General features: G+C 47.3%; 3 protein-coding genes across 3 annotated transcripts; 1 reads left to right on the top strand and 2 right to left on the bottom strand.

Moving 5' to 3' along the window:
• Window positions 1-12,789: 12,789 nt before the first annotated feature.
• On the top strand, window positions 12,790-20,286 carry LOC118077542 (kyphoscoliosis peptidase-like). The gene is made up of 6 exons (XM_035101174.2): window positions 12,790-13,600; window positions 14,311-14,428; window positions 14,588-14,705; window positions 15,717-15,908; window positions 18,026-18,216; window positions 18,854-20,286. Exons 1-6 carry the CDS (start codon window positions 12,953-12,955, stop codon window positions 20,173-20,175), a joined length of 2,589 nt encoding a protein of 862 aa, XP_034957065.2. The 5' UTR covers window positions 12,790-12,952; the 3' UTR covers window positions 20,176-20,286.
• Window positions 20,287-23,770: 3,484 nt separating this feature from the next.
• On the bottom strand, window positions 23,771-103,294 carry DNAAF9 (dynein axonemal assembly factor 9). Its single transcript, XM_060278335.1, has 37 exons — window positions 103,038-103,294; window positions 93,486-93,565; window positions 83,319-83,438; window positions 82,298-82,422; window positions 78,216-78,312; window positions 75,622-75,728; window positions 74,589-74,666; window positions 68,999-69,097; window positions 67,800-67,855; window positions 66,771-66,906; window positions 65,944-66,025; window positions 64,915-64,951; window positions 64,421-64,508; window positions 63,322-63,398; window positions 61,119-61,163; window positions 59,479-59,524; window positions 58,697-58,808; window positions 56,446-56,516; window positions 55,423-55,473; window positions 54,440-54,527; window positions 52,605-52,708; window positions 48,779-48,925; window positions 47,022-47,110; window positions 44,236-44,334; window positions 43,696-43,813; window positions 43,276-43,364; window positions 42,094-42,252; window positions 40,172-40,297; window positions 39,756-39,793; window positions 39,121-39,256; window positions 37,874-37,960; window positions 37,363-37,469; window positions 36,037-36,111; window positions 35,029-35,240; window positions 31,633-31,698; window positions 30,727-30,820; window positions 23,771-28,551 (listed from the first exon to the last, which is right to left on the bottom strand). Exons 1-37 carry the CDS (start codon window positions 103,130-103,132, stop codon window positions 28,439-28,441), a joined length of 3,549 nt encoding a protein of 1,182 aa, XP_060134318.1. The 5' UTR covers window positions 103,133-103,294; the 3' UTR covers window positions 23,771-28,438.
• A 5,608-nt stretch (window positions 103,295-108,902) lies between these two features.
• LOC132592671 (uncharacterized protein K02A2.6-like) lies at window positions 108,903-114,207 on the bottom strand. The gene is made up of 2 exons (XM_060279116.1): window positions 109,907-114,207; window positions 108,903-109,061 (listed from the first exon to the last, which is right to left on the bottom strand). The coding sequence occupies exons 1-2, from the start codon at window positions 113,741-113,743 to the stop codon at window positions 108,903-108,905; spliced, it is 3,996 nt and encodes a 1,331-aa protein (XP_060135099.1). The 5' UTR covers window positions 113,744-114,207.
• Between the last annotated feature and the right edge of the window lie 29,186 nt (window positions 114,208-143,393).

Here is a 143,393-nt window from a genome sequence, read left to right as displayed (position 1 = left end):
CTGCTGCCTCTTAAGAAATTGCTAAGCACTCCCCTTTCCTGGAAGGTGTGATGGTCATCGCTTGGAGATGATAGATTGAGTTTTGTAGCTATCTAGGCAGAAGGGCTTGGTCCCTGTGAAGGCTGTTTGCTTAGGAGGAGGAGGCAGAGAGAAGATTATGCCTCTTGACAGCCTGGCACTTACAACAAGACCTCTCCTTTCTGCCTGTTCCCAGTTGACAGCTTTGCAAGATCCGTGCCAAGATCGTGGAACAGGAGCAAACATTGGTCTGGGATGCTTTGAGCTTAGCAGCTGAGTATCCTGTTCCAGAAATGAGAGGTGAGGCAAGGGTGGCAGCAGCTTCCGGATCTATTGAGATAGTAGAGGGGAGAGTAGAAAAAGGAATGAGCCTAACATGGTAGGCAGCGTTTAGCTGTTTTTTGACTACAGTTCCCATCATCCCTGACTACTAGTCCTGCTAGCTAGGGATGATGTGAGTTGTAGTACAAAAAACAAACAAACAGCTGGAGACCAAGTTTGGGGACTCTGCCTACCAAGTTAGGCTTGTTCACAAAAGTGGCAGCCTTTCTCGCAGCACTTAGAATAATAGAATTGTACCATTGAAAGGGACCACGGTGGTCATCTAGTCCAACCCCCTGCAATCCAGGAATCCTTCACCCAATGTGGGGCTCAAACCCACAACCCTGAGATTAAGACTCGCATGCTCTGTTTGAAGAGCTCTTCACTTGCCTCACTTTCTTTTCTCCCACAGCACAGGTCAAATTTGGGAGCAAAAAACAGGCAAATTATTGGGTTGGGAATTGCAGAAGTGCAAAAAAAGGGAACATCTGTCTGCGATGTTTTTGCTTTGTTATTTGCTGTATCCTAACAGGGGCAGCGTTCTCCGGGTATGATCAACAAAGACATTGTTATGAAGTCATCTCCCCTCCATTAAGTCCAGGTTGAAGGAGCCTGGTCTAAATTAGGCAAGTTTCCTAACGAGAAACTGGGTTAATCAACTCCGCTGAGGACTTCCCAGAGCTGGCAATAGGCCTGCCATGGAAACTGCCTATTCTCATAAGGGCGCTTGCTGCTCTAGAGGCATGTGAGCCTCAGCAATGAGGCAGAGGTGTGTCCGAGTCATCCTGGCTTTGAGAACAGCCTTGCCGAATCCAATCCAAAGCCTGTCTAGTTCGTAAGAACATGAGAAGAGCACTTTTGTAACCGGCCAATGGCCCAGCCAGTCCAGAAGCCTTTTCTCACCATGGCCAACCAGACACCTCAATGTGAAGCCTGTAATAATAATAATTAATAATAATAATAATATAGTTTATCATTTATACCCCGCCCATCTGGCTGGGTATCCCCAGCCACTCTGGGCGGCTCCCGACAGAATATTAAAAACACGATAAAACGTGAAACATTAACGACTTCCCTATACAGGGCTGCCTTCAGAACCAAAAGTCAGATACTTGTTTATTTCCTTGACATCTGATGGGAGGGCGTTCCACAGGGTGGGCGCCACCACCGAGAAGGCCCTCTGCTTGGTTCCCTGTAACCTCACTTCTCACAGGGAGGGAACCGCCAGAAGGCCCTTGGCACTGGACCTCAGCGTCCGGGCTGGATGATGTGGGTGGAAATGCTCCTTCAGGTCTACTGGGCTGAGGCCGTTTAGGGCTTTAAAGGTCAGCACCAACACTTTGAGTTGTGCTCGGAAAAGTACTGGGACTTGGGAGTATGTAGGTATTTCAGGACTGGTGTTACGAAAACTGGAGCTGAGTGTAACAGCGACTCTCTTCACTTGGGCTCCTCTGCAGCTGGTCTTCAGCGGCCCAGACCCTCCAATACTGGATGTAGAACAAAGCCTAATAGCGGATAGATTGTCTGAAAGAAAACATGGAATATCTGTTGCATTTTCTATTCCATGAATGTCTTTTTGTGTTTTTCCTCTTGCATTTTTATGCTGTGAACCACCCCGAGATCTGCAGATGAAGGGTAGTCTACCAATGCAATGAATAATAACAAAAATAATAAATATGTCTAAACCCATCCAAGTTGGTGGCAATTTCTACCGCCTGGGGGAGCGATTTCGACAGCTTTAACTGTGTGTTGCGTGAAAGAAGCACTTCCTTTTGTGTGTCCCAAATCTTCCAGCATTCAGCTTCCTTGGACGCCGCTGAGCTGTGGTATTGCAAGGAGAAATAATTCTCTACTTTCTCCTCAGCGTGCATAATCTTACACCTCTGTCACGTTCAAATTTCCCTCACGGGTCGACGAGATGGCTCTGGGAAGACCCTCAAGCAAGACACAAGCACAACAGCACATGGTTCCCAGGAACTAATACTCAGGGGTGCCAGTTCTCATCTTCCTGTGAAGAGAAGACATTTGGTGAGAGCTGGGGAAGGCTGCAATCAACCGAAAAGGGAGGCTGAACAGGGGGCAGCAGCGGCTGACCAGGAGGACCAGCCTTGTCACTTGGAGTCGCCTTTGCAGATCTCCCCTGCCGTGCATTTGCAATCCCGACATTCCCACAGGGCAAAGCATTTCGCGAGGGATTGTGCCACTCCTTGTCTTTAAAAGCTCGGCGGGACGTTGTGCAAACTTGTTGGGACATCCTTGTGGCTTTCATCGAGTTCTGGACTTCTTGTGGTGCTTCTGAATTCCTGCGCTGTGACCCCGAGCACAGTCTCTGCTGCTGAGACAGCACCCTTACTCTGCTGAATAAATATGCTATCCCAGGCTGCATCAACAGAAGTCCTGATCAAGGGAAGAAATACCGGTAGTTGTGCTGTTTTCTGCCTAGGTCAGACCATACCCGGAGTCCTGTGTTCAGTTCTGCGAGCCACCATTTAAGCAGTATATTGACAAGCTGCAATGTGTGGAGAGGAGGGCGACCAAGATGATCAAGGATCTGGAAACCAAGCCTTATGAGGAACAGTTGAAGGAGCTGGGGATGTTTAGCCTGGAAAAGAGGAGAGTGAGAGGAGATAGGATAGCCATCTTCAGCTATCTTAAGGGCTGCCACATGGAAGATGGAGCAAGCTTGTTTTCTCCTGCTTTGCAGGGAAGGACACGAATCAATGTCTTCAAGTTACAAGGAGGAGATTCTGACTAAATAACAGGAAGAACTTTCTGATGGTACTCCCAGTGAAATGGACTCCCATGAAAGGTGTTGAACTCGCCTTCACTGGAGGTTTTTAAGCAGAGGTTGGATGGCCATCTGTCATGGATGATCTAACTGAGATTCCTGCATTGCACAGGGTTGGATTGGATGTCCCTTGGGGTCTCTCTCTTCCAACTCTGTGAGTCTATGAAATATCTTTTTTCTTCCTTTTAAGTAACAGCCTCTGCCAGTGTGCCTTGGGCGGGAGCCGGGCCACCGCCAGTGTCCTCTGCCTGCTTTGCTCATCCCTGACGATAGACTCTTCTCTGAGCACAGCGCAGGTTGGCTGAGGACAGCAAATGGAAGAGGACAGACACCCTAGCTGGAAGGCAAGAGAGCATGAGGACACGGGGCGAGATTCTGCTTGGCTCGGGGAAAGTAAAGTAAGCTGGGAGCTGTGCTGTAGCGGCAGCTGAGCCGTGCAGGGTGCCATTTGGCCTCAAGGTAGTCCTTGCCTGAACCACGTGGCCTGGGACTGAGTTTGACGTCTCTGTAGCTGACAACTCCATGGTGAGTCAGCCTCCCCGAGGGTGTGTTTAGCGGCGCTCCGCTGCAGGGAGGCATGTGAATGGTGTATGAAATAGGTTAAGAGCAGTAAAAGCTAGTGAGCAGGTAAAACTACCTTGTTTTGAGTCAGATCAGACTGTTGGTCCATGTAGCCCCACAATATGAACTTTGACGCAGGGTGGTTTTCTAGGGTAGAGCTGGGGTGTTGGTTTACTGTGGAAAATGGGTTAAATTACACCACGCCTGGGCTCATGTCATGAGGAGCACATCCCCCACATCTGGAGGTTCAGAGATAAGATACCAGGTGCATTGGGTTACCATAGCAACACCGGTGACATCTAATATATGACTTGCTGAGCCTTTCACCCTCCCAAGTTGTTGGCATACATCTGTCTCGGGAGACAATGGAGGAGTGCACCTTTGGGGGTGAAGTCAAACCGCTGCTGTGGCTGGAGAGACCAATGCAGGAGAGACATGTTTTGTTGCAGCTGGGGCAGGCAGAGTTTGTCGTCGTCATCGTTGTCCCCCCCTCCCCCCCCCCCCGTCCAACGATTTGTACTCTCAGGTAAAGGCACAGTCTGCAACATCCTTACTCCAGAGCTTTTTTAAAAAATGAGCTAAAGGAAAGCATTTTAAGAGTTAAAGGATTGCAGCGTGGAAATTTGTGCGTGTTCCTCTGCGGATCCCATCAACGTCAGCTCATACAGGGCCAAATCCTGGCCAATGTACATCCATTGGATTCCAATCAAGGTTTAATTTTGCCCACTAGCAACCCCATGGAATAAGGAGAAAAGCTGACACAAGTCTACAATGCAGAATACAAATATCCATAGGATGACTCAATCCGCAGATTCCCACGGAGTGTTGGATAGCTCAGGCGGTAGAGCATGGGACTCTTAATCTCAGGGCTGTGGGTTCAAGCCCCAGGTTGGGCAAAAAGATTCCTGCACTGCAGGGGGTTGGGCTAGATGACCCTCGTGGTCCCTTCCAACTCTACAATTCTCTGAAGCAAGAATGTCCAAAGTATAGAAGACCATGCAGAATCCAGATGGATCTATCCATTCACCAGGACTTGAGTTTTCTCTGCAACCAGTAGGTGGCAGATGGGAAGCTGGATGAGTAAAGCAAGGAAGGCAACAGAAGGAAGAAGCACGAAGTTATAGATGTGAATGTCCTGAAATGGATTGCAGGGCCCAATTATGTTAATTGGGCAAGCAGCCTGGACGTGTTGCGTCCTTTGAGGCTGCCAGGGATCTGCTGCAGAAGATATTTCTATCTTCCCCACCCCAGTTAGATGGTTTGCACCACTCACTTCACTTTACAAATAGTGTAGTTCCATAGCTAACATGAAGAAGACTGATCGCCGAAGAATGGATGCTTTTGAATTATGGTGCTGGAGGAGACTCTTGAGAGTCCCATGGACTGCAAGAAGATCAAACTTATCCATTCTGAAGGAAATCAGCCCTGAGTGCTCACTGGAAGGACAGATCCTGAAGCTGAGGCTCCAATACTTGGGCCATCTCATGAGAAGAGAAGACTCCCTGGAAAAGACCCTGATGTTGGGAAAGATGGAGGGCACTAGGAGAAGGGGACGACAGAGGACAAGATGGTTGGACAGTGTTCTCGAAGCTACGAACATGAGTTTGACCAAACTGCGGGAGGCAGTGCAAGACAGGAGTGCCTGGCGTGCTCTGGTCCATGGGGTCATGAAGAGTCGGACATGACTAAACGACTAAACAACAACAACAATAGCTAACAGAACTTCTGTGTTCGGAAGCAGTCTGCTACTTCTGAATATCTTTTTATTATTATTTATTTATTTGATTTTTCAAATTGAAGTTTTACAGAGACATATCAAACATAAATCATAAAAACAAGATTCCAAGGAATCTCCTGGCCTTCCATCCTCCCCTTTGTGGGTCCTTTTATTAATCATTTCCTCCTGCATCTTCTATGATGATCCAAACCTTTTACATCTCCATTGTGTCCCGAATTCACCTTTAAACTACCAGTGATATCCCAATCCTGCTAACGATTTTTAAAATGGTTTTTAAGATAAGTTATACATTTCCCCCATTCTTTATTAAAATTTTGGTCTTCCTGATTTCTGACTCTTCTGGTCATTTTAGCCATTTCAGCATTGTCCATCAACTTCATCTGCCCTTCTTCTCTCGTAGGGACTTTATCTTCTTTCTATCTCTGGGCCAGTAACATCCATGCAGCTGTGTATATAGTTTTCCCTCAGGTCCTTGACAGTTGTTTTAGGAGGGAACTTTAGGAGGGAACTTTGAATTATGTTTGATACATTGTTTGAGCCAGCCTCTATAAAAGCAGGCCAGCTCGGCAATGCAGTTCAGTTCTGTTCCAGCTTCCAAACATAGCTGCCAAGTTTTCCCTTTTCACGCGAGGAAGCCTATTCAGCATAAGGGAAAATCCCTTAAAAAAGGGGATAACTTGGCAGCTATGCTTCCAAATAAAGAGCTGCTTTGGAGAGATTGCTGTGTCATCTGCTACGGTATGTCTACCCACTATTTAACAGTGGTTGCATACATAAATCGTCTTTTCTGCTCCCTTGGGATTTCAGCACCTAGAATTCCTAAAAAGAAGGCTTCAGGTGGTTTTTTAAGCAAAGGTTATTTTAAACATTTTTTTCCTCAACTCATTATAATTACAGTATCTGGGAGTCTTCCTACAACAAAACATGAGTTGGAAGGCCAACCTCGCTTATATATCAAACAAAGGTAAAGGGACCCCTGACCATTAGGTCCAGTCGTGACTGACTCTGGGGTTGCGCGCTCATCTCGCATTATTGGCTGAGGGAGCCGGCGTATAGCTTCCAGGACATGTGGCCAGCATGACAAAGCCACTTCTGGCGAACCAGAGCAGCACATGGAAACGCCGTTTACCTTCCTGCTGTAGCGGTTCCTATTTATCTACTTGCACTTTGACGTTCTTTCGAACTGCTAGGTTGGCAGGAGCTGGGACCAAGCAATGGGAGCTCACCCCGTCACAGGGATTCGAACCGCCGACCTTCTGATCAGCAAGCCCTAGGCCCAGTGGTTTAACCCACAGCGCTAGAGCCACTTCATTTGCGCTGTTGTGTTTCTTTTTTCCGGATGGGGCTTTCCACGTCCCCTCTGTGCTAAAGGTCTTTAAGGCCAAGGTGATAGTGATACTAGCATATGCAATCCCAATATGGGGCTCCTCTATAAATTTAACATCTCTGGAGGCAATCCAAAACCAGTTTTTAAGATGGATGTTAAAACTACCCCGATGCGTAAGTAATGCTGCCATACGCTTGGAACTAAATGTAACATCATTAGGAATTACTTTATGGAAACGAATCCTTAATTACTGGTTGACATTATGACACAGACTTCCTAACCTATATCTAATCCAGTGCCTCTGGAGAGACGAGTATCCCAATCCCTGGACCAAAGCAATGCATGCGAAACTCATGTCCATCGAATTAGCCCCGTCTGACTTACTGAACCTGGATTTAGCTTCAGCTAAAGATCTGCCACCCAAAAAATAGAGGAAATTGACCTCCAATACAACACCGCAACAGGCGTTGGCACCTGTTCGCCACTAAACTTGGGTCTAACACCATTCTTGAAAGTACCATCCTATCTAACTTCTTTATCCGTAACGAGGCACAGGTACGCCTTTATAAATTCAACGCTTTTCCATCAAATGTTATGGGAAATAGACTCTCCAATGGCCAGATCTCTCTTCTATGCGACTGTAAGAGTGGCTCTATAGAATCCCTACACCACATACCTTTTTTGCTGTCCATTACATTCGGAAGCCCGAGCTAAATATCTGTCGCCATTTTTATCGAGAATTACTGACAGAACGCAGGATGCTCAACTAATATACCTTCTGAACGATGAAGATCCAAGCAGATCCCTTGCGGTCGCTAGAGACCTGATTAGTATTTTATTTTACAAGAAGAGAAATGGATCACTGCGCATCCTTGTTAATTATAATTAAGAATCATTTAAAGGTCTTAGAAATAGGCTGTATTTTATTGGAGAGAATCCAGAGTTCTATTCGATATATTGACAAATTTTATCAGATAGTAGTTTAAATCGTTGTTTTAAATTGGGTATTGCTGAATCGTGTGACCTGTTTTAAATGTATATTGTTTTGGTCAAAGTTGATGGAATTGTTTGATATTGTTCTAATATGGGCCAATGGCTGAAATAAATTACCTACCTACCTCAACTCATTATATATCATTTCCCAAAATCCTTTTGCTACCTTACAGGTAGCATTCAAAAGGTACTACTTCTGCATATCAATTGCTGCAGACAAACAAGGAGGAAGGGCACAAGGCATCGTAACCCTGCTTGTGAGCTTCGCAGAAACCTCTAGTTGCTCCAGGATTCTGGGATAGATCAAAACTTTGGTCGGATCCAGCAGGAGTCTGCTGTTTTGCTAATATAAAACACAGCTCTTTATCCCTATGGTGGCTTCATCATCTTCTTTTTAAAGAAGCTTTTAAACTTTTGTTTAAGAATCAAAAAGAAATCAGAAGCTGAACATTCCTCTATTGCACTTTTTACAAAAGCAAGTGATATGTGAACCACCCAGAGACCTTCAGGTTCGGGGCAGTCAGTATACGACAACCCTGTGAGGTAGCTTAGACTGAAAGGCAGTGACTGGCCCAGCCTCTCCTTTTTTTAAGCTTTATTAGAACAATACATGCAATACATTTTACAAAAACACAACACAACAAAACAAAACAATAACAACAAACCAAAACACCAAAAACACCACGTTCTTTTGACTTCCATTCATCCCCTTCATTTTTCACGTCACACTTTTATATTTCTTCTTTCTAAATATTTAAAATTACTGTATTATTTCTCCCTTTATTGTCTTGCAAGATTCAGTCCAGACCCGTCAAAGCATTTAGATTTTTACAGCACTGTTTAATATACTCTCTAAAGACATTCCATTCTTTATTTAATCTCTGTTTTGAGTAGTTTCTTAATCTTCCCGTCATTTTGGCTAATTCTATATATTCTATCATCTTCACCTGGCTCAGCCTCAACCTCATGACCAATTGCGGATTTGGACCCTGGTTTCCCAGGCTATCGCCCGGCACTCTAACCACTGTGCTGCACTGCCTCTCCTCAACACACCACTTCCCACCCCCCCCCCCATGTTAAAAGTTCAGCTCCTGTTCTGAATCTTGCCGCGTCCGCTGAATGATCACAGGGAGCCGTTGCACCTCTGAATGCCAGCTTCTGATAATATTTGAAAATAATCTCTGATTTTGCCCGCTATCAGGCCCCGTGGAGTGCTTGCTCGGTGGAAAGTCTGTGCTGAGTTCTTCGGGGCTTTGTAATATTTTTAGACCCATTGGCACCGGGGAGGTGAAGCTCAGGACAGCCGAGGCCCTGGCAGGGAGGGAAGGAAGGAGTTTTAGTACATATAGAGGCTCCCGCAAGGACTTCCTGCTGCCCTGGCAGAAGCACGGTGCCTGGAGATCGCAACGGCAAGAAGAATGAGACTAGACTGGCATCCAGGGACTGGGCAGATGATTCCCTGAGACATCCAAGGACGAAACCGGGAGGTAAAAGCGAACGGAGAAGGGCTGTAGCTCAGAGAGAGAGAGCAGGCAGAAGGTCTCTGGTTCAATCCCGGCATCTGAGAATGAGAACTCTGGACAGCCACTGCCAATCAGAGTAGACAATACTGAGCTAGACCAGTGGAGGACTTGGGGCTTTCAAATTTCAGCGGTGATGCCAAAATTTGGCGCCTCTCGCCTTCCGGTCTAAGTCATTGCTGCGCCGCCCTCTTGGCCCAACGCCCAGTGCGGGCAAACAGGCCGCGCTCCCCTAAATCCCCTAGATGGGCAGTAGAAGGCCGCTTCCTATATTCCTGTAGGGCTTTAGCTCGGTGATGAGAGCATCTGCTTGGCATGCAGAAGGTCCCAACTTCAAGCCCCAGCAACTCCAGGTAGGGGTGGGAATCGTCCCGTGTGAAACCCTGGAGAGCTGCTGCCTGTCAGTGTGGACAGTATGGAGGCAGGTGGGCCAATGCTATGCCTCTCTAGAATGGCAAATTCCTCTGGTTTGGGGGATGTACCGGTAGCTCAGTGGAAGAGGGTCTGCTTTGCATGCCGAAGGTCCCAGGTTCAATCCTAGCCGTCTCCAGGTAGAACTGGCATTTGTCCCCTGCCTGAAACCCTGGAATGCTGCTGCCAGCCCGTGTGGGCAGTGCTGAATCAGTTAGAACTATTGGTCTGATTCTGTGCAGAGCAGCTGTCCGTGTTCCTGCGACCGTTCATCATATTCGTGTTTTGTGACACTCCAGGTTGGAGGAAGTTCAGTGTGTGGGTTGCCTTTTAGGGGTTCAGATAGATTCCCATGTGTCAAAAAAGGTTATTTACGTATGCCGCTATTGCGGCCTGTGTTTTGTTAGCCCAAACATGGAAAATGAGCGAGGTCCCAACTAAAGAAAAACGGCAACTTTTAAACTGATGGAATTTGTGCAGCTTGCAGACTTAACACATAGAATAAGAGAACAAGAAGAACGTACGTTTAGAGAAGATTGGAAAATGTTTATTGAATAAATGGGAAATAACTGTGTACAGCTGAAAATGCCGGGAGCGTTAAGATAAATTCAACAGTGTAAATAATGCTGAATGGTATAGTTTCTGTAAAATATGCAGGGATTTATGATATGTAAAATGAACCATGGAAAGAGAAGAAGGGAAGTCATTGATATTTTAAGGATGTAAAAATTAGTATTTTAAATTGTAAAACAGGAAATTTAATAAAAACTATATACAAAAAAAAGGAGTTCAGTTAGATTTAGGCTGTGCACAGACCACCCATTTAAAACACATGGCTTCCCACAAAGAATCCTGAGAAGAGTAGCTTTCCTCTCGCAGAGCCACAATTCCCAGCACCCTTAACAAACTATGCTTCCCAGAATTATTTAGGGGAAGCCATGTGCTTTACACGGCGTGTGTGCAGCCTTGGAAAATGAAGAGAACACAGACAGCTCTACCATTAGGCAAAGTAAGGCGACAGCCTCAGGGGTCACAGGTTACTGATGGGGCAGCGGTGGTCACCCCATGACTGCTCCCCTCTGCTGGGAAGACAGAGCTGTGGGTGGAGCTTCTTATCACCCTGCTAAACTAGATTGTTGCCAGGGCTCAAAGTGGCATATACATCCTTTCCGTTTTATTCCCCGCTCCCCAACAACAACCCTGAGAGAGGATTTTAATAAGGAATGGGGGAAATTTATCGTTTATCTTAAAAATCATTGTGAAAAGTTTAAATCGTTAGCAGGATTGGAATAACACTTGTAGTTCAGTGCAAAGATAAATGCCAAGCATTATTCCTTTCTTTATTTTTCATAATGATATCCTGCCTTTCTCCTATTTGCAGGGCCGTCTTAAGCATATCGGGCGCCGCGGCGCCGCGGTGCGATGATCGCTCCGGCGCCCTGCCCCCCGCCCCATTTCTTACTGCAGCGGGGGGCGGGCGCAGCGCCGCTGCAGCAGCGCTGCACCCGCCCCCCCCCCCCGGCGCCCGGCGCCCCCGGGCTTGCCTTAGAGCCGGCCCTGCCTATTTGCAAACACCATAGGCATTTGCGGGCTCCTACACAGCTGCTTTGCAGGCCAATCTCTAACAAGCTCCCAAAGGAATAAAGTTTAAACACACCCCACACTTAATTCAGATCAGAAGAATCTGCAGAGACTCTGCTATGTTCTTTTTATAGCTTCAGGAGAAAGCTGAAAAGCTCTCCATAAACAGGTTGTGATTGGCACCTGTCTGTCTCGAGAGACAATGGAGCGTGCCTCTGGGGGTGAAGTCAAAGCGCTGTGTTTGCAGCACCAAAGTGACTTTCCCAGGGCACAAACCCGGGCAGCGTGTCTGGAGGTCCTGGGCTGCCCAGGTGATAAGACACCCTCCTCTTGACCTTTCTGATGGGATCCAAAGGAAAGCAGAGCAATACATTTGGCACCAGCTTGGCTGCAGGAGCTGCTGGAAGGAGACATACAATCCAATCCAACAACCTTAGGGACTCCACTCCGGATTTGTGTAGGTGTTTTTCCTGAGCCTTTTCTTCCCTTGAATATATCCTGCAAGGCAGCAGAGATTTAGGATCAGAGTTTTCCTTCTCCTACATGGGCTCCCTTCCAAGGTGGACGAGCCCCACCTGCCCCTCACCTCCCTCTATGGCATGTGCAGAAACCGCCTTCTTGACCGTTGGACCCACTATTAGTCTCATCTGCTCAAACCCCTGCAGCCTGTCTTCGCATGCAGGGAATGTGGGATGTGATACATAGATAGCAGTCAAGTACAACATTCCTTGTTTTCCTAGAGTAGACTTGCAAGGGGGTGTTTGCTTCAGCCAGTCAGAACTTCCTGTTTCCTCCTGGGCTGGGACATACTTCCTCTTGCATGTGACTAGAGGTGGGTGTGACCTTACCTGTCCAGGTAACGAAAAGGACAAGGCATGCAGCCATCTCTCTCTCTCTGACTTTTTCCTTTGTAGGATCATCAGCTTTTTAGCTAGAGATGCTCTGTTGGCTACTCAGCCAACAGAAGACAAAGAGACTATCTCCATATGGGATAGATTCCACATGTAAATACTTCTGTAACTAAGTCTGCCTTCAGGGATCCAACTGTGAACTGATAATGCTGTGAGTAAACTTCTTTTATTGACTTTAAATAAGATTGTCGGGAAATAAGGGCTCTGACCAGCAATCTATATTGAGAAGCTTAAACAAGCTTGCAACAAGTCAACCGCTGTGCGTTTAAAGGGGAATGTTAAAACTCTGCTAAGTTATAGAACTTGCTAGCGCAAGTTAGGAAGGATATTATTAAACAGTATGTCCTTTCCTGCCTCCCTGAACATTCCCACAAGGAAGACAGGGGGCATTGCAAGCCCTACCTGGAAATGCTGTGAGGGACTGAAACCTTGGACCATGCAAATCAGATGCTATACCCCTAGGGTTTGGTCCCTGATCTGCTTGGAGCAGATTAAGAGGACTTAGGCAATGAGGATAAATCTGTGGCAGCCGATGTGAACAGAGTCCTCCCCTGAAAGTCTTCTAGGCTTTACAGTTTGCATTGTTTTTTTCTGTTGGTTGTAGGAACCGAGTTTTATTCCGGCTCGAAGCCCATTCTGTAAAACTCTTACCTGTGTTTATTACAGCACAACTCAAGACAAGAGCTGAGGGAGCTCTTCTTGGGCAAGAAAAGTCTCCTGTGAAAAAGGGAGGGCGAGCTACTAGGCCCTCTCTCCACTCCACACCAGTCTCAGTTGGCAGGAATGAAGCGAGATGGGCACCAAAGACTTCCCCCAAACACTGAGGACATCACGGTGCCCTTTTTCAGCCCATCATCAACACACCGCAATGCCAACTGGCGCTGTCCTGCTCTAAACAAATCAAATATCTCAAATTGCAGAGGGAAAATGGCACAGACCAAGGAAGATGCCATCTCGTCCACTGCTAGAGAGAGTCAAATGACGGACATCTGCAATGGCAACTTTCCCAAGGGAGGAAGACCTTCCGAAGCTCTCCGCAGCTGGTCTTTGGTGACCTCTTGCCAAAAGCTTCCAGGAGGCAATGGAGGGAACAAGCAGCTTAGACACTTTGGCCAGCGGTGCAAAGAAATCCCGCCTGCCAAAATTACCCAGCAAGGTTTCCCCAGCAAGGACGTATTTCTGTTTTGGGCAAAGAAAGCTGGCGATGGCAACGAGGTGGCCCCATGGAGATCAGGCTCCCCAAAGGCACACCAGGTGCAAGAGATGATGGACCAACGATGTGAGGAACAAGAAGCAGAAGACTCAAAGGGAAGATGTTGGTCTCCCCCTAACAGCCCTGAAACAACCCAGAGGAAGAGACGGAGAGACCTTTTCCCAGACTCAGAGGTTTTCAGACAGCTGGACGCCCACGTTCTTCATGTGAGCGAGCAGGTGGGTGGAGAAAAGAATGTCCCAAAGTTCTACCAGTTCTCCTTTCTGCTAGAGCTCCAGGTGGTCTTCCATTTACACGGTCACTGATTAAATATTTTAAGCTCAGATCGAAACTCAGATGAGCTCCACCCAATCAGCAGGGCTAAGGTTGAAGAGCACACACCCAGGGGGAGTCTGCCACCGACTCCCAAACGCTGACAGTGGGGCGGGGAGCTGCCCCCTTCAAGCCCTGCTTGGGGGGCATTTGGCTGGCCATAGTGGGAGAAAGGATGCAAGGCTAGATGGACCTTTGAGTTGGTCCTGCTACCCAGATGGGTCTCCGATAATCAATGTGTGGTCCCCCCAGGCGCTGTTGGACTCTGGCTTCTATCAGCCCCAGCCAACATGGAAGGTGGATGGGAGGATGATGGGACTTGTAGTCCAGCAACATCTGGAGGGACCACAGGCTGCCCAGTTCCTTCTCCAGGCGTTCTCTACAAATGCTGAGCAGAATTCCAACTGGGATGGGACAGGGTAGCCTTCACCAACCTGGCGCCCTCCAGAGATTTTGACTACAACCAGCATGGGCCGTCTGGAGCTGACGGATGTCCTCATGCAAAACATCTAGAAGGCATCAGGGTTGGCAATGGCTGGGCTAGACAAATGAATGGCTGCTTATCTTATGAAACAGATTGCTGTTGATTGTCGAAATCCCAACCTATCTTCCCTAGCTGAAAACCAATCAGGAATCCTTGTCCGTCCAGACCATTGTTCCACTGATTACCAAAGGAGCCAATAGCCAGCTGGAGAAGGCGCGAGCCATATGGATCTGGCTGTGCCACAATATCAGTAAGTGTGTTTTCATGCAAACCTCCTTGGGGGTATTTTCAGGGGGGCAGTGATTTCATAAGCCTAACCCACCTTTCTTCCAACAAGCAAGACTGATGGGGTGCTTCCTGTCATAACAACCTCTTGGTAAAGCGGTGTTTTGGTTTTGCTCCGCAATAGAGTATGATGTCAACGGCTTCTTGGGGTTCTCGGAGAAGATCCATACCCCTGAGCAGGTCCTTCGCACCGGGAGAGGAGTGTGCTCTGGGTATGCCCATCTATACCGTGACATGTGCAGGTATGTGCTGCCGTGGCTTTTTAATATGTCCCATCTCAAGGGCTGCCACATGGAAGAGGGAACAGGCTTATTTTCTCCTGCTCTGGAGGGTAGGGCTCGAACCCAAGGCTTCAAGTTACAAGAAAGGAGATTCCGACTAACCGCCAGGAAGAACTGGTGTTCAACAGTGGAGCGGACTCCCTCGGGAGGTGGTGGACTCTCCTTCCTTGGAGGTTTTTAAGCAGAGGTTGGATGGCCATCTGTCAGGGCTGCTTTAGCCAAGACTCCTGCATTGCAGGGGGTTGGACTGGATGAGCCCTGGAGGTCCCCTCCAACTCTAAGGTTCCATGATTCTATGACCATGATTCACTTCCTTAAAGCTTAGAGCGTCTCCTCAATCTAACCATTTAAATGGAACAGATGGCACATACGGGGAAAATAGTCCAAAATCTATCCTCGGCCATTCATAACCTGCTTCCAGGCCACTTCCACTATTGTGCAGGCATGATTTCATTGTATACCAGCAATTCTGGTTGTGCAACTAAAATTAATTCAGTGCCTTTGAGCACTTGCACAATCCTCTTCCAAAATAAACCCCCAATGATTATTTATTTTATTTTATTTTATCTTTTGTCGGTAGGAAAAGTGATAAGAAAAAGTGTGGGGATAATGGCAGACGTCATAATATAAGGGTCAGTTATTATTGACCAGAGCTTCCGATATGTAAGCGAGACAGACAGTTAAGAAACGCAGAATGTAGGAACACATGAAATGGCCTTATACTGAGTTAGACCACCTGGCTTCTGGCTTCAGACTGGCAATGGCTGTCCAGGGATGCAGGCGGAGGTCTCTCCCAGCCCTTTACCTGTAAATATTTCTGGGGGACGCTCTGCCATTGAGCCATGCTATGGTCTGCACCCGGCGTCCAAGCGCAAGAAGCAACTTGGGGGCACTGTAACTCTTGTATCCAGCTGCCCACCCCCTGTACATTGAGCTTGCCCAGCCTCTATGCTCTCTTGTGAATCCTTACAGGGAAGCGGGCTTGACCTGTGCCGAAGTTTCGGGATACGGCAGAGGGGCCGGGTACAGCCAAGGCCAGAGCTGCCTGCAGAAGAAGTCCGACCACATGTGGAATGCAGTGCAGCTGGGAGGCCAGTGGTTCCTTCTGGACGTCTGCTGGGGAGCGGGCCTCGTGGATGTCGAGAAGAGGCTGTTCATCCCTCGGTGAGATCTCTCGGCACTTCTAAGTGGGTGGAAGGCGAGAGCAGCCCTGCCAGATCAGGCCAGTAGCCTGTGGTTCAGAATTTCCTAAAGTAAGAAAACCAGAATGCATATTCTCCTGGCCTAAGGTTAAAAGCAATTGAGAGGCTGCCTTAAGCTTTGTCTTACAGGTTGCTAATATTTTAACACTAAAAGGTAAAGGTAAAGGACCCCTGACAGTTAAGTCCAGTCGCAGACGACTCTGGGGCGCTTTACAGGCCGAGGGAGCTGGCGTTTGTCCGCAGTTTGTCCGCAGTTTTCCTGGGTCATGTGGCCAGCATGACTAAGTCGCTTGTGGCGCAATGGAACACCGAAACCAGAGCAGCGCATGGAAACGCCATTTACTTTCCCGCCGAAGCGATACCTATTTATCTACTTGCACTTTTGGGTGAGCCTTCAAACTGCTAGGTTGGCAGGAGCTGGGACCGAGCAATGGGATCTCACCCCGTCGCGGGGATTCGAACCGCCAACCAAGGAAATTCACCCAAAAAACCACTACAGTCGTACTTCGGAAGTCAAACGGAATCCGTTCCAGAAGTCCCTTCGACTTTCAAAACAAACCAAAGCATGGCTTCTGATTGGCTTCAGGAACCTCCTGCAGCCAATCGGAAGCCCCGCCAGATGTTCGGCTTCCAAAAATATTTCACAAACCGATGGTTTGGGAGCCAATTTGTTTGGGAGCCAAGGCGTTTGAGATCCAAGGTACGACTGAACTTCCGATATGGGTTGCCATACGCCCAGATTTTCCCGGACATTTTAATCAATTTCTGAAAACTCCACCCAGACACTATTTTTGGCGGATGAATCCTGGATATGTCCAGGAAATTCAGGACACATCACGGCCCTTAACTTATTCCCCTTTTAAGAGAGAAACCAGAGTTTTCAGAGCATGTTATTGGGGATGGACCAATCTGCAGGAAGCAGCTGATCCAAAAGGATTGGATGCTCTGATTCTTTCCCTTCGCTGCCTGAATTAGACACCAGAGCTACCCTTTGATAAAATGATTAATCTCCCGCTCCCCAGCAGGTTTATTAGGTGGCCTGATATGTAATTACTCGAGTCTGCTCTGCACGTTTCGGACCGAGAGTAAATAATGACTTGCCTTAAAAATTATTAATCGTGTTAAATTATTTTCCGCTAGATGCATTACGCACTTGTCACTTTCCAGCCAATGCTAAATAACAAGAGCCCGTGTGGCATTTGCAACATCTAATCGTGTTACATGGAACACATTTGCTCTGGGTTGTGAGTGTGTGTGTGTGTGTGTGTGTAAGCATGCATGGGGAAGAGAGATCAATTTGTTCGTTTTGAATGTGCAAGGGGAGAGACGCAAGGCCTTGAAACGGGAAGAGTTAAAATGAGACTCTGGAGGTGCTTTCCGGGGACCCACATTTTCACATTTACTCTCAGCCCACACTACTTTCCTTTAAACATGCATTTCCCCAATATTTTACATTAGGAGATTGCTGCCTCGAGAGGTCCGGAGGGTGGCAACACGAGAACAGGGCCTTCTCTGCAGTGGCTCCCCATCTGTGGAATGCTCTCCCCAGGGAGGTTCACCTGGCGCCTTCATGATACACCTTTAGGCTCCAGGCAAAAACGTCCCTTTTTGGGTGGGTGGGTATGTTATTTGGGTTGTTGTTTTTATTTTGTTTTTATATATTGTGATCTTTTTGTGAATCGCCTTGAGACCTCCAGGTATATAAATTCAATAAAGAAAAATAAATAGCAGCATGCTGACTGAGCATCATGTACTGCAAAGGATCCTGGGACTTCTTCTAAGCTGCACACCTTATATATACAGAGCCGTTGGGAAAAGGAGCCGTTGTGCTCGTATCCTGTTTGTGGAATTTACTTTGGGGCATCTAGTCAGTCACTATGAGAGCAGGGGTGCTGGACTAAATGGATTCTTGGCCGGACCCAGCAGGGTGGTCCTTACCCAATCAATCCACCCACTTCTGATCTTTTAATAACAGACAAGCCCTTAGCCTCCTGCCCCCTTCCTTGTTTGCCATTCTGACATGTGCTTTGTTTCATGTGATGTCTAAGGCGCCCCCCCCCATTTTCCCCATTCCCACAGGCATGAGGATTTTTTCTTCCTAACCGACCCTGAAGATTTTGTCGAAAGCCACTGGCCCGATGATCCAAAATGGCAGCTCACTCAGCCCCCTGTCCCACTGCAGGTTTTTGAAGGGAGAGTTTTCAAGACACCAGAGTTTTTCAAACTTCAGCTTGCCCTCCTCTCTCCAGACACCTCCAGGCTTAAAACAGGTATGTTCACAGCAGGATGCTTTGGCACACTCAGAAATTTAATCCCGTTGAAAAGAAGTGGCATGGGGTCAGTGACGTAGCATGGTTTGCCAGTGCCCGGGGCCATGCAGGGTGGGTGGGAGGGAAACAGAAGGAGTAAGCATGTGCATTCAATTGCCTAACGGCGTCTGTGTCACCCAGGGGATCGCAGCCACAGAGATAAGAAAAGAGTCGTTCCATTGTCTGGAGAGGTCACTTCCTGGTTCGCATGGAGAAGCTGTTTTAAATGGAGCCCAGGGACAGAAATGCAGAGCTATATTGAGACAGCAGCGGATGTTGAAATTTTGCGCCCCTAACAAAAGCTCTCTAAAATTCCAGGCAACTTTCCTCAAGTTGATACCCTCCAGATGTTTTGGACTACAACTCCCATCACCCGAGCCAGTCCAAAACATCTGGAGGGCAGCAGGTTGGGGGGTACTGGTTTGGGGGTGTTTAGGGCAGATACATAAAGGTGGCAGAGTGAGCTGCCCCAAGGGAAGAGTTAGGCAATTGTGGGACTGCAGTAAAAAACAACAACAACCGAGTTTAACTGCTCTAGTGTGGTGCTCTGCAGTTAAAAACAGGCAAAAACAATGCCTCTCCTCCTTCCTTTTCACAGACCAAGGGGAAGCAACCATTTCTTTAGCAAGTGCCCGTACAACAGAGTTCACTTACCAGCTGTTGAAGCTTTGCCATGACGACAACAGCAAAGAGGATATGGGCAAGACGCACGGGATGTTAACCATGTCTGACAAAAAGATGGTCCTCAAAGTCTTCCCCCCTACCGAGGGGCTCTTCGAAGTGCAAATCTTTGCCCGCCCTTCCGATTCCCCGGAGCCGTGCACTTGGGTGTGTTCCCACCAGATCGAGTGCCTGGAACCCCACCGGCAAGAGGGGCTGCCAGAGAATCCTTTCGCTTTCTGGGGGCTCCATCCCAAAGCAAGAGAGTTTGGGATTGAGGAGTGCAACTGGGAAGAAGACCTGATCGTTGCCACCGCGGGGGCCCTGAAGCTGGCTTTGCAGACCCAGAGGCCTCTCTTGGCCACCTACGAGTTAGTTCATCCAGAGATGGATACCTCTCTGAGCAGGAAGTGCCTGGCGTCCCAAGTGGAAGAGCAGAAACTCAGCTGCCACGTCCTTTGTCCTTTCGTGGGCCACTACAGGCTCTCAGTGTTTGTTAAGGAGCTTGACGAAGACAAGTTCAAGAATGCCGCAAACTTCCTCATACGCTGCCCCAGCCCCATCAACCACAACGAGCTCTTCCCATCGGGTCTCAGCGCGCACTGCGGAGCAGGGATCAGCTCCCAGTGGAGAGGGCTCTCCAACCCGAGCCACACCGCCCCCATCATCAATACTAAAAAGGGACGGTGCACTGTCACTTTTCGTACTCAGCCAGGCTTTGAAGTCACCACCACTTTGGGCAAGGACAAAATAACCCGCAAAACATACCCGATGGAACGGTTCGTCTTGGTTACCCACCTGGAGAACAAGGTGAGCGTCTCCATCTTGCTCCCTGAATCGGGAGTCTTCAGGCTCAGCTTGTACGGGAGGGACGCCGAAAACAAAGAATTTGTCCATGTATGTGATTACATCATCCGCTGCTTCACCAACCCCCAGTGGCTCCCCTTTCCCCGGGTCTACAGCTTGTGGAGGAAGGGTTGTGTCCTCCTAGAACCCAGGTCAGGAGTCCTGCAAGAAAAAAGCTGGGTAAGGTTTCGGATCAAGATGCCCGAGGCCTGCAGCGCTCACATCGTTGGTCCTTCACGATGGGAGCTGCAGCTGGGTCAGAACAAAGTGTGGGAGGGAGAGGTCTACACTGGCCTCGCTGCGACGATGCTGAAGGTGGCCATCAAATTCTCCCTGGATTCCCCAAGCATGGATGTCATCCTCTCGTTCGATGTCGAAGGCAATTCATCGATTCTAAGTGACGCTTCAGGGTAAAATGGTCCAGGGGTCTGTGAACTCTCAGGAAACTTAAATCTCTGCCCCACCCCAAGTCTCCAGCTGGATTGGATGCAAGTCCTGGGCCAGGTTCCAGCCAAGCCATGGACACAAGGGCAACCAAGGTGATCAACGGTCTGGAAACCAAGCCTTATGAGGATTAGTTGAAGTGGTCGCCCTCCTCTGCACACGTTCCAACTTGTCAATATCCTTCTTAAACTGTGGCACCCAGAATTGGACGCCACAATTAAGAACCGGCAGCTAATTAGTTGCAATTCCTGCATTGCAGGGGGCTGGACTAGAAGTGGGTCCCTTGCAACTCTAAAATTCTGATTCTGTTAAAGAAAGAGGGGGGAATAGAATGTGTAATGGAGGAGAGATCAAAATCTCCCCCCCCCCAAAACAACCCCCCTGCTCTCACCCCAGCTGCTTTATTAGCACCTCGCTATCTCCCTCCGCAACTTAGCAGCAATTGCAGTAGCGGCCTTGGCAGCTCATCACTTCCGGGCAGGAGATAAAGGGAGTTCTGGACAAGGCAGCTTTCACCAGCCATTGTGGCAAGCAGCCCAGTCCCCTTGCGAAGGACACATGGCTGAAGGTGTCTCTCGTCCTTCAACCCAAGCGATGGGGACAGGCAGGGGCCTACCTGAAGGGCTGGGGGTGGACCGTCGCCAAGAGAGGCTTGCCTTGACCCTGGCGCCTGGCGATCTTGCGGGCACCCTGCAGCCAAATTGGCAATAAGCACCGCTGCCGTTCTCCGTCCTGGGCTGTGCAGGAAGCTGTTTCTTGCATCCATTTTTTGGGTGGGAAAACCAACCTGGGCAACTGTTTTCGCAGCTGGGAAGCCTCCCTCTGCAACCCTTTCACCCCAGTGTTGGATGAAGGGATCTTAGTCCAGCCGTGCAAGCTGGGACAGAACCATTTACCCTGGCTTTTGACCCCTTGAGGAGCGGGTGGCGCTGTGGTCTAAACCGCCGAGCCTCTTGGGCTTCCTGATCATAAGATCAATGGTTCAAATCCCCGCAACAGGGTGAGTTCCCGTTGCTCTGTCCTTCCTCCTGCCAACCTAGCGGTTCGAAAGCATGCCAGCGCAAGTAGATAAATAGGTACCGCTGCAGTGGGAAGGTAAATGGCGTTTTCATGCGCTCTGGTTTCTGTCACGGTGTCCCATTGCACCAGAAGTGGTTTAGTGATGCCAGCCACATGAACCGGAAAGCTGTCTGTGGACAAACGCTGGCTCCCTCAGCCTGAAAGCGAGATGAGCGCTACAACCCCATAGTCGCCTTTGACTGGACGTAACCGTCCAGGGGTCCTTTGCCCTTTTAAAAATGTTTTTAGGACCTACCTTACGGTTGTAAGTTATTTTGCATTGTTTTTAATTTTGTGTTTTAATGCTGTGGCCTGATTTGGGACCTTCAGATGAAGGACTAGTAATAATCATAGGTTTACCAAGCAGTATAATGCAACAACTAAGAATAAGAATAAAAACATCAGGGAGGGAGGGGTGGGAAGTCAAAAAGCAAAATGTAAGTGAATGATATATTATATAATGCATATGCAGTAAATTTGCTAAAACCTTTGAAAATCAAATAAAATGATGATGATTAAATATGGGCAAGAGCTGAAAGAGGCAGAACCAAAAGTGTTTGGCCAACTGAATCCACACCGCCCTAGGCCACCAGCTGCAACCAAGCAGTCGCAACCCACAAGAAGTGAGCCAATCCGCATTCACACACCCACACATAAATAAACCGATAGAACTGATGGATATAATTTATTGGGCTTTTTTTTTTTTAGAATCGCATCCAAGTTACAAGTGTAAAAAATAATAATCACAAACAGCAGGTATAAACGTGTAAAACAATACAAAAATAAAGGGAAAGGTACTTTTATATATTTACTGAATCAAGTAGTGTAATAAATACAAATAAGCAAAAAAGCTTCATTCACTCATTTCAGTTTAACTGAAGTTACAGTAGAGTTTGTAAAAATAACATTTTACTGAACGTTGCAAATATTAACGGGTTGAAAACTAGTATGAAAAATTAAATTTTGGCACCTGGTAAAAAAAAGAAAGAATTTGTTATGCGAGTCTTTCACAACTAGGTAAAAGGACAAAGCAGTTTCTTACTAGTTTTCTGAGGTACATCTAAAATTAGATTTAGCAACGCAGTTCTAACAACTCACAGTTTACATTTTTACCTTCCCTCGCTATGCTAGTTACAATTTTCCCTTTTGAGGATACCCGAAACGGTATTCTGGAGCTTATTAGCTGTGCAAAATTCTGGAGTGAGAGAAAAAAATTATCTCAAAAGAGAAAAAAGAACACAGGGAACACTTTCAGCGCACAATCTGGCTCTGTGCTGCTGACTCGGGCGTTCCACGCTGCCGACACTGTCGCATTTGGGCCTCTGCAGCAGAGGATCCAGAGTGACAGAATCGCCGGGGGGGGGGTAGTTCTCCTTCAAAAGTCCCACTGGCATGAAAGGCGGACTTGTGCAGGAGCACTGCGCCCAGGATCCCCAGCTGACAGGAGAAGTAGATTCTGCATATGTAAAAACCCCAATCACACGCGGGGCTCCCACCGAAACTGGCGTGGACTTCTCCCTGCAAAATCTACATTTCGTGTCCCTGTGTCGCTGCAGGAGGGCGACTGCCATTTTCAGAGGCAGCCCCTTGTCTTACCGCAACACCCGCCCTAGCAGCACAGAGTCTGGATTGCAAATGTACCCCCCCTCGCTTTTCCAAAGTTTGCGACCCCACCTCCTCCCTCCCCTCCCAGCCCACCCACAATATAACTTCAGCGATTTCTGACCACACTCATTCTCAGGTGATATGAAACCACACAGGCTGCTAATGGGAAGGTCAGCAAAAGCAGAGAGAAACCCCTTGAGGACTTGATTTGTGCATTTCCACCAGAAAAACACAAATACACAAGGAAAGCTCCGACTCTTGGCACTGCCGCCGTTTTTTCCTTTCCTTTTTTTTCACCGCAAACGGCCGCAGTGCAAGAACAGTGTTAATGGCACTTCTGACTTTGAATAGTTGCAACTATAACGGTGCTCTGCGTTTTACAGTAGCTTGAAACATTTCAAAACTAGATTATTTTGTTCGGTGATGCAAGCCCCCCCCTTGTAAAAAACAAACAAACAAACAAGTTAGTTCTTCACCCCCACCCCACCCCTTTATAAAAATGCTGCCGGGTCATTGAAGCAATTCTCTAAATAGAATTGCCTTAAAAATGCCGGCAGGATCAAGTATTTCAATCTTTTCAGTCCTCAAAGAGTTTTCTTTTTTTAAAAAGACACAACAAACCCGAACAACTTAACGATGTGCGCTAAATATTCTCCGCTAGGTGGAGAGTCCTTTCACCAAAATGGTTTTTTCCCCCTTCCCTTCAAAAGAGGGAGTGAGCAATAGGAACCAACGGCACCCGCCCGCTTGCAAAATTTGTGCCGCGTCGCCGGCGGTGCCGTAAAGCAAGGCACTGATATGTCTTGAACAGGATCCCATTGCCACAGTTTCGATATTTTGGCTATTTTATCCCCCTCCCCAACACTCCCCCCCTTTTAATTTCTTTTTTTTTTAATTTAAAAAAAAAATCACAGTTGAACGTTAAGAAAATTGAGGTAATCGAGAAAATTTCGTCAATACCAAAATAGAAGTCATCGCAGTACCAGAATGGTGAAAGGCCTTTGTAGTTATTACAGGGGTATTGTTCTTACTTAGCATGCAGTACAACGTATACATATAGATATATATATATATATGTCTCTCTCTACCATGCCTCTGTTCTGCTAAAACTCTGACTTGTCTGTGCAGTCCCACTGGGATGGGTGGGAGAGTCCACACACAGACACACCTCGGCCATTCCTGCTTGGCCCCCACAGTGTAGGGGGGTCCAAAAGCAGAAAGGGTCCCTTTGGAAGCTTGCCCAACAGCCGTTGGCAAGTCATGGGATGGAGCCTAGGGCATTGGCCCTGTGCCAACTCCCCAAACAGCCGATTTGGTGCCCCGGAAAAGAATGGAGGGGCGAAACAAACCTAGCAGCCTCCTCCTCCTCCCAGTCCGCCCTGCGGTCCTCCTGACTGGCCGAGGCAGCCTCCCTGCCTGCGCAGCAGCGACTGAACTGCACTGAAATGAGGTGCCTGAGCTTCTCAATGTGAGGATTGCTCTCAAGAGCGTTCCTGGTGCCTCACTGATGCCTGCTCAAAAGGGAGCTGCCCATTTAAGGCCAGCACATCTTCTGTGGCTGCTACAGAAATCATTTCACATGGTGGATATCACCAAACCGGGAAGCTGTTTGAATGCAGAGGCTCAGCCTATTTTCTGCAAACCCCTAGAGGCAGCCAAGGAGGAAGATCTCCAGCAGCTCTTCCTGGTTTGAGGCCTCCGCGTGCTGTGGGATCCCAACTTCCGCCAGCCCCAGCCCAAAGGTCTGGATGGCATGCAGTGGCACGGAGGAAGTTGTGCGTGCCGGATGCTGCTTGCTGCATTGTGCCATACAAGTCTACAGCTGCAAGGCATGGGATTGCCCTGAAGCAAATTCTTGGGGCAGCCGGGTGAGTCTCTTGCAAAAGCAGTTCTCGTGGCTGAAAAAGGCAATGGTTGGAACCAGTTGCCGGAGGATCTGCCCTTCGGGATCTGCCCCTTCTGTTTTGTAAATTTCAGAGTTCAGCAGAGCTAAGTAAGCTACAATCTCTTCACCTATTTTAATAACAATTGCACTTAAAATCTATGATCATTATCCACGAAGAAGGTGAGGCAATGCATCCAAGTTGCCGTTTGCCTCACCTTCGAGAAGCTGCGTAGCAAACGCGGTTATCTCTATATATGGCTTTTGCAGATCATTAGACAATCTAAACTAAAGAGGGAGGAGCAATTGGGGTCTGCACTAAATTATGTTGACGGGGGAGGGGGGAGTTGCTTAATACCCTCTCCGCCCATCAGCTTTGGCGCAATCCACCAGGAAACCCTCACTGGCATCAATTTGGAGCCTTGCAAGAGGGAAGGTTTCCAGTGGATCGTGGCCCAGCACATTTTGACATTTTATCCCTCCAGAAAACTCCAGACATCCCAATTCTTGATTGGCTTATGCGATTGAGCTGTGGCTGATTTGAAGGTGCTTTGCCTTTGGCATGCTTTTTAATACTTGCTACACTCGACAACAGTATCGTTTGGGCCGGATACACAAAGGAGCACATGTTAGAAATCTGGAGTTTAAGAGCAGAGAAGCAAGTCAGAGGCAACAGCAGAATTCAATGCTCCCCCTGGAAAGCCAGGCTTTGCTGCCTGAACTCTTATCACCAGAGAAGGACTTTAAATTTGCCAGTCAGCCAGCCACAAGAGGGGCAAACGGTGTGCCACCTCCAGCAACCGATACTTGGCTTCCTTTTGCAAGAATCTCTCTTTGCTAATAAGTCTTGCTCTTGACAGGACTATATTCTGGACCTGGACTCTGCCAGAGATTGGGCACAGATCCACCCACTCGGAGCCCTCTTGGCCCATGACGGCTTCTTGCTGGCTTCCATGGAAGAGGTCAGCTCCAAAGGGGGAGGAAGACAGCAGAGATTGTGTAGCCCTGGGGGCCTACGCACCATGCTCTTCATCTGAGGAGCAGGATAACACAGGTCCACAGTCACTCAATACACTCATGCCAACCTGTGCACTAGCTCCTGAGAAGTTGCTTCTCGGTATTGCTCTTTGTTTTCTGGAGGGATGATTCAGAAATTGGTTCCTGTCTCAAAGCGTACGGAGTAAGGTCCCCCCTGCTCGCTGTGGGAGCCACTTGAAGAGGACACCTTACCTTTTCACATGTTCCAGCCGAGCTGGCTTAGCTCAAACGCACCAACTCCTCCTCCAAAATTAATTTTCTAGCTACCATTTATACTACCAGGCACTATCAGTATATTATTCCAAGAGTTAACTAAGGTAACGGTCATGCATAGATAAATTCACAATCCTTAGGAGGATGCCCTATTGCCTGTAGTATGGGCATTTACGACCCCCACAGAAAGCTTAAAATAATATTTAGTCAACAAGGAAAAAAAGCCGGCCTTCAGTTTTACGGAAACCGCTTCATGCCTGTTCAAGGGCCTATGGAGTGCAACAGTAATTTAGGCTAGGGAGGGGGGGGAAACTTCAACAGGCATAATGAAAACCTATGAAAACATTCAAAATTTAAGCTGTGTTACGTAGAATGCTAAGCTGGGTCTCTTTTTCTAAGGATGAGTTGTCTGGAATCCACCAGGAGTGAAAGATGCTCAACTGGGGATACAGAGTACACTACCCAACGAGGCTCCCTCTCTTTATCATCTCCTGGAGATTAAGAATTTTGCATCAAGTTTTTATAGGAAGCCCCAGGCCAGCTCAGCTTTTGGAGTCCAGCCGTGTTCCTGTTATTTCCGATGGATAAAGCAGGTTGATTTGACACGCTTCCTTTTCTACTTGAGTTTTAGAAGCGCCTCTCAGGAGGCGGGGCTTTGAATCGCTCCAGCTACCAAGATGCACATATTGCAGAGAAGGAGGAGATCCTGCCCTTCAGCCTTCAATTATCAGGATGCCACAGCCGGCGTGAAAACCACCAAGCAACTGCTTTCATGTGGTTTGGACTCCGCAGCGGACACACATGCAAACCGTCACCGGGCGGCCAGATTGCGGGGTTTGTACCTCCAGGCCCGTCTTTCGTGCATGCGCTGGGTCTACACAGGAGTAATATGCACAGGCCAGAACCACACAGAAGACTCAAGACACGGGGTCTGACTCCAGCGCACACACAGAAGCTGTGCCAACATGACAGCCAATGCATCTAGCGGGCAACAGTCCCATCCTGCCCAAAAGCGGTAAGCATTTTATCCAAGCTGGCCTTTCCCAACACTGCAAAGATGTGCATCTTGGAGACTTACTGGAAACACTCTCTGGTGTGCTCTTAATACTCAAGTAGAACTCTTAACACTCAAGAAGTGACTGCTGCTCTTATTTCAGCCTGGAACAAACTGGCACGTTGCTGCTAATGTACCAAACGGAAGCACAGACGTTCTGTTTTACAGCAAAAGTACAGTCACAGAAACTGCAAGTGTGATACCAAATTTCACTTTAGGATTTGTGTTCCCCTATTTCTCACCTTAGGAACACCCCCAAAAACTACCATGCTGGTTAAGAGAAGCTCTCAAAAGCTTACATGTTCCCCCATTTCTCGCTTTAGGAACACCCCAAAAACCACCATGCTGGTTAAGAGAAGCCCTCAAGAGCTTCCGTGTTCCCCCATTTCTCGCTTTAGGAACACCCCAAAAACCACCATGTTGGTTAAGAGAAGCCCTCAAGAGCTTATGTGTTCCCCCATTTCTCGCTTTAGGAACACCCCAAAAACCACCATGCTGCTTAAGAGAAGCCCTCAAGAGCTTACGTATTCCCCCATTTCTCGCTTTAGGAACACCCCAAAAACCACCATGTTGGTTAAGAGAAGCCCTCAAGAGCTTACGTGTTCCCCCATTTCTCGCTTTAGGAACACCCCAAAAACCACCATGCTGGTTAAGAGAAGCCCTCAAGAGCTTACGTGTTCCCCCATTTCTCGCTTTAGGAACACCCCCAAAACCACCATGCTGGTTATGAGAAGCCCTCAAGAGCTTACATGTTCCCCCATTTCTCGCTTTAGGAACACCCCAAAAACCACCATGCTGGTTAAGAGAAGCCCTCAAGAGCTTACGTGTTCCCCCATTTCTCGCTTTAGGAACACCCCCAAAACCACCATGCTGGTTAAGAGAAGCCCTCAAGAGCTTACATGTTCCCCCATTTCTCGCTTTAGGAACACCCCAAAAACCACCATGCTGGTTAAGAGAAGCCCTCAAGAGCTTACGTGTTCCCCCATTTCTCGCTTTAGGAACACACCAGGGGCAATTTGGAGAGGGGCAATTGTGGGATGTCAGAAAACTATGGTCAGGACCAGCTTCATGTACTAGGAAATGCAGCTTTGTAATTTAAAACAAGAAGCAAGCCACACCTCTCCTTTCCACTGTAAGCCAGAGAATTCAAGGGCCAAGAGCTCAAAATTAACGTGGAAGTGCATCAGGCATTTCTTTAAAAAGAAAAGAAAAAAGGCCAACTTTACATGAATGGAAGCTAAATATTAGAAGAATAGTTGAAAAACGGATGATTTCATTTTCCTGTTAGCCAGCAAGGACAAAAAGCGTTTCTTGGTCACTGACGTTTTGCCCCCATCTCATCAAGGGTTGTGTGCCTTGGCACAGGCGGGCAGGGGTCTCGCTTAGGTCTTCTGCTCAAAGAGGTCGTGGAACTCCAGTTCCTCAAGCTCTCGGTTGTACTCTTCAATCTCACGGTTCGCCTCCTCCAGGTAGTCGTTCATGAACTGATCCATCACTGGGGGGAATCGGCTATTAAGGAGAAGAAATCCTGCCAGAAGCCATTTAAGGTGGGGACTTTAAAAATACACAGCAGCTCCTGAAGGACGGCCAGAAGTGTGACACCACCCAACCACCCCATTTTAGCATGGGACCCAATCCATGGGGAATTTTTCCTACAGTCCTTGCTAAAAAGATCAAGGGTTGCACAGCGGCCTAAAGGCATTGGAGGGCACATGGATCTGCTTTGGCCACCTTTTGCTCAGTGGCGGAGCTCACTTGCTGGATCCACTGCAGACGGTCACTGGCTTGTGTCCAGTTAAAAACACCAGTTTGCAGAAGGGAGGGGGAAGGACACACACTCTCTCTTTTCTTTCTTTCTCTCTCTCTGCCTGAGACCCTGGAGGAAATATGCTGCCAGATAAAGAGTAGACCAGGGGAAACCAACGTGTTGGTTGTCCAACTAAAACTCCCCAGCATCCACTGTTATTACTGGCCATGCAGGCAGTTCAGGAGCATATGGATGGCACCACACAGGCTTTCTCAGGAGGAGGCAATCCCAGGCAGGAGGAACAAATAGTGTGACCTCATATAGGGCAGCTTCCCATATACTGTGCTTAAAAAGGCCTGCAATTTCCTGACCTGGCTAAAATCTGATCTGAAGTCACCGAATCACAGAATTGCAGAGTTGGAAGGGACCCTGCGGATCATCTAGTCCAGCCCCCTGCAATTCTGGAATAGGCAGCTGTCCCATACAGGGGTCAAACCTGCAACCTTGGCGTTATCAGCACCATGCTCCAACCAACCGAGCTATCAAGTGAGAAGTTGTCAAGTCTTGCTTGCTGAAAGGTCCGCGGCGGGACTGGCCTGGCAGCATAATGTGGCCCTCCAGGCCTATCTGCCCGGCCCTCAAAACTCTACTCCAGGCTACACCCCCCCCGAAGCCTTGCTTCACTCCTTAAACTGTTTCTGCCAGGCTGGGAGATGATCTTGGACTCTGATAATGCCTCATGCTTGGCCTGGATGAGGGATGGAGAGGGGTGCGCAAGTTAGCGTAGAAAGCGAAACTGTGCGTTCATTGCCCTGCCTAATTTTGCTTCTAGCCCTCCCTCCCACCGGCATGTGGCCCTCAGAAGATTGCACACAAGGGGAAGCAGCCCTCAGCCTGGAGACAAACCCCTCACATCAGCTTACAGACCACGTTTGAGTTTGTCACAAGCAAACTAGGCTTTCTTTTCTCTAATAAGACAGTCTGCCAAAAGCAAGGACCCAGAGCTCAGCACCACAGAGGAGTGTTGGATTTTTTGAATAGTCAAGTTACTTTAGAGCCGGTCTAATGTAAATACTGTCTGTTTAAGAGAAACAGGTGTCTGTGTTTCTGTTAATTGCTCACAGGCGTGTGCTCTGCTTCTTGTATATAAGGCTCTGCCAGAAAGCCTTCTGTATCTCTTAGTTAGATCTTTTCAGTTTGATTCATCTCTTAGTAGATCACTCTCTCAGTTGTTCTCAGTTTAAGAGATTCCAAGTTGAGTCTTAGTAAGAGAGACTCTCAGAGATTTAAGAGATTCCTTAGTTGAATCTTAGTATGAGAGTTGCTTAGTTATAATGCTAGTTTGCTGTTAATTCTCGGGTAGTTTAATGGGAGTTTTGTGGGAATTTTGTGGGAGGTTTGGAAAGTGGGTAGATAACATTGCTAAGAGAGAAAGCATTTATCTTTCGTTTAAAGTCTCTTTAGAGTCAGTTTATTTTTCAGTTAAAGAAACCCAACCGTTTGTATTTTCATCTGCATACTTTTACAAGCGTACAGCTAGTAAGGGGTTTCATATAAGGGAGATAATACCCTATGCTCTTGGTGGTGTTTTCTTAGCCAAGTCGACTTCTGACTGCGTATACTCTGCATGAAGCGTACTTTAAAGGGCCGCTGGAAACTGGGATATATGATTTAGGTTAAACAAGTTTCAATACCCAGTTTTCTCCAATATTATTCTTATTATATATATATTTTTCAGTAAGGAGGAGATGGAATGCGACTATTTGGGGTCTTTCGCACACCTGCCTCCACTTTGTGCCACCCTAGGAAGCTGCCTGCCGTTGCCCAGTTGCTTTTAGACTCAGTTTACTGGTACAATATGACTCCAAAGGGTCTGCAGAGTGCACAGATGCATGCTTTTCATTTCTTTTTTTAAAAGGATACGTGGATGGTAATCCAACTTGTCACCAAAGAAATTCACAAACTGCGTCCCGTTGTAGAAGTAGCCAGCTGGAAGAGGATCCAAGTGGCGTTTCACCTGCATTGGAAGGCAAAGCTATCACTCAGAGCTGCTCTCTGAGCTCGCAAGAACGCACAGTCATATTTCAGGAGTCTTTTGTCAGAACTGCTGATGGGGCGAGTCCCCGGCGAGAAAAAAAATGTGCACAGCTAAGCAGCTATGTTCAAGGAAGGAAATCTTTCACAGAGGCTAAAAATAGCTTCGCTTTCTATATGCGGGGCTCTCTGTTTCTTCCGGGTGGTATCCTGCCCTGAGTAGGCCCACTGAAATTAAGGAACATGACTAAGGGAGGCCCATTAATTTCAGCGTAAACCTGAACATCACCCTCTGTGTTTAAAGAGCAGGCAATGTGGCATAGGGGTTAGAGCGTCGGCTTCGGGCTTGGGAGACCAGGGTTCGAATCCCCACTTGGCCAGGAGGTTCACTAGGTGTTCTCGGGCCAGTCACTGCTTCTCGGCCTAGCCTACCTCACAGGGCTGTTGTGAGGATGAAGTTGGGGAGGGGAAAGTTCTGTGCATTCCACCGTGAGCTCCCTGGAGGAAGGTTGGGATATCAATGTAATAATAATAATAATAATAATGACAGTTACAGGAATCGCTGCTTCAGTGGGAGGGGCTATAAGGCTGCCTTGCGTCGACTAGTGGTAAAAGGCTGTCTTCTCTCGTCTCCTCATTAGCCATAGACTCATAGAAATGTAGAGTTGGAAAGGGAACCCAAGGGCCATCTAGTCCAACCCCCTGCAATGCAGGAGTCTCAGCTAAAGTCCTGCCCACTGAGCTAAGGTTGCCCCCCCCCCTTGAATAGGAAAGGCATATTTGGCTTTGACTTACATGGATGTTCTTGATCTCCTGCGAGGTCAGCATGCCCCGGGTTTTCAGAGCCTTCCTCTGTGGTTTCTGTGTTTGGATAAAGACACAAGAAAAGCCCAGATCAGTGCTTCTGAACGTGACAGTGTGACATGATCGGAGCAGGGTTTCCCAGGTGCTTGTTGGGACTATAGTTCCCATTATCCCTGACCCCTGGGGTCCTGCTAGCTAGGGATGATGGGAGTTGTAGTCTAACAAACAAGCTGGAGATCCAAGGTCGGGGAACCCTGCATTAGAGGAAGAGAAGGGGAAAGTGCGCTTCGAACACGGCCCAAGGGAAACTGCTAAGGCTGCAAACACACAGGGCAAAAGCTTCTCTGGAGCCCATACTCTGGACCAGAGAGCTGTCAGGAGAAGGCTTGGAATGACAGCTGGGAGAGATCAGGTAGACCAGAGCAGGCTGGGTGATGCTACCTGGCCTTCCGGTCAGGTGTGCTTGTTGGGCACAGGATTATTGGGGGCACCCCTTCATAGGCTGTCTGGAGATCCTACTCTTTCATCTCGACTGAAAGAGGCTGCTTCAAAGAAGCCACACAGTTCTCCATCACTGTGAATATTTATATAGCTCTCCCAAGACTGCAAAACTGGGCGTACTGGAGCTCTGCTCAGCCCAGAGGCTCTTCCTGTAGGTTTGCAGCCTTCATGTACAAATAGCAGCCATCACAGTGTCCTCGTTCATGTTTTGCGGGTGGAGAGAATGAGGCCGGGTGCAGCACTCAGCGCTTCAGGACTGAGCAGTTATAAAAACCCAAGGCCACCCTAGAACTGTAGACAATTTGGGCCGAATGAACCGAGGTCACAAACACAACACTTATTTAAAGCACTCTTTGGCAGCCGTGCAGAATCCTGGGAGCTGCGCTTTGCTGGAGGTGCTGGGAAGTCGGCATCCTTAAAGAACTACAGTTCCCAGGATTCTTTGGGGGGGGGAGGCATGATTGCCAAAGTGCTATAAGAGTACTTTAAAAGTACGCTGCAGATGTGACCAGAATCCCTTAGAATAGTTCAAATGCAATCTGCGAACAAGCTTAAAAAAATTATTGTACACAGCATGCCCTAATGCAGCAAACTCTCAAAAGATTTTATTTTTTTAAAAAATAAAGACCTGACATACATTGAGGGCAGAGCAATCCCACTTTTAACTTGATTAAGGTTGCAGATATTCATTTCCATGTGATATGCAGAATTGACAAACATTAATTATCTGAATCACAGCTGCTGGATTGCGATCTTGTTACAAATGCCGTTTATGAATTTTTTAAATGTCAAGCTTCTAAGGGTGTTTATCTTTTATATGCAAATTGGGTAGATACATAACTGTGTCTGTGTGCGTGTGTGTGTGTAAGGGTGGAGGGAAGGGGAAAGAAACCCAACTATGGAACTAATCCACAAAACAGGAGCAAGGCATTGTGCTTTGAAGCCCTTGCGCTTTGATCCCACCCACTCCTCAGCTTGTGTATCAGAACGGCAAGTGGAATTGGAGAGGAATCTATGGTTACCAGAACCTGGCAATCAGACGGTGTTACACAAATAAATCTTCCGGTATTTCAATGCTCCAAGGCTGGAAATCTAACACAAACATCTATGAGACAGTGTGGCCTAATAGTTAGAGCATGGGTAGGCAAACTAAGGCCCAGGGGCCGGATCCTGCCCAATCACCTTCTAAATCCGGCCCGTAGATGGTCCAGCAATCAGCGTGTTTTTACATGAGTAGAATGTGCCCTTTTATTTAAAATGCATCTCTGGGTTATTTGTGGGGCATAGGAATTCGTTCTCTCCCCCTCCCCCCAAAATATAGTCTGGCCCTCCACAAGATCTGAGGGACAGTGGACCGGCCCCCTGCTGAATACGTTTGCTGACCCCTGGGGTCAGAGTGTTGGACTACGACCTGGGAGAGCAGGGTTCAAATACCCACTCAGCCCTGAAGCTCACTGGGTGACCTTGGAGTCAGTCACCGTTTCTCAGCCTAACCTCCCTCACAGGGTTGTTGTGAGGATGAAATGGGGAGGAGAACCATGTACACCACTTTGAGGTCCTTGGGAAATAAGGGTGGTATATAAATGTAATAAATAACGATAACAGAGAAGTGCTTCCGATTCAATGCATGCACTGTACTAAGTTCAAATGCAAAGAAGAGCAGATTGATCCCAGACTGTTGCACTTAAGCCCTACCAAACTGAGCAAAAGTCCTCCTAGTCACATGACCACTGGCTGATCACACGGTCTCTTCACAAGCAGAGCACAAAGGCTCTCCCAAGCTGCTTGTTAGCAAACAACCGGCACTCAGCTGCAGGCTGCCTCTAAGTATGCAGGTTCTATTTCAGCTGTCGCGACTCTACCACTGACAGGCCTCCACAGGTGAGCAGGGTCACCACAGCATCTCAGGCCTGGGCAAAAATCCTTTTTAGGCCGGCTGAGGTGCAAGGAGGGCTCTGCACATAAAGCAAGAAACTTGGGTTGAGTAAGAGTTCCCAGTGACTATGAATGGGTGAGAGATGTTGAGGTGCTGGGATGGCAGAAGGTAGCTTGGCTGGAGAACAAGCAGCCAATGTGACAAATATTTCCTATGTAGCAGTGTTTCTCAACCTTGGGTTCCCAGTTTCTCTTGGACTACAACTCTTATTATTATTATTATTATTATTATTATTATTATTATTATTATTATTATTATTATTATTCTACCCCATCCATCTGGCTGGGTTTCCCCAGCCACTCTGGGCGGCTTCCAACAAAAGATTAAAAATACATTAAAACATCAGTCATTAAAAACTTCCCCAAACAGGGCTGCCTTCAGATGTCTTCTAAATGTCAGATACAGTGGTACCTCGGTTTGCGACCGCAATCCGTTCCGCGGAGGCGGACGCTCGCCGAAGGCACGCTTCTGCACGAAGCGCCGATAGAGCGCTTCTGCGCATGCACAAGCTGCGCAGATCGCTTCTGCGCATCCGACGCTGTGGAACCTGGATGTAAACACTTCCGGGTCTGTGGCGGTTGCTCGCCGAGGTAGGCGTAAACCGAGGTTTGACTGTAGTTGTTTATTTCTTTGTCCAATAAGAAAATATACCACCCATAAATAGAGTCCAGAGTCTCTTTGCATCCCTGCCCCCTTGTCCTCTCCCACCCACCTTTTCTTCATCCCTACCACATCCCACTCAGGTGCCCCAGGGAGCAGGCCATGCTTCACACATGCCTCTTCATGGGCAGGGCCAGGTGATCATCCCTGACCACTAGGTCCTGCTAGCAAGGGATGATGGGAGCTGTAGTCCAGCAGCCCTTGGGGACCCAAGTTTGAGAACAGCTGCTATAAAGGCTGTGTGCTGATGGGAATGCCCTCAGAGACCCCCCAAGGGAATTTTCACCCACCTGCTTTGCAGTTTGCCTCAGCCAGTCCTTGATGTCGTCCTCCTTGAGGGAGCAGCCGACGAAGACCAGGAAGTGCTCCTGAGGCCCGCTGTGGTCTCGGCTCTCGTTTCTTGAATCAGGAGGAGGGAACGGGGTTGGCCCTTCCTGAACAGGCGCCAGGCTTAAGGAGTTGGACGAGGTGTTGTGGCAGACCTCGATTGTCCGATCTGAATCTGATGCGGAAGAGCAGGACGGGGTGTTATTCCTTAAGCACCCCAGTTTCATTTAGAGAGGAACAGTGGGTGAATTGCTCCCTGGGGCGTTCCACGTCTCAGCCAGCACTAAGCAAAATTTCGATTGATTGGACTTCCTGCCTCACTTTAATTTTTATATATATTTAAATGTTTCCTAATGCTAGCCGGCAAACCTATTAATATGACTTCATACTTTACACAAAACACTACATTTTTTCCCACCAAGAAAAAAAAGTTTAAAAGGGGGGGGTAATTCCGTCAACACTCTAATGAAACAAACTTCTTCCACGGCACAATAAAATAAATAAGGAGAGAGAGAGAGAGAGAGAGGGAGGCAGATCTCCCCCACCCTCCAGGGGAATTTCAGTCCAAGGAACTTCAAAACAATGCTGTAAAAGCCAAGATATAAAAGCTTGGACACGAATGAAAGGACTCCTCCTGTAAAAGGAAAGGATCCCAATCCAAGGGGGAGGCTCCCAGGGATACGGAAGCTGGAAGAGGAGAGGCGACCTTCACCGGCTCCCCCTTGCAGTTCCCACCATCATGTCCTCTGCTGTTTGGAAGCATCCCTAAACACCTTGGAGCCTGTTTCCTTGGGCGAGGGGGAAGCATAAGAGGCTGCAGGAGGAAAAGGGAATTGGCAGAAACCTCCTCAGCCCCCCCCCCCCGGCCCATTTTGCAGCAGGAGCACCTGTGAGCGGAGTTTGGCAGCTAAGTATCCCACCCATAGTATTTCCCTAAGGAGATAAATGGCGACCGATGACTCGCCCCTTACCTGAAAACTTAACTTTCCCCAAAATGTGGTAGACGTTTCCAGAGAAAGGACTTGACTTATTGGAGGACTTCAGGGCTGTTTGAAAACAGAAAGACACAGAGAAAACACAGCCAAGTTAATTAATCTTTCTTGACTAAGGAGGGGGTGCAATGGGGAATGAAAAGCATTTGCAAGGCCTATTTCACCCTAGAATTAATTCTATAGAGGCAAGAAAATATGTATGGGAGAAATAAGACACCTGCATAGCTTTACTGTAACCCTTTATTGAACACCCGGCATGCCGCAAACATTAAGGCAGTCCTTGACCATATACTGCTCTCTAGACGTTTTGGAGTGCAATTACTATCAGGCCAGCGGCAACATTGGCAAAGCCTGCATTAAACATACAGGAAACAAGTAGGTTTTGCTTTTTAAAAACAATCCCCCTTTAAAGCAAGCATCTTCTAGGATCAGATACATAAGCAAGGTAATAATAATAATAATAATAATAATAATAATAATAATAATAATAATTTATTTGTACCCCGCCCATCTGGCAGGTCCACTCTGGGCAGCTTCCAAGAAAGATTTAAAAGCTAAGACGAACAAAGCAGAGATTTAATACATGTAATTGCTAGGCAGAGATTCTAGTATATAAAATGATACAAGGATGTGTGTTGTAATACATACAAACTACTGGGCTTGAGATTTCATGCCAAAATCTGGTACCTGGGAAACCCAAAGCTCCCTCAAATCTCATTGTTGGCTTAAAATGGTTTCTAGCCCTCATGGTTAAGGGAACATTTTTTTTAACGCTCAGGAAATGTTTGTACCTAATCGCAGAAATGTGCGTGCTAAAGCAGACAAACTGAATTTGTGCAAAAGAAAAACCAAACACCAGGGCATCCCTTTCCTTGACATACACACGACACAGCAGGAAGGTCTGCAGTTGCAAATTTTCAGGCTTCTGCTTGTGGAAACGATGAACAGATGCAAGGATGTGAAGTGTTTGCTGGCTATGCTGGGGGTCGGTGGGGTGGCAGGGGGCAAGGGCAGCTCAGAACACTAGGCAACAGATAGTGAGGCAGAAGAGAGGACCCTTTCCCCAAGTCAAGGTGCACAGGACCCTCAGCTGGGTCGAGATATTTTTGCACTCAAGACAACACACATAGCCGGGTCATTAAAAATAAGGGGGGGGGGGAGAATAGCCATTAAATTTCATGACACCTAAAATCAACTGTAAAGGCGCGGGGGGGGGGGGCATTCTGGCCACAAATGTCATTTGCTAGCAATTTCAGAGAGAAAACACCCCACTAAAATTAATCTCTGCATTCAATTGCTTCTTACCTTTACACTTGGCCACAAATCGTGTTTTCTCCAAAGGACGGTTAAACCACACACAGATCTGAACCATCGGAGGAAAGGTGGAACCTGCGCAGAATTTGCCCTCGTACCTGAAGAGGAGGAGGAGGAGGAGAAGAAGAAAGGAATCATGTCAGTGCGTCAATTTTCAATTTCCCTTTTGTTGCCCAAACAGCAAAAACCACACTGGTGAAGACCTGGCAACGCTGAAAAGAGATGGACTAGGAGGCCTTTCAGAGGTTCCGTCCCTGTTTGGTGAAATTTCTACCGTGCTCTCCAGTTCGGACAGCCATCTTTTAATTAGAAAATGGGGCAGGAGAGCAACAAGACAACTGAATGGATTTCTCTAAGAAACTAATTGCAGCATTTCATTACCAAAGTGATTTATCTGGGCAGATTAAACGGAGGGGGAAATAAATCTAGTAGTGCTTTATAATGCTCATGTTTATTAAAGGATATTGCACTTGAAACATTTTTGCCAAGAGGAGGTACTTGCCAGCCAGGGTATGTTAAGTAGCGAGTCGTCAGCATCTGCGGAGCTGAGAAACTGTTTTCAGATAGGATTAGTTCGATGTCTTCATTCCTAGTAGGAGAGAGAGAGCGAGGTTTTGTTTACAGGGGAAAAAAATCACCTTTAAAGTGCACTTGTCCAGAAGCAGAGGCAACTGTTTTAAACCTGAGTCAGATCAACCTCAGGGGCCTTTTCTGGCTTGCCATTTTAATGTCATGGCAGGTGTTTTTTGGCTTCTAGTCTTCCTGATCCTGGAGACAACAAAACATTGTCTTCAACCCCCTAAGAACCATTTTCTTCTTCAAGATCCAAAGCATTTCAAACCCGTTTTCCCACAGCCCTCCGAAAGGGAGCTTGATTGTCGCTTGCGGCCATGTTAATGTAATGTAAACAAGGATTTAAAACCCTCAGTGAGTCATAGTCTCGGAACATCTGGTTGGAGAGCAGCAACGGAGGAGGATATGGGAAATGCCAGCTTGCCGCCAGCACGGAGGCGTCTCGGCTGCAAAATGGAAGCCCAGGCGACGGAGAATGCTCATCAGAGTTGTCACATCTGCTTCATTCCTGTGCAAAGCACCTAACAAGGACTGCCCACGTGCTGCAGAGGGCAGGTGGAAACATCCTGCCTGCCCGCTGACTGTCTCACCAGAGTGGTGCATGCTCTAGTTATCTCCCGCTTGGACTACTGCAATGCACTCTACGTGGAACTACCTTTGAAGGTGACCCGGAAACTGCAATTAATCCAGAATGCGGCAGCTAGACTGGTGACTGGGAGCGGCCACCAAGACCATATAACACCGGTCCCAAGCCAATGTTTCCGAGCACAATTCAAAGTGTTGGTGCTGACCTTTAAAGCCCTAAATGGCCTCAGTCCAGTATACCTGAAGGAGCGTCTCCACCTCCATCAATTAGCCCGGACACTGAGATCCAGCGCTGAGGGCCTTCTGGTGGTTCCCTCACTGTGAGAAGCAAAGCTACAGGGAACCAGGCAGAGGGCCCTTTCGGTAGTGGCGCCTGCCCTGTGGAACGCCTTCCCATCAGATGTCAAAGAGAAAAACAACTACCTGACATTTAGAAAACCCCTAAAGGCAGCCCTGTTTAGGGAAGTTTTTAATCTGTGATATTTTAATGTATTTTAATCTTTGTTGGAAGCTGCCCAGAGTGGTGGGGGAAACCCAGCCAGATGGGCGGGGTATAAATAATAATAAATAATAATAATAATCCAGGATTACCTGGTCACGACCCCGTTTTCTGCCAGGATGAACGAAACGGTGGGGTTCGCGGCTCGGACGAGGTTCTGGAGCTGAACAAGGAGTGGGTGTCTCTGCTCGGCTGTATGGCTTGTGAAGACCACGTTGCTCACCAAACCTGGGGGTGAAAGAAAGCAAACGGGGTCAGCCGTCTTAGGGAATGTCTTCAACAGCCACTGTGTGCTCCTGGGAGACCAAAGCATAAAGGTGGTAAGCCAAGGCGTTCAGTAAAAGGACAAGACTCTGCTGTGGGTATTTAAAGGTCAGCTCAACTCTCCTTCCTGAAACTGCTGTCACACAGCAATCCAGCTCTCCTGCTCGCTTGTCAGCAGAGTCTGCTTGTCAGACTGCCACCCTCTCGTCCATCAGGAGCCACTTTTTAAAGCTTTTCTTGAGCTACCAGACACTTCTGCGAGCGGCTCTCCACGTTGCCATTTGCTACTAAGTTTTCAGCGCCTGGTCTGCTGCTGCATCCTAATTATTGCCGTCCGCTAGCCAGATATATGGTTGGCCAACACCATCCCATAAGGCAGTAGTCTCCCCCGGACACCTTAGAGGCTTACGGCTTCATTCCTGAAATGAACTGTGCATCTTACTTTTGCATACAGAGTATTTACCTTGTGAGCACTGGTCCAGGAACTTGGGGAAAAGAAGCCTGTAAAATACAAATGCATTAGTGTTAAGAGGATTAGGGATACAGGCAGACATCATCTGCTAGTCTTCCAAGTCCCCCTGCAGCTACCACACCCTCAGGAAGATCACTGGTTCCTCAAGCATAAGGTTATCTACCTCAACTGATGGCAGCGCTCAGGCAAGAACACTTCCCAGGGAAGAACCTTTCAGCCAAGACATTTCTCCGGATAAGACATGCTGCAACCTTTCTGATCTCATCTAGGAAAGCTCGCAAGGTGCGGCTTCCTCAGCTACAGAAATCTGTGGCTTCTAAGGCGGCCGGCATGACAACTTGCAGGTACACGGGGGGTGGGGGGGTGGAATGTCCATGCCATACATGCAGGGGCTTGCAAAGGGGTACCTGTGTTCCATGTAGCAACTCAGTGGCTCTATGCAAGTACTGATGGCTCCAATGACGAAAGCAGCCTTCACGTCAGCGTCTGGGTGAGTCTGGAGGGCCTGGACAACGTCAATCACATCTGTGTATCTGCAGATGGAACGAAAGCAAAGGGTTGTGACGCGAAGGGGAAGCACAAGGACTATGGGTGCTGCCAGCCTAGGTGGAAAGAGACCGTGGGTATACATGAATGGAGCAATGAGCTTCGATTCTGAGAGAGCACTTCTTATCCAATTCTCGGGGCCGGGGGGGGGGGGGGGGAGGATGGCTCTTCTCTTGTGATTTGTGCAAGGGCATCTCTTGCTTTCCACAGTCATTCACAAAAAGACAGCAGTTATTTGCCAGAATATCGAAGAGGAACCTCCAGCTGTGCAGGTTAGGAGGTGATGGGAGTTGTAGTGCGAAACATTTAGAGGGCACCTGGTTCTGCTGGGGGGTGACTGCCATACACATCTGAACATCAGGTGCACAGAAGGGAACACACAGCAGGGACAGCTGCCGCCGCTTTAGGCAGCTGGCAGAGAGCAGGATTATTGTGGTTTAGAGAGACCCTTGACTCCAACCAGCAGAGGTCTCAAGAGCATCGTTCTCGAGATGCAGGCAAAGAGAGGAGAGGGGACGCAGAGGGGCAGATGCATGGTAAGAATACTGCTTTTGTTGCCGTTAACGTCAATCCCACCTCCTGGCTAAGTGGAGGATGGTGTCAGTCTGGGTGAAGTTCTTTGGAGAGTGGTCTAATGCTGACTCGAGTGGATGGAGCAAGGATGAAAACAGCAGGGAAGAGATCCTTTCACCAAGGCCATAAAACCCACACTGTTCTTGCCCGCCCATCAACCATGTCAACATGCTTGCCTCGGACAGCAATGAAAAAGGACAAGGGGTCGTGCACCAATTGGTTTGCCATCCCCCCCCCCCCGTTTCCATTGTGTTCATCTCTTTCTCAAAATGCCAAAGGTGGTGATCTGATCTGCCGCAAACAGCTTTTTCAAAGGCTTCTTGCCATTGCTTGTTCTGTGTTGGCGGGCAAGGCTGCTTCTGCCCCACAGTCTGATAAAATGCGCTAGATGGGAGTTTTTAGGCAGGAAGGAAGACGATGAAGGCCTTTCTACTTGCTATCTTGGGGCTATTTAAAAGTTACAAAAACCGTCTCCCTCGCTCCAAACTTATGCTTCGATAATGTGCGCGCGTTCACCTGCATTCATGAGTGTTATTTTGGATTTTTCTGGAACATGCCGCTATGTACCAAAGCAAAAGGCTTCTGAACACTCTAAAAGCATCCCTTTATATCAAGGAGAACATGAGAAAAGACCATCAAGTGCCTCTCTTTTTGTGTGTGTGTGGGGGGGGGGGTAGGTGCCCTTTGCCTACAAGATGTTGGCTATACTTATGAATAGTATTGTTACCATACTGCAGGGGAAGGCAGACTTCAGGCTTGTGGGATCTACTTCACTTTTTAATATATATATAATATATATTTTAAAAAACTAGAATCCTAAGATCCACCAGCTGGAGCCTGGTTCAAAAGCGTATCTCAGCTGGGTGGACATAAACGAAGAATTAAATAAGAGAAATCCCTCAGAGTCAAGGTATCTGTGAATAGGAGGAAAAAATCCACTCCTGGTTCCCCGCTCCAAACATTCATTTTTCAGCAATCCTGGTTTGGAGGGGTGGGAAGAGGTGGGTTTCAGTTGCTGCCACTGTAAGAGAACTGGGAGCCAGAAACGGTTATCAACCTACTGCACATCATCCAGAGATCTACCTGAAGATCCCAGTCCACCTCAACCCACCTCCCACTTTACAGATCTGAGGTCTAACGCACCTCAAAGCGGCAATATGAAGACGGCAGATTGCTAAAAGCTCGCACAAATCTAAAAGCAGTCTCTTACCCTTGCAGAACCACCAGCAACCGCACTTTCTTCCTACTGTAAGCCGAGAGACGGGCACTCCGGCTGTGCTGGGGTTCAAGGACGCTTGCCAGGAACCGCTGGAAATGAGCTGCGCTGAAACATTCAGGGCTGTCCATGGTCTGGCGATAAACAAGCCACCTAAAAGAGCATAACGAGGTCAGAACAAGGCTGCTTGCTTCATTGTCAACACGGTCCGCAGCACTGCCTATCCTTAGTACGTTATCATCAGCACATTGTAACTTATTTTGCCCTAAGTTTTTTTTTCCAGCTCCCCTTTCTTCCTGCAATTTAATAGTGTTGTACACCACCTTGAGACGTAAAGGTAAAGGTAAAGGGACCCCTGACCATTAGGTCCAGTTGCCGACGACTCTGGGATTGTGGCGCTCATCTGGCTTTACTGCCTGAGGGAGCCGGTGTACAGCTTCCGGGTCATGTGGCCAGCATGACTAAGCCGCTTCTGGCGAACCAGAGCAGCACATGGAAACGCCGTTTACCTTCCCACTTGGAGCGGTACCTATTTATCTACTTGCACTTTGACGTGCTTTCGAACTGCTAGGTTGGCAGGAGCTGGGACTGAGCAACGGGAGCTCACCCCGTTGCGGGGATTTGAACCGCCGACCTTCTGACCGGCAAGCCCTAGGCTCTGTGGTTTAGACCCCTTGAGACTTAACATAGGAGGTGGTAAAACAAATGCCTTTAAAGAATACGTGGTAATAAATAATAATACTTCCCACCCACCTCTGCTTTGTCTAAATCAGGACGGGGGGAAGGAAAACCCACCCTGGGAGTCACCCTCGGTAAAAGGCTGCAGCTCAGTGGTGAAGCATCTGCCTTGTATACAGAAGGCCACAGGATCCATCCCAAGCATCTCCCAGGGAATGACCCCTGCCTGGAACCATGGGGCTGATGGGAGCTAGTCGTAACATCTGGGCAGCATCAGGTTGGCAAAGACAGGGATAAACCATTTGAGCACCTCAGTAGAACTAGACTCCAAGGCAGACAGACCTCTAAGGAGATGAACAGTCATACTTGGAGAAGGTTCTGACCACTAATTGCTCCCCTACGAACAGCTTTAGCAGGACATCCTTTTCCATCAGCCACCACTATTTTTTTAAAAAAAGCAGGAGGAGGAAAACAGCACCAAAGTAAAACACAACTAACCTTCCATATTCTTTGTTAAAAGTGACCAGGAAAGAACAGAGATCACTCGAGCGACATCCCGGGAGGCCAGTTAAGATGGTGATCACCACCTCAAAGCAGGAGAAGAACTAGTTAAATCATTGCCATCGTTACTGCGCTACTAGTTTTTAAGGGGGTGAAAAGGGGGTCTGTAGGCAGGATGAAGTAATCATGTGTGTATGTTATTTTGCAAGACAAGAGGCAATTTTAAGGGCAGGAAAGCCACATTCAAAAAGAAGTTTTTTTAAAAAAAAAAACGGCAGACAAGTATGTAAAATCCCTTGCAATCAAGTTGCCAAGATGGGTTAAACTGGCGGAAAATGCACAAAAATGAAATAAAAACACTGTAATGCAAACAGAGAACCTTTAAAAAATGTCGCATTCTCAGATTAGTTGTCTTACCTTATCATTCTCCGCCTCGTTGTCAGGAAGCGTTTTGGACTGCTGCAGCAACGTTGGCAAATGGGCTCTCATCACTGGCTCTCGGCTTACGCTGCTGACTGTAAAGTGCTGTAAAAATCTTCGAAGGAAGAAGACAGCACAGAGTTGTTCGCAGCCATACTTACTTTTCAAGAGGAATCCCTGGAGGCCTGCACGGCTGCCACTGAGCCCACAAAGAGGCTGATAATCCAGCGAAGGCCCAATTTACATGGAATCATCTCGGTCCAATAAACCTTAGTTTTGGGGACCAAGTATAAGCCGTGTGCTTGTGCGTACCAGCCTCCCTTTCTTCACACACCCCGCCTGTTATCTTGGTTTCTCGAAGCACATTCCCCCATTAATTTCAAAACCAGCCAATTTGTGGCCTAAGAACTTGCTCCATAACAAGACCCGATTCCCACCCACAGTTGGAGAGACATGTGCCCAGCTAACAAACAAGTGGGATTCCATGGGATAACTTGTCCTTCGGTCAGCACAAAGGCTACTTTTCAGAAATCTCACCTGTCCAGATCTGGGAGGCTGACCGATATTCTCAGCTGGCTCCATCTTTCTCCGGGGGGACAGGACATGACGGTGAAAAGCTTCTGCATGCTGGTATGCCTGGAACAAGGACACACATTTAGAACTAAGGATCTGGCTGTAGGAAAATACTGTCTCCGTTTCCTTCTAGTCGACAGGCATTGCTGCAAAGCTAAACCACCACGCCTCAAACTCACCTTTCAACCTGAGGCCAAGGGAATGGTCTGGCAGGGGAGTGAAATACGCCACTCATTCAATGCAGCTTGTACAAGAGACCCTTCCTCCTGCATTGTGGCCAGGTAATATAACCGCTCTCTCTTCAGCCTCTCTCCCTCCTTGTGGTCTTGGTAGACCACAAACTTGACATGAGTCAGCAGTGTGATGCAGCAGCTAAAAAAGCCAATGCAATTCTGGGCTGCATCAATAGGAGTATAGCATCTAGATCTAGGGAAGTAATAGTACCACTGTGTTCTGCTCTGGTCAGACCTCACCTGGAGTACTGTGTCCAGTTCTGGGCACCACAGTTCAAGAAGGATACTGACAAGCTGGAACGTGTCCAGAAGAGGGCAACCAAAATGGTCAAAGGCCTGGAAACGATGCCTTATGAAGAATGGCTTAGGGAGCTGGGTATGTTTAGCCTGGAGAAGAGAAGGTTAAGGGGTGATATGATAGCCATGTTCAAATATATAAAAGGATGTCATATAGAGGAGGGAGAAAGGTTGTTTTCTGCTGCTCCAGAGAAGCGGACACGGAGCAATGGATTCAAACTTCAAGAAAGAAGATTCCACCTAAACATTAGGAAGAACTTCCTGACAGTAAGAGCTGTTCGGCAGTGGAATTTGCTACCAAGGAGTGTGGTGGAGTCTCCTTCTTTGGAGGTCTTTAAGCAGAGGCTTGACAGGCATATGTCAGGAATGCTTTGATGGTGTTTCCTGCTTGGCAGGGGGTTGGACTGGATGGCCCTTGTGGTCTCTTTCAACTCTATGATTCTATGATTCTAGAGTGTTCCCCTTTTCACTTCTTCCCTCCCCCTTGCCAAAAGACAGCTGTGGCTCTGCTGGAGTGACCACTCAGGACACGCTGTGACCCACGACACCTCCAGGTATCCTTTGCATTCCACAAGATGATCTGTGCTCGTGATGGCACTGGGTGGAGAGACGCAACTCTCCCTCAACACTGCTTGTCCATGCAGAACTTCAGGAGTGGAAATCCTGCTGTGTTTCCAATCAGCGCAGGCCTTGGAGCATCCTACTGAAAGCCTGTAATTTTCTCCACCGTATCTATCTGCTGCGAATGCACTCTGGCAGCATCAGTGTTGATGAGGACAGTTAGCCTTCAAAATCTTTGGAGCCAGGACACACATTTTAATGGCAAACTTCAGATTTCTTCATGCACACACTTGCCCCCCTTCTTTTTAGGGTGACTAAATAGCAAAGGGCAGCAGAGCTCTGAAATTTTAAGAGCTTTTAACAGAAGAGGGAATTGGGGCAGGGGCAGCTTGCCATGCAAGGCTTAGAGAAGATCATAGAATCATAGAGTTGGAAGAGACCACAAGGGCCACCCAGTCCAACCCCCTGCCAAGCAGGAAACAGGAAACACCATCAAAACATTCTTGACATATGCCTGTCAAGCCTCTGCTTAGAGACCTCCAAAGAAGGAGACTCCAACACACTCCTTGGTAGCAAATTCCACTGCCAAACAGCTCTTACTGTCAGGAAGTTCTTCCTAATGTTTAGGTGGAATCTTCTTTCTTGTAGTTTGAATCCATTGCTCCGTGTCCGCTTCTCTGGAGCAGCAGAAAACAACCTTTCACCCTCCTCTATATGACATCGTTTTATATATTTGAACATGGCTATCCTATCACCCCTTAACCTTCTCTTCTCCAGGCTAAACATACCCAGCTCCCTAAGCCGTTCCTCATAAGGCATCGTTTCCAGGCCTTTGGAAGATGAACCTATAAATGGGCTCCTATTAAACTATTGAGTGACTCTCCTCCTCCATTCCATTGTTACCTCTCTCTCTCTCTCTCTCTCCCCCTCTGCATCTGTGCTCCAGTTTAAAAAGAAACCCACCCAAAAAGAAAATGGCTTTGGCACTCCTGCAACTTACCTTAGGCTGCAGGGAGACTTCCTTGTGGGTCCTGACCCACCAGCTGAAGGGCCAGTGGCCTCAAAGGAGGCCCGAGGGACCTCCACTAATATACCGGTAAGCTGGTAATGCTAACTCCACAAGAGAATGAATGCCATGGATCAGGGGACAGGAGAGGAATAAGCAATGGCTCCCCCCCCAAAAAAAAACACACACACCAAGCAAACAAGGAAATGGCTCGATATTTAGTTTGCTTCAGCGTGAAACACACAGAGGGACTCCACAACACACAGAACCTTCTATAGATACACTATGAGTGAATTTGCTCTCAAGTGTGGATCCTTATCTTGCCCAAACAGCACCACTTGCACACAAGGGGGAGGAATGAGCAGGGACAGGAGGAAACCCTAAGGTTTGCAGACGCACGAAAAATCCTCGGCAGGGGGGACAAGCAGTGGCTGAGCTCAACAGGGGCTAAATGTGCTCACTGAATGCTGGCTGATTGGTGAAAAATGGATAAGCTGAGCGGGGAGATGGGATGGAATGGAACATCCTAGAAAAAGGGCAAGGTGGGCAGGCAAGCCTCCTGGGGCAGGAGCACTCCACTCTGCCCTGTTTTCTTGTGGCTCCCCCCTGTTCCATGCCATCCTATAGAGGGTGGGGAAGAGCCATCTGCTCACAATTTCTCCTGTTCTACAGGCAGGCAGCCATCCTGGGTCATCTTCAAGGTTACTCCCGAATTCCCCCGCTGTTGCCAGACAGAGCAGACCTACAAGGAAGAATACAAAACATTCAAATTACATGGTTTAATGCTGCATTTAATAGTTGCAGCAGAGTTACAAGGTGGTATTTGTTTGGGAAAGTGAACCGCCACCGATGGCTAAGAGGATTCCTCGGGCACTACTAGTTATTAACACCTGTAATTAGGAATCCTCTCTGCAGAAGGCTTTTAAAAACTGAACCGTGCTTCCCAGAACAACTGGAGCCTGATGTCATCTCTGGTAATAAATGCTAACACTAAGAGATGGAAACTGAACAGAGCTGCGCCGCTTTAAATGGTTTATTTAATAATGAGGAAAACGAGCTATTTTTCATGTCAGCATTAATGAGATTATGCTTTGCTCTTCCTCTACCAGTAATCAACAGCAGTTAAATCATTACTCTGGAGAAGAAGGTTAATGTGTCAGCATGGCTCATGTTCTTCAAGACATGCTTTTGGGAGGTGGGTTAGCCCCCCCCTTCCTCCAAACAAACAAATGGCACTATCTATATTAACCAACTTCCCTTTGGATTTTGGGCTTTGGTGGATTAGTAACTCCCAATATTTTTTTAAATCTGATTTTACTTCAATTGACTCATTACCCATTTTTATTCTGTATTTGTCATGCGTTTTGTTTAACAATACAGTATAGGGAACTCTATTAATACAAAATATTGCCTCTTCTCCATAGAGCCAAAGGCAGATTCTCTCTCTCTCACACACACATACACAAAACCACACAAACACTACTCTCTCGCCACACAGTTTACCGCTCAATAATTTTATGATTTGTGCCTCCACTGGAAAGCCATTGCTATGAAGACAATGTGAACACGCTGTCAGTGATGTTTGACTTGCCTTGACCCTTTCACATGTGCAAATTATTACTTGCACATTTATCCATCGGTGAACACAGCATCTTGTGGGACTTCAAAAGACAGTCAACGACAGAGAAGGCAAACAGCCGTGGCAAAGAAGATTCATCGCTCGCTTGTGTCAGAGTAAACCAGAGGCATTTTGACCAAGCAAAGTCCCAGGGTTCAGCCCTGCCCAGACCTCAAAATTGAGGTCTGCACAGCGGAGAAGATGCAGAGGATGTGGCCCCCTCTCCCCCATTTTCACTGTGACCCTGAAGAGGAATCGCAGGGGTAGGCCTTCAGATAGTGTCAGACACAACAACTCCCATCATATTTGGCCGCTCGCTGATGGAAGATGGAATCCAGCAACATCTTGAGAGAGAGAGCACCACGTTGGTAACCCTCAAGCTAGTGGTTGTGGATATGCCAACTCCAAAACTGGAAGTCCCCATGCCAACCGCCCATATTCCTGGCTGCCTCTCGGTCCACTCCCATCTCCCGCAGGGCCACAGGAGCAGAGCAGGTGGCAAGCCAGGAAATAACTTCAGAGCCGCAGCTGCTCTCTGTGGGGTTACTTGGGAGAAAGGGGGTGTACATGGAAACACCTGCTCGGATCAGGGCCTGGCTGAGAGACAGGAAGGGGCAGAGCCTCCGATGGCTTCATTGTTCTTCCTGAGCCTTCCTGACCCGTGGAAACCAACCGCAAAGGGGAGTCGGCCGGCAGAACATCATAGCAACACTCTCTCTGTGGGGCGCCCCGTGCCCACCCTATCGAAAAGGGCATTTTTTTACTTCTAGACTGATCTCTTGTTCATGTCACCTGTGAGTAGAAAGCTTTATAAAGCTTTGACTTTGGGAAAAGCGCGATCATCAGAGAGTTGCCTGGAGTGTGGAGCTGGACCGGCAGGTGAGCAAGCAAGGAGCTCTTGTAGTCGATAAGGAGAGCGGCAACCACACTCGTAGAGTCCTGGGGAACAGGAAAGGGAGAGAACCACTTCTGAAAGGAGGCAGGTGGGAAACTGGCTATCCAAGAGACCCTGCCCACCCCGAAGGACGTCCGCCATATATAAAAACCTGACATTATGGACATCCTTTTGCATATACTTCCAAGGTTTGAAAACAGTTGGTTAGAAAGAGCCGTTTGTACAAGAATGCAACACTACTATCTACCTCTGTTTAAAAGGGACGTCGCAGTACAGTATTTGATTCCATGCAAGATTGAATGGCCTGCTCCTGGATTAGCTCCCTGATGGGGGAGATGCATGGGGAGGTAAGCCCCCCATTTAGTTGCCACCAGCCCATTTTACCTTGACCTTTATGTCTGAACCTGGTCAAGAAGAAAAACCAACATACACTGAACCAAAGTGAAACCGACAGGGAGCTGATGACTGCTTCTGCAAGCAGGTTCTCTGAAACTGTTTTTAGCATCCTGGAGGTTCCCTCTGGAAGTCGGTTTTTGGAACACAGCAGCAATATGCAAACACTTCAAATTCTGCACTCCCAATTCTGAAACACCCCACTTTTCCCGGACGGCTATCAAGAGAAATGGTCAGCGTAAAGGGGGGGGGAGAGGCAGCTCATAGAATATGCCGCCAGTGCGCTGATTCATTTAGAGATTAAAATGCTTATCTCTGGCTTCCGGTTGACCACGCCATCTTGCTCAGACGGGGGTCCGCACAGCGGAGCGGACCTCGGCGCTTCAGAGGTGGAGGGAATCGTTCCAGCGAAGCGAAACCTCCTTAAAAGCCCCAAATCGAGCTTTTTGGGGACAGATTTTGCCTGGCGGCGCCAAAAGCGGGCTCTCTCCTCCCCGGATCGGCTTTGTTTAAGCCCCCGAGAGCGAGGAGGTGAACCGCGGCGGACAGGCTGACATTGCTGCTCTGAGAGTGCGAAGCTGCGAGTCTGGGAAGTGGAGGTGGCCAATTCTTCAAAGAACATTCAGCAAATGAATAGACTGTGAGTAATTTGGATTCTTTGGAATGTAAATTAAGGCAACAATTTGGACCTGGGAGAGAGGGGAAAAGAGGAAGCCACCCCCCCCCTACGGTAACATAAGAGACAGTAAACAGAAACCCGAAGCCGTAAACAGAAGATTTCAACTTAAAAGGATTCCTCAAAGGCATCAAAGAGAATCTCCCCTAAATGCAGGGTAAAAGGGGAGAGAGACTGTGGTTGTGATTGCCCTGCAGAAAGAAGTTAAGACTAAGAAAGACCTTTCTGTTCCTCGGGAGCCGGCAGCCCAGACAATCCAGTGAGTTGATCAGGATTTATAGTTAAATTCTATTTCTATCTTTATCTCTGGACTTTTTGGAAATTCTTTTTTGGTTTATATACTTTTGAAATGTGAGTTCGAACTTTATTTTTAAGAATGCAGCCAGCTTGTTAAAATGGAGTCGAGAAAATAGACTGCGATTATATTCCACCCCATGTGACAAGTTTTGACCTTGACAGGACTGAACTATGTCAACAAAAAGGTACCCGCCTGAGTTTCAGCGGACTGTTTTGACCTTAATGTGGGAAGCAAGAATAGAACTATGTCAAGAGGAGACACAACGGCAAGTGTTACAGAAACAATTCCAGATGATGATGGCAGAATATGATTTCTTAGAAGATGAAGCTTTTGAAACTGAAGAAGACGAATGTGAGAATGACAATGATGAGGACTGTGATGACTTAACACAAAATGAAGCCCATCACGAAAAAAATGATGATTTTACTCTACAAAAAGTTGGATGGAGTGCCTCCCCTTCGAGGGGGGCACGATTGGACTTACTGGAACTCCAGAATGACCACAGGGAAGAAGGAAAAATTAAGCAGAGAAGAGAAGAAGCTCAGGGGTCTGATATGGAGGCCTGGATGGCAAAAGACTGTAAACAGGGGGTGGGGTGAAGGGAAAGTGAAGTTGTGATTGTAAGGATGGGTTAATAGGACTATAACTGGACTGCTGACTATGGAACTTGCTGGATTGGTGGGGTGGAGCCAGTACTCGGGGGGGTGTAAGGTTAGTTTGGGAATAATTATAGGTTTAAAAAGTGAATTGATTCTGGAAAAAGGTGAAAATATGGAGGCCTATAGAGGGGTAAAAATTAGGCACGGGAAGAAAAAATGGGAGTTTGATTTCTCAGTGAGTGGACAATAGGCGAAAATGATAATAGTTAGTTTAAAAGTGGTATAAGATATAAAGGTGTATGTTATAAAATATGAACTATGAAACTGTTGAAGATGATAAATAAGGGAGGAAAACCGGGGAAGGGGGGAGGGTGGGGAAGCCCACAAAATATGGTTTAACAATTATGAATTTAACAATTATGATGAATTTTTTTTTGTCTTTTTTCCTTTTTGTCTTTTTTTTTCTTCTCTTTTTTCTCTTTTTCTCTTTTTGTATTTTCTTTTTTTTTGGTATGACAATAGATGGTTGGATGGATGAACTCCTGCGTACTGCCCTGGTTCACTGGAGCTCCCTGGTGGCAGGGGGGGGCTTCGGGGGCAGGGGAGGAGGAGGAGGACAGAAACCCAATCATAAAATGGACCACTTCTGACTGTTCACCTGCGTGGGATACTTCTGTGGCAGGGGAGGACCCATGGAGGGGGGTGGGAAGAAGGTGGAAAAGGTGTATATGTATGTACCATCTTTTGTAATTTGTAAAATCAATAAAAATTATGTTTTAAAAAAAAAAAAATAAAAGCCATTAAAGGAGGACTACACAAAAAAAAAAAATAAAAAAAATAAAATGCTTATCTCTTCCTGTATATCTGCATTATTGCTAGGCTACAGATGTTCCCAACTATCGCCACCTCTCATCTCATTTGTGTTATTTTTAGCTCTCCAGCCTCATGCCTTGCCAGGTCAGTGAAACAATGCAAATTCCCTTTCAGAGTTTTTGCTCCGCGCAGAATACCTGGCAGCCGTTCAGAAGCGATAGCCCAGGCCCCATAAATAGCCAAAGGTTTATAGGAGTTGGGTGTCTTGAAGCCAAACAATAGAAGGAAGGTCAGGGCCCACACAGCTTGCAATGCTACAAAGGGGCAGGCAGGCAGGGGGAGAAAGAGTTCAAGGGGGCGTGTGTGTGTGCGCGCTCATGGCCTTTGAATCTGGAGCTTTTCAAGCTTAACCCCTCCATTATGCATTGTTCTTCACGTATAATAAGCCACGCTTCCACCAAATGCTTTTGCAGATTGTGGAGTGGTGATGTAATCGAAGACTCGAGGCAGAAGAAAACACACACATACTTTGAGCACGTCTAAAAGTTCCCTACTTAAGCTGTTGGGTGGCAGGGCAAAAGAGCACACGATCCCTGCTGATTCCACTGTTAGGCCAGTCTTCCTTCTACAGCACCTGGCGCCACCTAATGTTGTGGGGTGGCAACACTCACCACTACCCCCCTCCCCATTTTATTGCAATTCATCCCCGCATCTCCCCAATTTTCAAGGCTGCTTTTCTTCTCACCCCTGCCCTCGGTGAACTGGGGCAGAGGAAAGTCTGGCCAACTTCTGGTCCTTATTATTCCTGAGCTTTGCCGAGGGAGGGGGGCATTTCTGCCCTGTAGAATTCTGGACTCCTGCGTTGCACGAGTATGAAGAAAGTTTTTTCCGTCTGCACGGAGCAGTTATGGCAAGAACAGAGCTCGGAATGGGAGAGCACTCACCCCATCGTAGAACCTGATGGATGTCATGTGAGACTTGGAAATGGGGATGCTTCCGTAGTGGGGGTGGCAAAACAGAAGGCCCTCTGAGAAGAAATAGAGCTTGCCTGCAAAGGGAAGCAGGGGTGGGGGTGGGGAGGAGAAGAATACATGAGATGCTTCATGCAAGAGCTTAAAACCCCTCTGTATAAGGAGCCAGGCGGATCTTTTTGCTGAACCATGTTCCGAACTCGAGGATCATGCATGGTACCGCCCACCTTTAGGCTGAACTGAACATGAGAGAAGGAGGCAACAGTCCCAACAAGAGCAGGCCCGGACGCTGCCTTTGGACACAGCCACACTAGACTCGCCTTAAATAAGCAAACTACTTTTGTGTTTCAGGTGCATCGCTCATATATAGTCTGTACACTGTCTTTTAAGGGCAGTGAAGTGCGGCAAAATTCTATTTAGGGAAAGTCATTCCTAAGAAATGACGCCACAGAAGCTGAATCTGAGACAGAGATAGGGAAATGCAACTATGCAAAATGCACCCTCCTTCTTCTGCATTTCTCAATCCCTCTCCCATTAGAGAGTAGAGTCGTAGTCACAAATTAATTTTTCACCCTCTTCCCACTTTTATTTTTTTTTAAATGTGAATGACGCATAAAAATTCACTCCAATGATTAAATCCACCAGGTACTGGAACTTATCAGAGTCAGTATTTACTTTTAAGGAAGCAATATTTTAGGAGCAAATACTACCCTTTGGGGGCAAAAGCACATTTGCAGTTTCACTTTGTCACTTAAACCAAACACGGCAAGCTAAAACCTCGCAGCCCATGCAGTGCCGGGTTATCCGAAAAGCCTTATGGATAAAGAAGTCTAAAGGAGATTTCCTAAAGTGAACATCTTAGCACAAAGGCCTTGTCAAAGCAGCTCAGGTGGGACACCGTGTACCTATGCATTTGTGTGTGCGTGTGTGTGTGTGCGTGCATGCAAATCCAAGCGAGAGCACCTGAGTGGCGTGTCTAGACAGTCATCTGGGACTGACTCAAGATGAAAGGGGACTCAAGGAGGTCCCTACGGCTAAGGGGCAGAGCAGCTCTGCTGATCCATGGGGCTGATTTGCACCCCCAAGGAAATGTCGCCACGAGTGGCAACGCTAGATGTGGAGCTTGAAGCTCAGAGCAGTTTCATACTGAAACGGGGAGATGACGAGATACAACTAGCAGCACAACAAGGGGGTTTATTTGAGAGGATTCCATTTCATAATAAAACAATTGTTCTAACAGGAAAAAATAAAGACAAAGCACTAGCTGAGGATGATGACTAGGACCTAAGAATTATTTCAGATGTGTCAATAACTGATGGCATTTTATTACCTCCTGCCACGTCAAAAGCTGCTCCTGAAGCTCTCTGTTTTTTAAAAAAGAGGCTTGCTATTCAACAAGGAAGGGGCTGCTCCTGAAACCGGCACACATGTCCAGGCACAGGGCTAGACATGAAGTCCTTTGACTCTTGACCACTACATTTCACTTGAGATTCAAATTCGCGGGCATCAACAAAATGCAGTGGTACCTCGCAAGATGAATGCCTCGTGCAACGAAAAACTTGCAAGACGAAAGGGGTTCGCAATTTTTTTGGTGACTCGCAAGACGAAATTTTCGCAATATGAAACGACTCGCGGAACGAATTAATTTCGCCTTGCAAGGCATCACTGTAGCAGACTTTCCAAAACAGGGGGAGAATAAAAAAAGCAGGGAAGTTGAGAAACCCAAGGTGAGTGGGAGGGGGGCACGCACATGGGTCTCTCCTTTCGCTGCCTGTTCATTCAAATGTCCCATCTGGCAGGTCACATACCTTCCTCTGGTCTACACAGGGAATTGCTGGAAGCAATATAGGCTCCGTCACCTCCCGTCAGGAAGGTTCCCAGGAAAGATTCTTCTTCCTATAAAGGTGGAGTTTTTAAGGATCAAACAATGGCAACGGAGTCTCTGAACCGGACCAATTATATCTGAAAGATACTCTCTCCCTATCGGCTGGACGTTGATCCACAACACCCCTTAGGAACACTGGAAGGTGCCTGGTACCAGCTCAGACAATTTGTCCGTCCAGTTCATCATGGTCTGACTGGCAAGGGGTTCTCCAGAGTCTTGGGGGAAAAGGAGTTGTTTTCTCAGTTGCTATGTGATCTTTCAAATCGGTACGGAAAGCACATGCTCCTACCACTGATCTATGAGCCACCCCTGAGCCAATGGCAAAACCTCTGTCTTTTCTGATTGTACCCTACGGGAGGAATGGGCAACCAGTGGCCCTTGGTCTTCTCTTGGTCTTCCACCACCCTCAGTCACGTTGGCTGGGGAGGATCTGGAGGGCCATAGATCCCCTACCCCTGCCCCAGTGGTTCTCAGAATGATTGAGAGGCCTCCCCTTAGGAGGTGTGGGGCACCTGGAGGGAGGAGTGCAGAGTTTTAGAGCGAGGCGACATCCTGAAGCTAGGGCTGTCTTCCGTCTCCATCAAGCAGGACTGTGTGTGCATAATAGTGGCCTGAATGTCCCCTCATCTAAACTGGATGCATGGCAGAGGACTGCGCCCTCGACGGCCCCTTAGCCTCATTCCTTTTGAGGACAGGCTCAGAAAACTTGCTTTTAGCCTTCTCATTGTGCATGCAAACCACATTTAAATAGCTAAGCCTGCAAAACAAGAGGACAAGCACTGAGACAGAAACGGACACAAAACTTAATATTCTTGGGAACCTCCGCCAGCATAGCGTTAGACCCAGACACACTCACACACTGACACGACCTGAAGCTTAATCAGCTGGCCAAGTTGCGTTACAAACCTTCAGGATTCGCTGGGCCTTCTCCGACAGTTTCACTTCGTTATCTTCAACCTATAAACAAAGCCAACAATTGCTTTAGCTTAGCGCATTTCCTTCGCAAATTGGAAATCCTGTAATATAACTGCAGTGGATCTCTTGCAGATTGTGCCGCCCAAACTGCTTCAAGGTGCGCAACTTAGAACCACAGAACTGTAGAGCTGGAAGGGACCAGGAGAGTCATCTAGTCCAACCACCTGCCGTGCTGGAATCTTTCACCCAACGTGGGGCTCGAACCCATGACCCTGAGATCAACAGCCCCATGTTCCATCGACTGAGCTATCCCTTATGGGCTCACCATGGCAATCATCCATGTCCCCAGTTTTACGGAGCAAGCATAAAATGGTCTTCAGCCACAATGCCATATGACAGTTTTACTTGGGTGTCGGGCTTAGGCTGAAAGACAGTGACTGGGCAAAGGTAATCTTGTGATTCTCAAGGCTGAGTAGAGACTGAACCTCGGTCTATCCTGGGTCCTAGTCCAGGCATAGGCAAACTCAGCCCTCCAGATGTTTTGGGACTACAACTCCCATGATCCCTAGCTAACAGGACCAGTGGTCAGGGATGATAGGAATTGGTAGTCCCAAAACATCTGGAGGGCCGAGTTTGCCTATGCCTGTACTAGTCCATCTCTCTATGTCTCTTCATTTGTGTGATTCTCACACTTCGTGCCAAAGTCTCCTCCTATCTTGGAATCCCCTCTACTTTTCATTTCCTACTGGACAAAAGCACTTTGGCTGAATGTGCACACAGGAAAAGTTTACACGATTCGGTCCTTGTTCCTATTTCATCAGCTTTCCACCTCCCAGTATCATTGAAAAAAGCCAAGTACAGAATCCATTTCAAGCCCAATTTCACAGCTGCACTTGGAACAAGCTCAGCAGAGTAGTTTTCCTTGCTTTCAGCACATTCATAAGAAAAAGTTCCGCAATGATATCATTAAAAGAAAAAAAGGGGGGGATTTTAAGGGAATGAAGTCATACCTACCAGCCAAGAAACAGATCTCGGGATAGCTGCAGTGAGAATGACGTAGCTGGTTTCTGTGCTAATGCTGCCATCTGCAGGAAAGCAAAGAAAAGCATAACTAGTGTAGCTCCTGAGCTTCTGGAGAGGTAACATCCTGCATGCCTGTGGCTCGATGGGGCTGTTTCATTGGAGGGATTCATTTCCTGAGCCATGTACAGTCAAACCTTGGTTCTCAAACGGCTCCATTTTCAAATGTTTTGGCTCCTGAACACTGAAAACCCGGAAGTAAATGCTCCAATTTACTAATGTTTTTCGGAACCTGAACATCTGACGCAGTTTCCGCTTGAGTGCAGGAAGCTCTTGCAACCACTCGGAAGCCGCGCCTCAGTTGTCAAATGTTTTGGAAGTTGAACTGTCTTCCAGAATGCATTACATTTGACAACCGCGGTTTGACTGTAACAGGAAGGGGAGAGTTTGTAGATGTTGCCTCCAGCGAACTCTGCAAATCAGAGAGGCTGCCAAGGTGGAGATCTTAGGTCCGCTGGCAGCATAGGATGCTATCAGATCAACAATCCATTCAGCTCAGTACTGGCTGCACCAGCCTTCACCAACCTGACATTCTCCAGATGTTTTGTGATGCTGGCTGGGGCCAATACGTGGGCCAAAACACCTGGAGAGAGTCAGGCTGGCAAAGGCTGGTGTACAATGGACTGCAGAACAATTTCAAACATGGAATCTACCCCAGTCATACCTGGAGATGCTGGGGATTGAACCTGGGACTTTTTGCATGCAAGACAGATGTCCTACCACTATGACTCTTCCCTCCTGGCCCATGTACCCATAAGTGGAAGGCTCCTAAAAGTGAAATAATTTATCACGTGCTCTAGCTTCGTGCCATGATAAGTTTAAGGAACTAGCTTGGTGTAGACAGGCTTGTGAAGGCAAATGGAGGGGGGGATCATGTTTACCAGCTTCATCTGGTACCCAGGCTGAGACCCTATCTGCCTGCAGACTGTCTCGCCAGAGTGGTGCATGCTCTGGTTATTTCTTGCTTGGACTACTGCAATGCGCTCTATGTGGGGCTACCTTTGAAGGTGACCCAGAAACTACAACTAATCCAGAATGTGGCAGCTAGACTGGTGACTGGGAGCAGCCGCCGAGACCACGTAACACTGGTCTTGAAAGACCTACATTGGCTCCCAGTACATTTCCAAGAACAATTCAAAGTGTTGGTGCTGACCTTTAAAGCCCTAAACCAGGCTTTCTCAAACTCGGCCCTCCAGATGTTTTTGGCCTACAACTCCCATGATCCCTAGCTAGCAGGACCAGTGGTCAGGGTTGATGGGAATTGTAGTCTCAAAACATCTGGAGGAAGCCTGCCCTAAACAGCCTTGGCCCAGTATACCTGAAGGAGCGTCTCCACCCCCATCATTCTGCCTGGACACTGAGGTCCAGCGCCGAGGGCCTTCTGGCAGTTCCCTCACTGCAAGAAGCCAAGTTACAGGGAACCAGGTAGAGGGCCTTCTCGGTACTGGCACCCGCCCTGTGGAATGCCCTCCCACCAGATGTCAAAGAGAACAACAACTATCAGACTGTTAGAAGACATCTGAAGGCAACCCTCTTTAGGAAAGCTTTTAATGATTAATAGACCATTGCATTTTAATATTCTGTTGGAAGCCGCCCAGAGTGGCTGGGAAAACCCAGCCAGATGGGTGGGGTATAAATTATTATTATTATTATTATTATTATTATTATTATTATTATTATGCCTCCCCAGATGAATAATATGCAGACTTCACAGTGAAGCTGAGCCATTTGCTAGTGCGTGCTTGATAAGAATTTAGCATTTACTCATTGGGTTGGTTTGCATGAAATGCTTTGCCATCAGCCAATGAATGGAAGAGCCTTGGGGGTCATGTGATGCCCATTCTGCTTAATCCGCCCTCCCATGTCCATTCTTTTCTGGCAAACTATAGGTTGCTGTTACACCCAAACAGGCAACCTATAGTTTGTGCTTGCCCTCTATATCAGGACGGTCAAACTATAGGTGTAGCAGCAAGCCGTACTTTACTGTGAAAGAGAGGCGATCCAAGTATGCAAGAGGAAAATAATAGGGGGTAGGAGGAGTCTGCAAACCTGAAGTTTGCTCACACAGTGTCCAAGCTGGCTTGGTGTTGTTACGCGTGAACCAAGCCATTCCACATGCAACGTAATTTGACATTGCATTTGAAAGAGCTTTTCCCACTGCAGGTTTTCTTGGGCGACAAAATACCTTTTTCTTTCACAAGAATTTGTGACGCCAGGAATGATTCTGAGAAGATCACCGACCCAAGGCAGCCTCTTCCGCCAAGCAAGTCAGGAATGTCATATACTGTCATGGACACCTGCAGCAAACCAAGGGAGCAGGTGGGGAGAGAAGGAGGAGCAAAAAAGAGCGTGGGTCAATACTCCCAATTTTATCCATCACAGTCCCCAGATCAAATAGAGTTCACATTTTTGTGACTAAAGGAATTCTACGGAATAGCTCGGTGGGGAGCTTTTTCAGCCTGGGGGCCAGATTCCCTTCCAAACACAACCTTCTGAGGGCCATGTGTCAGTGGTGAGGCCAATGGCATAAGTGGGAAAAGCAATGAATGTTAATTTTTATCTTGGTACCGTAGGCTAGTCTGGAGGCAGTGAAGGCGGCCAACTTGGATAGCTCCAAAAAATTAGAGCCTTCCTGAACTTGCTAATACCCCTCAAGAAGAAGAGTTTGGATTTGATATCCCGCTTTATCACTACCCTAAGGAGTCTCAAAGCAGCTAACATTCTCCTTTCCCTTCCTCCCCCACAACAAACACTCTGTGAGGTGAGTGGGGCTGAGGGACTTCAGAGAAGTGTGACTAGCCCAAGGTCACCCAGCAGCTGCATGTGGAGGAGCGGGGAAGCGAACCCAGTTCACCAGATTACGAGTCTACCGCTCTTAACCACTACACCACACTGGCTCTCTCAATTAAGACATTTTAGTAAAAGGACATGAACATCTAGGAAGCAGCACACTTAAATTCGACTCACTGTTTTCACTAAGTAGAGGCTGTCCTCATTATCCAGCGGAATAATTCTGGAAGGATAAACACACTGTTAGAAAACTTCCGCTGCAGCTTGAAACTGCCCTACCAGCAAAAATCGAGAAAACCAACAAGACAATTCTTTGTTGCTGGCGTCCGTCCGTCTTGAGAGACAATGGAGTGTGCCTTCCGAGGTGAAGTGAAACAACTGCACTAGCAGCACCAAAGTGACCAATCTGGAGCACGAGTGTGGATGAAGGTCCTGAGCAGCTCAGACAACAAGACCCCCCTCTCTCAGCCTTGCTGATGTGGTCCAAAGAAAAGCAGAGCAATACGTTTGGCGCCAGTTTGCTGCAGGAGTTGCCAGCAAATGAGGAATATTTTTAAAAATGCGTTCAGAGGATGGATTCATAGGATCACCTGAGCCAGCCTGTCCATGTTATAAGTACTGCTGCCCCTTGGGAGCGATTTCATGATTGCAGGAGCTTAAAAATGAGCCTAAGAAGCAGCAGCAGAAGGAATTGTATCTGCTGAGTGTGTTCCCAGAGACCCCTGGGTAGCATCATATGCGGTCAGAACTGGCCCTAGAGACTCCAGCAGTGAATCATCAAGCACAGGGTTCAAAATCTTACATGACCCAAGGAAGGCCCGCCTGGCTCAATCACACTGCTCACCTTTTTGCTATTTATGGAGCCCTTTGAGACAATTTAATATTCTGCTGCTCAACTCCATACTAACAAATGTAATGTAAACTGTTTTGAGGTTTGTTTGCTTTTCCAATCAAGCAGTATATATATTTTATGAAATAAAAATAAATAAAAGAAGTTGGTTTTTTGCCGTTTCCCCCCATATATTTTCACAAACGTTTTAATGCTGAAGATGAAATGCTGCAGATAAATACATATTTGCCCAGTTCAGACAATGATTAAGCCAAGGAATGCAGGGACATTTTGTTCGAGTGCAGAGACGTTTTGCTTCTCCCTTCGGACATGCTGCAAATCAATTAAGAAAGCCCCCAATTAACCCGTTTCCTGCTTCACCAGAACTGGGAAGCAATGGTTATCATCTACAGAACAAAACTGGATATTGAACCCATTTGATTTTTGGTTTAGCATCTGGCTTGCTTCAAAGCAGGTGAGATAGGAAATCATGGCTAATTAGGAACTTCCTGAATTAACTGCAAGTTGTGGAGAAAAAGCAAAGAAGTTGCAGATGTGTGCAAGAGACTCAACCAAGATATGATTGATGGATTGATTGATTGATTGAATGCAGTCATTCATGTTACACTATGACCCACCCCAAGTCCTCCAGAAATTGTAAACGGCACATTTAAACCACTATAATACGACTATGATCTCAAGGTGTGAACATTCAGTCAAGACTGAAGCCACAAAGCAAGGATATTTCTATGCAAGCTTCCATTTTTCTATTTTTTCTATTTCTATTATTTTAAGACTGCAACCTTAGATGACTAAGTGGTTTGAAGAATACCCATGCTATTCATCTGGCAGCCACAGGTATCACGGCACCGAGCGCTTTATTCGTTCTGCTTCGCTTGGTTAGACTAAAGGCAAACTCTGTTCTCTATTAAGCTGTCGGTTCAAAAAGACATGCAGCCTTCTGAAAGTGAAGCATAAAGAAACTGACCTTCCATGGTTGTTCACAGCTTGAATCTGAAAATTTATTCTGGTGCTGTAAAGGAGAAAAGCAGGGAAATCAAGAGAATAACTTTTTTTTTTTTTACAAAGCCTTATACTCTAAAGGAGTGACATTGGCGCAGCTTGAAGGGCAAAACACATTTTACACACTGCCAGGCTTGTGAAACTGCCCTCCTAAGGGCAACCACACCTCTCTGCTCCAGATTCCACCAAAACCCTTCCCCAAAAGTTCCAGCTACATATTTACTCCTGCGAAATGCGCACTTATAATTCTAATAGGATTGTGTGGCATATTCTTCTTGTAAACACAGGCGTCTGTTTAATGCAGCACCATATAAATGCAAAGCAGTTTAAATATTTCCAAAAGGCTACTTCTCATCTTATAAAACTCCTCGAAAGATTCCACCAACGGTGTCTCCGAAAATTTTTACACATCACTTGGGAAGACAGGCAAACTAATGCCTGTGTACTGGAAGAAGCAAAGATCGCCAGTGTCGAAGCAATGATTCTTCAACATCAACTTCGCTGGACTGGTAATGTTGTGTGGATGCCTGATGATCGTCTTCCAAAGCAACTACTCTATTCTGAACTTAAGAATGGAAAGTGTAATGCTGGTGGTCAACAAAAGAAGTTTAAAGACTTTCTCAATGCAAATCTTAAAAAATGTAGTATAAACACCAACAATTGGGAAACACTGGCCTGCAAGCACAACAATTGGAGAACAGCTTTTACCAAAGGTGTCATGGGCTTTGAAGACACTCAAACTCAGGACGCAAGGGAGAAACATGCTAAGAGGAAGGTACGCTTGGCAAACCCTCACTGTGATCTATCATTGCCCGGAAACCAATGTCCCTACTGTGAAGGACATGTGGATCCAGAATTGGCCTCCACAGTCACTTATGGACTCATTGTCAAAACCGTGATTATGGAAGACAATCTTACTCGGCTACAAGTGATCGCCAAAGAAGAAGAATATGAATACATACATATCTTATGTATACCCAGATTTAAAAGATACTCTGAGAACTATGAGAGATACTGTGGCAGGACCTACACTTTGGAATTCCCCACCTATTGATATGCGGCGGGTTGGGTTGCCTTCTCTGCACACTTTCCCATGCCTGCTGTAAAAACAGTTTCGTTAAGACAAGCCTACCCGAGGCTCATAGTGTTGATATGTGCTTTAATCTATTTCTAGTTCATTGCTGACTTGCTTCAGAGTGCTTCCAATGGTTGTTCTTAATTGTTTTTATTGAGAATTTTATCGTTTCATTCTGTTTGTAAAAAAAACAACACCAAACCCTCAGGGTGGTTTGCAAACGTGTACAAATCAAGTGTGCTAACCTTATGAAATTAAAAGTCACGAAATTAAAAGACGCCTGCTTCTTGGGGCAATGACAAACCTAGACAGCATCTTAAAAAGCAGAGGCATCACCTTGCCGACAAAGGTCCGTATAGTTAAAGCTATGGTTTTCCCAGTAGTGATGTATGGAAGTGAGAGCTGGACCATAAAGAAGGCTGATCGCCGAAGAATTGATGCTTTTGAATTATGGTGCTGGAGGAGACTCTTGAGAGTCCCATGGACTGCAAGAAGATCAAACCTATCCATTCTGAATGAAATCAGCCCTGACTGCTCACTGGAAGGACAGATCCTGAAGCTGAGGCTCCAATACTTTGGCCACCTCATGAGAAGAGAAGACTCCCTGGAAAAGACCTTGATGTTGGGAAAGATGGAGGGCACTAGGAGAAGGGGACGACAGAGGACGAGATGGCTGGACAGTGTTCTTGAAGCTACCAACGTGAGTTTGACCAAACTGCGGGAGGCAGTGCAAGACAGGAGTGCCTGGCGTGCTCTGGTCCATGGGGTCACGAAGAGTCGGACACGACTAAACGACTAAACAACAACAACCTTACGAAATAAATAAACAATGCAGATTTTGTGAATGCAAAGATTTTCCACAACTTATTTATTGTTGCTATTTAATAAGTTTATTTACCACCCTTCATCTGAGAATCACAGGGCAGTTTGCTACACGCACCCCCCCAAAAAAACTCTTCACCCACCCAAGGCCAGCAAAGAGCAGGATCACCAAAGCCTCCTCTGAAGTTGTTGTTGTTATTGTTATTATTATTATTAAGCCTTTTGCTTTTTTCAAAATTTAATTAATTAATCTCAAGAAAATTCAGCTTACCGCAGTGGAGTTTTAAAGTAAGCCAGTTCAAAGGCATCGAGGAAACTGAAGAACGTTTGCTCGGCTACTTCCTTTGCCTACAAAAGACAAAGGCAGAGAAAGTGACGTCAAGCCATCTCTGACCAAGAAGTTGTGAGAAGCAGCGGGATCTGAGACCCAGAGGACTTTCAAACAGGTCCACACGCCCACCTTCCAGCTTAAAAAAATTGAGATGCCTGTTTTGGTCCACAGATATAATGCAGGAACAAAACCAGCCTATCTCTCCCATCGGCGTTCAGTTCTAGAGAGCTCCGACAGCCCTTTCCCGATGACTTATTAAGACCCATGTCTTGGAGACACTGAGCACATCTTCAGAGTCCGGCAGAGATAAAACGCAGATGGAGCCAGGCTGAGGTTGTGTACTAAAAGCTACTTTATTAAGCGTAAAGCAGAACAAAAGGAAAACAAGTCCGAAGAAGAAAAAAACAAACGGAAACAGAATACAGCAAACATCCGCTCCCGTGACTCCAACAATCACGCAGGCATGTGACCTGCACAGTGAGAGGAATAGAAACCTAACATGCATAGCTGCCAAGTTCTCCCCTTTTTTAAGGGAAATTCCCTTATGCTGAATAGGCTTCCTCGCGAGAAAAGGGAAAACTTGGCAGCTATGCTAATATGTAGCACATGCATTAATAGCTAATCACCACAAATAATATAGATAATAAGGGGGGGTGTATGAAAAAAGTCACATGATGCAGCTATTTGAGAGCAAGGGAAACAAAAGGTAACTAGCCCCAATGAAGCCACTGGGCTTTGGGGGGGGGGGACTTGAGAAGCAGGCCCTGCCATACTCCTTTCGATTTCCCCTCGTCCCCTCTGCGGTGGCTGGGGTCATGAGTGTCTTTTTTCTTTCACTCACCAGAAAGGAAAAAAGGGTCTAATTCTCCCACCAGTTCTTACCAGGAGGTGGGAAAGCAAGCATCCTTTCTTCAAAACTTATTCCAAGGCTGTTGGGGCGCTGCCTCCAGCATCCCCAACAACCTCTTTATGAAACCTTTGGAGGAAGTTAGAGAAAGGGGGAAGGCTCGATTTCAGGTATAGGAAGAAGCATCAGTACCTTGCTGGTATTGGATGTTCTTGAATAGGAGTCTATACCAGCCAGGACAGCCTCTACGGCAGCAGCATAGATTTGAGAGAGCAGCTTGCTAGAAAATAAAAATAGAAAAGCAAATGCAAGGCAAATTACGACACTCAATGGGTATTTCAACTGAGACACAGGCTCCTAGACTAACGCAAAGCTGAATACTTTAAATACAACAGGGCCACATACGTAAGTTTCACGAAGGATTAAAATAACTGTTTACAGCAGTGATAAGAGTTTAGAATCACGAAGTAGCTGAACGGAGTCACACGGAAAGCTAGAAATGTCAGAGTTTTAGGTGTGGAACAAACCCACGGGCCAGGAAAGTGAAAAAAGCCATCAAGGCTTCGTTGATGCACCACGAGCAACAGAAATTGGTGCACATTCTAACTGCATTAAACTGATGAGCCAATAACATTTGAAACAGGCAAGAGAGCAGCATAAATGGAAAAAACTAAAAACCAACTTACACTTGTTCGGCTTTCTTTTCCATCTCATTGTCATTGCCTGTTAGGAGCCAAAGGGACGTGTCATTTTTGATTTGTTAGATTTATGTGCTGCTTTTCATTCACATGAATTGCAAACAATAAATAATGATGACGCAATAGGACATCATGAAGGGAGAGATTTGCCAATTGTGTTATTGAGCTAAATCTGATCATACAGTCTGCATTGTATGATTCTGAGTGCATGGCTTAGCCACCCCACCCCCCATTGCTCTCTTTGCCTCTCTGTGTGCCAAAGTGCAATGTAACAGTAAGACAGCTTGCTATCAAGGCTAAGAACTGACCTTGTCTGGAACACAGAATGAGAGGCAAAGAGGTTTATCAGCAGATGTACTGTCAGCCTGATGCTGGAAGCTGCTATCCTTGACGCATAGTCTTACTCAAGGCTGCTGGAAGATGCTACTGGGGTAGCATGAGTCAGCATGTGTTTATGGACAGGACCGGACACAGGAAGATCCTTATATGTACTTGTGACCCCCTTGCGTGTGCACATTTACAGAGGAGGGGGAAAGGAGCCCAAGAAGTGTATAAGAAGCTTTGCAAATTTGTGTTTCTTTACTCTTGTCGTGAGCTGATCACCTAGAGTCTCTTATTAATAAGAAATTAAATTCTTTCTCTTAATTCAACCCTTGGAGTCTTGTTGACTGTCTCTGTCCTTGCCTGGGCACAACTTAAAGGACCCTTAGTAGCTGATAAGGCTACAATCACAAACTCAACATAAATCATATAGAATAATTAACACATCTGGAGCACACCAAAAAGAGGAAGGTTGATTTATCCTCTTGGACTATGTCCTTGAATTTTATCTGTTCTCTTCCATTCATGCTTCAACCCATTTCTTCTGGTTTTAATTTGGAAATGCGTGTGCGTATTTGTATGGACTGCAACCCACCCCAAGTCCCAGGAATTACAAAGGCTAGCAGGGTGTGCGTGTACAGACAAGGACAGGCACACCGAGGCACGCACAGAAAGAGCAGCCGAAACCGAACTTACCAAGGTAAGGTGTGTGAGTGGCGCCAAAGAAGTAGGTCCTGGAGCAAGCCAGAGGTCCCTTTGGAGAGACACACTGCACAACCTGGTCGCCAGCAAACACAAAATGCACAGGTGGGTGACAAGAAAGAAGGGTACTGCATACTCTAGCCTTCCCTAACCTGACGCAGTTCCGGCATCTGAAGCACAACTCCCACCAGCCCCAGCCAGGATGAATGATGAGAGTTGGGAGTCCAACAACTTCTGCAGGGCCATCAGGAAAGGGAAGGGGGTTATATGCTCTGTGCTCCAAGAACTGCTATGAACAGTGATTGAACTGTAAGTAACTGCTCCCTAAAGGGTGAGGACCCAAGCTCCAATGCGAGGCCCGCGTTTGCCATTTAGGGCCTGTTGCCACTTCAAAAGCATCTCATGGACACACCAACCCCTCTTGCAATACTGTTCATGCCTGCAAAGGTCTCTGGGTGGTCATCTCACTGCACACCCCTAACTTCCTGCTGCAATTCTGTTAACTGATCATACCACAAATGTTCCACTTTTGTCATGCTCCAGGGCCAGAGCTGCCCTCCCATCGGCAACGATTCAGTAAAACTGGGGAAGCATCACAGAACATTGAATGATGCGGAAGGATGTGTGGACAGCCCTGTACAAACCTTCCGCTGATTCACTGTTGTGCCAATGGTAAATTGCAGAATATATCTGCATGTAAATAAAGAACCCACCCGTCTGGAAGATCCCGCAGCTCTTGGGTTGGAGAACTGCTGACAGGCAGCATTATTGCAGTGCTATTTTAACAGGTGCCTATCAAAACCTCACCAGGTGATGCTTACCATGTGCTTGGCCGTGCTCCCGCCAAGCCCAGTGTTGCGAAGCAGGTGGCCCTCGGAAGGGAAATTGAAGTTGCCAGAGTTCAGGTTCTCTTTTGAGGAATGGGTGCCAAACAGGACAAATGGCTGCCTGCTGGGGCTAATCAGACACACACACACAAAAAAACAACCATCACCACCAACTCGCACTTGGGAAATGATGAAATGCTTCATTTGCACCATTTATTCCAGTTTCAGGAATCAGTGTTTCCTGGTGCAGAGTTTACGGTTTTTGTTTTTATTAAGTCCAAAGTACACACAGCTCAAACAAGGGAGAGCGCATAGCTTGTGGTAGAGCATTTTCTTTACATGAAAGGTGCCAGATTCAAACCCAGGGATCTCCAGTTAAAAGATTCAGGTAGCAAATGATATGGAAAACCTCAGCTTTTTCATATCACCTGCTTCTTGGGGAAGGGCCATAGGATATCTGCCTTGCACTGGGTTTCTCCAGGCAGGGTTGGGAAAGACCCCTTGTCTGAAATTCTGGCTAACAGTTAGAGCAGATGATCCTGAGCTGGGTAGACCAATGATTTGACTTTTCCTGCACTGCAGGGGGTTAGACTAGATGATCCCTGGGGTCCCAACTCTACAATTCTAAGATTCTTATGACGGGGAAAAGGCAGCTTCTTGTGTCCCTTAAGAACTTAGAGAGCTGCTGGAAGTAAGGTGTGCATACCTATAGTAGAGGCTCATTTGCAGAAGCAATTAACTAGGTGTGTTGGTTGTATCAGTGTTGTTCTCTGGAATGTTTGCCAGCTAGAAAGATAAGCCATATAAATAAAGACTCCCCAACAAGCTAATGGTTACTCTAGCTTTGTCTTTTGTCGAAACCAAGATGACTGTCAACAGCTTAATGGGAAAAATACATAATCAGTTATAGCAGAGTGTTTTTGGTTTTAGAGATGCAAACACTCTTTTTACATGCAGGGGTTTTATGAAATGCATTATACTGTACTGTATTGCATTTGCTCAAGAACCTGTCAGCTAGAGTACCTGTTGTCCGTGATATGGCTGGAAATCATTCCATGGCTGAAGTAACTTCGGAATGGCTATGGAAGAAAAGATATTGAATATTAGAAATGTCTTTTTTATATATATAAAAAAAGCAGCTTGCAAGAAATAACTGACACATCCAAGCAACAACAGAAATGTGTAGCACTGCATTATAAACTATTTCAGACTGTACATAGGGCATATAATTTCTTTAAATTTATTTATCCCCTTTCTTAATCACGGCATTTACACCACCAAAAATATAATGACAATCTCATGCACATAATTAGTGGCAGAAATATTATGGCAATTGCTGGAGTAACATTTAGGTAATTTACTGCCTGGTTCATAACTCATCAGCCAACGGATTAATGTGCAAGGGTTTCACACCTCTCTATACCTAAAAATTACTTTCTTTTGGATCCTGGATGAAAGTTTGCTCATTGTGAGACTAAATTCCTAGCCTGTCAATCAACTGCTGTGCTACTTTAGCCATGACCTTATGTACACCGGCTTATGTCCCCCCCCCCGCCCCCCAAAGACAATAATTAACATGTTCACAAGCCATCAGTGACACCTTGGATGCATAAGAGAGTCATATTGTTCTTCGCCATGTGATTTTAGCAAATGTGATTTTTTAAACAACTCCCCAAACTGGCACAGCACAGCGCAGGGACTCTCTTCTGCGGCTCTGGAAATCGCTTCTGTGCATGTCCAGATGCCGGAAATCACTTCTGCACAGGCGGGATTTCCAGCGTCTGGGCATGCGCAGAAGCAATTTCTGGTGCCGTGGACATGCGCAAACACGATTTCTGGCATCGTGTTGCGCTGGTCCGGCCCATGGAGGATCTCCGCGGGAGTGATCTGGCCCATGCCCGGTAAGCCTTGCCGACCCCTGATTTACAAGAAGACCAACATAATAATTCCCAGAAATGATTCCCATTCCAGTGATGAATGATAGCTAGATCCCTTCCTTACCAAGGCTTGTTAAATATCATGTGTGCGCTATAATTTGGGGGTGGGCAGAAGGTTAGACCTATAGTCTGCTGGTAGATCTCTGGGTGACTTGCTGTAAATCAGCAAGGATTTCTTTGTCTCAATTGTTGAAGAGTGGCAATGCCAAAAAGGCACCCCTCCCCCACCCCAAAAATGGGTTTCCGAAAAAGAGAGTTTCCCCTTTCACGTAATGAGATACATACCTCTCCTGCCTGTGACTCTGACAGCTCCAGGATGGAAGGGATTTCAGTGTCAAAATTGGCAAAGAAATTGGTCCACTGATGTTCGAAAGTCATCAAATCCTGAGGAGAGAAACACATCAGCCATCAGTTCGTTAAAGGAGCTTACTTTGCATCTGTGACCGAGTCTGTGGCATACAAAAATCCAATTAAACAGAGCAGGGGGGAGTGTTTCTATACAAATAATTTAGAAACATTCACCAATTTGGAACGTAAGTTTTACTGCCCATGTCTTCTAACTGCTGTATGGAAAAGCTTTGAAGAATGTGTAAGTAAATATTTTTTAACTTACCAAACATATAGCTACTTTCTACAGTAAGGGAAGAGGGGAACTTTGGAAGGAACTGAAATGGGGATATTTTAAAGGTCTATCAGCCTATATTTCCACACTGCATGTTTTGTAATTTTAAAGCTCGCGTAGGGTTCTCTTAGCAAAGAGTGCTTGCCCCAAACCTGGATCTTAGGCATCCTTATATTATACCTAGTATTTTCCCTCTAACAGAAAACCAAAATTCCTCACTTTCCAACTACAGTGGTACCTTGTTTTGAGTCCGGGATCTGTTCCGGAGCCCCGGACGCTCGCTGAAAGGGACGCTCAACAAAGAGCTGCTGTGCGCACGCGTGTGAACCATTTGGCATTTCTGCGTGATTTAGCGCTTCTGTGCGTGTGCGAACGGCAGTAACCTGCTCCAGAACTTCTGGGTTTGCCGCAGACGTTCCACGAAATGGACGCTAAATGGGGTGGACTCACAACGAGGTACTACTGTATACAGTTCTATGATTCTATTATGTCATGTATGATCTAGCTGAGATTCCTGCATTGCAGGGGGCTGGACTAGATGACCATCGGGGTCCCTTCCAACTCTGCAATTTACGATTCCCCTAAAGCACCGCATAGGAAAACAAAACAAAACAAAACCAAAAAGATAGCAAGTCAGATTACGGCTAAAGAACCTCCTGAAAGGGGCTCTCGCCTTCCTATTTAAAATAAAATAAAATATATGAGCAGATGGAAGCTCAGAGGAAGAACACTGTTCAGCAAGCACATGAAGGTTTCACAAAAATGAAAAGGCATGGCAGGCTTCAGGGTTGGGAAGGCCAATAATGGCAGTACATTTGAGTTTGTGCAAAATCGTTATTGGCTTCAGCGTAAGAACTCTGTATCTTATGACGAACACACCTGTGACTTTTGCACTGTGACATTTTGAATGGCAATGGTATGTGTGCGCCTATAAAGATGCCCACAAAGACGTGTGCAAAGAGGGCTTTTGTTTCTTTAAAAAGGAGGAGGCAACTCAACCAACGGCCACTGTGTGTCAGCCAAGGTCCATTTTCCAACCCTCTTTAAGAACAGCCACTCTTTCACACAACATTGTCAATCTTTCACAGCAAACACTCAGCCCAGCTGAGGAATCCGTCCTTTCACGGGGACTATCATTCTGCCCTGCCAAATCCCAACACATGATTCAGTTCTGCGGGGACCTGGAAGCATTTTTCCGTCGTTTACGCCTGAAGGAGTATTTTCATCACACACAAGAACAAGACAAAGTAGAACAAACTACATCCCCACAACACAACACCTCTCAACTTACTGGGGAACAACCATCACCCTCCAAACGCATCAATGAACAGAACATTGACCACCAACTACCACCGAAAAGAAGTTACACAAAAAGGGACTCCACATGGACCCCTCCTGATGGACGCAATACCACACTAGATCTGTACATCGAATGCTTCCGCCACAGAATCCAAACGGATGTGACCAGAAAACACCATCGCTTACAACAAAATCTAAACCATGCTGAAAGGAGAGCCATAGAAAATCTCAGGAACAACCCAGACATTATAATTAAAGAGGCAGACAAGGGTGGAGCTGTCGTCATCATGAACAAAACTGATTACATCCAAGAGGCCCACAGACAACTTTCCAATACTGCCTTTTACATGAAATTGGACTCAGACCCCACACAAGCATACAAAAAAGAACTGAACAAGATTATTAAGGAGCTACCCCTACACATCCAAGAACAGATCCTCACAAACACACCAGCGGAACCTCGGCCAGGAACTTTCTATCTTCTACCCAAAATACACAAACCAGGAAACCCAGGACGCCCCATCATCTCAGGTATTGGCACCATTACAGTGGGTGTTTCCGGCTATATGGACTCTGTTCTGAAACCATATGCTATCAGTGCTCCCAGCTACGTACGTGACACCACAGATTTTCTGAGGAAAATACAATATTTGAACAATCTTCCTAACAATACTATACTAGCCACTATGGATGTGGAATCTCTATATACCAACATCCCACACAATGATGGTTTACAAGCCATAAGGAACACCATTTCAGATAAAACCACAGCGGACTTTGCTACCAAACTCTGCCACTTTGTCCTTACCCACAACCACTTCAAATTTGGTGATGACCTGTTCCTCCAGATCAGCGGCACAGCCATGGGCACCCGCATGGCCCCACAGTATGCCAACATCTTCATGGCAGATTTAGAACAACGTTTCCTTAACTCCTACCCACTCAAACCTCTCCTGTACCTGCGATACATTGACGATATTTTTATTATCTGGACACATGGACAACAGACCCTGGAAACCTTCCACCAGACATTCAATGACTTTCACCCCACCATCAACCTAACAATGAACCAATCTATGCAAGAAATACATTTTTTGGACACTACTATAAAAATACAGGATGGACGTATAGACACCACCTTATACAGAAAACCAACTGACCGACAAACATATCTACATGCTTCTAGCTACCATCCCAAACATACCAAACAATCCATCGTATACAGCCAGGCCTTACGTTACAACCGCATCTGTTCCAACTCTACAGACAGAGAATCTCACCTAAGAGATCTACAGCAAACCTTTTTAGAACTAAAATATCCACCTGATGAAGTTAAACAACAGATCAACAGAGCCAGACAGATACCTAGAGAGAACCTGCTGCAAGACAGACCCAAAAAAGAAAATAACAGAACACCACTAGTCATCACATACAGCTCCCAAGCTAAAACAGTACAACGCATCATCAGAGATCTACAGCCTCTCCTGGACAATGACCGCTCCCTTTCTCAAGCTCTGGGAGGAAGACCTTTCATTGCCTACAGACAGCCACCCAATCTTAAACAACTCCTCACCCACAATAACACAACCACCAGACTTAACATGGACACTGGTACCAGAGCCTGCAATAAACCCAGATGCCAACTTTGCTGCCACATACACCCAGACAACACCATTACTGGCCCCAACAACATCCAACATACCATCTCAGGACTATTTAATTGCTCATCCTCTAACATTGTGTATGCCATCAAATGCCAACAGTGCCCTTCAGCTCTCTATATTGGACAAACAGGCCAAACCCTACGCCAAAGGATAAATGGACATAAATCTGACATCAGGAACCAGAAGACAGAAAAACCAGTAGGAGAACACTTCAATCTCCCAGGACATTCTATACAAGATCTCAAAGTAGCTGTCTTACTACAAAAGAATTTCAGAAATAGACTGGAAAGAGAAGTTGCTGAATTGCAACTTATCACCAAGCTCAAAACCATGGAGGGACCTGGTTTGAACAGAGATATCGGGTTCTTATCTCATTATACATGATAAGCGATCTTCAGCCATCTCAACCCTTGCTTTTTCATGCAAAACCATTTGCAGTCGTTTGCGGTCATCAACAGCTATCAGTCAGTCAATCACCCATTTCCACCACCCTTCTGAGTGATCCCCCCTCCCCATCCCCACCCCTCCCCACCCCTTCTCTACATAAGTGCCTGGAAACTTCCATTTCACTGTATCTGAAGAAGTGTGCATGCACACGAAAGCTCATACCAAAATAAAAACTTAGTTGGTCTTTAAGGTGCTACTGAAGGAATTTTTTTATTTTTCTTTCACACAAAACTGCCCAGACTGTTAAAGACACCGGAATGAGAAGGCGAAAGGGTTCAGGCAGGCCTCTGCGTTTGCAGAAGTCGCTTTAAGAAAAGCGCAAGGATCATCACATGCGTGGAGAAAAAACAGCAATGCAACTCCAATACACACCCCGAATGCTCTGAGCTTATGCAAAGGTCATTGTGGCAAGTGGGAGAGAGGCAGAAGGGCTTAGTCACACAATCAGCCTTTGAAAGCAAGAAGACAGATCACTGGTGATGTCTCCTTCTGTGGTTTTGCACAGGATCTCATTCATTCCCCAAAGTGTCTGCACACAAGGCATTCCTAGTGGCTTCTGCCCATGCTGTCTGGAACTAATGAGGCCAAAGCCACAGGGTTCATACACAATAAGCCAATTCAGATATCGCAATAAAATGTGATTGATCCTAACGGGTATGAGATGCGGGAGGCCTTAGACTGAGATGTTCCTCCTCTTCCCACTTTTCCTCCTGCGTGGTCACGAGGAGATGAGAAGCTTTCCGCCTCTGTATCTGAACATGACAAAGTCATTTGAAACAAGCCAATTTATTACCATGTATTACGAAGATGGCTTGTTTCAACAAAACACACAGTATGGGGTTCCGAACAGTGTAAGAAACTTAGATATGAAAGCTAACTACATGGCACCTTACACCGAGGTTATGGGTGCAACAACGGAATGTCTAGGCGCGCTTTTTGAATAGCAAGAATACAAAGCTGAAAATGAATGAACCGCAGCTAAAATATTATGTTCATTTTTTCACGTGGTCTCTAGTCCTTCCCCTGCCCACCCCTCTAATATTCTTAAGAGGGTCTCTTCTCCAGTCTTAAGAGAGTAGCTGGAAGAAAGGTCCTCCTTTCCTTCCATTCTGCAGTTTTAATCTGAAATCTTGGGGGCGGTACTGCGCCCAGAGCTCAGAAACTGCTCGCGCTAATGCAATTCCCTGTTGCAAAATGCGCCTAGGACAATGGGAGTTTTGCACACCGGTTCAGAAATAACCCTAATCCGAGGCTAATCAAAATAGATGTGAAGAAACAGAAGGGAAGAAGCACAAAGCACCAAACTCACTGCCTCTTGTTTCAGTCATCGGGGTGGGGAGACCTATGGTTTTTCATGACATGTGAATTGACCCAACGTCTTTTTATGCAATGCAGAAATGACTCAGCACTTCTCAGAACCACGGAAGTTTGGCACCTTACCCAGAGAGCTTGCCTACTACCGCTGATCTCCCCCAGCCATGTGTGTAACAGGTGAGCATCAGGTATGATGCAGTGTGTACTCTTGAGTTCACACTGATACCCAACGGGCCTGGCTAGCACTTTGTGGAACTCTGTAGGGCGGGGTCAGTTCACACGGCATGTCCCAGGGCGCCCCAGGCTTCTCTGAAGGCTCACACAAAAGCCATTTTCTGTAGAAAGTCATTTTAGTTCTAAACATGTTAAAAGGGAAACCGAATAAACCACAGCATGATGAACCATCAGAATACCAGCACCCCTCTCTCCATGCAATCATACATCTAAATAACTAAACCATGGGCTTATTCTCTGTCAAATTTGCCTTGCGGGGAGGGTGGTGGAGGGGAAGAAGAATCTGGCACATTACCTCGTAAAGCAAACTCTCCAGAGAAACAGGATCAATCTTGCTGTACGTTTTCCACAAGTCCACACTGACATCCATCAGCTGCAAAGAGAGAGAGTTCTGAAAGGGGCATGAACATTCTGTGTTTCTCTCCCTTCTATTCTCAAACACAGCATTCCTCAACAGCTGGGTTGGGAACGGGGAATTATAGTTCCAAACATCTGGAGGGCGCCGGGTTGGGGAAGGCAGCTCAAGCGCTACAGTTCTTCCCAAAGCCAAGCAGCCGACAATGCCAGGATGATCTGGCTGATTGAAAGGGGCATTAAGAACACACAGCAGTCACCAAAAGTGCTTAAGGAGAAGGCGCCTGGTTTCCTTTCCGTTTGGAAATAAACTGCCCCGTATGACACAATCCCCATTCACAGAGACCCCATTCGGCTGGGAACGTTCACAATATGCCATTATGGCTGGTGAATAGTGCCATGAACGTGAAGCGCCGTTTGCAGAAACCTGACAGTTTCTGCAAAATAACTATTACACTGATATGTTCCCCCTGGGGCCACAGGAGACAACACCCCCGGCAGCTCGCAACAGGGATGAAAGTGTAACTGTGCAATCTGGAAGAGTAATGATAAAAGCTAATTTCTTTTATTGGAATTTTTCTCAGTTACTCGGTTTGGGAAAAGGAAAGCATAACACAGGGGTTTCCAAGACAGGTGTTGCAAAAATTGCTCAGCAGACACTCCTGAGAACGGTGGCATACTCAAGCCATAGCAACGCAAGATTCCTATCCTCTGCTCTTCTCTTTGGCTTACACAAAGCAAAATAATATATACATTGAAACAGGAATAGGAAGATGCTGTGGAAGTGTGGAGCCTGGAACTAGGGACTCCATAATAAAATGAAGAGGTCTGGGGTGCTCTAGAATACAAAGATGATGAAACAACTCTCCCCAGTCACGATCTTTCCAGAGCATCCAATGAACCACAGCAGGGAGAAAAGTCCTGGCTTAGGGGAACTCGTGATGGGCTTGTTATTCATCCCTCCAGCTTCTTACCTCATATTTCATTGTGAAGAAGCCATCGCCGCCAATTCCTTCCAGGGCAAAGGCCTGCACGATCGGCCACTTTTCAACAATGAACATGTCGAATATCTGCAGATGTCCTGAAGAAACAAAGCAATTTTATTTGGGTGGGTGTGCAATTCCTCAGCTTTTGTTGAGCAACTGCAGCATAGTCAATGTATTAATGCAATGGTTCTGCTTATCTAGAGAGGGTTCCCTTGCTGATGCGGTTCTGTTGGTTATTATATAAAGATTTCAGGCTGCCATATGCTCTAATGTAAACTAAGACCTACTGCTAGAATCCTAGAGCTGTCCCCGTTAACAGCCAGACACACTGACCCATTGCACCACAGGGTCCCCATGCAACTGTGTTAAGCACTTTAAAGATGAAAATAAATAAAAGCTATGTTACAAAATAAACATTATTACGGTATTATTATTATTTAAAAAACAACTTTTGAAGTAATTCCGATGCAACCAACCTTTCAACAGAATGAAGCATTTGTACATGGAAAAAAAAAACTAAAGTTCTCCATTTTGCTGAATCAATATATTCAGAAGATCATAGGATTAGGATGTGAGTGTGTGGGGGAGCATGAAGCTGACACACAGGATGCCTCTTGGCCAAAAAGAGGATGTGGAAGCAAATGCAATAATGCACTAGGCAATGTTCTCCTTAAAGGGAGAAAAATATAACTCCCCCACCCTTTGAGAAGCGCCCTAGATCTCTGGTAGAGAGCACCTGCTTTGCATGCAGAAAGTCCCAGTTCCAATCCCTGGCATCTCCATGAAGGGTTGCAAAGGACCCTCAGCCAAGACTCTGGAGAGTCAGTGAAGGGCTGGTCAGTGAAAACCAGAGGCCTGGAACCTCAGGCCTAGGAGGACAAAAGCAATCACACATCCCAAGGCCTTTCTGCCTAGCCCTTGTTGAACGTCCTTCCCTCCCACACCCTCCTCAAAGGCCCCCCTGGGATGCAGCCTTCAACTGTGATCATGCATCTAACTTGCTTGGATGGAGGATGAAGAGAGGGTGATGTTTGTGTATGGAACCTGCTGATGTGTGTGGTCAAAATGGTGCCAGTTGTAGAAACGGAAGAGTCACGTCCAGCCCTCCGGCCTGCTCATCACTCAAATATGGCTCCTGAAAGGTTGGCCAAGTACCCCACCCCTGGTGTAGACAATACTTAGCTACTGACCACTATACTCTGACTCAGTATAAAGCAGCTTCCTGCGAGATTAGAAAAATGTGGCAGAAAAGAAGATTTGGGCTTATTTATTCATTTTTGCTTACGTGCATATTTCATTTCCAAGAAAGGACGCTTTTAAATCCAGAATACTGTAGCAATTCTGGTTTCTTTGCTGTTTGCACATGACTCCATGTTTCTTCCTTATGGCTGCCATATTAAAAATCACTGGGAAGTCTTCCCAATTAAAACACAGACCCTCTCCTACATTGTGACACATCTGCACAGAACGCAGCTGCGTTGTGTTGTCAGGTCCTCAGCAGGAGGCACTGCTAAGTTTGTGCATGTTCTGGACTGAGATGCCGTTGCCAGTTGAGACCAGCTCAGTTCCAATCAGGAGTCTGGCAGCCAAGTTTCCATTCCCCTTCTATTTAACCTGGAAAAGCAGGCATCATTTGCCTCTTGGGTTTCATCACCGCCTGAAAAACCACTGCGTGCCAATGCAACTCAGGAACTTAAGTCTACAGTCTAAGGCCAATTCACTAGAAGATGCTTAATTCTGAAGTTGATGATTACTAATACTTTTTTCTGCAACTTTTTTTTTTAACTGCACATTTCCCATGAACTTCACAGGTATTTCTCAAAGTCCAATGCAGGACAAAGAGGAGCCTGTCCCACAACTGCTATGGCATACGAGTCATCGAGAGAGAAAATGACTGTACAAATCCGACCTGAAAAGAAAAACGAACAACATCCAACATAACCACTGTATTCCAGGCATTTGCTCAAATGCTCCCTGCACCATTACAGAAAGCAGCTGTCTTCCCTCAAGGGTGCCAAAAAGCCTTTCATTAAGACCAGTGGAATGCCTAGTTTTGAAAAAACAGGAGGGGGGAATCGGTGCCCGCTCAGTGGCTCAGACTCATAGCTAGGACGGTCACCAGGGGAAGCCCGTTGCTGGGAAACCCACAGTTGATGCAACTATAAATACACTCCTCTCTGTTCGGAGTTCTTTCTTTCTTTAATGGAACTACAAGCAAGGCGCTTGTTGCAGCTTCCTTGCATCAGCATGTTTGCTGGTTATTTCCAGCAAAACAAAATCCAGACTGCGCTGTGGCTGTATATCCCAGCTTCACATAATTAACAGGAAGGCTTGTTTCCTGTTCTAAAAAGGGTGCCTATTCTTTCCCCACATAAAGGAGGAGTTACACGGAAGAACTCCTCATGTGGCACACACAGAGAGCTTTGTTTGTTGAACTACACATACCATGTTTAATATAAATAATGGATCCCAGGTACTCATTTCCCCCTGACTTAAAAGTATTACAGGAGCATAGAACTGTGGAGTTGGCTCGTACTGTAGTGCACTGCTGTTCGAGGTGCGCATGGCTTTTTCAAACCTACCTTGTGAGCTGAAGGGAATGCCGATTCGACTGCAGTCACGAACCATGTCTACGAAGCTGGAAATTTTGAATTCCTCCGCAGCCTCTTCGTCTTCATACTAAAAGAAACAGACCGGGAGAAAGAAAACCCTGCAAATCAATACTCTAACCACTGCCCAAAGATTTGGAAAACAATGCTCATGTCGCAATGCCTTTCTTATTCTGCCTGTAACGCTCTCAGCTCACAGCAGTCGCCGTCTTTGGTCGATCCGCACTATATTTCAGGCACGGCCATCTTGGACTGAAAAGACCATCTTCACACTGAGAACAAGCACAGAAGCTAGCAGGGGATGGCTCTGTATAAAGTGAAGCAAGAGCACTCACTGTGCAAGGAAAAGCTGGCTCACTTTCCATTGTGAACATGGTGCCTGCAAGCTCACATCGATTATTATTACTGTTCATTGCATTTATATCCCACCTTGTTCTCCAAGGAGCTCAGGGTGGCGTATATTGTTCTTCCTTTCCTCATTTAATCCCCACAGCAACCCTGCGAGGTAGATTAGGCTGAGAGGCAGCGACTGGCCCAAGGTCACCCAGTGAGCTTCAAGGCCAAGGGAGGATTTGAACCCTGGTCTCCCAGGTCCTAGTCCGACACTCTAACCACTGTGCTGCACTGGCTCTCCCTGAAGTCAGTAGAGACCAACTCAAAGCCATGGAAGCCATATGCACATCAGTTATGAGCTCAGTCCAGAGCAGTAATTCTGCTGCAGTTAAATCTGAAAGAAGCTTCTTCTGTTATCAGCTTCTCAAGACTGGGAAACAGACCAAGCTCAAGAATCCTCTCTCATGCACAACCATGTTTTTCTGCTTTCTTCCTTCCAACCCCCAACCAAGGAGTTCAGGGCAACTCAAAGCTCAGAAACTGCCTTGCGAACATTGCCGACTGCCATATAAAATGAATTATTTTACTGATCCTGTCATCGTTGTTGTTTTAAAGAGAAAAGATAAAGGCAAAGAGAGCTTGTTTGCTATTTCTAGGGGAACACTGGGAGTCTCTTCGGTTAAATCATATGCCTATCATTTGCTGGGTCTCTATTCTGCGGGTGCCAGAGCTCCATGAAAGAACTCATTTTCATTGTGGTTAGTACATCATTATCCAGTCGGCCCACTTAAAAAACCATGTGGTGCAGCACCGGGCAGAGTGGGGGAGAAGAGGCACAGCAGAAACATTCGTATTGCAAAAAGCTGACTGGTTCAACCCAACATGGGTGCCTATTTGGGGGCATATGAAAAAACCCAATTACAGGAAGCAAAACACGGTAATTGCACCAGTAAACAAAGCCCAGCAACCAGAGAGGAGTCCTGCTCACTCTCAAGGTGTTGTCAAATTTGGAAAGCTTGATTTAAGAGTCCTTGAAGCAAAGTAGCACCCTTAAAAAAAACTACAGTTCCCAGAATTCCATGGGAGAGGCCATGATGGTTCAAGTGTGATAAGAGTGTGTTGAAAACATGGCATGGAAGTGACCTAAATCATTAACGTATGAAACTTCAGTGGGAAAGAGGAGCTCACAGATCGCCTCTAGGCATCTCTCTCCTGGAACAGGAGACAGAGCCAGCCAACAGAATACAGTCCTCTGCAGAAAACTCTTGCATTACATTACTACTACAACCATTAAAAGGTAAAGGTAAAGGGACCCCTGACCATTAGGTCCAGTCGTGACCGACTCTGGGGTTGCGCGCTCATCTCGCATTATTGGCCGAGGGAGCCGGCATACAGCTTCCAGGTCATGTGGCCAGCATGACAAAGCTGCTTCTGGCAAACCAGAGCAGCACATGGAAACGCCGTTTACCTTCCCACTGTAGCGGTTCCTATTTATCTACTTGCATTTTGACGTGCTTTCAAACTGCTAGGTTGGCAGGAGCCGGGACTGAGCAACGGGAGCTCACCCCATCACAGGGATTCGAACCGCCGACCTTCTGATCAGCAAGCCCTAGGCTCGGTGGTTTAACCCACAGCGCCACCTGGGTCCCCATTATGTTACAATAAATAATGGGTGGCATTCGGCTGAGTTTTATTCAGAGTAAGCTCACTGCAATAAATAATAAACTACAACCATTACGTTACAATAAATAATGGGTGGCATTCGGCTGAGTTTTACTTAGAGTAAGCTCACTGCAATTAATGTACATGACCAAGTCACTGGGTCTACTCTTAGTAAAATTTCACTGAATGCCACCCAATTATTTTACAGAACATTAAAATGTATGCTTGGTAGAAGGAAGAAACACTGAGATGGCAGCTGTGTTTTAAACTGTGTTGTTTAAATTGTTTTTCAGGTTTGTGATTTTTTAAATGATTTTGTTTACCATTTGTTACTGTAACAGCCACTCTGGGTGGCTTCCAACAAAATATTTAAAAAACATAATAAACCATCCAACATTAAAACCTTCCCCATGCAGGGCTGCCTTCAGATGTCTTCTAAATTGTTATATAGTTCTTCATCTCCTTGACATCTGATGGGAGGGCATTCCACAGGGCAGGTGCCACCGCTGAGAAGGCCCTCTGCCTGGTTCCCTGTAACCTCACTTCTCGCAGGGAGGGAGCCGCCAGAAGGCCCTCGGAGTTGGACCTCAATGTCTGGGCTGAACGATGGGGGTGGAGATGCTCCTTCAGGTATGCAGGGCTGAGGCCATTTAGGGCTTTAAAGGTCAGCATCAACAATTTGAATTGTGCTCGGAAACAGACAGACAGGGTGTGCTTGTCTCAAATGAGTAGAACATACAACACGCCTAAGCAGATAACATTCTGTTCTCACTCTCTGAGTGGCAGAGCCAGATCACAGGACAAAGGAACAAACAGCACTGTTGAGTTTCAAGGGAGATGCTAAGTCCGGGGGCTGGATAATCCAGACAGAGAGAGAATATATATGCCGATAAAGGAGGGAGACCACATTGCCTCTCCTGAAGGCTGTGGGCGTTTAGATCCCAACAGACCTGGAGAGCTGTTTGGTTTCATCAGGTGCAGCACTAGAACATAATGAGCCTGGCTCCAAGAAACGGTTTTCAGTCCAGAACCACCAGGCTTCAAAGGCAAAAGCACTGTGAAATACAGTATGTGAAAGGTGCTTCACTTAATCTAATTGCAGCAAGCCTCCAGGTCCTTGCCAAGGAGGAGATCAACTGGTGCCACAACCCACCGGTTCCCAGGTGTGCAGAAGCTTCCTTATTATCTCCTGTGGGCTAAGCAGAGTGGGGAGCCCTGTGTGTGCACCCAAGGCATTTTGCGGTAGTTTTATTCCAGAAAGATTCTTTTACAAATCCCAAAGGACGAATTAGCGGGTTGGACTTCAGATCACACAGAGCCCTAGAAGCTGGGTGTGTCTGACAGCTCTAAGGATTACTGATGATGTTGGCCAAAAGGCAAGTATTTAAGCCCCAGGTTGAGAGTGATGGCTTAACTGCTGCACTGGGGTTATTTTGACAGGAAAGGGAGGTTTTAAGCCACCTTCCATGGAGTTTTGATGCCGCCACCAAGGCAAGAAAGGATTGCTCTGCTGGCATTTGTCCTGTGCCCCAGCTGTTGACCAACTTGAGAACTGCAGCATAAGCACCAGGTGGGATCAAGGCTCAGACTCAATTATTGGGTCTCTTTCTTCCCTTTTTCTATTCTCACAAAATGACCCAAATGGCAAGAACTGTGGAATAGCAACAAGCAAGGGTTTCGCTGTGCCTTTTTCAAAGTCACCACCTTGACGTAATGGTGATATGAAGCAGAGATCAAGGCTGCTATCCTGTGCACACTTACATGAGAGTAAGCCCCTCAGAACACAGTGGCACCTCCACGTGAACTTGCACAATATCAAGCTGTAAGTGAGGCAAATCTTCCGCTTTGATTTCTTAGCCATTTTTAATTTAATTTCCATGAAAGAGCAGGGAGTCGGGAGTCTGACCACTGCAACAGCGTCTCATAGGATCATATCAATTCCACAGAATTAGGAGACCTTCTACAATGCCAAAGGCCTCCATGGGAAGCTAGAACTGCTGCCGCTCAGGATGGCCTCAAACAAATGCTGTTCTTTCTATGTTTGCTACTCGCCCACTCACCTCGTTTTCAGTCAGGCAGTGGAAATGCAAGTTTCTCCAGAATGCTACATATGGCAAAAGGTAGTTGTAGTTGACAGGGTTGCAATAGAGATGGACGCTGTCTGGCTTTACTAGTAGGATCACATCTAAAAGGAACAAGAAATCAACCTAATGTTATTTTTAAGTCACTAACCTGTTTGTCCTCCTGATGCAACACTCAGACAGGTCCTTACTTATTTGATACATTTTTACTCGCTTTTCAGCTAATGGGGCTCCCAGAGCAATTTATGTAATATCAATAATAACAATAACAATAACAACAACAATAATATATTTATACCCTGCCCATCTGGCTGGTTTTCCCCAGCCACTCTGGGCGGCTTACAACAGAAAAATGAAATGAAATAATCTATTAAACATTAAAAGCCTCCCTAAACAGGGCTGTCTTCAGATGTCTTCTAAAAGTTTGGTAGTTGTTTTTCTCTTTCACATCTGGTGGGAGGGCGTTCCACAGGGTGGGTGCCACTACCGAGAAGGCCCTCTGCCTGGTTCCTGTAACTTGGCTTCTCGCAGCGAGGGAACCGCCAGAAGGCCCTTGGCACTGGACCTCATTAACAAACAATACAGTGTCTGCCCTTCATATGGTAACTGGAAATACATGACACAAAAGGAAAAAGAGATGGGGAGGGTGAAGGAAAACCAACTCAGGGACTTTGGGTTTTTTGTTTTTGTTTTAAGTCCTTTTGATCCCTCCCTTCTAAATGACAAAATATGGCACAGGCAGGGGAGTTAGAGGACCACTTTGCACTCAATATTTTCCTTTTATAATGTTCAAAAGCTATGTGCTGGCATGTGTAAAAAAAAAAAATCACACGTAGTATCTAGGCTGGCACAATTACCTACAAAGGAGGTGGAGAAGGCAGTAATGTAGGAAACAACCCAAGGCCACCCAAACAGTTCATGGCCAAGCAGCCGCATTTCTTTTTTATTCGCCCCCTTGAGTGCTCATCTTAAAATAGTGCACAGCACCACTTTCCCTTACCGTCAAGGACCTCTTCAGGAAACCCCGATCTTTCAAATTCATTGTTGCCCTGGTTGTACAAGCCAAAGAGAAGGTAGTTTGCCAGTTCCCGGCAGCCCTCGTTGTACCGGCTGTCAATCCCTGCAGAAGGAATAATAATAATAGTAATAAATTTTTATTTGTACCCCACCCTCCCCGGCCAGAGTTGGGTTCAGAGCGGCTAACATCATATAAATACAATATGCATAAAGACAAACAATCAATCGATTAAAATGCACCCCAACATTAATTCAAATGAATTAAAATTAAAGTTAAAACTGGACAAATGACAATCCTCAGGTTAAAATCACAGAATAACCAACTAAAACGTGAAATATTTGGAGTCCCTGCCTTCTTCCTAAGTCTCCCATGCTTTGGAAGCAGATTGCAGCTTCCAACATACCCTGACCACTAAAACAAAGGAATATACGAGGGTGTGTGTGTGGTGGGAATCAAGTCCTTTTTGAAATTGCAATGGGTCCTGAAGAGCAGCAGGGGGAATCTCAAGCCCATGGGCCTAAATAGGTCTGATACAGGTCCCAATTTGTGACATCAGGAGTGGGACATGAATGGATGAAGCAACCAAGGAACCATCGGGAGCCTCAACTGAGCTCCTAATGATTGCTCTGCAAAATCAGGGCTCCTTGTCAGCTAACAGCCACTAACGGGGAAGTCTCATGTGGAGCTGCTGTCCGGGAGTGTTCCCTAGGAGGGACTCCCCAGGGCAGCCAAGGGCTTCACTTTCTCCCAAACCGCTTGCTCCAAACAAACCATCAATTTGGATTCAATGTGCTTCCTATGAATGGAGCTGCTCGCCCCTGCCCCACCCCTTGGCAGAATCTAAACAGGCTTCCTCAACCTCAGCCCTGCAAGGTTGTTTTGAGACTACAATTCCCATCATCCCTGACCGTTGGTCCTGCTAGTTAGGGATCATGGGAGGTGTAGGCCAAAAACATCTGGAGGGCAGAGGTTGAGGAAGCCTGATCTAAACTGCTTGTTCCATATGGACTTTGAAGGCACGCTCCCAGAGCCAATCAGCTGATTGCATAAGGCGAGGCAAGCCAACAGTAAGCAATCCCTGAAATTAAGAGGGCAAGCCAAGGACCTACAAGAAGCTAGGAGACCACTGAGTATAACCAAGGTTCCCAGAAAGCCTAGTCATGAAGAACAGCTCTTGTGGTGGCATCAGGCCTCCAAATATCTATAATGCTTGCACCAGCCACAAAATGCTCGTAACGGATGACAGTGGGCCAAAAAGGAGAATGAAGAGCAGCTGAAAGGGGACACTGGAACAGAGATATAGTCAGGTGCAAGCTGCTTTAAAAACAATGAGTAGAAAAGCCTTGTGGCACAATGCTACAGAAGCAATTTAAGGAGGCGGAAGGCACTTCATATTTATTCCCTCCCCCTCCCCGGCCGCCCCCACTAAGCTGCAAATCCAGCCCAGAGCTGCCCCGTTCAGAAAGGGATTGGCACGCCGGTTGACCTCAGGCCACTACCCAGTTTGGAACAATTGAGGATCATTTTTTTCACAAAAATCCCTTTATGATGCACTAAGCCGACGAACGGCAAGTGCAGAGCTGGGAATTGGGATGGCAAGGTCAACCAGGGAGCACTGGAGGACAGTTTGGAAGGGGAAAGAGCTCCTGAGCAACAGATGGTGCCAGGAACAAATGAAGAGGATACAAGCATTTTTGAACGGTGCCGCCAAGGTCATGCCCCACCTTTCCTTGTGTGCAAATAATCTGTCCCCAAATCCAAAATACTTCAGCTTTTGCTTCAACATTTGCTATTGTCATTTAAGGCACAGAACTGGTTCTCTTGTGTGTTTGGAACGCTCTGCCTTCCTTGACGGTGGATCCAGCTCAAGTGGGGCTGCGTGCTTTTTTCACCCCAGGTCCATCAGTGGCTACTGGCCAAGATACCCAGGAGAGCGACGTCCATTTTCCCCAGTCTCTCTGCCTCTCCTTTCTCCTGCTCCCCAGCCCTTAATTGCTAGATACGAGCCACTGAGAACAAAGGACGGCTGCTTCCATGGTGTTCTGCTTCTAAGGTTCCTCGCAACATTTGGCCGGCGACCGACAGGTAACAGTAACTGGAGATCTGTGGGCACCCTGCCCTGGGCTTCCACTCTCACGTGGATTAAGGCGACACAAAACCATTACCTATCTGGGTCATGTTGGGAATTGCCATACAAAAATCCAGGTCGGACCTTCCTGCTTTCGAAACCAGAACTCCAAAGACTAGTTTTTGGAGACGTCTGACCCACGAGAAATAGAAGATCATACACTGCAAGCCAGAGAAGGTCAGAAGGCCAGGCTCAGGCCAGTCTTTATATCAAGGTTTGGCCAGTATGGGATCCTCATAGTGCCCATCAATTGCAGGGGCTGATATTTGATACGCTTCCACTCTGTTTCCCAACATACATCTCACGGATAGTTGGTTAGAGCGTGGTGCTGATAACGCCAATGTTGTAGGTTCAATCCCCGTATGGGACAGCTGTATATTCCTGCATCGCAGAGGGTCCCTTCCAACTCTACAATTCTATGATTCTATGTATATCACACGCCCCAAGCTGTGTCCAATAAGTTGTCTGTTGGATCAAATGCTACTGCGGTACACAGGATGCAATATGCATCCCGGCACATCCTCCCGTTTTCCATTGCTGGTGTTATCTGCACGATCCTCATGCTTTAAATACAGTATATGCTTTAAACAGTGCCTATGGCTTGCTGATCAGAAGGTCGGCAGTTCAAATCCCCGCAACGGGGTGAGCTCCCGTTGCTCGGTCCCAGATCCTGCCCACCTAGCAGTTCGAAAGCATGTCAAAGTGCAAGTAGATAAATAGGTACTGCTCCGGCGGGAAGGTAAATGGCGTTTCCATGCGCTGCTCTGGTTCGCCAGAAGCGGCTTAGTCATGCTGGCTAAATGACCCGGAAGCTGTCTGCGGACAAACGCCAGCTCCCTTGTCCTGTAAAGCGAGACCCCAGAGTCGTCCGCAACTGGACCTAACGATCAGGGGTACCTTTACCTTACCCATCCTATCACTGACTGGATTCCCCAGACAGTGGGGAGAAGAGGATGCTGAGAAGCCACGGTGCTGAGCAGCAGGGCACTGGGGGCACTTCCTTAATCGTTCCACATCTGCCTCTGGAAATACCATTTCTCCTTAATTGATATGCTGCTGATTGAAGCTTCCTATTAAGCTAATCTGGTGACCTAATTCTTCCAACGCAAGATTTATGATTAAAACATGAGCCCATGAGAATTATGGAATAAATCCCTGAGTCACGTCAGGAGAGAGTTGACAGCTTTCCAAGAAATAACCTCCAGCTTTGCAGAAGGCAAATGTTAAGAGTAATCATCGCAAGGGGCTGGCTGTGCTGAGGGGGCAAGGTGAGATTCAAAGGCTCGGGAGAAAGACCCCCAGGGAATCTAGTCCCACTCGCAACATGCCACTTCAGGTTAATTTCTGGTTTTTCTTTTAAATAATCAAACTATATATATATAAGTTTTACTATATATATTACACACACACACATAATACAATACGATACGATAGAGCATACAACAAATATTACACACACACACACACACACACACACACACACACACACACACACACACACACTATATATATATAATATAGTATACAACAAAAAAGAAGAAAAGCATTCTTTTTATAATGGAATCTCACACACATTTCGACTGCCAATAACATTTTGTTCTTTGAATTTTTCATTCAGAGCTATCCTTTCTTGAACTAATGTTTTTATAACAAAAAGCAGTCTACACCACCACCTAAAATACCTCTTTCTACACAAGCTTTTAACAGACTCCATTATTTATTCCTTCTAGCTAATTAACCCCATTCCTCAACACCACTGACAATTTAATCAAGTTCAGTTGTTTCCATATTTTCCTGATGACATCCTCGCCCTGTTGGTTTGCATGTAACTTCCCCACGTTTTGGCCCATAACAGCCCTGCGTGGTCATCATAACATGCAGAATCTGGATCCTATATGAATAAAGGGGTCAGATTTTTACAAAATTTAGTAAGCAGATTGGGGGGGTGTTAATGGTAGCTTTGATGCGGTGGAAGCTTCCCCCTATCCTTTCAAACATGCAGTTCCAAAACTGCTTTGATTTTATGCAAAAAACCGCAAACACGCCCCCCCCCCTTACCACCACCAATGAATGGAAGAAATTTCCCATTGTGGCATCACAAAACCAGAACACATTAGGTTAATGTCAACCTCCATATTTCTGGGGGAAATCAAAAGCAAAGGGGTACCAGGAGGAGGAGGGTGGGCCTGGAGAAAAAGGGGGTGCAATTCACTCCACGGCTAGAGCTTTATTCTTTGTTTTTTGGGAGGGAGGGATCTTCACTTGCAGAAATGCACTGAACAACATATGGGGGAGGAAATAATGGTTTCCGGCTACCAACAGCTTTAGCATGGCAGCCAAGGAAGTGACCAAACTGATTAAAAAGCCATCCATGCTTACAGAATATATTTACAGGAATTTCACCGCAGCTTTTCCCCAGATGTTAGTAACACCGAGGCAAAGAATACTTTATAAATCAGGTCTAAATCGTGCAAGCAAGCCCGTCAAATCACACAGTGCCCTCCTGCATGGACACACGGATACTGAAGGGAGGGGGGCACACGCCACGCATCAGCATCAAATATGGTGGCCTTGCCAATAGGTTTACTAGCCAGTCGACCTACACATATTGGTAGATATGTGTGCATATTGGTAGATATGTGCATTGGTTAATACGGTATGTGTGTAGATATGCGTATGAAGAAGTGTGCATGCACACAACAGCTTATACCCCAAAACAAACTTAGTTGGTCTCTAAGGTGCTACTAGACAGTTTTTTAAAAAAAATGTTAAAATTTATTTCATACACATATCTCAGTTAGCAAATCTGTACACATACCTAAGTAAGCAAATCTGTGTGTCCCGTCCCGTCCCCCGTCCCCCCCAAAAAAGAGAGAGAAAGAGCCACCAGTTAGTGTAAGGCTTATTTGCCCAGTCAGCTAGAGCAAATTATTTTGATTATGACTAGGAAATACTTCCAGAACACCTGGTTACCCAGGAGCCGAAAATCAGCAGCAGAACTTTGGGGTCTCAAATTTCCGCGGTGCCCTGTGTGATGCCAAAAATTGGTGCCCCCCCCACCTCTCACCTTCCATTCTACATCACAGTTGCAGCGCTCTCAAGGCTCTGCACCCAGTGCGACTAAACCTGTCACACTCCCTTAAATCCGCCTCTGCTACAATTCTGATACTGACCGCAATGCATTTAAAATGCATTTTCCAGCTTCGAGTTGGAACATTTCCCTAAGGCTGCATACTGCAGCAGATCCTCCCCAATGAAACGGGGGGCAGGGCGGGGGGGAATAAAAGGAAAATAAAAGCCAGCTTAGAGCAGAGCAACAGAAGGGGACAGAAATTCCCAGGCTTGGGTTGACATTCAACCCACATTCAACTCTTTCAGGAGAAGCTAGCTGGAAATGCAGCAGTCCGGTATTAGCAGGGGTGCATTTGGGGGAATGGCTCACAAAAGGGTTTCAGATGGGACCAAGCACAGAAAAATTTGATATGTCGTGCCATAAGCATTTAATTAGCCTCATCTAGCCTGTGCTACCCGAGAAAGGATAAAAACTGTCCAGGATCTGATCACACTTAATATCTGGCGGCTTCTCTTGTGGCTGGAACCAGCTGCAGCTCTCTCTACAGCCTGGCTTCCTGTGTCACTGTTCTGTCTCGGCTTTCACACGGGGTTACGCTGGGATACAACTCAAGGGCTGCCAGTAAATCCAGACTTATAAGCAGGGGCCAGACAAAAGCCCAGGGAGACCATGGCAAGAAATCTAGGGCACTCAGGTGCCTCTCAGAGTTGCACAGGGCACAGAAGTGAGAATCTTTATATACAAGATAGGAGTATTTATATTCTGCTCATTCAACGTGCCCCAGGTGTGGGCTTGACACCTGACTGGTTCCCTACACCTGCTTCTTGGGAGAAAAGCAATGGCAAACCTAGACAGCATCTTAAAAAGCAGAGACATCACCTTGCCTACAAAGGTCCGTATAGTTAAAGCTATGGTTTTCCCAGTAGTGATGTATGGAAGCGAGAGCTGGACCATAAAGAAGGCTGATCGCCGAAGAATGGATGCTTTTGAATTCTGGTGCTGGAGGAGACTCTTGAGAGTCCCATGGACTGCAAGAAGATCAAACCTATCCATTCTGAAGGAAATCAGCCCTGAGTGCTCACTGGAAGGACAGATCCTGAAGCTGAGGCTCCAATACTTTGGCCACCTCATGAGAAGAGAAGACTCCCCGGAAAAGACCCTGATGTTGGGAAAGATGGAGGGCACAAGGAGAAGGGGACGACAGAGGACGAGATGGTTGGACAGTGTTCTCTAAGCTACGAACATGAGTCTGACCAAACTGTGGGAGGCAGTGGAAGACAGGAGTGCCTGGCGTGCTCTGGTCCATGGGGTCACAAAGAGTCGGACACGACTAAACGACTAAACAACAACATGAAATCCATGAACTGTAAAAAATATAAAGACCTATCACAATAATGCAGCTATAATTATAACATTCCCACATACATACACGCCAAGCACCCTTTTTCTGCAATGTTGCCAGCGCAGCTCTGTGATCATTTTATCGTCGCAGCTCTGTGATCATTTTATCTTTGCAATTTATGCTGTACGTTCAGGAGGTTCTTCCCATACTGATATTGCAGCAGTTCCACTTATTTTCAGGTCTTTGCCTCCAGAGATACAGCTGAGGGTTTCCTAGCTAAGGCTCCCAAGTCCTGATACATCTCTATTAACTCCTGATCTAAGCAACATTTGCACCGTTCATAATATACAGGTCTGCGGATACAAGCTTTGCAAATTAATTCTTGTCGGCTGTGCAACCTCCTTTCATCATGGAAGTACCTAAAAGCTACCCTGTAGTGCCAGGGGGCAATTCTAGAGATAACTCTTACGGGGAAGGGAAGGGGCACGAAAGGTCATTACTGGGGAAGAATGGATTTTATTATTTATAGCAGTTTTATGCTGCTCTTCCGCTGAAAAGGCTCCCAGGGCAGCTGACAAAGATTAGCAAGTCAGGGTGGAAGAAAAATGTGAATACTTATTATTATTATTTGTTTGTTTAGAGCAGGGTTTCCCAAACTTGGCCCTCCAGATGTTTTTGGACTATAATTCCCTGACCACTGGTCCTGCTAGCTAGGGATGATGGGAGTTGTAGTCCAAAAACAGCTGGAAACCTAAGTTTGGGAAACCCTGACTTAAGAGCATTTTTACCCTACCCTTCAGGCAAAAAAGACTTCCAGAGGTGCGAAGATACATGTCAAGAAAAATAGCACACTTTTAAGGCTTAGCTGCAAAGCGCTTACAATGACCAGCTGGCATGATACAGTTCAAGGAAGAGGAGGAATCAAAAGCTGCTGGTTTCGCAGTTGAGCTGACAGAGTGGCCCCACTTCCCTTCCTCTGCAGCCTGATGGAATGGCTACCCCCAGGTGACAGTTGATGCAGGGGGCAGCCTGATGGCAGCTGGCTTCTCAGTGAGATGATGGAGTGGCCACGCTTGCCTTCTTCTCTTTGCAAAACACGTTTTTTTAAATATAGCAGCATTTACAATGGCAACACATTGGTTCGGTTTATTAAACCTAAGCGCTCATTATTCTGAAAACCAGCAAGCAGTGTCGACAGCTCTCTTGAAAATCCAGAAACTCTGGCTCCAACTCTATCCGTGCTTACTCCAAAGTCAATTCCCGGTGAATTCAACAGGGTTAGGTTCCAGGTGAGCGTGCCGTAGGGCTGCAGGCTTGATAGCCAAATTGTTTTACACTTTTGTCAAGGGCTACCTCCAGCTGAAGGCAAGGCAATGGATATTCACGTGGAACAACTGAATGGTGAAACACACAACCAATCAGGCGCCACTTATATTTCTCATGAAAGTCAAGTATTAGAATCCTAGAATTGTAGAGCTGGAAGATACCCTCAAGGGTCATCTAGTCCAACCCCCTGCAATGCAGGAATCTCAGCTAAAGCATCCATGACAGAGGGCCATCCAACCACTGCTTTAACCTTCCAGGAAAGAGAGTCCACCACCTCTTGAGGGAAACTCTTCCACGGCTGAACAGCTCTTACTGTCAGAAAGTTCTTCCTGAAGTTTAGCTGGTATCTCCTTTCTTGTAACTTGAATCCATTGGTACAGGTCCTACCCTCTAGAGCAGGAGAAAACAAGCTTGCTCCATCTTCTGTATTCATTACATTTTTAACAAAACAGATTAGGAGCTACAGCAGTCCTCCTGGATTGTCAGTTTTCTTCACAACACTCAGTTATTTTTTTCCCCCTAGAGTTTTAGTTCAGTCTCCACAAAGCCTCTTGTCACATTCCTGGTGTCCTACAAATGGCGTTAACTTCAGAGAGTTATCAAAGTTTGGGTTCAGCCACCTAACCACAACTTTCTGGTTAGGGTCCAGGCAAGTGCCCTTCTGCATGGCTTAGATTTCACCGAGAAAGCCAGGGCCAGCTAGAAGTGGCACATCATGCAAATTGCAAAGATTTCCTCCAAAACATTCCTAAATTGAGCCTTAGTCTGCTTAATTGTGTTTAGCCATTTCCCTTACCACAGAGATTTCTCCCTGACTCATGGATGGATAATATACAGTGCCCAGAATGTTTAACTACTCAGACAAAACCATGCATCTTTTTTTTCTTCCAAGCTGCAACTCATTTAATCCTCCTATTTCCAACCCATCTGCTAGCCAGTCCTTGGTGCATGTGAGAAAGACTAAGACAGGATGTGCCTCAAACTCAGTAGAATAAAACAGGATGCCTGTCAGCTAAGTAGAATAAAACAGGATGCTGTGTCAGCTAAATTAGAGTAAAAATAAGGAAGTATAGCCCATGCTTCCTAATAAGGTTAACTTAGAATAGCGAGTGTAGATTGGTTAATGTATAGAAATGTGTCTTACTCTGATAAGATAGATTGTAAGCCAAGCCTCTAAGGAGGGGCGGCAGAAGTAGGGATATAAGCTATGTTTGTGCATTGCCCTGGGCTCTTCGCACCACTCAGGTCGTGGAGCCCGCCTTTGCAAACGCGTTACAATAAAAAGGAAGTGGTAAGACTTATCTCGGTGTCTCCTTGTCTGATTGCAAGTCCACGTAAGGGACTTCTCACAGTGCATGTTCACAATTAAACGCAACGCAAGTTCGCACATAAATTTTACAAACTTGAAACACAGAATACGACAGCGAAAAACAATCCTTCTTCTAATGATATGTTTTGGACTGAGGACGGGGAGGGAGAAAGGAAGCAGGAAAATGTCTCACATCCCAACTCACTCCACCGTCAGCCTTACTCACGACCGTCCAGGAAGCATGACGAGATTGCTTGAAAATTTTCCAGCACTGCCTCCATGCTTAGAAACAAATCTTTCAGGCCAGTCGCATTTTTCAGCCTCCAGTACTCAAGAGAGAATCACTCTTTTTTGTAGTATCTGTCTTTCAACAAGGAAGGCTGCTCCAGGTATGTAGACTGCAAGGCTGGTCTCACTCAAGTCTGTAGCTTGTTCAGCATTCAAGCATTCTGCCCTGCCCCCTTTCATCCTCTGACCTGTCTTCCATGTCCCAACACCACTTCCCTGGCTCTGAGCCTTCCTCTCCTGAGGTTTCCCTAGCAGGCATGGCCAAACTTGGCCCTCCAGATGTTTTGGGACTACAATTCCCATCATCCATGACCACTGATCCTGTTAGCTAGGGATGATGGGAGTTGTAGTCCCAAAACATATGGCGGGCCAAGTTTGGCCATGCCTGCAGGGGGTTCTCTGGCAGGAGCCTCCCACCATTCTTCACCATCCAGCCAGTCCCTAACATCTGATTTCTTTTATCTGGGGCTCTGCTCTCCTAGAAGCAGCAAACACACTTATTTCCATTTCCGCACACTGTTCATCAACTCATCAACAGATTTCAGCTGCTAAGGACAAGTAACATTCCTCAAATGCTTGAGCCCTCTTTGAATATCTATAGGGTCCTGAAACACAACTTCTGGCTTTAGCGTGCACATTTCAGTAATGTTGTCGATTCACTTTAATAATTAGGGAGAACTTACCCAAAATGCACAGTATTCCATCTGGCTGGGATTTGCTGCTCTGCGTCAGGATGTTCTGAATTTGTCGAAGGCGGCTACAACTGCGAAGAAAAATGGGAGACGGTTAGAGGCGATGCTTAAAAAGGACTTCAATCTGTTGGGAGCCAAGGCTTGCTGAAAGAGATCTGTCATCTGGCAAACCAGCAGTTCTGAAACTGTCAGTATTCATATACACTTAGTGGAAGCAGGCCTTTGCTCATTCCACATCATTTTGCAAAATGCTCTCTCTGTCTCCAACCATCAGCCCACTCGCTTTTCCTCTGTGATTTCTGCCTCATCACTTTAAAGCATTTCTACCAGTTGGATTAATTTATCTTCCACCTTTTGTGCCTGCTGAAAACAAAAGTATTTTTCACTCAATTCAGGGCACTTGGCAAAGTAGGCGTTAGATATCCAGGAGGTCACTGACACAATTGTGCACTGGAACTCAGGCTGAGCGTCCACCGCAAGCCAGGGTGTGCCTTGTGCTGGCCTGTGAGGTCCTGAGGATTGACTTTCTCTTTGAGTACTCCCAGAAGGGGTTTCATTCCTAATCTGAATTGCAGCACATTCCCTTTGATCATAAACACCAAGTAACCCTGTCAACAGACCAGTGCATGATTTTACTCTCAAACCACACCAGGGTGGCCAAACAGGCATGCCTTGACATGCAAAGAGTTGACCTTCGTTCTGAATGCAAAGAGCTAATGAACATAATGCAAGAGGAGCCCATAAAACTAGCAACATAAGAGTTATGGCTATCATCCATCTCCCATATTCATCAGACACAGTTCAGAACTGCATGGGCACACCCAACTGGACTTCCCCCCCTGCAAAGAGGGGGCCCTCCATGCTTGCCTCATTATTGGTTTTTGAAAGACAGTTTTGCAAGCGATGTGCGAGACCACAGTTATGGGAAAGTGTCAAAAGGAATTATTACTTCAACTATTTATATATTGCTGAATTGCAATCATCTCTACAACCAAAGTTAGTTATGAGGTCCCCGGATGACAACCGTTATCTAACATTTGCAAAGCCTGATAGTTTGATCACTATGTATACAATTTGCTATTATTCCATTATCTACAAGGCGGGAGCACAATGGAACCAAATGATTTTTTCCCTTTGAACCTGGATCTTGTATAAAATTTCTTTTAGATGTGTGGACATGATTCTTGTTGGAACTTTCAGCCAAATCCATCTCCTTTCACCCAGGTAACTTTGCTCATTTCTTTATAAATGTTCCCTTTAGACTATATGAATTCACGACTATGATATAAATTTGCCAGTCTACCCTTTGTGCAATTGTTGTTGTTGTTTAGTCCATAACGTGCGGCGACAAGAAGGGCGATTTGCATTGTCACGTGCCTGGCGGCCGCCAATACACAACACTAACCCGCCGGTAAGGAAGCCGGCCGGGTCACGACGCAGGGCGAGCGCAGCTCTCAACAGCCACCACCACGGCCTTGGACGTGAGAGGCGGCCGGCGGGTGCTGCTGCTGCTGTTTGTCTCGCTCTCGGTGCTCTTGCTGGCGGCGCCCGGGGCTTGATCGGCGCGAGGCCGCGGGCCGACAAGCAGAACAGCCTCCGGAGGGCAGCCAGCAGCGTCTACGAGGGAGTGAGCGGCCTCTTCGGCGAGGAGCACGTGCGCGCCCTGCTTGTGAAGCCTTATTACAGGAGATTGCAACCAACACAGCAATTGGCAAGTGTTTCTTACAGTCATAATTATATAGTCAATATAGGGCGGCACAGAGTTAAATTTTTTAACTTTTTTAATGGTGGTGTGCCTCGTGATTTTTTTCATGGAACAAGTGTGCCTTGGCCCAAAAAAGGTTGAGAAACACTGATGTACAGTCAAAGCTCGGTTCTCAAACGGCTCCATTTTCAAAAGTTTTGGCTTCCGAACACTGAAAACCCGGAAGTAAATGCTCCGGTTTACGAATCTTTTTCGGAACCCGAACATCTGACGCAGTTTTCGCTTGAGAGCAGGAAGCTCTTGCAACCAATCGGAAGCCGCGCCTCAGTTGTCAAATGTTTTGGAAGTTGAACGGTCTTCCAGAATGGATTACATTTGACAACCGCGGTTTGACTGTAACAGGAAGGGGAGTTTGTAGATGTTGCCTCCAGCGAACTCTGCAAATCAGAGAGGCTGCCAAGGTGGAGATCTTAGGTCCGCTGGCAGCATAGGATGCTATCAGATCAACAATCCATTCAGCTCAGTACTGGCTGCACCAGCCTTAACCAACCTCACATTCTCCAGATGTTTTGTGATGCTGGCTGGGTAAATTTTGAAAAAAGCAAAAGGCTTAACAACAACAACAACAACAACAACAACAACAACTTCAGAGGAGGCTTTGGTGATCCTGCTCTTTGCTGGCCTTGGGTGGGTGAAGAGGTTTTTTTTGGGGGGGTGCGTGTAGCAAACTGCCCTGTGATTCTCAGATGAAGGGTGGTAAATAAACTTATTAAATAGCAACAATAAGTAAGTTGTGGAAAATCTTTGCATTCACAAAATCTGCATTGTTTATTTATTTCATAAGGTTGTTGTTGTTTATTCATTTAGTCGTGTCCGACTCTTCGTGACCCCATGGACCAGAGCACGCCAGGCACTCCTGTCTTCCACTGTCTCCCGCAGTTTGGTCAAACTCATGTTCGTAGCTTCGAGAACACTGTCCAACCATCTCGTCCTCCGTCGTCCCCTTCTCCTAGTGCCCTCAATCTTTCCCAACATCAGGGTCTTTTCCAGGGAGTCTTCTCATGAGGTGGCCAAAGTATTGGAGCCTCAGCTTCAGGATCTGTCCTTCCAGTGAGCACTCAGGGCTGGTTTCCTTTAGAATGGATGAGTTTGATCTTCTTGCAGTCCATGGGACTCTCAAGAGTCTCCTCCAGCACCATAATTCAAAATTTGTGCAATTATATAGTAATTTTCAAAATGATTTATCTGTTCTTAAGGGTCCGTACTGTCTCATTAAACATATGGATATAACCATGGTCGACATCTATTGTTTTAAAGATCTCAGCAAGTGTGTTGGGGAGCAGATGCAGCCCATGAACCAAGCATACCCCAAGGAAGAGTATATTGGATCAGAAGCATTCATTTATTTCTCCTGAAACAGCAGGTGAAAGTGTTATCAAAATAACACATAGGGGGGAAATAACGCTGTAATTCTGAGCAAACAGCGTTATATACAGGCTTAGAGGAAGGGGGTTTCCTGTGAACTTCCCTAACTGAAAAGTTCACAGTCAGTCGGCTGGATGAGCTGCTGCCCTGGTTATAGAGTCACTGACATGCCTCTTCCTGTTTATGCAGAAACAGCATCCCGCGCACAAAAGAATTTGCTTGCAAAGTTGACAAGCCAAACGGCACAGTCACAGCAAGGAGTCACTAGATCAGGCATAGGCAAACTCGGCCCTCCAGATGTATTGGGACTACAACTCCCATCATCCCTAGCTAACAGGACCAGTGGTCAGGGATGATGGGAGTCGTAGTCCCAAAAACATCTGGATGGCAATGTTTGTCTATGATGCACTAGATCATGAGACAAAGGTGCATGCTCAATGTCTGACGGTGCAGGAGAAGATAGATTGCACATTTTTTTAAAAAAAAATTGGGTGGAGAGAAACAATAAGCAGGTGTGTAAGGTTATGGATGGTGTGGGGGAAATGAATAGAAAGAAGTTTTTCTCCCTCTCATTTAGAAGCTGGGATCATCCCACGAAGCTAAACGCTGGAAGACTCAGGACAAACAGAAGTACTTCACATAGCAAATTTAGAATTCGCTACCCCAAGCTGTGGTGGTTCCTTAATCCCCTTCTAAAGCTATATCGGGGGCCAAGTCATGGAGGATAAGACATGCTGCTAGTTATGATGGATGGCTTCACACTGCCTGCAAAATTGGATGCTGCATGGCTGAGAATACCAGTTGCTGGGGCACAACAATGGGAGGGGGCTATTGCCTTCCTGTTCTGCTTGAGGCCTCCCCTTGGGGGTTGTCTGGTCAGCTATTGTGACAACAGGATGCCAGACTAGGCAGGCCTTTGGTCTGATCCAGCATGTCTCTTACGCTCACTTGTTCCATGCTTTAAGTAAATGAGGAAAGTATTGTATGCTTAGCAATGGAGGTTAGCGGGGGAAAAACATTTCACCACCATTTCCTAGTTCTATATTGCAGCTGGAAGCTACATGCACAATGGAAGCCAGAAAACCATTCCAGAAACCCGTTCACCTGCCACAGATGAAGCCGCAAAGTCACTGGGGCCAGTGATAGAATTTATTCTGAATGGTCACATTTACTCACTAGTAATTTTGCAGTTGCATGTCTGTAGTAAAATTAAGCATCCAATTTGTAATGTTCTTCAGTTATATTTCCAAGTAAACTTTAATGCCTAAGCTAGACAAATCCTCACACAACCTTTCAGAGGAGTAGCTGCAGGCATAGGGTGGTATACAAATTTATAATAATAATAATAATAATAATAATAATAATAATAATAATAATAGCTATGCTTGTCTGTGGTAACAAACAAGGAAGCTTGTGCCAGCTTAAAGACTAAGGGTGATAACTAAAGTTAGTCACACTCAGAGCAGACCCACTGAAACCAATGGACTTAAGTCAGGGGTTGGCAAACTACGGTCCGGGGGCCGGTTGTAGCCCGCCAGGCTAGTAAATCTGGCCCGTGGACCCTGCTGCCCGCTTGGTCAGTCCCCATGCTGAGCTAAACCGGCGCGGTGTGGCGTTTCCTTGAAAAGAAGCCGCGGACGCCTCGCCACGCGGGGACTGACTTCCACGATGCTGCCACAGAACTTCCTGCAGCCAATCCAAAGCCACGGACACCTCTGGGCGGGCAGCAACGCTGGTGCGGCTTCAGATTTTCCTGACCCCTGACTTAAGCTACTTTCAGCACGTCTACTCTGAGTATGACTAACACCGAATACTCACCTAACAAATTTATTGTGGCTGGAGCTTCCATGGAATCGAGTCCATTTCATCAGATGCACTCAATGTTGTTTTCACGTGGCAGAGATATATACAAAAGGGTGGGGAGAGATGTTTTTGGAGATATCAAGAGTCAGCCGGCAAGAAGTGTGCCTCACTTTCATCTCAAGCCTTTGTGAGGATAAAGTCAACCAACAGGTTGTGCTACATTTGATACGGATGGCCACAGCGCTATCTAGACTGCCTGGGGAAAATAACACCACACCTATGGGTATACGAGGTCAGGTGAGCTAGCAACAGTTGTGGACTTATTTGCAAGGGTGCTTTAGGTATGCGTACTAGGGGTGCAAAAGAAACCGGGGTGCTTCTTCCCTCCAAACATCGATTCTGTAGCAAGAGGAAGGGCAGAAGATAGGGCAAGATCTACTACTGCATCACTGGGTGATTTGTAGTAGATCAGGGATTGAACCTGGGACCTTCTGGCATACAGTACAAAGAAGATCCTCAGGCACCGAGCCATTCCCTGGGGTAATCAGGAAATGATTTTTTTCTGAGTTTTTGCACCCAAATCCAGTTAGATCTCGGGGTGTCTAATAGACACTGCAAGCCAAAAGTCTCCCTTCCCCCGCTGCAGCAGGTATAGTAATGAAAGACTCCTATGGCAAGGGGCTTCCACACAGCAGCTTCTATCCCTAAGATCAGATGCCAAGCTGGAGGAAAAGCAATCCTAGAAAAGAACAGGGAGAAGTATAGTGGTGGGACTGCCTAGGTCAATGGTGGGGTTGCAGCCTGGGAGACCAGCAAGAAGGGAAACTGAAGAGAGATGAAAAGGGATATGTTTGACAAAGAGAATGAACATCCAAGATGCTCACAGAGTCAATTCAGTTCAGCATTGGTGCAAACCAACATATTTGTTGAGTGGAAGGGGTATGAGTTGACCATGGACTGGGCACGGACCCTTAACTTGCTATAGCTCCCATAAAGTCACTGGGTAGAGGAGTGGTCTGAGTAAAGAGGGGTGGTCTGCTTCTCCCACGTCCAAGCCCATACCCACCACTCCACTCCCAGCTGCAAAGAGAGCATGCAAAGAATGCAAGGGTTTTTATTATAACTGAGCAGGACTGGTTTACTGAGGCCTGGAAGATCTCACTAAGGAAAGGACGCCAGCCATGTAGTCCAGAGTGGGCTTGCTAGAGAGACCCCAGTATGCAGGAAAGGAAGGAGACACGCCACTATAATATTATCCTGGGCTCCAAATGTCTTCACGGTTACTGTCATTTGAAGAGGGAACTTATAAATTCAAATAAGCTTTCATGCTCTATGAGAGCTGCGCATTCAGCGGTTTAACGGAATTTTATTTAAGGAACATGGAAAATGTTTCCCTTTCCCTTTTGACAGGCAGCCAGGGCTTTTGGTTGTTTGCGCGCCAACCTCTAGTTCCAGCCCGCTCATTTTGAAGTGCTTGAAAGAGACACAAGAAATATCATCTTGTGACATTTCTCCAGTTGTAGCATAGGAAGACAGGCACACAGAAACACAACCAGCCTTTGTGCAAACACTGTTATATTTGCAAAGCAGTTCACAAGCGTCATTTAGCAACCCAGGAAGTACATTTTCTGCAGTGAGGCAACTGCTTCTCTCTTAGCACCATTTGATTTGCAAAGTACCGTTAAGTTAAACAAGGAATGGGGGGGAATTGGAATGGAATGCCATTGCAATCTGGGAAGAGAATGTGAACAGATGACATTCTAAGGGGCGGGCAAATGTTGTAGGCTGCTCAGCACTTACATCTGTTTCTCCAGAACAAATCCCCAAGGTAGCTCTGAAACAGCAGCTCCTTTCCCAAGGTCATTCGCTCTGCTAAGCTAATAGAGCTTCATTAGAAGCCATTTGCTTGCTTGCTTGCTTTTTTAAAAAAATAGCTTAAATAATCAGAACTCAAAAGAAGAAAATCAGAAGCCAAGTCTTGCATTCTTTCCAATTACTGAACAGGAATATCTGGAGACGGGGCTTTTCTCACACAAACAACTGTAAAACACAGGCCTGCAGAAAATTCCCCCCTCCTAGGCATCTCCCCCCACCCCCGACGCACACACTTGTGACTAATTTAATTTACCACCCCACAAGAAAGAGGAATTTAACCTTCACGCAGGCAGCCATGTAAACATATTGCAAAGAGAAAGGCTGCTATTCTTTGTGCCTGTCTGGGAGGGCTTAGGAGGCATGCGCACACACACTTTTAAGAATTTGATCTCATCCTTGCTTTGTGGATTTGCTATGAAAGGAGAGGGAAGGCTGGGAACAAAAGAAAGATGCTCGGAAATATTTTCGCACGTTCCAAGACTCCAAAGGGGTATCGCACCAAAACGCCTTGGCTTTTATTATGGCCTGATTTAAAAGATGCATTGCCCTGGCTTTACAGTGGTACAGGACATTATCCAGCTCTCTGCAAGCATATTTAAATATAATTGTGTTCAATATTCCAGTTCATAATATTGTTTCCCAACATACTCATCAACCATCCAAATGACAGAGGAGAAGCTCCCAAACTGTCCCATTCTACAGTCCCATCACCACCACAAGCCACCTCCTTATTAGAGCTTCCACCAATCTCACTTAGCCCAAACATTCTGAACCCACCATCACAGCTTTCTCCACCTCCCTCCATCAGCCTATTCTGCATGAAGGATGGGGAAATAACCCAAGAGATTATGTATGTGTTCCCAAGTCTTTTTTTTCAGCCCCACACCAACATCAGCCATTTTCCATCACACTCTTTGACTCTGAACCCTCCCTTGAAGACCTTCCATCTTGAATCTGTACCAGACCCAAAGCATCCAGCCAAGACTCTTCTCTCTTCAACCCATGACTCTATGATTGATAAACTACAACTCGAAAAGGTGCCAGGAGAGCTCAAATGCACCCACAGGGCACTGCTTATTGGCCCAGACCCTGCAACACTCACACAACTCATCCTAGTAGCTGCCAACTGGTATCTCAATGCACATTTATCTCCAACCTCTGTTATCAACCTAACTACTCATCCACATAGGGGTTGGGCCTTGGGCAAACTCTTAGCCCTCTGAAAACACTTTGGCGGTGGGTGGGGTGGGGGTGGAAGAATAACTAGGAATTTGATCTACGACCCTAAACTTGCCTGGAACCCAAATCAACAGGATCTGCTGCCAAGGGTATGCTCAGGTGAGCTAGCGATGAGACTTTAAATTTTTCGAATTATTTGGTCCCTGAAAAAGGGTGCCACAAAACCAATATGAGCCCTTACAGAGAGGGCCAAATGGAAACTAGTAAGCCAGCTCCCCAGTCTTGCATCCACAGCCTTCCTGCCTCTGGGAGCCCCCTATGCTTCCTACCCCACACCAATTTCCTGTACTGTATTCTGTAAACATCTACCACTAAGCCCTTACCCTTCCTAGACCCACCACCCAATAACCCACTCCCTACACATCTTGCCCTCTAGCCTCCCAGGCTCCTTACAACAGTTACTCACCCCCCGACACATATTCTGTGCTGAGGTGACCCCATGTCGGCCATACTAACCTCCACCTAGACCCAACAGCCCCTCTCCTTCATTGACCCTCTGCATATTTATGCAGCAAGGCAGACCCTCCAACAGAACCCACCTCAGCTCAACCCAAACCTCAAGTCCACCCCCCAACCAGGCCCCTCACCATCTGCCTCTAGCCCAGGCACCCCCAAACTCAGTCCCCCAGATATTTTTGGGACTACAACTCCCATCATCCCTAGCTAACAGGACCAGTGGTCAGGGATGATGGGAATTGTAGTCCCAAAAACCTCTGGAGGGCCGAGTTTGGGGATGCCTGCTCTAGCCCTTCCCCACTCCCTGCCTTGCCTCCCTCAAGCAGCACCTACTGCTAGCGCCCCCTAACCCTTCCCACCCTCAGCTCTTGGCTGCACAACAACTCCCCTATTTCCAAACTCCCAGCAACCCCCGCCCTTATTGACACCCCCATATACATAGTCTGCACCAGAATGCACCCAGATTCTGTACCAAAGCACACCTTCGCCAGGCACACCTCACCCCACGCCTGCACCAAAGCAACCCCCCTGAATATCTGCATCATGACATTCCCTGCCCCTTACACCCCACACGACCCTAACCCTTTGACAGTTGTTCAGGCAGATGCGTTGTTGTTTTTTTGCAAGGCCAACTCCTTTGTTGCTTAAGGCCACATGTTCTGGCTTTGTTTCATTGGATTTTTGATTTTGTGCTGTGGCAACCTGCCCTGGGACCTTATGGTGTGTGTCTGTATATGTAATACACATGCATGTATAAAATGATGCATGCTCACCCCACTACCACCTTTGCACGGATGGCCACTCCCTCTAGAGCCCACCCAGGGCAGCCCCACCCCACCCCACCCCACCCCCTGCTCTCCTCCCCTTCCCCCTCCTCGTCTCCCCCCACCTACCCCTCACTCCCACCCCCTCCCCCTGTCCCCCACCCCTCTCATTTCCCCTCCCCCCCGCCTCCCGTTGCCCCTCTCCTCTCCTTTCTCCAGACCCCACCCAGGGCAGCTCCACTGTCACCCCCCCTTCCCTCGCCCCTCACCCCTCACCTGACGCTGGGCTGGGCGCCTCCCCGGGCCTTCGGGCGCCCTCTTCGGGCCGGAGGCAGCAGCAGGGGGTTCCGTGCCGAGGGGAGCAGCGCCATTGTCCTGTCAGCCCAGCACCCGCCGCCTCCGCCGCCTGCTCTCCTGCTCGGCTTCGTCTTCCCCGCAGAACCGAGCGGGGGGGGAGGAGGAGCGGGGGACGCGCCAACTGCGCCTCAGCTGGAGGGAGAAAGAGGCGAGCCGTTGCCCTTCCGCCCCGCCCACGGCGCCCCCCGCCCGCAGGCTCTTCTCGCTGCGCCCCCCTCCTCAATCGCTCGCAATGGTACGTCCCGACAGGACCAGCTGTTCCAAGGGAGGAAGAGTGTGGAGGAGGAGGAGGAGGCGGGGAACGGCCCCGCCCCGCAGCAACCGTTGCCGGGCGACGCGCCGCCCCGCCCCCTGGCAACGCGCACTCTCCTTAACGCGGACGCGGAAGAAGGGCCTTCCTTAGCAACGGCGCTCGTCGTCAGGATTTCGCCTTAGCAACAGGGGCTGCGAGGCTGGCGCTAGGCCTCCCTCGACGGAAAGGGGGCGCCCAGCCCTGCCTCGCTTTCCTTATTGATATTATTATTATTAGCTATTAAATCTGTATACCACCCTATTACCTGCAGGGTGAGTCCCAAATGAGGAGAAAGCCCCATCAACCACTTATACATTTCATACATTGATTTTATTATTCACTTTTTTATCTTTTTGCCAAAAAGGCTTAACAAAGAAACAAAAACGTGCATGCATACTGTACATTAAAATCTGGCTCTGTGTTTATGTGTGGCGGAATACATTAAAATATCCTGCTGGCTTTGAAGGGGAGGCACCTGAAGATATTGTGGTTCCACAAACGGAGCCACCACTGAAAAGGCCCTGTTTTCATGTTGCCACTCTCTTAGCACTGGATTTAATGCATCCGAGGCAGTTCCACCGCACAAGGCACCAAGCCCAGAGGGCACAAAACTGAGAAGACCCATAACAGAGAAGATCTATTTGGAGACGCCAAATGTTGGCCTCACACGGGACGCCATATTACAAAAGATTATGAAAGTCTGCCCTTGACCCTCCGGTACTTTTGTGGAGGGGGCACACGAAGAAAGGCCTCAGATCTTGATCATGGGGTCTAGGGTGTTTCATATGGGGAGAGACAGTCCTTAATGTGCTGGGGTTCTGACTTACTTCTGAGTAGTTGTACCGAGGACTGTGCTATATAAAATGAGAGCAGGAGAGGTATTATGCAAACCCTCTCCTAATGAGTCCCCCCACTATGTGCCCATATAAAAGTGTACACCCCTCATGGCACTCCCTTGAATATGTCATATTTTTATTACAACCCTACCATCATTATCTTACTGTGTATATATACAGAGAGAGAGAGATGCTTAATCCACAATAAGTTTGTGTTAGTTTGCAGAGTGCCATGGGACTCTTTGTGGTTTTAACTCAGGACAAAATGCATCACCCATAATATGTCCAAAGGATGACAATCTAAAGTAGGCCACCTTTAGGGTTTCAGGTTTTCTATTTTTGATAATTTATGCTAAATTGATAACACAGAGAGAGTGTGTGAAAGCATGATATCATCCCTCTTAGCCAGGGGTTCCCAACAAAATTTTCTCGAGGACCCCTCATCGAGCCGCTATTGTGACAAGGACCCCCATTAATTCCTAATCCTAAAATTAAAAAGTGAGAGCCAAATTAAGAGTCTTTTTATATTTTATATTTATACGTTTTTTACAGTTACAACAGAGTACTCCATCAGTATACAGTTAGTTTTAATTTTCAGTTCTTAATGAGATGAACCACTTTTTAACCAACTGTCCATTTTTAACTACGCGAACTTAGCTTCCGCGAAAAACAACGCTTTGTTTACAAACACTACTGTTTTGCAAAGAGGCAGCGCGTGCCAGGGAGGAGGGAGGGGAATGGAGAAGACAGGGTACCTGCGCAGTAGCGCACAAATGAAGCCGACGTGCGCAAAGCATCTTGGGGAGGTGAGCGTTAGTAGAATGTGTGCGCTGCCTCTTTGCAAAACAGTAGTGTTTGTAAAGCGCCACCTAACGGCATACAGCAGAACTACTGCCTCTATCTAATTCTAGTTTTGCGCTAGACTCTGCTCATGCAGGAAGCGGCCAAAACAAAAAATCTGTTATCATACGAAATATATTTAATATATTTTTTATTCTAATAGCATCTTGCGGACCCCTCTGGCATAGCTCGCGGACCCCTGGGGGTCCGCGGACCACCTGTTGGGAACCACTGCTCTTAGCTATGACTTTGCTAGTACGATATTGCTGCTAGCTAACCTGTCACTAATGCATTAAATAACCTGGCAACAGAGAGGTCTGTGTATAACATGTAAGAAATTAAATTATTGGCCATATAAGCTCCTGTAAGCATGCAACAGATCCACAGGCGGTTGTTAAGATCACCCTAATCTGAACCATTGCAGAGTTAAATTTAGAACATCCTGTTTTCATGGGCTGGATCTAAACACCATCACTACCAGTTTAGACTTTTTGTTATGTACTGAGCTGAATCATAGAACAATAGGATCCAGAATCAGCAGTCTGATTGGTCCGCAGGAGCCACCCAATCCAACTTCAGGTGGAAGTGAATCCGCAACCTGATTGGCCTGCAGGAGCAGCCAATCAGGCTGCTGGCAGAAGTGAATCCGCAACTTGATTGGCCTGCAGGAGCAGCCAATCAGGCTGCTGGCATAAGTCAATTCACAAACTGATTGGCCCACAGGTGTAGCCCTGAAGTAGCCAATCACGCAAGGCCCATTGTGTAAATAATGTATATAAGCAGATGGTTTTGGGGAAAAGGGCATTCTTCTTCTCCTTGATGACTACGAGCTGAATAAGGAGCATGAAATTCACTCTTGACTCCGAGTATATTTCACTTTTCTTTACAGCTCCTTTCAGTTTATGCAAGTGTTATTCTAGCAATAAGCGATCTGTATTGGCTGAGCTGCACAGGACTGGGAGTGTTATGTTTTATTAAGAAGGCAGTTCTACACACACACACACACACACAGAGAGAGAGAGAGAGAGAGAGAGAGAGAGAGAGAGAGAGAGAGAGGTTTATTTATGCTCCCTTTTCCAAAAGAAATTTACCTTGGAGAGGTCATTCCATCAACTCAGGGAAGAATAAATGCTGCTAGCAATGTGCAAGATTTGCCATACCACAACACTTCCATCTCCCTTGATGCTAACTAAGCTGGCTGAGTCATTACCTCTACCAAAGACCCTGCTTCGTAACCTCGGGCCCAGCATCTGACCTACTAACCGCAGAAAGACCCGTGCCTCCTTTTCTGTCCAATTATTCAACGGAGCTGATTCTGTGAGCTTGCAGATCTTGTCATTATACCAGCCAAGGGACAAAGGCGTTTTGCCCTGGCATCACCCCAGCAATCGCAGAGCGAGTGTTCGGTTCACAAAGAGGCCTCTGTGTCATCCAGTAAATGTCTTCAGGCTGCAGTCTTGCCCAAATCTACTCGGCAACGTCCTCATGAATTCAAGGGGGCTTACTCCTAGGTAAGTGGTGATCTCAACAGCTTTCATTGGTGCCTCAACTACAGTACGTCCTTTCCTGGATGAGGATAGTTTGGCTACTGTGAGTTATCTATGGCTAACCTTAATTTTGGACCACTGTAATGTGTCCTTAGTTAGGCATCCCTTACAGCTGGTCCAGACACTACAGAAGAACGCTGGGTTATAAGCAGGGCATACCCTCCAATATTTCTCCAATGAAATAGGGATGTCCTATTCCATCAACATCATCACCATTTTATGATTTATCTGACATGATTGCCCCAGCCACTCTGGGTAGCTTCCAACATATATAAAAACATAATAAAACATTAAGCATTTTTAAAAAAACCTTCCCTATACAGAATTTTAAAAATCCTTCGAGTAGCACCTTAGAGACCAACTAAGTTTGACATTGGTATGAGCTTTCATGTGCATGCACACATCTTCAGATACAAGTGTATCTGAAGAAGTGTGCGTGCACACGAAAGCTCATACCAATGACAAACTTAGTTAGTCTCTAAGGTGCTACTGGAATAAATTTTTAAAATTTTGTGTCGACTACGGCAGATCAACACGGCTACCTACCTGTAACTTCCCTATACTGTACAGGGCTGCTTCCAGACGTCTTCTGAAGGTTGTATAGTTATCTCCTTGGTTCAGGGATTACATAACTCTGTACCCTCCAACATTTCTCCGATGAAAATAGGGACGTCCTAAGGAAATGTGGAGACAGATGAGGTGATCAGGCACTCCCATTTCTTTAAGAACTTGCCATAGTTTGCTGTGGTCGACACAGTCAAAGGCTTTTGCATAGTCAATGAAGCAGAAGTAGACATTTTTCTGGAACTCTCTAGCTTTCTCCATAATCCAGCGCATGTTTGCTATTTGGTCTCTGGTTCCTCTGCCCCTTCGAAATCCAGCTTGCACTTCTGGGAGTTCTCGGTCCACATACTGCCTAAGCCTGCCTTGTATAATTTTAAGCATAACCTTGCTAGCGTGTGAAATGAGCGCAATTGTGCGGTAGTTGGAGCATTCTTTGCGGTAGTTGGAGCATTCTTTGAACTGATTGGTTCAAAATTGGAAAAGGAGTACGACAAGGTTGTATATTGTCTCCCTGCTTATTTAACTTATATGCAGAATTCATCTAGACTAGATGAATCCCAAGCAGGAATTAAGATTGCCGGAAGAAATATCAACAACCTCAGATATGCAGATGACACAACCTTGATGGCAGAAAGCGAGGAGGAATTAAAGAACCTTTTAATGAGGGTGAAAGAGGAGAGCGCAAAATATGGTCTGAAGCTCAACATCAAAAAAACCAAGATCATGGCCACTGGTCCCATCACCTCCTGGCAAATAGAAGGGGAAGAAATGGAGGCAGTGAGAGATTTTACTTTCTTGGGCTCCTTGATCACTGCAGATGGTGACAGCAGTCACGAAATTAAAAGACGCCTGCTTCTTGGGAGAAAAGCAATGACAAACCTAGACAGCATCTTAAAAAGCAGAGACATCACCTTGCCTACAAAGGTCCGTATAGTTAAAGCTATGGTTTTCCCAGTAGTGATGTATGGAAGTGAGAGCTGGACCATAAAGAAGGCTGATGGCCGAAGAATTGATGCTTTTGAATTATGGTGCTGGAGGAGACTCTTGAGAGTCCCATGGACTGCAAGAAGATCAAACCTATCCATTCTGAAGGAAATCAGCCCTGAGTGCTCACTGGAAGGACAGATCGTGAAGCTGAGGCTCCAATACTTTGGCCACCTCATGAGAAGAGAAGACTCCCTGGAAAAGACCCTGATGCTGGGAAAGATGGAGGGCACAAGGAGAAGGGGACGACAGAGGACGAGATGGTTGGACAGTGTTCTCGAAGCTACGAACATGAGTTTGACCAAACTGCGGGAGGCAGTGGAAGACAGGAGTGCCTGGCGTGCTCTGGCCCATGGGGTCACGAAGAGTCGGACACGACTAAACGACTAAACAACAACAAGGAAATGTGGGACATTCCGGGATCGATTCAGAAACCGGAATGTCTTCTGTAAATCTGGGACTGTCCCTGGAAAGTAGAGTCACTTGGAGGGTATGGCAGTGCCCCTTGCTTTATCCCCATACTGTAATAGGAAAAACGCTTCTGATTAGTTTTGGTGTGTCCGACTGATATTAACCAGGTGTCCCAATTTTCCAGGGGCAGTCCTATCATTACAAAAACTATTCCAGCTTCTGATTTGATCCTGGAATGCCCCTATTTTCCTTGCCGCCACCACTGAGCTGGGGGAGGAGGATGAGCGGTGCTTGTCTCAAGCAAAGACAGCTACAGCAACACCAGCGAGAGAGCGTCCCATTGCCTCTCCATGGCTTCTCCATGGCTGTGATTGCAAACCTCTTCCTTTGGGCAGCTCGAAGTGGTTGCTGGACAGCGGATGAGGAGGAGAAGAGGCTGTGCCACCTCGTCCCAGCCTTGGGTGATGCACTGGGGGGGGGAGAGAGATACAAAAATTGGGGTGTCAAGGAGGCTCAGTGAGTGAGCAATGTCTGTTTTCATCTGAGGAATGTTGGAGGGTATGTAACTTTTCTGGCACAAAACCAGTAAAAATATTGGGGCGGGCGGAATCCTACAATCACAGAATCTTGAGCAGGTGTTCCAATAAGAGCTGCCCCCCCCCCAAGAGAAGGGGAGCAAGACAAGAAAGGAGATTGAAATGTACTCGGAGTCGAGAGTGAATTTCATGCTCTTTATTCAGCTCATAGTCATCAAGGAGAAGAGGAGAAGAAGAATGGCTCTTTTCCCAAAACCATCTGCTTATATACATTATTTACACAATGGGCCTTGCGTGATTGGCTGCTTCAGGGCTACACCTGTGGGCCAATTATATTGTGGATTGACTTCTGCCTGCAGCCTGATTGGCTGCTCCTACAGGCCAATCAGGTAGCAGATTCACTTCTGCCAGCCGCCTGATTGGCTGCTCCAGCAGGCCAATCAGGTTGCGGATTCACTTCCACCTGGAGTTGGATTGGGTAGCTCCCGCTGTTTCTGAATCCTATTGTTCTAGGATTCAGCTCAGTACATAACACCCCTCCCCTCTAAGTTCCAGTCCTGCCCGGGAAGTTGCATTCGTAGTCCCCAAGGTCTGCTGGCCGCCTCCGTGTGCGTTGTGGCCTGGGGTGTTCCTTGGTCAGGGGTTCTGGTTCTGGCTCGTGTTCCGAGGCTGCTGGCTGTGCCGGGGCTGTCTGGTCTGGCGCCACTGAACCACTAGGTTGTGGCTCTGGTTCCGGTGTCCTTCCAGCCTCGGGGCGCCCCTCTGTGCCTACTGCTTCTGCTTCCCCTGCCCACCCCTCTCGCTCTACAGGCCTCACTGCCCTGCTGTCCCCTTGGGACCCCTCTGTCCCGCTCTCCTCCCGGGTTCCTCCTGGGAATCGTCGCCGTAGCTGGTCGCAGTGGCGGCGCCAACATTGCCCCCCTTCCGTTAGTACCTCGTACGACACGGGACCGGTCACCTTGGTGACTGTGGCGGGTACCCATGCTGGGCCTGCCCCAAAATTCTTTGCGTACACTGCGTCCTGGGCCACAAATGTCCGGGGGTTCCTGCCTTTCCCCACCACTACCTCATCCTGAGCTCTGTCGGGGTGAAGTCGGTCCAGTCTAGTTGCAAGGCGCCGGCCCATTAGTAGTTCAGCTGGGCTCCGGCCCGTCGTTGTGCTTGGGGTGCTGTGCTGTGCTAGAAGAAATGCGGCAAGGCGGTATTCCCAGTCCCCTTGTGTCATGCGGCGGAGGCTGTCCTTGGTGGTCCGCACCATGCGCTCCGCTTGGCCATTGGTGGCAGGGTGGAATGGTGCTGAGCGGATGTGGCGGATGGCGTTCTGCGCTGTGAAGGTCTGGAACTCCTCTGACGTGAATGCGGTTCCATTGTCCGAGACGAGGGTGTCAGGGAGCCCGTGGGTTGCAAAAAGCTTACGTAGTACCCGGATGGCTGCCGCCGTAGAAGTGGACGGTACCAGTGCGACCTCCAGCCATTTGGTGTAGGAATCCACCACTATGAAGAATGTTTTTCCCTGGAAGGGGCCAGCGAAGTCCACGTGCAAGCGTGACCATGGATGTCGGGCGGACTCCCAGGGCTGGACTGGGGCCCTTGGGGGATCCGGGCGGGATTCTTGGCAGGTCTGGCAGTGTTGGACCCAGGCCTCTATCTCTCTGTCAATCCCCGGCCACCACACATAACTCCTGGCAAGGGCCTTCATCCTCACTACCCCTGGGTGTGTCTCGTGTAGGGCTGTGAGGACCCTTTTGCGGAGGGGCTGGGGAACAACAACCCTGCTTCCCCATAACAGGCACCCCTTGTGGGCCGACAGTTCATGTTTGCGGTTTGTGTAGCCAGCGAATTCTGGCCCGGGGCTGCTGCTGGGCCATCCTCGCCACACCCAGTCCAGGACCCGGGAGATGACCCTATCTTTTGTGGAATGGTGCGCAACTTCTTGTGCCTGAATGGGTCGGTCGGGAAGCAGCTCCAGGGTCATAACCTCTTGCGCAGGCGCTGGGTCGGGGCCTGTTTCTGGTAGTGGTAGCCTGCTGAGGGCGTCTGCGTGGCCCATCGCCTTCCCAGGGCGGTGGATTAGTGCATACTGGTAGCCGGCAAGGAAAATTGACCACCTGAGGACACGTGGAGACAACACTTGGGGGGTCTGCTTCTCGGGGGCAAACAGGCCAAGCAACGGCTTGTGGTCAGTCACTATGGTAAAGGGCCGCCCGTACAAGAAATCATGGAATTTTTTTACGCCCTTCACGATTGCCAGACCCTCCTTGTCAATCTGTGAGTAGTTTCGTTCGGCTGCAGCAAGCGTCTGGGAGAAGTATGCCACCGGCACCTCTCTTCCATCCGGGAGTTGGTGTCCCAGGACAGCGCCGATGCCATAGGGAGAGGCGTCGCATGCCAGCACCACTGGCAGCCTCTCGTCGAAGTGTGCCAAGACCGAGTTCGAGACGAGCAAGTCCTTGACTGCCTGGAATGCGGCCCTTTGTCGCTGGCCCCACACCCAAGGGGCCCTTTTATCTAGGAGTCTGTGTAGGGGCTCTGCTACCGCTGCCTTATGCGGAAGAAAGGCATGGTAAAAGTTCAATAGTCCCAAGAATGATTGAAGTTCGGGCTTGCTCTTGGGCGCTGGGGCCTCACAAATGGCCCGTACCTTGTCACCGGTTGGATGGACCCCTTCTGCGTCCACCTTAAATCCCAGAAAGTCCACCTGCGGCACTCCCAGTAAACACTTTTCCCGCTTCACCTTGAGGCCCGCCGTCTGGAAACGGTGCAGGACGGAGCGGAGGCGGTCCTCAAATTCCTCTGGTGTGGGCCCGGCGATCAGTACATCATCGAAGAAGGGGGTGACGCCAGGAATCCCTTTAAGGAGAGAGTCCATTAGATTCTGGAATATGCCTGGTGCCACGCTAACGCCAAATTGCAGCCGCTTTACTCTGAATGCCCCTCTGTGCGTCACAATCGTCTGAGCCTCTGCTGTGGCTTCGTCCACAGGCAACTGTTGATACGCTTGGGCCAAGTCCAGTTTGCCAAAGATTTTTGACCCAGCCAGGGTGGCGAGGACATGGCTGACCACTGGCACTGGGTATGCATGGGCCGTGAGAGCCTTGTTTATGGTGCATTTGTAGTCTGCACAGATGCAGACCGAACCGTTAGGCTTGACGGGTGTGACAATTGGAGTTTCCCAGGGGGCGTTGGGCACCGGCTCCAGCACTCCTTGCTCCACGAGTCGGTCCAATTCCTCGTCTATGCGGGGTTTCAGGGCGAACGGGACCCGGCGGGCCTTGTGCCTGATGGGTCGTACAGCGGGGTCTAGCTGTAGGGCAATGGGGGGTCCTGTATATCGTCCCAATGCCCCATCGAAAACCCCTGGAAACTCTTTGCATATGGCGTCCACGTCCACTTGTAAGCTAGTGCGGTTCACCCCGGTAACGGCTAGCCCCAGAGGTCCAAACCATGCCAGTCCCAGTAAGCTAACGTAGGGGCCCTTAACTACCAGCAAGTCCAATTGTTGCTTTCGCCCTCGATATTGCACCCTGAAGGTCCCCACCCCCATTGTAGGGACCTTACGTTTCTGGAAGTCCCGGAGGGTGAATGGGGCCGGCCTTAGTTTGGGACCCCCATTAGGGCACAGTTCCCTTAATGTTCGGGCCGAGATTATGGATAGAGTTGAACCCGTGTCCAGCTCCATGCGGCATGGGGCTCCCTCTATCTGTACCTCTATATAAATTTTCTCTGTGCTGGGATGGGGCAACTGGAATACCTGGTAGTCCGTGATCTCCGTCGAGTTGCCTTGGTGCATGGTGCCGTGTGACCTGGGGCTCCTGGGTCGGTCATCTGATGCTTGTCGACGGGTGAGTCGAGCCCGACACACCCGGGCGATGTGTCCCAATTTTCTGCACTGCCTGCACTCTGCGTTGCGGAAACGACAGGTCCTCCTCTCGTGGTTCTCCCCGCAGCTTGCACAGTTCCCTCCTTCTCGTCGAGGCTGCTGTGGTGTGTGTGCTGCTTGAGTGCGCCGCTGTACTCGGTGTACTTCCTCCCTGTCAGATTCGGATTCGTCGGTGAGGTCTTCGTGGTAGACCCTCGGTTGGGATGGCGGGGCCGGTCGTGCCTCTTGCGTTGACCTCTCGGCGGCTTCGGTTGCCAGGGCTTCCTCCAGAGCAATCTGGAACGTGAGGTCTTTTTTGGCGTAGAGGCGTCGTTGCAACATCTCGTCCCTCAGGCCACCGACGAGGCGGTCACGAAGCATGTTCTCCAACTCTGAGAAGTTGCATAGCCGGGCGGCTTGGCGGAGGGAGGTCACAAACCCAGTTATGGTTTCCCCCGGGGCTTGCCGCTTTGCGTAGAAGGCATTTCGGCAAGCTACCACCGAGGGCTGTGGTGAGAAGTGCTCCTTCAGCCGTTCCATTATTGTTTTGTAAGAGACGGTAGCGACATCTCTAGGTGCAAGGAGAGCCCGGGCGATTTCAAACGTCTCCTCTCCACAGACGCTGAAGAATGTCGCCCTCTTCATGGCATCGTTGGTGACTTCTTTCGCTTGCAGGAGGAAGTTGAAACGGGCGGCGTACCCTTCCCAGTCTCCTGATGCTGGTTTGAATGGCGAGAAGCTGCTGTCGGTTGCCATTCTGGGTTCCTTGGGTCCTGGAGCTGAAGCCTGGATGCACGGTGCGATGCAGCGGTGCAGCAGGTGGCGGTGCTGCGGTGCAGTGCGTGGTGGCGGTCAGCTCAGCAGGATCCCACCTTCGTCGCCAGTGAAATGTACTCGGAGTCGAGAGTGAATTTCATGCTCTTTATTCAGCTCATAGTCATCAAGGAGAAGAGGAGAAGAAGAATGGCTCTTTTCCCAAAACCATCTGCTTATATACATTATTTACACAATGGGCCTTGCGTGATTGGCTGCTTCAGGGCTACACCTGTGGGCCAATTATATTGTGGATTGACTTCTGCCTGCAGCCTGATTGGCTGCTCCTACAGGCCAATCAGGTAGCAGATTCACTTCTGCCAGCCGCCTGATTGGCTGCTCCAGCAGGCCAATCAGGTTGCGGATTCACTTCCACCTGGAGTTGGATTGGGTAGCTCCCGCTGTTTCTGAATCCTATTGTTCTAGGATTCAGCTCAGTACATAACAGAGATAGATGCTGATTACCGGTTCTTCCCGCTGCTTCCTGACCTAGTTCTCCTCCGACATGCAGTCGCAGAATCTAGGTTAAGTACACATCCTTGGGGAACGCCTGACCTCAAGCAGCGAAGGCTGCAAAGGACCTTGAGTGCTTGGGAGCTGAGCAATTTGGTTTCCCCCCATTGGAAAAACAAAACAAAAAGGAAATTGCTTCTTTACTTTGTTTAATAAAAATCTCAGTTGCGCCGGCAAATAAAACTGCAGGGACAAATATGGCTGTTGTTGACACAGTGGCTTGTGATCTAAATTCATCTACGCCAGCCTTATTTGGAGCCTTCCCAGCAGATGGTATCTTTTAGGTGTGTGTGCTTACAGCCCTGCAATATTTTATCGTGTCAGCCACAGGGCAAGTAAAAACACTGGCACTCCTAACTGCTGCTTAATTAGGACTGCATTTTTTTTTATCCAACATATAAGGTTGCCAACTGACTGCAAAAAAATCTCAACCTGGACTGCTCTTGTGCTTTTAAGCAGCCGCTTAATGTGTATGAGTGTAGAAGCAGGTGCTGGGCTTTGTTTTTTTTCCAAGAAATTGGAGCTGTCCTCTCATCCATCGATCCCTTAGTCAACACTGGAACAATAAGGCTCAGGAGAAGGGGGTCTGATTCCCCCTTCCTGATTAAAACTGCCCCCCAAACTTGCCCCTGAAGACCTTTGAGAAGTAAATGTTTTAGCTCTTCCAATGAAACGAATTTGGGATTAGCAGCTGCTTTCACTCTCCAGTTTTGTTTTGTTTTATTCTGCTGTTGATGCACTATGTTTTTATTTGTCATTATATTGTTTTACTTTTATTGTTTAATTCAACTGTTAGGTAGGCAGGTGGGTGGGATGATAGACAGGACAGAGGAGACTTTGAGGAGATATGCCAGCCAACTTCAGAAAATTGTAGAATCATGGGCTTGGCGGGGACCCAGCGAGGGCATCCAAACCTACAATTCTCTTCTCCCAACCCTATAATAACAAGCTTAAAGGTAAAGGTAAAGAGACCCCTGACCACTAGGTCCAGTTGTGACCGACTCTGGGGTTGCGGTGCTCATCTCGCATTATTGGCCGAGGGAGCCGGCGTACAGCTTCCATGTCATGTGGCCAGCATGACAAAAGCCGCTTCTGGCAAACCAGAGCAGCACATGGAAACGCTGTTTACCTTCTCGCTGTAGCGGTTCCTATTTATCTACTTGCATTTATGACGTGCTTTCGAACTGCTAGGTTGGCAGGAGCTGGGACCGAGCAATGGGAGCTCACCCCGTCACAGGGATTCGAACTGCCGACCTTCTGATCAGCAAGCCCTAGGCTCAGTGGTTTAACCCACAGCGCCACCTGTATAATAACAAGCTTACCCTCTGCCAAAGACCTTAACCTTAACCTGTAGTTTGTATGCAGGTAGACCAATAAAATGCTAGCCATGGAGGTCAGAAAACTAGGGCTGTCCTTTGTATATACAGAGCATTGGAATCTACGTGGTTGGACTAACAAATGCACAGAGCTCTTGTCTGTATGTGTGTGGACATATTTGTCAAAGAGGAAGCAATTGCAGCCATTTTCATCATTAGACCCAAAAAAAAAAAAATCCTGAGGAGAAAAATGACTCAACCTCAGTCAGGAAGAAAGAAGGCAAAAAAAGAAATGTTCTTGTCTTGCCAAGTCTCACCCGAAAACTGATCGCTTTGTTTATTCCTGAGATTGGGGCGAGAGCTCGACTCTCTCGGAGCTCCAGGCAGAAGCTGCTTTAGCCATCTGAATGTTTTCTGCAAACAGCTTTTGCAGTGATTCCTGGAAGTCCTGAGCTGGGCGGGAGGGGAGTGGGTCGGTGGCTGTTGCCATCTGGAAGGGAGAGGAGGAAAAGCCAGTGTGGCATAGTGGTTAGAGCGCTGGGCCAGGAGCTGGGAGAGCAGGGTTCAAATCCCACCTTAGATCACCAAGTCACTAGGGGCCGATCGATCTTGCACAGAAACTTGCTACATTATTTCACATCGTTCTGACACATACTGGTATAAGGCTTGCTTCAAGCATGGCAACATTCATCCATGCAGGAAGATTTTTGAAAATGCCATCCAAGACCACACTAATAATAATAATAATAATAATAATAATAATAATAATAATATTTATGCCCCGCCCATCTGGCTGGGCTTCCCCAGCCACTCTGGGCGGCTTCCAACAAAATGTTAAAATACAGTAATCCATCAAACATTAAAAGCTTCCCTAAACAGGGCTGCCTTCAGATGTCTTTTAAAAGTCTGGTAGTTGTTTTTCTCTTTGACATCTGGTGGGAGGGCGTTCCACAGGGTGGGTGCCACTACCGAGAAGGCCCTCTGCCTGGTTCCCTATAACTTGGCTTCTTGCAACGATGGAACCACCTGAAGGCCCTTGGCGCTGGACCTCAGTGTCTGGGCAGAACGATGGGGGTGGAGACACTCCTTCGGGTATACCTAGAGATCCACCTAACTGCAAATCCCTCTGATCCGTTGACTGCCTTGGCAGCTATGGCCAATGAAATGGCTCTTTTGCAATGAACTTTTCATGGGATTGTAGCTCATTTGAGAGAGAGAATGAAATAATATTTGATGGTGTTTCCTGCTTGGCAGGGGGTTGGATTGGATGGCCCTTGTGGTCTCTTCCAACTCTATGATTCTATGATGAAATCTTTCAGAGTGCATATTTAAGGAACTGTTTGTTTCAGCGCTCACTCTCACACAAACACACAAGTTATATTTAAATACCAGCCCTTTATCTCGTCTCCATTTTTAAGCAGCTAATTTTGTCTTTGTTATCAATGACAAGATAATTCCTTCAGCTGGGCTATTCAGCGAATCCCAGATAACAGTCGCTTCCTTTTTTTTAATCAGGCTACCATCAGACTTTTGGAGCCAATCCTTCCTTGGAGTGTCCCAGATGGGATGATTGCTATTTGTTCCAAGGTGGAGGATGGTCCTTGTTATTTAAATAATGTATTCAGCATGCATTGTTTTGCAAGAGACAACACTTTTTAAAAAATAATAAATGGGCCCAGAAATCTCTGTTTTCCTGTGCAAAGCAGAGCAGTTAGAAATAGAACAGCAGACAAAAGGATATCTTTCCTTCCAGCAGAGGTTTAGCCAGGAAATGAGCAAAGATAACGTATTAAACTGTTGTTCAGCAGAAATAAGAAATATTGTGCCTATGGGGAGAAATAATATATCATTTGTCACTCACATGGGATCCGCTGGGGGAATTCATGGGAAAGGTCTAGGAGAGAGGAGAATTATAAACAGGCCTTTTCGGACCAGCTGGACAAGGCAGGAAATGTGGAAAATTGATACACAGATCTTGGAAACATGGAAGGATCAGATGTAAAAGAAAGGGGGTTGCAAATGCTTAGTTATTTGTGAATTCTGATAATTGGTGTGATTCGGGCAGAGCTATGGGCAAAAACACCTACATCTCTCTGAATTTTGCAGCTCCATGGCGATAGGTGACAGTATGCAGTTGTTAGAGTGGGAGTCCAGGGTTCAAATCCCCACTGGTGACCATGAAGCTCAATGGGCATCCTTGGGCCTGGCGCGGCGGATAGTGCTGTGGTCTATACCACTGAGCTTCTTGGGCTGGCCGATCAGAAGGTCGGTGGTTCAAATCCCCGCGACGGGTGAGCTCCCGTTGTTTTGTCCCAGCTCCTGCCAGCCTAGCAGTTCAAAAGCACACCAGCGCAAGTAGATACATAGGTACCGCTGCAGCGGGAAGGTAAACGGCGTTTCCGTGCGCTCTGGTGTTCCAATGTGCCAGAAGCGGTTTAGTCATGCCGGCCACATGACCCAGAAATCTGTCTGTGGACAAACGCCGGCTCCCTTGGCCTGAAAGCAAGATGAGCAGCACAACCCCATAGTCGCCTTTGACTGAAGTTAACCGTCCGGGGGGGGGGTCCTTTACCTACCTTTACCTACCTTGGGCCAATCCCTGCCTCCCAGCCTAACCTACCTCACAGGGTTGTTGTGGGGTTGAATGAGGTAGGGGGGTGAACGATGCATGCCACCTTGAGCTCCTTGGAAGGAAACAAGCCTTGCGCTGACAACCTTGTGTTTCTGCCGCATGCAAAATCCTTTTCTTTCCCCTCTAAGCCTTACTGGAGTATGTTGGTTGTGCATTTGACTACAGTGGTACCTTGGTTTAAGAACAGCCCTGTTTATGAACTATTTGGTTTACAAACTCCGCAAAACCGGAAATAGTGTCCTCGGTTTGCAGACTTTACCTCGGTCTAAGAATGGAATCCGAACAGTGGAAGGGCACTGGTGGCGAGAGGCCTCATTAGGGAAAGCACGCCTCGGTTTAAGAACGGTTTTGGTTTAAGAACGGACTTCCGGAACGGATTAAGTTCGTAAACCGAAGTACCACTGTATATCTTGTTGGCTGCTACGAAGTGTGATTGTTGGCACCTATCCTTTTGTATCCAGGTGGCGCTGTGGTTAAACCACTGAGCCTAGGGCTTGCTGATCAGAAGGTCGGCGGTTCGAATCCCTGCGACGGGGTGAGCTCCCGTTGCTTGGTCCCAGCTCCTGCCCACCTAGCAGTTCGAAAGCACGTCAAAATGCAAGTAGATAAATAGGGAAGGTGTTTCCATGTGCTGCTCTGGTTTGCCAGAAGCGGCTTTGTCATGCTGGCCACATACGCTGGCTCCCTCGGCCAATAATGCGAGATGAGCACCACAACCCCAGAGTCGGTCACGACTGGACCTAATGGTCAGGGGTCCCTTTACCTTTAATATTTCTGTTGGAAGCTGCCCCGAGTGGCTTGGGAAACTATTAGATTGTCCAATTAAGTTCGTAAACTGAAGTACCACAGTATATCTTGTTGGCTGCTACGAAGTGTGATTGTTGGCACCTATCCTTTTGTACACTGCGCTGAGATTTTTGGGTGCCCAGGGGCCTATAAACATTGCATTATTATTATTATTATTATTATTATTATTATTATTATTATTATTATTACATTTTTAAAACAAAGCCTAATCATAATGAACAATCAATTGTGCAGGAGGCGCCTCAACCGAGTGCAGAAGCTGAGCTTAATCCGATGTCAATTACTCTTCCGGCACAAGGAGGCAGCAAATGCCCAAGAACAAGGCAGAGCTGCTGGAGATGACAACTCACACAACCTTTCTTTCCCCACTGCCGAGAATGTCCCCGGTCAAAAAAGCAGAAAGTATCTGCACTGCCTGAGAGGCCTCTCTTGGGTCTAGGCAGGAGGTGAAGGGAAGGCCAGCCAGCTGCTTTTTCTGGCAGCGTGCTTTTTGGCCAAGGAGAAAAATGTGCCAAAATGTGAGCAATTTTTGGAGAACTTTTAGAAGTCAGGAGCTGGACAGGGAGCCGGTGGGAAGAGAGTCATCTTAGTGGTCAAGCAGGAGTGTGTGTGTGTGAGAGAGAGGGGGGGGGGTATGCCTCCTTTTCCGTTTCCACAAGTAGCAGGAGAGAGTAAAAATAAAAATTTATTATTATTCTGAATTAAGTGTAAGATGTATTTTAATTCATTGATGTCTGTTTTTATGCATGTTGTGTTGTTTTTATGATGTTAGCTGCTCTGAGCCTGGCCTTGGCCGGGGAGGGCGGGATACAATTTATAAAAAATAATAAAATTATGTATTATTATTGAAAATAGGGTTTAATGAGAAACTACTTAATTTGCCCTGTTTGAGCTAATACACCAACCAAAACACAGCTATCGTTCAAAATTTGCCCCTCTCCGAATTTTACAATGCAGTTCTCAAGCCCATTACTGTATGTACAAATAATTTTAATTCTTTCATAAATAATTTCATTATTTATACCCCAATCCATCCTGCTCGGTCTCCTCATTCGCTTTGACCGTTTTACTACATATATAAAAACATAGCAAAACCTCAGACATTTAAAACTTCCCGATACAGGGCTGCCTGCAGATGTCTTCTAAAAGTTATGCAGTTCTTTACGGTATCTCCTTCACATCTGAAGGGAGGCTGTTCCACAGAGAGGGCGTCACTGCCGAGAAGGCCCTGAAAAGTTAATGTTTTAGGAGAAAGTGAAAAATGGACATACAAAATGTGCTAGGTTGGGAGAGGTTGCTTACAAAAATGTGTACATGGGTCAAAACTGCAAACAAATATGTGTATGTTATGAGAAATTTGCAATAAGATGCTGATGAACTGTGGAGGATGAAATGTAGGGTGGAAATGTGGAGATTTGGCTTAACTATGGTCTCTGTGTGAAGAAGTCCTTTTCTTTTGTTTGTCTCCGACTCTTCCGGCACAAAAGCACTCTGTCACAACAAATCCACGTTTTAGAAAGAATTAAACTTTTTGTGATTTGGAAAGCGAGAGAGAAATGCACGGAAAGGTGTGGAAGGATTGCCGGAGAGATAGATAAGCACCACGCAAGGAAATGAGGATGGGTTCAGGGCAAACGCTTACTGCTGTTTAACGGCTGCATAAACAAATCAGAACAAATGCTCAGTAAAGAGGGGATATAATCTATCCTGCCCATGAGCTCTGTGCAAACAAATGAGGTTGAATGCTCAATAAACAGGTTGCTTGGGGCAGCCCTAGGAGAATTGACCAGTACCTAGAATTAGAGGTGAAAATTAGATCTTAGGTCTATTCAGTTTATATATTGCTTCCCACTACAAAAAGGTAAAAGGTAAAGGGGCCCCTGACCATTAGGTCCAGTCGTGACCGACTCTGGGGTTGTGGCGCTCATCTCGCGTTATTGGCCGAGGGAGCCGGCGTATAGCTTCCAGGTCATGTGGGCAGCATGACTAAGCCGCTTCTGGCGAACCAGAGCAGCGCACGGAAACGCCGTTTACCTTCCCGCCAGAGCAGTGAAGTACCTATTTATCTACTTGCACTTTGATGTGCTTTCGAACTGCTAGGTTGGCAGGAGCAGGGACTGAACAACGGGAGCTCACCCCATCGTGGGGATTCGAACCACCGACCTTCTGATCGGCAAGCCCTAGGCTCTGTGGTTTAACCCACAGTGCCACCTGCAGCCCTTACAAAAAGGTACCTGAAAGCTATTTTATAACCAGAGCAGAAACTGTTGTTCTTGTTGGGAAAATGCCCTGGGGGTTCCTGCAAGCCCTCGAAACTCTGAGCGTCCTCCGGTATGTGCAGCTCTGGGAAAGGCTTCTCCCTTCTCTTCCAGTGCGCTTCTAGCGACATATACCAGTTGGTATATGCACACTAATCTTCTGGCATAACACAGTAAGAAGAGTGAGACATCGCAGAGCCAATCTACTATTTATTTACACACTATGTACAGACAAAAGCATAATGGCGCCTGTTCCTTCCAGCTCCGAGAGAACAAAACAGAAAGAAATAAAAGCAAAAGTACAGCCTAATAGTATCCGCAGTGGAAGAGATAAGACTGTCTTCCTTTCCCAGACTCGTCCCAGACAGGCATGTGATTTATAACAATCCCATCAGCAGCATCGGAGGAGTGAAATCGCTAACATCCTAACAGTTCTGTCTCGAGAGACAACGGAGGAAGGTGCCTTTGCGGGTGATGTTAAACAGTTGAAAGGTTGCAGGCAGCGCCTGCTGTGGCTGTAGAGGCTGATATAGGAGAGACATGTCTTGTTGCAGCCAGGGCAGATGAAGGCGTCTGGTTGTGCTGCTGCAGATTCACCGTGGCATTCCTTATCTCTGTGCTCCTCGCAGTGGTCAGTCATCCTCTGGTCATTGCTGTGGAAACAAGACCTGTCTGTCTGGTGGCCCTGCGATAATCAATAATACAATAATAAATCATAGGACCATCAATTTGTAGATTTGGAAGGGACCGAGAGGATCATCTAGACCAGGGGTGGCCAACTCCCAAGAGACTGCAATCTACTCACAGAGTTAAAAATTGGCAGTGATCTACCCCCTTGTTGGGGGTTCAGGTCAAAGTTGGTGAGCTTTTGTTAGGGAGGAGGAAAGCCCCGTTTATTAGGGGTTCAGGTATTCAGGTAAAAGTTGCTGTGCTTCTTTAGGAAGGAAAGCCCTTTTGGGGGGGTTCAGGTACAAGTTGTTGAGCTTTTAATAGGGGAGCAAAAGTTGTTGAGCTGCTTTGGGGGGAGCCAGTGATCTACCAGTGATCTACCACAGATGTCCAGTGATCTACCAGTAGATCACGATCTACCTGTTGGACTTGCCTGATCTAGACCAACCCTGTGCAATGCAGGAATATTTCACCCAACGTGGGGCTCCAAACCCTCAACCCTGGGATTAAGATTTTCATGCACTAGTAACTGAGCTAGGCTAAATAAGAGCAAAAATATAATAATAATAATAATAATAATAATAATAATAATAATAATAATAATTGTACGGCTGCCATTAAGTCCTTCCCTAATGGTGCTGCTGTGAGAGGCTAGGGCGATACAAATTAAGGTTGCGATCCTATGCTCACTTGCCTGGAAGGAAGCCCACTTGAACCCAAGGGAATGCACTTCCAAGTATGCAGGGGCAGCAGCAGGCTGCAAGCTTTCTTCCAGCAATTTCTTCCGACTCTCTGCATCAGCAGGTCCAGTACATATCAATGGCCCCGCTGCTAAAGTGGTGCTGAGCTGAATCATGGCTTGTTAGATTTTTAGACTCTTTTACAAAAGGATTTAGAGGAATCAATGGGCTCCTGCGCGGCATTGGAGAGATGGAGGTCAATAAACAGCGGCAGAGACAAAGTGCCGTCCTTCTTCTCCCCAGGAACAAACAGGTGCTGAAACCGTCACAGGCATCGAGTTGTAACGGGGGGAAAGCGAGGTTTTAAAAGGCTTGTCAGTCATCGCCAGCCAGCGTTATTGACTGAGGGAGCCACTGCTCGGGAAGGAGGTGCTGGTCTAGCAGAATGCAAGAGTGCCCAGTCATCGTCTGTCTTCAAACGTGCAACCTCTCAGCTTCCCATTTCCCACAAAAAGAAACTGCTCGTTTTAATACTTCTGGCCTCCGATGGCATCATTGCCAAGCCGCCTTGTTGAAAGAAGAGTAAAAGAAATTAAGGGCCGTGCTTGCCAGCCTCTGTCTCACCTGCTGTTTCCTTGCTAGGCAATATGGATGCTCCCCCGCTCCAATTCAAAATAACGAGAGTCAAATTTATATTTATGTGAATGGCATTTTAAATTGTTTTTTTAAAAAAACATATAGAATCATAGAATCATAGAGTTGGAAGAGACCACAAGGGCCATCCAGTCCAACCCCCTGCCAAGCAGGAAACACCATCAAAGCATTCTTGACATATGCCTGTCAAGCCTCTGCTTAAAGACCTCCAAAGAAGGAGACTCCACCACACTCCTTGGTAGCAAATTCCACTGCCGAACAGCTCTTACTGTCAGGAAGTTATTCCTAATGTTTAGGTGGAATCTTCTTTCTTGTAGTTTGAATCCATTGCTCCGTGTCTGCTTCTCTGGAGCAGCAGAAAACAACCTTTCTGCTGCAGCAGAGAATATTATCTTCGCTCTCTATGTTGGGATGGTGGATGTGCATTTATACAAACATCCAGAACTGCTCTAAGAGAAGGAGTGTTGGGAAGCAGAGAGGGTTCTCCAATGATGAATGGAGTTGCCAACTTTTTTCCTGTTTGGGCTCCTGTAGCTTTCAAAGCTTCATGAGAAGCAGATGCTTCCTTGGCCTTGCTTCCTTGGCCTGCAGGTGTGGTGGTAGGAAAGGCTTCACTAACATGAGCTAATGAAAAGTTGTGGTGTTCTTTAACTTTTGTTGTGGTTTCTGCATTGCAGGGGGTTGGACTAGATGACCCCTGGTGTACCATCTACAGTTCTATGATCCTATGAACATCTTCACCGACATGTCAGGAAAGCAAATTATATGCGGGGGGGTCACCTGCTCTCCTGGTTCCCCTCTAAAAAAAAGATGGCTTATTTTAAATAAAATAAAATTTCCAGAATATCTGGAAAGCTAGTGACTACCTCCAGGAAACGCTCTTGTAAATTGGTTAGCACCCAGCTGGCTGGCCTGCTTGTACCTTACAATACAGCAGGCTCTGAAGAGTATCTTGCAGAGTTAAAACCCAGGTGTGTGTTGTCACTTCATTATACTACACTAGTGTTGCATAGTGGTTAGAGCAGGCATCTCCAAACTGCGGCCCTCCAGATGTTTTGGCCTACAACTCCCATGATCCCTAGCTAACAGGACCAGTGGTTGGGGAAGATGGGAATTGTAGTCCAAAACATCTGGAGGGCCGAGGTTTGGGGATGCCTGGGTTAGAGTGTCAGACTAGGAGCTGTGGCTCCTAGAAGTTGCCATCATGTGACAGTGGCCACACCCTGGAAATGGCTTCGACTCCCTGGCTAAAGCAGGCGAGGGTAGCCGATGGGTCTCAAACCCTCGGTGAGTTTGGGACTTTCCCTGCATGCCAAGACAGGCTCTGGCGAATTGAGTGGACGAGAGAAATCATGGGTCTGTCCAACAGTCAAAAATGTGATTTCTGCACATGCTGGAGGGAAAAGAGGGGCAGAAGGTAGCCCATCTAGGACAGGCATCCCCAAACTGCGGCCCTCCAGATGTTTTGGCCTACAACTCCCATGATCCCTAGGTAACAGGACCAGTGCTCAGGGATGATGGGAATTGTAGTCCAAAACATCTGGAGGGCCGAAGTTTGGGGATGCCTGATCTAGGAGAAGGAAATCTCCAGAAGCTTTTTTTACTTGGAATAACAAGAGAGGAATTGCCTAAGAAAGATATTACATTTTTTTGTATGCCACAACATCAGCTAGAATTGTATTAGCAAGGAATTGGAAAACTGAAGATATACCAATGGTGGACGATTGGCAGATGAAGCTGATAGAATATATGGAACTGTCTGAGCTGACGGGGAGACTCCGGGACCAGGGGGAAGAATCAGTGGAAGAAGATTGGAAGAAATTTAAAGTCTATTTAGAGAAGAATTATAAGATTAGCAGTATTTAGCAAAGAATTTGGAAGTAAAAGGAGGCTGTAGAAGTAAGTTAGGTAAATGTATTATATGTCAAGATTTAGTTAAGTGATATGACGTTTTTGTGTTTTTAAGATTAGCATTATATCATGAGTTAATTATAAGAGATTTTGTGTATTGAGAAGGTATTAAGAGTATTATTTAGATTAGATAATTATGAAAAAGATTGGAATCAAGCAGGGCCGTCTTAAGCATATAGGGCACCCTGGTGTGATGATCGCTCTGACGTCCCCTTCCCTGCCCTGTTTCTCACCGCGGCGGGCGGGCGGGCACAGCGCCGCTGCAGTGGGTGTAGCTGTGCGGCGGCCCCCTGGCGGCCCGGCGCCCTGCGCCACCCAGGCTTGCCTTAGAGCCAGCCCTGGAATCAAGATTTAGAAAGTGCTAAGTAAGTGATATATAGAAACGTAGTTGGGAGGGAAGGGAGGAAGTTGACAAAGATATGGAATATAAGATTGATTGAAAATATTGTTGCTTTTGTTGTTGTGTATTGTCATTTATTATGTTTTTGTGTATTGTATGTTATGTTATGTTCTTTTTATGTTTTGTTATTGTAAAAAAAATCAATAAATATATTTTTAAAAGAGAGAGAGAGAAGGAAATCTCTGCTCCTAAACCTCCGCTGCCTTGCAGGATATCTTCGGGAGAAGAAAAGGCTAAGGAGTAAACCCTACACAAATCTGGAGCGGAGTCCTTAAGTCGGTTGGATGGTGACTTGTATGCCTCCTTCTGGCAACCCCTGCAGCCAAGCTGGTGCCAAACATCTTGCTCTGCTTTCTTTTGGATCCCCATCAGTGAGGCCGAGAGGGGGGTCTTGTCTTCTGGGCAGCCTGGGACTTCCAGACACACTGCCCAGGCTTGCCCCCTGTCAGGGGCTGGGCAGAGGAGGAGGAATGGTGGAGACCGCCTCCCCATTCTTGACCCTTCCAGGGAGGAGGAAGATGACAGTATAGATTTACAACAGAGGTTTGAGGGAGATCACAGCTCAGAGGCAGATGAGGGGGAAAGTTGGGAAATAATGGGAGAGGAGGAGGAGGAGGAGGAGGAGGAGGAGGCAGAACCGAAAGAGCAGCTGGCTGACACATTGCCCCTAGAAAGCATTCCAGACCTTCCATCTCCCAGAACCTGGCGAGCCTTAAAAGTAGGAGAGCAAAGAGCTCAGAGACAGAGGGCATGTAGCAGCACCCATAGAAGAGATGATGATGATGAGTAGAGAAGTGGGAGAGACGGGTGTGTGGAGATTCACTCAGGATAACGCCATTACAGTGGTACCTCAGTTTGCAAATGCTATCCATTCTGCGGAGGTGGTCTCTCGCCGAGGCATTCACTTGCCGAAGGTATGCTTCTGCGCGTAGCGACACTGCAGAACCCAAATGTAAACACTTCCAGGTCCGCAGCATTCGTAAACAGAGATTTTCATTAACAGAGGTAGTCGTAAACTGAGGTTCCACTATATCCAAGAGGCTGGGTTCTAAGTTTGAAATAAAAAAGAGCTGTAAGAAACTTTACTTTGCCTTTATACTTTCCTGGGCTACCAGCCGGGAGCCGCTGACAGCATCATGACAAGCCCCAGGGAGGTCACTTCGGTGCTGACTTCACCCCCAGAGGCCCACCCTACTACCTTTCAAATGAGACTGATGCCAACTCTCATCAGTTGATCTGCAGCTGGCCATTGCCCCTCTGACTGCTGAGAGTCCATCAACCTCTGGAGGAGTTGCAGGTTCGTCCGTCCGTCCCCATTCCCCCCGCCTGATCTGATGGGTGAGCCATGTTTAATTTCATTGTATGCCCCTTTGTTACACGTCCTGCTTTTCTTGGGCTCTCATCAGAGACATCCACCCGGCTGGTCCTTTGCTGAGGTTCCGAAAAAGCTGCTCTCCTGGAAAATCCCCCCAAGGCTTTTGAGTGATCGAGTGCTACCCTGGTCCTGTTGACCTCACTGGTATTTTTAATAAGGCAATCTGTCTTTGGCTTATTGGAGCACTTTCTAATTAAAGCTGGAAGGCAAGTCACCTGTGTGACCGAAAGACAACTGGCAGCGGGGGGGATTCCAATGCAGCTGGAGTTTTCGTGGTCTGGGTGGATTCTGAACTGCAATATATTTCACTATCTCAGTGTCAGGGAACAGGAGCCATATAGACTCACACAATCATAGAACTGCAAAGTTGGAAGGGAATCCCCGAGGGTCATCTCATCCAACCTCTTGCCATTCAGGAATCTCAGCTGAAGAATCCCTGACAGATGGCCATCCAACCTCTGCTTATAGAATCATAGAATCATAGAGTTGGAAGAGACCACAAGGGCCATCCAGTCCAACCCCCTGCCAAGCAGGAAACACCATCAAAGCATTCTTGACATATACCTGTCAAGCCTCTGCTTAAAGACCTCCAAAGAAGGCTTAAGCCTTCCCATTGTCTTTTCGCTTGCACGTCCTGTCTTAAGGGCATATTTTTGTATGAATAGGGTGAGCTGTGACCTGGATTCAGGAACTAAAGTATTAACCATCACAAAAGAATGGCCAGGCTGCCTAGGTAGAGCAATCAGTGACCATTATCAGGTATCCTGGCAGGCAGGATTTCTGCTGTAGACTGCCTCCTTCTGTGATGTATGTATGATGTTTTTTTGGGGGTGGTCTTAGGCTACAGGGCGGCCAATTTCAAAAGTCTATATAAGGGCTTGCGCACCATTGTTCAGGTTTCTCTCCTGCTGCGTGTGGGGAGTGGGGACCCTGTTGCAACAGTTCCTTTAATAAAGATCAGGCTTACTAGCTGCTTTGCTTCTCAATATACCCTGGTTGGCCTCTGTTTTCTCCTACCAATAGGGAACCCACTTAAGGACTCTATACGGGCTCCAGAAAACCCCATAAGGGAAAGGGAGCAGTTTCTCTTATAACACAGTAGAAACCAAATCATGAGTTTTCGGGTAGGAGTGTGGAATGCAGGAATCTCAGCTAAAGCATCCATGACAGATGGACATCCAAACTCTGCTTTAAAACTTCCAAGGAAGGAGAGTCCATCACCCAAGTATGTGGCTGTTCTTGGACTTGGAGGACTCCATTTCTGGAAGCCCAGTGATGCCAGAGGCTGCATCGCAATAAGAGATTACTGGAGAGGGCAGGACCACTTTCATGAATGCAGCCCCTTCCAGTGTGGGTGGGTCTAAGACTTGGGATGCAGCAGCACAGGACGCAGTCTGTTTGCTGAAGCAACACCTAATAATAATAGTAATAATAGTAATAGTAATAGTAATAATAATAATAATAATAATAATTTATTTATACTCGCCCTTCCCGGTTTAGAAACCGGGCTCAGGGCGGCTAACAACAAATATAAAACATCAACCAAAAACAACTTAAAAACAACGTAAAATACACATCAATATAGCAAGACTTCTGACTTCTGTACCAGACTTCTGTACCCTCTGTTGGTCTGTTTGGTAAAAGGAAAAGAATAACAGCTATAGCATAATAAAATGAGAATTCCCTGGAAGTCTAGATCCAGGTTTGGGGTAAGTACTTTTTGTTGATTTAAAATCACAAAACATGCAGCAAAGCAAAGCATGGAAATATGGGTTGTTAGTCCTTTTAAAATGTCCCCTTCTAAATTGCTTCCAGAATTCCCCAATTCACTTAGCATAGAAAGAGGCCACGTGTTTTGTAAGTTAAAATTTGTTTACTTGCAATCTCTTTGGTCAGATTCATGTCCTTTTCTATACAGCAGCAAGAAGAGAAAGGCGGTATAACTTGGGTTCCAAAATGGTAAATGTTTCTAAATTATTTGTATAGAAACACAATGATGGCTTGCTGAAGCCATGTGGTCTAAGCTTGGAGCATTCAACTGCCTACAACACAATGCCTGATTCCAGTGGGTGGAGAGTGGGGAAGGGACCCTGAGTTCACTGATCTCCAGGCACTGGCAAGATCTTCTCAATGGTCTATGCCTACCTACAGCTTGTCTGTTTATTACCTCCATGTCTACACGTGGGCACTGAATTGGAAGTGTGTGCGTGGTTGTTCCAGAACTAGTGTTTCCAGAAACTAGAGATGACAGAAAACAGATCTTCTGTGTTCTTAATAACCTGTACTGTTTCTAGGTATGCTCACCTGGGCGGTGCCAGCTCTGTTATCTTTTAGGTACCAGGCAAAGTCCTCCATGTTATCTCAGGCTCTTAATGGCCTTTATCTGCTCACTATTGTTCGATATCGTTCTGTGCCTGCTGATTTACTGTAATTTTATTGTTTGGAATTGAATTTATCGCTGTGTTTTTATTACTAAGGGTGATTTGCAGAGAGAAGCAGGGAAGAGATGTTATAAAGAAATGTTTTGCATCGGGTATCGGGACCAAAGAGCGCTAGGAATGTACTAGGGCTTGGAATGCACCAGCCTCAGATAGGAAGCCCTTGATACGGTAGCTCTCCCTGCCCAAGGGGTCTGGTGGCCACTCCAGGAGCAGTAGATATTTGGTTGCCTAGATCAGCCTTATAGCTCTTTGGACACCTTGGACAAAGACAGAGCATGTCTTTTGGCAACCAAAACAATCAAGAGGATGCAGTGATTCCGCCATTTGGGGGTTTTAATTTAGAGAAAAGGGTGACATGATACAAGTTTATAAAATTATGCATGGTGCAGGGGAAATGGATAGAGGAACTTTTTTTATCGCTCTTTCATAGGATTAGAACACATCCAAGGAAGCTGAACGATGGAAGATTCAGGACAGGTAAAAGAAAGTCATAGAATTGTAGAATTGGAAGGAACCATAGGGATAATCTAGTCCAGGGGTGGCCAACTCCCAAGAGACTGCGATCTACTCACAGAGTTAAAAACTGGCAGTGACCTACCCCCCCTTTTTTGGGTTCAGGTCAAAGTTCTTGAGCTTTTTTTAGAAGGAGGAAGGCCCATTTTGGGGGGGTTCGGGTCAACGTTGTTGAGTTTGTTCTGGGAGGAGGTGAAATGTTGAGGGTTTTTTTAGGGAGCCACAGCTGTTCACCTTCTTTGGGGGGAGCCAATGATCTACCAGTGATCTACTTCAGACATCCAGTGATCTACCGTTGGATCACGATCTACCTGTTGGACATGCCTGATTCTAGTCCATGCATTTCCAGAATTTTTTGTCCAACGTGCGGCTCAGACCCACAGCCTTGAGGTTAAAGGCTCATGCTGTATTGACTAAGCGACCTTCACGCAGCCCACAGTTAAATTATGGAACTCCCTCCTGGAGAAGGCAGTGATGGCCACCAACCCAGATAGACTTTAAAAGAGGATTGTACAAATTCATGGAGGATCCTGCTATCAGTGGTTGGAGGCAGGAATGCTTCTGAATAGCACTTGCTGGAAACGACTGGAGGGGAGACTTGCTCTTGTGCTTGAATCCTGCTTGTGGGGTCCCTACAGGCATCTGCTCAACCATTGTGAGAACGGGATGCAGGAAGAGATGGGCCATTGGCCAGATCCAGAATGCTCTCGTGTTCTTATGACTACACCTGTGTATAAGCTCATTCCAAATATCAGCATCTTTATCCAAACCAAATCTGCGTCTATAAGCAATCTGCTCATGGGTTGCAAGTGTTCAGTCCATTGATTAAAGGGGACCAAATTTTTGTTCTTCCAGTTCAGCAATACCAGTCTTTTGGCCATAGTTAGGGTGCATAGAATCCATTTTCATTGCCCAGTTTTCAATTTCCATACGATAGGTATATAATTCAAAAGAATATTTTCTTCAGAACATGTTAAGTTTTTCCATACAGTCAGATTGGTGCAGTTCAACACTTTAGCCCAAAACACTGCAGGAATGGGGGTGCTGTCTGTTTGGATGATGCCTTGAGCCCCTTCAAATTCTTGGAATCCTGTGCGCAGTGAGGGTTGGAATTTAACAATGGAGGTTGCTGAACTGGTGAGACAAGTTTATTAAGACAATCACCTTCTCTGGCCACTTCGTGTCTTCATCAGCATCCCAAATAGAATGAGCTCAGTTGCAGGTGTTACAACTAAGTGAAGGTGACCTCTAGGCGAATGGGCGGGCCTTTCCTCCAACCCGCTCACCTAGCTGCCAGGTAGGAGAGCAATGACCAGGGTGATGTGCATGAGCAGAGCTGGAAACAGGCTGGAAGCTGGAGACACAGAGACTTGTTTTCTCTGTGCTGGATCCAAGGTCGTCATTGGGGGGCAAAGATCCGCCCAGTGCCCCCAAATTTAATTTAGTCCCCAAATTAACTTATATTATACTTTGGCAGACACCACACTTACGCCTTATCTCTTGTTTATGAAAGAAGGGAGGAAAAAGAAACAAACCTTTTTATTTGCTCATTTATTTACAATACAATACACTTATACTATACACTTATACTATACTATATACTATACAATACACTTATACTACAATACAATACACTTATACATCAGTGGTGCTGGAGGAGACTCTTGAGAGTCCCATGGAGTTGCACAGGGCACAGAAGTGAGACTCTTTATATACAAGTTAGGAGTATTTATATTCTGCTCATTCAACATGCCCCAGGTGTGGGCTTGACACCTGACTGGTTCCCTACTCCTGCTTCTTGGGAGAAAAGCAATGGCAAACCTAGACAGCATCTTAAAAAGCAGAGACATTACCTTGCCAACAAAGGTCCGTATAGTTAAAGCTATGGTTTTCCTAGTGGTGATGCATGGAAATGAGAGCTGGACCATGAAGAAGGCTGATTGCCGAAGAATTGATGCTTTTGAATTATGGTGCTGGAGAAGACTCTTGGGAGTCCCATGGACTGCAAGAAAATCAAAGCTATCCATTCTGAAGGAAATCAGCCCTGAGTGCTCACTGGAAGGACAGATTGTGAAGCTGAGGCTCCAATACTTTGGCCACCTCATGAGAAGAGAAGACTCCCTGGAAAAGACCCTGATGTTGGGAAAGATGGAGGGCACAAGGGGACAACAGAGGACAAGATGGTTGGACAGTGTTCTCGAAGCTACGAACATGAGTTTGACCAAACTGCGGGAGGCAGTGCAAGACAGGAGTGCCTGACGTGTTCTGGTCCATGGGGTCACAAAGAGTCGGACACGACTAAACAACAACAACAACAACAACAACACTTATACTTAAGTATACGGTGTGCTCTGTGGTGGCCGCTAAGAGGAGGATGTTGTGAGAAACCCGAAGATGCTGCTGCTTCCCCCTCCTTACCACCGCCCACCACCTCCCGTGCGCGCAGCCAGCCAGGCAGCCGGGCCTTGCACTCTCTCCGCAACTATGTTGAGTTGTTGGTATGGCTATGACCATCATTCCGGCACCAAGCGGGCATCACATGATGCGCCCGGCAATGGCTGCTTGGAAGGGAGTGGGGTGGTGATAGCCGGCGGCGGCAGCAGGAACCCTGTGACACCTCTGCGCGCTTCCCCGCACTACCCTTTCGGGCACTCTAAAGGCCGCCTTGTCCTCCACTCACTCGCTCAGATAGTTAAGAACTTAGGCGGCTTCAGCGGCGGCCGCCTGGTGCCCCCCAAAATTCAGCTCCCGGGTGCCCCACACCCCTTGCACTCCTGGGTAAAGACGGCACTGGCTGGATCCAAAGCTGTGACTAATAAAGAAGCAAGATCTCTTGGGGTGTTAATGCTGTGAACCCCTCCAGCTTATGCTCGGGTCATAGATATGTGTTAATAAAAGCCTATATCCTAAACACACCACAGTCTCCTCTGACCTTCATTCCAAGGAAAACGAACCCTGAATAAGTGCCCTGGATTATTTCATTACTTGGAGATTGGGATGGTGCGTGCCAATGACCTTCCTGCTGCTTGTTTTGCTCCTGCGGAGCTGCAGAAAGGAAGCTTTTCCTTGGACTTTGCAACGTGGACTGGACAGAGCTCCTTGAAATGACTTCTTGAGGATGTTCTTGCCGGAGCTGGGATAGACTGGCTGGCCTCATCACACACGGCTGGGGCTTTTGTTGTCCTTCTCCACCCATCCTGCCTTTCGACTTGTGCAAAACCATCTCTTGGAAGCAGCGAGAGAAATCACGCCGATTAATTGCTTGCAGAACGCAAGAGGAACAGAAAACGCCCCGGGGCAAGTGGACGGATAAATGCACGGCTGGTATTCATAAAGATTTTAATAATTCAGTACCGGCAGATGTATATATAAAAAAGCTTCCGCTCTGCTTCCCCAACCAGTTTTCAAGGACGACTGAAAAATGTGACAGTTCCAAGCCAAGATGAAGAATCGCCTGCTTTTACTTTGGGGGTGGGTGGGGTGGGACTCATATCATGCTGATACAAGGTTTTTGGGGGGGGGCTATGTGAGAGGAGGAATTAATAACAAAGGGGCAAGAGAAGAAAACACTTAAAAGGAACAATACAACAAAAGAAACATGGAAGAATGAGAAGCATGGAAACCCAGGTACATTTAACCTCCGTAAGTTGCCACATGGAATCACAGAGGGAGGATGTACTCAAGTGAGTATGGTAGTTATTTGCAAGTCAACCTCTGGCTTCATCAAGAGCATTTGTTAGGGCAGAAATGCCGCAAGTGGCTAGATCCAGACCCCCAAGAGCAGGGGTCAGCAAAGCTTTTCAGCGGGGGGCTGGTCCACTGTCCCTCAGACCTTGTGGGCGACCGGACTAGATTTTTGAAAAAAAATATGAACAAATTCCTTTGCCCCACAAATAACCCAGAGATGCATTTTAAATAAAAGCACACATTCTACTCATGTAAAAACACGCTGATTCCCGGACCGTCCGCGGGCCGGATTTAGAAGGTGATTGGGCCGCATCCGGCCCTCGGGCCTTAGTTTGCCTACCCATGCCCAAGAGGTTTGTAGGCATGTCCCCTCATCTGTGGAGCAAGGATCTGCCTGTCCACTTATCTGCCTGAGTGTGTATGTTCACCTACCAGAGCTCCAGGGCCCTTCTCTGCTGAGTGTGTGTTTGTGTGCCTGCCGACCTGCCCATATGTGTGCTTGGCATGAGGACAGTGTGCATGGATGAGTGTCGGCCACGGCCACTGCTCTCTCAGCCCCCAAAAACAGTTGGTTTAGGGAAAGTGGCTTTCAGATCCCAAGAGAACAGATATCTCTGGCCGGCTGACTGGTTTTCTGGCAGTTACCAGGGCTGAGCAGTTTCTGTGCATCCATCAGGCTATGGCCATTTATTTATTTAGCGAGATATGCCTAGGATTTTTATTTATTTAGTGAGCTATGCCTAGGATTTTTGCAAAGTTGTGAAAGGGCAGGTCCATTGCTCCAAAAAGGCTTTTTGAGCTTAATTGATTGGATGGCAGCAGTGGCGGACCTGGGGGTCTCAAACTGCAGCGACGCCCAGTGGTACCCCTGCCACTCATGTTCCATTCTGCATCAGCTCAGCTGGTACAGTGTCACGGTCCGGTCGGCGGGCGTCAGGACCAGAGGCAAGATGGTGGTGAAGAAGCAGGGTCGAAGGCAAAGGCGAAGGTCCACGGGGCACGAAGCAGGGCGAAGGCAAAGCGAGGGTCCAGGAACAAGAAGCAAGGCGAAGGTCCACGGGGCAAGAGCAAGGCGAAGGCGAAGCAATGGTCCAAGGAGCAAGGAGCAAGGCGAAGGATCCAGGAACGAGAAGCAAGGCAAAGGTCCACGGGGCAGGAGCAAGGCGAAGGCGAGGCAGGGGTCCAAGAAGCACGGCAGCAACAAGGCAAGGGTCCAAGGAACAGGAGGCCAGATGCAACCAGGCAGGGATAGCGTTGCTGTGGCAAAGAGCTGAAGGGAAATGCTGGGCTTTTATCCCTCCCAGCTCCTGCCACCAGGTGCAGTGAGATCTCAAGTGGCCTCACCTGGGTGATTACTCCTTGCTTCTCCAGCACAAGCTGAGGACTTCACCTGTGTGGCCACGCCTTGCTTCTCCAGCACAAGTTGAGGCATGCCCCAGTCCTGCAGAGCACTACAGGCCCCAGAGCCTGACTCCTGCCCATACTCCTGACATACAGCATGAGACCCTGAATCTCAGGGTCGTGGGTTTGAGCCCCGTGTCAGGCAAAAGATTCCTGCACTGCAGGGGCTCAGAGTAGAGGACCCTCAGGGGTCCCTTCCGACTCTACAAGGCTGCGATTCCGTGATCATTGTTGTGGCGCCTCTGAGGCTTCGCGCCCAGTGCGGCTGACCTGATCAGGCTCCCCTAAATCCGTCTCTGATGGTGAGACTCTTGGGAGAGGAGATGCAGCCAATGGAAAGGATAGGAAAGAGAGGGAGAATTAGGATACAGAACATCTCAAAGCGCCAGGGACTCAAAGTGGTGGAGACTGCCCTCCCTCCTCCTGAACCTTCCCAAGAAGTATAGATTTGCAATGGTGGTTTGCAGAAGGTCATGACTCTGAGACAGAAGACAGACAGAACTGGGAAATAATGGAAGGGGAGGAGGGAGAAGCAGCAGAGCCAGAACAGCTGGCTGACACATTATCATTATAAAGCATTCCCGACCCCCCCCCTTCTCCTAGAACCAGGAGGGCTGTGGAAATGGGAGAGCAGAGAGCAAACAAAGGGCCTTACGCAGCCACCATATAAGGGCTAGAACTGCTGACGACTGAGAGTAAAAGGGGGAGGAGATTACTTGGAGCAGCGCCATTGCTGCAATGTAGTGGCACTTTTCAAAGCCTCCCTCTGTGAATATTGAATAAAGGGCTTGGTAAGAACTCTTCTTGTTCCTTGGCTGCCCACTGTGGGAGGGATCGGGTTCCCTGAAACGTGACACAAAGTGAATGGCACTTTGCGCGTGTGTGTGTGCATGCGTGCGTTCGTGTCCGCATGCACACCTACCCTGCACTCAAGGCATTTACAATCTGAATGCTGATAGTGGAGGAGACAGCAGAGGGATGGGGGTGGGGTGGGGTGAGTTAAGTGCTGAGAGTGCCCAGATGATTTGCTAAAACGAAGCAAGCATGGATGGATCTTGAGTTCAAAACCACGAGGCCGTGTCCCTCATAGCCACTTATTCCAGCAGGGTTTCATGACGTCCATAGGTCAGCCACAAATAGATCCTCACAGATTGGCGAGTGAATTTGTGTCTCTCTCTCCCCCCCCCCACCTCAGTATACCCAACTGGAATCACTGTGTCCCGCCCATCCCTCACTGTGTCCTACCCGGTGCTTTTTTTTTAATCCAGTTAAGCCCGCTTGCCAAAACTGAGGTCAGCTGGTTTGTTGTGGTTTGGATTTCAGCTTGGCAAGAATGAAGAAGAGCCCCCAGTCACCTAATACTAGTGGAAAAAACACCCAGCTAAGCTCCCACCACCACCAACGCCATAATTTCAGGAGGCAGTGACTCAGCAGTTGCTGCCCAGGACATTCCTAACTGCCCCCTCTTATCTTTATTTAGTTCTTAACATTTACATACTGCTTGCCTGTAAAAAAAAAACCCAATGCCCTCAAAGCGGTTTACAAAAAAAGGTAAGAGAATAAAGTCCACCCGTCCTCAGTTTTATAAAGAGGTAAAGGGACCCCTGACCATTAGGTCCAGTCGTGACCGACTCTGGGGTTGCGCGCTCATCTCGCATTATTGGCCGAGGGAGCCGGCGTATAGCTTCCAGGTCATGTGGCCAGCATGACAAAGCCGCTTCTGGCAAACCAGAGCAGCACATGGAAACGCCGTTTACCTTCCCGCTGTAGCGGTTCCTATTTATCTACTTGCATTTTGACGTGCTTTCGAACTGCTAGGTTGGCAGGAGCTGGGACCAAGCAACAGGAGCTCACCCTGTCACAGGGATTCGAACCGCCGACCTTCTGATCAGCAAGCCCTAGGCTCAGTGGTTTAACCACAGCGCCACCTGGGTCCCGTATCCTCAGTTTTATACTACAATCCAATTCCCTGCTCCCAACTGGATGCCCACTGTAGTTGTTTAGTCGTGTCCGACTCTTCGTGACCCCATGGACCATAGCACGCCAGGCACTGCCCACTAATTTCTTGTTAAAATTTGGCCAGTCCTAATCGCGTATCACACCTACTTTGGCTCAAGGGTGACTCAGATCCATGCAATCTGTTCAGCCCCTCGCATGCCGCTTCAATGAAGTGTGGTCCTTGCCTAAATCTCCCACATGAGAAATGGTTCTTGTTCTTCTCTGCCCTTCACACATCCTGCTTTTTCTTCAAAGCAAATTCCTCCTCCCCCTTCCCCGCTTTCTGATCAATGCTGCATGAAACCTCTATGAAGTGGAAACTGTTCTGACCCAGGCAAAAACCACTTCTAAAATCAAAGAAGCATATTCATTTAGCAAAGAATCCAAACACATGCTTTATTCTGAGCTAATGCTCTATCTCCTCTGCCTGGCTTGGTGTTCTTCTAGGGCTAAGGGAGAGGTCTTTCCCAGCCTTTCAACCCAAAATCCTTTTGATCTGGAAATACTGGAGCTCTGGGCATGCAAAGCAGGTGCTCGGCCAATTTGCTGCGGCCTCCGTTCCTCCTATAACCCTGCAAGCGGAATTGTCTCCTGAGAATTCTTCTTTCCGTTGGCACCATCAACGGCAATGAGGAGTCCACACAGACTGTTGCACTTTGCTTGAACTGATAAGGCCTTGTCTGTTTTGAGGCATGACCTACAAGCACAGAGAGGCAGTGCGTCATGTAAAATGTATAAGAGCTTGCCATGGAAACATGGGCCGGGGTCCTTAGAAGCACAGATTTTTTTTCTTGCAGACCGAGAGGCAATATATGTTCATTGACTTGAGCTATGCGAAGCATTGATGCCAGATTCTCGATCAGGGCTTGTTTGTTTGTTGAATTAAAAAGGTGTTACCCGTGAGCCAAAAAAAGAAAAGATTATGCCTCATTTGGGAGCAAAAAGAGTTCAGTTGCTGTGGTATTTCAGCAAAGCAGCCTCCTCCACTCATTCAATTCTGCTCCTTGGTTTCCCACAGGCAACTGTTCCCCCGCTGTGAGAACAGGATGCTGGACTAGATGGGCCCTGATCCAGCAGCCTATTCTTATGTTCTGGCCACAGAGTTGGTCCTTTAAGTTGTCCACAACGGGTGGAGCCTAGGAGAGGGTGTCTGTGTCCAGGGAGCAGATGCTTAAAAAGGCTGTGTTCACCTTTGTTCACTGGATTAAGTGGTTTGGGTCATGCAGATTTGTCTGTGGGGGGCTGCCCTTCAGGACAAGAATCTCTGGGGCTCAATGCTGGGGATTTCATGGGAGTGTGAATGATATGAGGGACAGCTGCATATCCCTGCATTGCAGGGGGTTGGATTAGATGATCCTCAAAGGTCCTTTTCATCTCTACAGTTCTATGATTCTAAGTTCAGGTAGGTAGCCGTGTTGGACTGATGCAGTAAAAAGAAATAAAAAAATAAAAAATTGTGCAGCAGCACATTAAAAAAAAGGTAAAGGACCCCTGACAGTTAAGTCCAGTCACGAACGACTCTGGGGTTGTGGCGCTCATCTCACTTTACTGGCCGAGGGAGCTGGCGTTTGTCCGCAGACAGTTTTTCCGGGTCATGTGGCCAGCATGAATAAGCCGCTTCTGGCGAACCAGAGCAGCGCACGGAAATGCAGTTTACCTTCGCACCGGAGCGGTACCTATTTATCTACTTGCACTTTCGAACTGCTAGGTGGGCAGGAGCTGGGACCGAGCAATGGGAGCTCACCCCGTCATGGGGATTTGAACGTTCGGCAAGCCCTAGGCTCAGTAGTCTAGACCACAGTGCCACCCGCGTCCCTAGCACCTCAGAGACCTACTAAGTGACCACACTCTTGCCAGCAGGTGGCAGTAATAGGGCCTTTCCTTGGCCTTTCTTAACCATTAAATCCTGACCTTTACTAGAGAAAGCTGCTCACCTGGAGCTATCCGTGGTTCTGAAACTTCTGACCTGCCTTGCCCTGTGGGCTCTGGCACCTAGCCAAGACTGAACATACCTGTCCATTCCTGTCCCAGAATGCAGGAATAAATTCAGGCCAACTCTGTGTTAGAAAAATGTCTGCCAACGTGACATGAAAGATGGCAACGTCAACCCTGCTGTGTGGGAATCCCTTGAAGACAATCACAGTGCCTGGGAAATATATATTTTTTAAAATAAAAATTGTCCAGTAGCACCTTAGAGACCAACTAAGTTTGTTCTTGGTATGAGCTTTTGTATGCATGCACACTTCTTCAGATACACTGAAACAGAAGTCACCATACCTTTACACAGTGGACGCTCGGGTTGCGAACGTGATCCGTGCGGGAGGCATGTTCGCAACCCACAGCACCGCGTCTGCGCACACGCGGGTCGCAATTCGGCGCTTATGCGCCAAGCGCGATTTAGCTCTTCTGCACATGTGGGAGCACCGAAACCTGGAAGTAACCCATTCGGGTACTTCCGGGTTCACGCGGTGCGCATCCTGAAAAGATGCAACCTGAAGCATCTGTAACCTGAGGTATGACTGTATATAGTGAGAGGGTGGGGAGGGGTATTACTCAGAAGGGTGGTGGAAATGGGTGATTGGCTGATAGGTGTGGTGAACCTGTTGATGACTGTTAATGACTGCAATTGGTCTTACAGGAAAAAGCAAGGGATGAGATGGCCAAAAATAGCTTTATCATGTATCATGAGATAACAATCCTATGTCTCTATTCAGACCAGGTCTCTCCGTGGTTTTAACTTTGGTAATAAGTTGCAATTCAGCAACTTCTCTTTCCAGTCTATTTCTGAAATTCTTTTGTAACATGACAGCTACTTTGAGATCTTGTATAGAATGTCCTGGGAGACTGAAGTTTTCTTCTACTGGTTTCTCTGTCTTGTGATTCCTGATGTCAGATTTATGTCCATTTATCCTTTGGTGTAGAGTTTGGCCTGTTTGTCCAATATAGAGAGCTGAAGGGCACTGTTGGCATTTGATAGCATCCACAGTGTTGGAAGATGAGCAATTAAATAGTCCTGAGATGGTATGTTGGATGTTGTTGGGTCCAGTGATGGTGTCGTCTGGGTGTATGTGGCAGCAAAGTTGGCATCTGGGTTTGTTACAGGCTCCGGTACCAGTGTCCATGTTAAGTCTGCTTGCTGTATTATTGTGGGTGAGGAGTTGTTTAAGATTGGGTGGCTGTCTGTATGCAATGAAAGGTCTTCCTCCCAGAGCTTGGGAAATCTAGAACCTGGATCTAGAACAGTGCCTTGGGACAGGCAATCAGGTTGTACATCCACAACAGTGAACAGTGGAGGAATGACCACTGGGAGAAGCACAGAGAGAAGAAAAGCCTTGGTGAATCTGCAGCAGCACAACCGGATGACTTCATCTGCCCCAGCTGCAACAAAACATGTCTCTCCCGTATTGGTTTCTATGGCCACAGCATACACTGTAATCTTCCAACAGTTTGACTTCACCCTCAAAGGCACACTCTTCCATTTCCTCCCGAGACAGGCGGATTTTCATTCCCTTCCTTTTGGAGAATTACAGTTCCCAGGATAACTGGTTTTAGTAGGTGGTGCAGAGACACCCTTGGTCACCCTTGGTTCCCATAAATGAGAAACTGCACCCTCTCCTGGCATAGCAGAGCCCCAAGATACCACCAACATTTAATTACATATCCCCCCCTTTTTTGGTCTTAAGCTAGAAGAGATGCTGCAGAAGACAGACAAATAGGCAAAAACCCAAAGCCAGTTTCCTCTAAGCTTGGGCGGACTCGTGTTATTTACAGCATTATCTCAACCAAGGTCAATCTCCAGAATTAATCAGCAGAGGGGGAAACAAAAACTTTTTAATCAGCCTCCAAGCAAAGATATCTATCTAAATACAAGAAACTCCTTCTCCTTCCTTAATCCTGTTTAATCCTTCTGTCTATTTGCAGGAGGTGTCAGATACAGAAAAATTGTATGGTGAGCCTGCCTGTTGGATTTTGCGCTTGATTACACTGCAAGGTGACCGAGAAGGTCTTGTGTTGGCAGGCAGGAGTAATGGAATCAGAAGCTTGCCATCTCCCTTCAGGAAATACTCTTTAGGGGGAACCATGTGCCGCTCCTGCCTTAGACGTTAAAAATGTCCCTGGGAACTTGCAGGGACAGAAACGAACGCTCAGTTTTCAGAAAGGTTCTCTCTGCCGCTGCTTATTCTCCATGCACAACATTTGCGAGTGACCCATTTCGGGCCAGAAGCGATCAGGTGCAGGGCCAAAATGACCTTGTGAGCTAATTAGGGATGCCTGGTGGAGCTAAAGAGGCTGTGGGCCAGAGGTTTCCCACTGTGGCTAAAAGCCATTCCCATCATTACATCTGTGGAAGAAGAATGCATGTGTGTCTGTCTATCTTCCTATATACATAGAAATGTAAGGTGTCGTCACCCTCTGCAACTGCAGCATAATGAACGGCAGGCTCTGGCCAGCTGTTAATGGATGGAGGGGAGACGCTGCAAGGATTTAGCAAACTGCTGCAGGGAACACCTGCGCCCTCTGTGAAACGCACCTGCAGTGAGGTTTAACAGGGGTGGGGGGGAGGTGCCTCCTTCCCCTTTAAGAGGGGGTAGGTCTTGGGCTGGAAGGGGAGGGGTGAAATGTGGGGGGACAGGGTGGGGCAGGATTTGGGGCATTGGTGAGGGCGTGGGTGGGGTATAAAGGGGAAGGAAGAAGAAGAAGAGTTTGGATTTGATATCCCGTTTTATCACTACCCGAAGGAGTCTCAAAGTGGCTAACATTCTCCTCTCCCTTCCTCCCCCACAACAAGCACTCTATGAGGTGAGTGGGGCTGAGAGACTTCAAACTTCAAAGAAGTGTGACTAGCCCAAGGTCACCCAGCAGCTGCATGTGGAAGAGCGGGGACGCGGACCCAGTTCACCAGATTACTAGTCTACTGCTCTCAGGGCCGTCTTAAGGTCATCGGGCGCCCTGGTGCAGGGATCCCTCGGGCGCCCCCCCCACTATTAAAAAAAAGGAAAGCTCTTACCTGGCGTGCCGGGTGGCGGGGGGAGCCTCATGGAGGCCCCCGCGCCTTGCAGCGGGGCTGCGCTATGCCGGAGGGCGCCTGCCTGTCCGATGCCGGATTGAGTGGGGGAGGGGGCACTGCTGCTCCGCGCGGCCTTCCTCCCTTCTCCCAGCAGGCCGGGGTGCCTGGACAGGCCGGGCCGGGCCGGGGCCTTCCCGGCCGTCTCCCGCGACTCCGGCACTTGCTGGGTCCACAGCTGTTTCCTTCCCGCCAACAGGGCGCTGCGTTTCATTGGTAGAGGTGCTGCCATGTGGCGTCGCCTCTACCAATGAAATGCAGCGCCGGGGTGAGGGATGACCCTGGCGCTGCAGAGCGGAACAGGGTCCTAGCGCCCCTGTTCCGCTCGCTTACCTCCCTGCTCTCCCGGCGCGGCTGGTGGAGGGAAAAGGGAGGCCGCCGCGCAGCTTCCCCACTTGCTGGGGCACCCCTCAGCGCCCCCTGATCGCCCAGGCGCCCTGGCGAAACGCGCCACTAGAGTCAATGGGCGAGCCGGGCCTGACCGCTCTTAACCACTACACCACACTGGCTCTTGTTGGGGCACACACACACAGAGAGACGTCTGCCACTGTCTTGACTTGTCTGTCCTGGTAATTCAGGTCAACAGGACCAGTGGAACCGGTGCAACCATCTCCAAGGTTTCTGGGCCTACGTAAAGGAGGCCACTGCCATTGCCCAACTGTTCTAATATAAATTAGCTGCCCATAATGATGGCTGCATTGTGCCCCATCTCTCCCGCCGAACCTGTGCAGCCTTGTTAAAAGCTTTATAAAGCAGTGGGTGACACAAACTCGAAGTCCCTGCGACAACCCTGTGCTTATCATCTGTCTCTATAAATCAAATCAGAAACGGTTTAGCGAGGGCGAGAAATGCATCGCTTGAGGTTTCTAGCTTCGGGACACAGCTGTCTGAGAGCCTGCTGGATGCAAGCCACTGGCAGACAAGCAAGCCTGGGCAAGTCTTTAAGGATGAACAGCTTTTTAATCCCCCCCCCCCGGGGGGGATTTTGGTGTTTGTGTTTTGCAATGTGTACAAACACACTGCAGCCTTCCCAAGGAGGCTGAGAACTGGCCACAAAATAAACAAAGCAGAGTAGCTTAGCCCTTCTGACAGCTTTTGATCTGGAGAAGCTAAAATAGGTGGGCCCAAATGCTGTCTTTTCCCTCACTGTGAGAATCTGGAGCGGGTGGCGATGGAGGATACTCTGAGAATTTGGGGGCAGGCAGTTTTTAAGAACTTTGGGAGGTGGTTGCCTTCCCTTAAAATACGAGGCAGTCAAATAAATGAGAAGGAC

Source organism: Zootoca vivipara, chromosome 9 (assembly GCF_963506605.1).
Source record: "Zootoca vivipara chromosome 9, rZooViv1.1, whole genome shotgun sequence".
Taxonomy (NCBI): domain Eukaryota; kingdom Metazoa; phylum Chordata; class Lepidosauria; order Squamata; family Lacertidae; genus Zootoca; species Zootoca vivipara.
Note: the sequence above shows the minus strand (reverse complement) of the source record. Positions and strands in the feature narration are given on the sequence as shown.

Coding starts and splice junctions, on each gene's coding strand:
- LOC118077542 (XM_035101174.2), top strand. CDS start 12,953: ATGAAGCGAGATGGGCACCAAAGACTTCCCCCAAACACTGAGGACATC. Junction 14,429..14,587: donor CTGGCTGTGCCACAATATCA/GTAAGTGTGTTT, acceptor GCTCCGCAATAG/AGTATGATGTCAACGGCTTC. Junction 14,706..15,716: donor CTATACCGTGACATGTGCAG/GTATGTGCTGCC, acceptor GAATCCTTACAG/GGAAGCGGGCTTGACCTGTG.
- DNAAF9 (XM_060278335.1), bottom strand. CDS start 103,132: ATGGCGCTGCTCCCCTCGGCACGGAACCCCCTGCTGCTGCCTCCGGCC. Junction 82,423..83,318: donor TCCTGAAGAGGTCCTTGACG/GTAAGGGAAAGT, acceptor TGTTCCTTTTAG/ATGTGATCCTACTAGTAAAG. Junction 28,552..30,726: donor CAAGTTGGATTACCATCCAC/GTATCCTTTTAA, acceptor GATTCCCCCCAG/TGATGGATCAGTTCATGAAC.
- LOC132592671 (XM_060279116.1), bottom strand. CDS start 113,743: ATGGCAACCGACAGCAGCTTCTCGCCATTCAAACCAGCATCAGGAGAC. Junction 109,062..109,906: donor AGGGGTGGGCAGGGGAAGCA/GAAGCAGTAGGC, acceptor TCCCCCCCCCAG/TGCATCACCCAAGGCTGGGA.